Below are 144,179 nucleotides of genomic sequence, written 5' to 3' on the forward strand. Positions count from 1 at the left end.
GGCATGCTGGGATGTGTAGTTTCACAACATCTGGAGAGCCACAGGTTGGCCAGGCCTGACTTAAGGCATGGTTTTGCCTTGTACGCGATTGTCCCTTTAACAAAAGTCAGAGATCAGCATACCGCACCTCTGGCGATCTCTGACTCCATTACAACCCGCCGTGTAACCTCAATTTTTAACCCCCACATCCCCAATTATTGACACAGCAGAGTGGCAGTCATGTTTGATGACACTCACAAGTTAAGCTGCTTTTTAACTGCTACAAAGCGGTACATCTGTAGATACTAGTGATGTGCACCGGAAATTTTTCGGGTTTTGTGTTTTGGTTTTGGATTCGGTTCTGCGGCCATGTTTTGGATTCGGACGCGTTTTGGCAAAACCTCCCTGAAAGTTTTTTGTCGGATTCGGGTGTGTTTTGGATTCGGGTGTTTTTTTACAAAAAACCCTCAAAAACAGCTTAAATCATAGAATTTGGGGGTCATTTTGATCCCATAGTATTATTAACCTCAATAACCATAATTTCCACTCATTTTCAGTCTATTCTGAACACCTCACACCTCACAATATTATTTTTAGTCCTAAAATTTGCACCGAGGTCGCTGGATGACTAAGATAAGCGACCCAAGTGGCTGACACAAACACCTGGCCCATCTAGGAGTGGCACTGCAGTGTCAGACAGGATGGCACTTCAAAAAAATAGTCCCCAAACAGCACATGATGCAAAGAAAAAAAGAGGCGCAATGAGGTATCTGTGTGACTAAGTTAAGCGACCCAAGTGGCCGACACAAACACCTGGCCCATCTAGGAGTGGCACTGCAGTGTCAGACAGGATGGCAGATTTAAAAATAGTCCCCAAACAGCACATGATCCAAAGAAAAAAAGAGGTGCACCAAGGTCGTTGGATGGCTAAGCTAAGCGACCCAAGTGGCCGACACAAACACCTGGCCCATCTAGGAGTGGCACTGCAGTGTCAGACAGGATGGCAGATTTAAAAAATTGTCCCCAAACAGCACATGATGCAAAGAAAAAAAGAGGTGCACCAAGGTCGCTGGATGGCTAAGCTAAGCAACTCAAGTGGCCGACACAAACACCTGGCCCATCTAGGAGTGGCACTGCAGTGTCAGACAGGATGGCAGATTTAAAAAATAGTCCCCAAACAGCACATGATGCAAAGAAAAAAAGAGGTGCCCCAAGGTCGCTGGATGGCTAAGCTAAGCGACCCAAGTGGCCGACACAAACACCTGGCCCATCTAGGAGTGGCACTGCAGTGTCAGACAGGATGGCAGATTTAAAAAATAGTCCCCAAACAGCAAATGATGCAAAGAAAAAAAGAGGTGCACCAAGGTCGCTGGATGGCTAAGCTAAGCGACCCAAGTGGCCGACACAAACAACTGGCCCATCTAGGAGTGGCACTGCAGTGTCACACAGGATGGCAGATTTAAAAAATAGTCCCCAAACAGCACATGATGCAAAGAAAAAAAGAGGTGCACCAAGGTCGCTGGATGGCTAAGCTAAGCGACCCAAGTGGCCGACACAAACACCTGGCCCATCTAGGAGTGGCACTGCAGTGTCAGACAGGATGGCAGATTTAAAAAATAGTCCCCAAACAGCACATGATGCAAAGAAAAAAAGAGGTGCACCAAGGTCGCTGGATGGCTAAGCTAAGCGACCCAAGTGGCTGACACAAACACCTGGCCCATCTAGGAGTGGCACTGCAGTGTCAGACAGGATGGCAAATTTAAAAAATAGTCCCCAAACAGCAAATGATGCAAAGAAAAAAAGAGGTGCACCAAGGTCGCTGGATGGCTAAGCTAAGCGACCCAAGTGGCCGACACAAACACCTGGGCCATCTAGGAGTGGCACTGCAGTCTCAGACAGGATGGCAGATTTAAAAATTAGTCCCCAAACAGCACATGATGCAAAGAAAAAAAGAGGTGCACCAAGGTCGCTGGATGGCTAAGCTAAGCGACCCAAGTGGCCGACACAAACACCTGGCCCATCTAGGAGTGGCACTGCAGTGTCAGACAGGATGGCAGATTTAAAAAATAGTCCCCAAACAGCACATGATGCAAAGAAAAAAAGAGGTGCACCAAGGTCGCTGGATGGCTAAGCTAAGCGACCCAAGTGGCCGACACAAACACCTGGCCCATCTAGGAGTGGCACTGCAGTGTCAGACAGGATGGCAGATTTAAAAAAAAAAACCCAAACAGCACACGATGCAAAGAAAAGTGAAAGAAAAAAGAGGTGCAAGATGGAATTGTCCTTGGGCCCTCCCACCCACCGTTATGTTGTATAAACAGGACATGCACATTTTAACGAACCCATCATTTCAGCGACAGGGTCTGCCACACAACTGTGACTGAAATGACTGGTTGGTTTGGGCCCCCACCAAAAAAGAAGCAATCAATCTCTCCTTGCACAAACTGGCTCTACAGAGGCAAGATGTCCACCTCCTCCTCATCGTCCGATTCCTCGCCCCTTTCACTGTGTACATTCCCCTCCTCACAGATTATTAATTCGTCCCCACTGGAATCCACCATCTCAGGTCCCTGTGTACTTTCTGGAGGCAATTGCTGGTGAATGTCTCCACGGAGGAATTGATTATAATTCATTTTGATGAACATCATCTTCTCCACATTTTCTGGAAGTAACCTCGTACACCGATTGCTGACAAGTTGACCGGCTGCACTAAACACTCTTTCGGAGTACACACTGGAGGGGGGGGGGGGGCAACTTAGGTAAAATAAAGCCAGTTTGTGCAAGGGCCTCCAAATTGCCTCTTTTTCCTGCCAGTATACGTACAGACTGTCTGACGTGCCTACTTGGATACGGTCACTCATATAATCCTCCACCATTCTTTCAATGGTGACAGAATCATATGCAGTGAAAGTAGACGACATGTCAGTAATTGTTGGCAGGTCCTTCAGTCCGGACCAGATGTCAGCACTCGCTCCAGACTGCCCAGCATCACCGCCAGCGGCTGGGCCCGGAATTCTTAGCCTTTTCCTTGCACCCCCAGTTGCGGGAGAATGTGAAGGAGGAGCTGTTGACGGGTCACGTTCCGCTTGACTTGACAATTTTCTCACCAGCAGGTCTTTGAACCTCTGCAGACTTGTGTCTGCCGGAAAGAGAGATCCAACGTAGGTTTTAAATCTAGGATCGAGCACGGTGGCCAAAATGTAGTGCTCTGATTTCAAAAGATTGACCACCCGTGAATCCTGGTTAAGCGAATTAAGGGCTCCATCCACAAGTCCCACATGCCTAGCGGAATCGTTCTGTTTTAGCTCCTCCTTCAATGTCTCCAGCTTCTTCTGCAAAAGCCTGATGAGGGGAATGACCTGACTCAGGCTGGCAGTGTCTGAACTGACTCCACGTGTGGCAAGTTCAAAGGGTTGCGAACCTTGCACAATGTTGAAATCATTCTCCACTGCACTTGAGTCAGGTGCATTCCCCCTCCTTTGCCTATATCGTAGGCAGATGTATAGGCTTGAATGGCCTTTTGCTGCTCCTCCATCCTCTGAAGCATATAGAGAGTTGAATTCCACCTCGTTACCACCTCTTGCTTCAGATGATGGCAGGGCAGGTTCAGGAGCGTTTGCTGGTGCTCCAGTCTTTCGGCACGCGGTGGCTGAATGCTGAAAGTGGACCGCAATTCTTCGGGCCACCGACAGCATCTCTTGCACGCCCCTGTCGTTTTCTTAAATAATTCTGCACCACCAAATTCAATGTATGTGCAAAATATGGGACGTGCTGGAATTTGCCCAGATGTAATGCACGCACAATATTGGTGGCGTTGTCTGATGTCACAAATCCCCAGGAGAGTCCAATTGGGGTAAGCCATTCTGCGATGATGTTCCTCAGTTTCCGTAAGAGGTTGTCAGCTGTGTGCCTCTTATGGAAAGCGGTGATACAAAGCGTAGCCTGCCTAGGAACGAGTTGGCATTTGCGAGATGCTGCTACTGGTGCCGCCGCTGCTGTTCTTGCTGCAGGAGGCAATACATCTACCCAGTGGGCTGTCACAGTCATATAGTCCTGAGTCTGCCCTGCTCCATTTGTCCACATGTCCGTGGTTAAGTGGACATTGGGCACAACTGCATTTTTTAGTACACTGGTGACTCTTTTTCAGACGTCTGTGTACATTTTCGGTATCGCCTGCCTAGAGAAATGGAACCTAGATGGTATTTGGTACCGGGGACACATTACCTCAATCAAGTCTCTAGTTCCCTGTGAATTAACGGTGGATACCGGAAACACGGTTCTCACCACCCAGGCTGCCAAGGCCTGAGTTATCCGCTTTGCAGCAGGATGACTGCTGTGATATTTCATCTTCCTCGCAAAGGACTGTTGGACAATCAATTGCTTACTGGAAGTAGTACAAGTGGTCTTCCGACTTCCCCTCTGGGATGACGATCGACTCCCAGCAGCAACAACAGCAGCGCCAGCAGCAGTAGGCGTTACACTCAAGGATGCATCGGAGGAATCTCAGGCAGGAGAGGACTCGTCAGACTTGACAGTGATATGGCCTGCAGGACTATTGGCTTTCCTGTGTAAGGAGGAAATTGACACTGAGGGAGTTGGTGGTGTGATTTGCAGGAGCTTGGTTACAAGAGGAAGGGATTTAGTGATCAGTGGACTGCTTCCGCTGTCATCCAAAGTTTTTGAACTTGTCACTGACTTCTGATGAATGCGGTCCAGGTGACGTATAAGGGAGGATGTTCCTAGGTGGTTAACATCCTTACCCCTACTTATTACAGCTTGACAAAGGCAACACACGGCTTGACACCTGTTGTCCGCATTTCTGTTAAAATAATTACACACCGAAGAGGTGATTTTTTTTTGTAATTTGACCAGGTATGTCAATGGCCATATTCGTCCCATGGACAACAGGTGTCTCCCCGGGTGCCTGACTTAAACAAACCACCTCACCATCAGAATCCTCCTTGTCAATTTCCTCCCCAGCGCCAGCAACACCCATATCCTCATCCTGGTGTACTTCAACAGTGACATCTTCAATTTGACTATCAGGAACTGGACTGCGGGTGCTCCTTCCAGCACTTGCAGGGGGCGTGCAAATGGTGGAAGGCGCAACCTCTTCCAGTCCAGTGTTGGGAAGGTCAGGCATCGCAACCAACACAATTGGACTCTCCTTGGAGATTTGTGATTTAGAAGAACGCACAGTTCTTTGCTGTGCTTTTGCCATCTTAACTCTTTTAAGTTTTCTAGCAGGAGGATGAGTGCTTCCATCTTCAGGTGAAGCTGAACCACTAGCCTTGAACATAGGCCAGGGCCTCAGCCGTTCCTTGCCACTCCGTGTCGTAAATGGCACATTGGCAAGTTTACGCTTCTCCTCAGACGATTTTGATTTAGATTTTTGGGTCATTTTACTGAGCTTTATTTTTTTTTATTTTACATGCTCTCTACTATGACATTGGGCATCGGCCTTGGCAGACAACGTTGATGGCATTTCATCGTCTCGGCCATGACTAGTGGCAGCAGCTTCAGCACGAGGTGGAAGTGGATCTTGATCTTTCCCTATTTTACACTCCACATTTTTGTTCTCCATTTTTTAATGTGTGGAATAATATGCCAGTAATATATCAATAGCAATGGCCTACTACTATATATACTGCGCACAACTGAAATGCACCACAGGTATGGATGGATAGTATACTTGACGACACAGAGGTAGGTAGAGCAGTGGCCTACTGTACCGTACTGCTATATATTATATACTGGTGGTCAGCAAACTATGCAAAACTGAAATGCACCACAGGTATGGATGGATAGTATACTTGACGACACAGAGGTAGGTAGAGCAGTGGCCTACTGTACCGTACTGCTATATATTATATACTGGTGGTCAGTAAACTGTGCAAAACTGAAATGCACCACAGGTATGGATGGATAGTATACTTGACGATACAGAGGTAGCTAGAGCAGTGGCCTACTGTACCGTACTGCTATATATTATATACTGGTGGTCAGCAAACTGTGCAAAACTGAAATGCACCACAGGTATGGATGGATAGTATACTTGATGACACAGAGGTAGGTAGAGCAGTGGCCTACTGTACCGTACTGCTATATAGTATATACTGGTGGTCAGCAAACTGTGCAAAACTGAAATGCACCACAGGTATGGATGGATAGTATACTTGACGACACAGAGGTAGGTAGAGCAGTGGCCTACTGTACTGTACTGCTATATAGTCTATACTGGTGGTCAGCAAACTGTGAAAACTGAAATGCACCACAGGTATGGATGGATAGTATACTTGACAACACAGAGGTAGGTAGAGCAGTGGCCTACTGTACCGTACTGCTATATATTATATACTGGTGGTCAGCAAACTGTGCAAAACTGAAATGCACCACAGGTATGGATGGATAGTATACTTGACAACACAGAGGTAGGTAGAGCAGTGGCCTACTGTACCGTACTGCTATATATTATATACTGGTGGTCAGCAAACTGTGCAAAACTGAAATGCACCACAGGTATGGATGGATAGTATACTTGACGACACAGAGGTAGGTAGAGCAGTGGACTACTGTACCGTACTGCTATATATATAGTTATACTGGTGGTCAGCAAACTGTGCAAAACTGAAATGCACCACATGTATGGATGGATAGTATACTTGACGACACAGAGGTAGGTAGAGCAGTGGCCTTCTGTACCGTACTGCTATATAGTATATACTGGTGGTCAGCAAACTGTGCAAAACTGAAATGCACCACAGGTATGGATGGATAGTATACTTGACGACACAGAGGTAGGTAGAGCAGTGGACTACTGTAACGTACTGCTATATAGTTATACTGTTGGTCAGCAAAATTCTGCACTGTCCTCCTACTATATACTACAATTCAGCACAGATATGGAGCGTTTTTCAGGCAGAGAATGTATAATACTGGTGGTCACTGGTCACTGGTCAGCAAAACTCTGCACTGTCCTCCTACTATATAATACTGCTGGTCCCCAGTCCCCACAATAAAGCAATTAGCACACTGAGCACAGATATTTGCAGCACACTGAGCACAGTCAGATATGGAGTGTTTTTCAGGCAGAGAACGTAGATATTTGCACTTGCAGCACACTGAGCACAGATATTTGCAGCACACTGAGCACAGATATTTGCAGCCCACTGAACATAGAAACTGAGAGGACGCCAGCCACGTCCTCTCACGATCATCTCCAATGCACGAGTGAAAAATGGCGGCGACGCGCGGCTCCTTATATAGAATACGAATCTCACGAGAATCCGACCGCGGGATGATGACGTTCGGGCGCGCTCGGGTTAACCGAGCAAGGCGGGAGGATCCGAGTCTGCCTCGGACCCGTGTAAAATGGGTGAAGTTCAGGGGGGTTCGGATCCCGAGGATCCGAACCCGCTCATCACTAGTAGATACAGTATTTTAACTAGAGATGAGCGGCTTCGGTTTTACTCGGTTTTACTCGGATTTACTCTGTTCTCAAAACGGCATCTTATTGGCTCACGGGTGTCACGTGTTTTGGATAGCCAATAGAAAAAATCCGGATAAAACCGAACTGGCGTTAATTCTGGTGTTAAATCCGAACCCGCTCATCTCTAATTTTAACACCATTACTGGTTCAAAAAATGGTAAATTAAAAAATAATTGTGTTTTGCTGAGTTCGCTTTCATGGGTGTGTTTAGCCATTTTTTCACACGGAATACTACTAAAGCCAAACACTGGAGTATGTCTCAGTTTTTCCACACTTCCCTATTGAAGTCTATAGGTGCATAGACTTCAATGGGGAAGGACGCATTGGCTGAAAAAATCCACTCACAGTCAGTCAGCATCCAGTTACCATGGTAGCAGCCGCTGATTGGTTGGCTGCTAAACAAGTAATTCACATAGGTCGGAATTTACATGGGTTCAGTCAGTTGTGGAGTGGAGCTATATGTGTATACAAATAGCTCCTTTATGTCAGGCATGGTTCAGGATCACATTTTATTTATTTATTTTTGATGGCCCATGGATGTTACTGGAGAAGAGGACTGACCTGTGCAAGGGATAGGTGAGTATGTACTGTATATTATTTTTAAATCCATGTAGTGGGATTCTGTTGGAGAAAGGGACTGAGCAGCACCATGGAAAAGGTAAGTATGTGTGAGTGTATGTATTAAAGTTTTACTATCTACAGTGTGTGTGTGTGTGTGTGTGTGTGTGTGTGTGTGTGTGTGTGTGTGTGTGTGTGTGTGTGTGTGTGTGTGTGTGTGTGTCCTCTGGTTATTTTAATATTTATTTTACAGGAGTACTATAGGTACCAGTGGGCCTTTAATGCCCTGCAAGCTGGTACTTATGGTTCTTCATGTACCAGCATCTGGGGGAGGCTTGCTGGGACCTGTAGTCCCCCTGTAAAGGACAATATAACTTTTTTTTATAACTCCCCACTATCAACTTTGAAACTACCAGCAGGGGTATGGGGAATAGCCCTGGGCCTCACCCTAGCCCTGGGAGATCTTTGGGATCTTTATTGGGGGTCCCCACTTTATGAGTAATCCCAGGGCTGGAGTGACTAGTTGGTGGAAAAATGCTTTGACCAGGAGATCAATGAACTTTGTCACCTGGCTGTGGCATTACTACCCTACTAGTAAATATGGGGGACCCCTATGCAATTCCCCCCCCCCCCGTTTTTCCAGCACCTGGACCGTCTAAAGAGCCCAGCGCTGGTTCACTGAAATATGGGGGATCCCCACACCGTTAATTCCCCTTATTTCCTGAAACAGGACCTGCTCTAAAAGCCTGGTGCTGGTTAAATTTTGGGGGGACACCACATTATTTTTTTTACTATTTTGTACACTTTTATTAACACTGTACACACACAGAAGCCTGCACGGATCCCACTTATCTGTGCAGGCTTCATGTTCAGGAGAGTTGGCTGCAGGTAGACACATCAAACACAAATCCATACACCATTGAGAAACACAATTCTGGAAAACACGACTCACGATAAATTTCCATGTTTTTTTAAGAAAAATTCACCCATGAGCTATTGATCACCAGCGTGTTTAAACTGGGACAATCTCAGGCAAAACATGTCATTGATAGGTCATGTCTGCTTGCGGGTCCTTCTGTCAGTGTGCAGAGTGCAATGTAGAAACAGGCCACATGCCAGCTGTGTGCTCTCTTGGGGCATTGACACCCTAGATAATTGCCTGTATTACTTATGCCCAGGACCAACTCTGTGAGGCTCTAAACACAAACGAATTTCTTTTAGAATCAGTTCCTTAATGGATTGTTGCAGAAGTGAAAGACAATTAAAAAAAAATGCAATATTATTTATTATAAAGACAGGATAAATATTACACCTACGTACCTCGTCTTTAGCAGCAGTGGCTCCTTATCTGTGTGGTTAAGGGGTTCTACATCATGTCTGACTCCACCTCCTCCTCCCTGCCCTCCCAGTGATTGATGGCTGATGTCATTAGAGGTGGGGCTTAAATTTAGCAGAAAGTGGAGTCTAACTCTGGGGGCAGGGCTTAAGTCTTGCGCTGCCAGGTACTACATGCTGGCTTCTAAGGACTGCATTGGCTGGTTTGGTTTTAGTTTGGGATGTGTATTTGTTTTTAATTGATAAAACACCTGCAATTTTGTAATGTGGACCTGTTTTCACTCCTACAGTATTAACAACATCAATAACATTAATTTCCAGTAATTTCCAGTCAGTTTTGACCACCTCACAATATTGTTCACCAACATTGGCCAAATGTTGGCTGGCTAAACTAAGTAACAGAACAGCAGCAGGAAAACATGTCAGTTTAAAAGAATATAGCACATCTATGAAACATTGTAACACAGCAGTGGCAGACAGGATGGCAGTTTAATAGAATATATGACACAATAGAAAGAATGTACAGGAAAATGGAGGTGGAGTATATAGTGGAAGGCAGGTAAAGGATTGATTGATTGATTGATTGATTGATCGATCAATTGATTGATGATTGATTGATTGATTGATTAAGAAAATTAAATTGAAGATGTGGCCTTATAAGAGTTAGTAACCTTAAAAAAAAGAAATCATAAAAGAACACAATAATAATAGCCAAGGATTCCTGACAAGGCTTGAAACTGAAGTAAGAAAATGTGTCTTTGCACTGCATAACTGCAAACTCCAAATAAGCCTATCTTACACTAACAAATATTAGGAGTAGGGATGGCAGCTTTCATATTTGATTTGCAAAGGATAGTTTCACAGTAAATTGTTGTTTGAAACTACTATACTTCTTGGTCCCCTTCTGGATGAAAATTTACCCCCAGCCCTAGCATGCAAGGGTTCTTCTGGGGATAGGGGATTAGTCAGTTAGCTTTTCCAAATATGATGCAGGAGGACTACCTTCAATCATTGATGAGGAGATTGATGATTAAGTTGTTGGAGGTGGAGATTGCATGTGCTGGGATCTAGCTGAGAGCTGGGAGGTAGCTGATGCTGGCTGCTTGGTATTATTTTACAGGATTTTGCAGACTTTGAATTAACTCACATGAAATAATATAACGGAGGAGGGTCCCAGATGGTTAACATCCCTACCTCTACTTACTTTAATCTCACAAGTTGTATAGATGGCTTAATGTTTGTTGTTAGGGCCTTCCCCTTACTCACCTTGTTTACAGTAGCTTGGGAAACGGAACTGCAGGGGTTAGTTCGGGATATGAATTTGGAAGTAGTTTTTCGTAATACCCAGGCAAGCTCACTTTGTCTAGATACCTTAGAAACTCTATATAAACTAGGATTCCCGTGAGACTGCATAAGATGTCTCTCACTGTATCTAATGACTGCTGGAGATGTAATTCTGTCTTAGGTAGTTTCTTACACATATGGTGGGAATGTCCGACCCTTGCCACCTTTTGGTCCAACGTTTTCAAATGTTCAGAAGCTATTCTAAAAGGTGAAGTGACGAAGGACCCTGGTTTTTGGTTACTTAATATCACATCGGCAAATGCTAAAACATATAAAGACTCATTGTTGAGGCATCTTAACAACGCAGCGAAAGCTGTGATACCGGCTCTTTGGAGATCAACCAAAGCTCCCTCAATGCAAGTTTGGTTTAAAAAAATTGATTATTTTATGGAGATGGAGGACTTTGGGGTATATGCAATTGCGGTCGAATTCCCGAAAATGTCGAAAAACGGGACATTTTCGCCCAAAAAAAAATTCGACAATGCAATTCAGTACTTTTCGTCAGAAAAACGGACTTTCCAAATTAGATTTTTTGAAATTCGACATTTGACAAATTCGACATTTCTGCAATGGTACAAATGCGGCAATTCGACAAAAGTATGGCCCTCATTCCGAGTTGATCGGTCGGTATTTTTCATCGCATCGCAATGAAAATCCGCTTAGTACGCATGCGCAATATTCGCACTGCGACTGCGCCAAGTAATTTAACAATGAAGATAGTATTTTTACTCACGGCTTTTTCATCGCTCCGGCGATCGTAATGTGATTGACAGGAAATGGGTGTTACTGGGCGGAAACACGGCGTTTTAGGGGCGTGTGGATGAAAACGCTACCGTTTCCGGAAAAAACGCAGGAGTGGCTGGAGAAACGGAGGAGTGTCTGGGCGAACGCTGGGTGTGTTTGTGACGTCAAACCAGGAACGACAAGCACTGAACTGATCGCACAGGCAGAGTAAGTCTGAAGCTACTCTGAAACTGCTAAGTAGTTTGTAATCGCAATATTGCGAATACATCGGTCGCAATTTTAAGAAGCTAAGATACACTCCCAGTAGGCGTAGGCTTAGCGTGTGTAACTCTGCTAAATTCGCCTTGCGACCGATCAACTCGGAATGAGGGCCAATATTCAATTGAAGTTTGGAAATTCGACAACAGTGCTTTTAGACAGTAAATTCGTCATTTTCAATCCGCCACACTTTGCTGGCGGAATCTCATAAAAAATTTTAAAAACATGTTTTTTTTTGGTGTTTCTTTTTATTGGTAATAGCATATCTATTTATATTAGAAGGGATTAGGTACTTGGTTTGTCTATTTTGGAGGCACAAGTATCTCCTATATATTTGTCTAAATCTGTGACTCTGTGCCCGTAACGCTGGGTGGAGTCACAGTGGTGGGCGGAGTCAGCAAGTCTCTGCTCCTGCTGCCTGTCCATCTCTCTCTCTCCCCTCCCCCCACCCATCAGCAGCTCTGATTCCCCGGCCGCGGCGCCGGCCCAACAACAACGGCTGATGCCGCCCCCGGCATACACATTAGGAGGGACGGCTGGCGCAGGAGAAGGCTCTCATAGCCCTCCCTGCGCCGTGTACACAGACCCGCCGCCTCCTCCGCACAAATCCCGCTGTCAGCTCTCCTGCTGTGACAGGAGGCGAGTGCTGCAGTGACATCATCTCCTGCAGCACTCTCCTCCTGTCACACAGCCGGCACACACTCTCCAGTCTCCGGGGGCTGCCAGCATCTACAGGCAAGCTGGAAACACCCCCGGAGCGAGAGAGAACAGACCCGCGAGGCCACGCCCCTTTCACAGCAGGCCACGCCCCCTTTTCGGACGCGGGGGGGGGGGAGAGATGTGTGTAACAGTAATGCTGAAATGCTGACCCAGTGACGCCTCTGGACACTGTACTGTTTACTAGAGATGAGCGGGTTCGGTTTCTCTGAATCCGAACCCGCACGAACTTCATGTTTTTTTTCACGGGTCCGAGCGACTCGGATCTTCCCGCCTTGCTCGGTTAACCCGAGCGCGCCCGAACGTCATCATGACGCTGTCGGATTCTCGCGAGACTCGGATTCTATATAAGGAGCCGCGCGTCGCCGCCATTTTCACACGTGCATTGAGATTGATAGGGAGAGGACGTGGCTGGCGTCCTCTCCATTTAGATTAGAAGAGAGAGAGAGAGAGATTGACCTGATTTACTGGAGCTTAGGAGTACTGTAGAAGTGTAGAGAGTGCAGAGTTTACTAGTGACTGACCACAGTGACCACCAGACAGTGCAGTTTTATTTAATATATCCGTTCTCTGCCTGAAAAAAACGATACACACAGTGACTCAGTCACATACCATATCTGTGTGCACTGCTCAGCCCAGTGTGCTGCATCATCTATGTATATATATCTGACTGTGCTCAGCTCTAGAGATGAGCGGGTTCGGTTCCTCGGAATCCGAACCCGCCCGAACTTCAGCTTTTTTTACACGGATCCGAGCGACTCGGATCTTCCCGCCTTGCTCGGTTAACCCGAGCGCGCCCGAACGTCATCATGACGCTGTCGGATTCTCGCGAGGCTCGGATTCTATCGCGAGACTCGGATTCTATATAAGGAGCCGCGCGTCGCCGCCATTTTCACACGTGCATTGAGATTGATAGGGAGAGGACGTGGCTGGCGTCCTCTCCATTTAGATTATAAGAGAGAGAGATTTACTGGAGCTTAGGACTAGGAGGAGTACTGTAGAAGTGTAGAGAGTGCAGAGAGTTTACTAGTGAGTGACCACCAGACAGTGCAGTTTATTTAATATATCCGTTCTCTGCCTGAAAAAAGCGATACTCAGTCACATACCATATCTGTGTGCACTGCTCAGGCTCAGCCCAGTGTGCTGCATCATCTATATATATTATATATCTGTCTGACTGCTCAGCTCACACAGCTTATAATTGTGGGGGAGACTGGGGAGCACTGCAGTGCCAGTTATAGGTTATAGCAGGAGCCAGGAGTACATAATATTATATAGTGAGTGACCACCAGACAGTGCAGTTTATTTAATATATCCGTTCTCTGCCTGAAAAAAGCGATACACACAGTGACTCAGTCACATACCATATCTGTGTGCACTGCTCAGGCTCAGCCCAGTGTGCTGCATCATCTATATATATTATATATCTGTCTGACTGCTCAGCTCACACAGCTTATAATTGTGGGGGAGACTGGGGAGCACTGCAGTGCCAGTTATAGGTTATAGCAGGAGCCAGGAGTACATAATATTATACTAAAATTAAACAGTGCACACTTTTGCTGCAGGAGTGCCACTGCCAGTGTGACTGACCAGTGACCTGACCACACTGACCACCAGTATAGTTAGTAGTATACTTATATTGTGATTGCCTGAAAAAGTTAAACACTCGTCGTGTGACTTCACTTGTGTGTTGTTGTTTTTTTTATTCTATAAAAATAAAACTCATTCTGCTGACAGACAGTGTCCAGCAGGTCCGTCATTATATAATATATAATATATACCTGTCCGGCTGCAGTAGTGATATATATATATTTTTTATATCATTTATCATCCAGTCGCAGCAGACACAGTACGGTAGTTCACGGCTGTGGCTACCTCTGTGTCTGCACTCGGCAGGCAGTCCGTCCATAATTGTATACCACCTAACCGTGGTTTTTTTTTCTTCTTTATACATACATACTACTACGACATCTCTTTATCAACCAGTCTATATTAGCAGCAGACACAGTACAGTATGGTAGTTCACGGCTGTGGCTACCTCTGTGTCTGCACTCGGCAGGCAGTCCGTCCATAATTGTATACCACCTAACCGTGGTTTTTTTTTCTTTCTTCTTTATACATACATAGTTACATAGACATCTCTTTATCAACCAGTCTATATTAGCAGCAGACACAGTACAGTACGGTAGTTCACGGCTGTGGCTACCTCTGTGTCTGCACTCGGCAGGCAGTCCGTCCATAATTGTATACCACCTAACCGTGGTTTTTTTTTCTTTCTTCTTTATACATACATAGTTACATAGACATCTCTTTATCAACCAGTCTATATTAGCAGCAGACACAGTACAGTACGGTAGTTCACGGCTGTGGCTACCTCTGTGTCTGCACTCGGCAGGCAGTCCGTCCATAATTGTATACCACCTAACCGTGGTTTTTTTTTCTTTCTTCTTTATACATACATAGTTACATAGACATCTCTTTATCAACCAGTCTATATTAGCAGCAGACACAGTACAGTACGGTAGTTCACGGCTGTGGCTACCTCTGTGTCTGCACTCGGCAGGCAGTCCGTCCATAATTGTATACCACCTAACCGTGGTTTTTTTTTCTTTCTTCTTTATACATACATAGTTACATAGACATCTCTTTATCAACCAGTCTATATTAGCAGCAGACACAGTACAGTACGGTAGTTCACGGCTGTGGCTACCTCTGTGTCTGCACTCGGCAGGCAGTCCGTCCATAATTGTATACCACCTAACCGTGTTTTTTTTTTCTTTCTTCTTTATACATACATACTACTACGACATCTCTTTATCAACCAGTCTATATTATTAGCAGCAGACACAGTACAGTACGGTAGTTCACGGCTGTGGCTACCTCTGTGTCTGCACTCGGCAGGCAGTCCGTCCATAATTGTATACCACCTAACCGTGGTTTTTTTTTCTTTCTTCTTTATACATACATAGTTACATAGACATCTCTTTATCAACCAGTCTATATTAGCAGCAGACACAGTACAGTACGGTAGTTCACGGCTGTGGCTACCTCTGTGTCTGCACTCGGCAGGCAGTCCATAATTGTATACTAGTATCCATCTCCATTGTTTACCTGAGGTGCCTTTTAGTTGTGCCTATTAAAATATGGAGAACAAAAATGTTGAGGTTCCAAAATTAGGGAAAGATCAAGATCCACTTCCACCTCGTGCTGAAGCTGCTGCCACTAGTCATGGCCGAGACGATGAAATGCCAGCAACGTCGTCTGCCAAGGCCGATGCCCAATGTCATAGTACAGAGCATGTCAAATCCAAAACACCAAATATCAGAAAAAAAAGGACTCCAAAACCTAAAATAAAATTGTCGGAGGAGAAGCGTAAACTTGCCAATATGCCATTTACGACACGGAGTGGCAAGGAACGGCTGAGGCCCTGGCCTATGTTCATGGCTAGTGGTTCAGCTTCACATGAGGATGGAAGCACTCAGCCTCTCGCTAGAAAAATGAAAAGACTCAAGCTGGCAAAAGCAGCACAGCAAAGAACTGTGCATTCTTCGAAATCCCAAATCCACAAGGAGAGTCCAATTGTGTCGGTTGCGATGCCTGACCTTCCCAACACTGGACGTGAAGAGCATGCGCCTTCCACCATTTGCACGCCCCCTGCAAGTGCTGGAAGGAGCACCCGCAGTCCAGTTCCTGATAGTCAGATTGAAGATGTCAGTGTTGAAGTACACCAGGATGAGGAGGATATGGGTGTTGCTGGCGCTGGGGAGGAAATTGACCAGGAGGATTCTGATGGTGAGGTGGTTTGTTTAAGTCAGGCACCCGGGGAGACACCTGTTGTCCGTGGGAGGAATATGGCCGTTGACATGCCTGGTGAAAATACCAAAAAAATCAGCTCTTCGGTGTGGAACTATTTCAACAGAAATGCGGACAACAGGTGTCAAGCCGTGTGTTCCCTTTGTCAAGCTGTAATAAGTAGGGGTAAGGACGTTAACCACCTCGGAACATCCTCCCTTATACGTCACCTGCAGCGCATTCATAATAAGTCAGTGACAAGTTCAAAAACTTTGGGTGACAGCGGAAGCAGTCCACTGACCAGTAAATCCCTTCCTCTTGTAACCAAGCTCACGCAAACCACCCCACCAACTCCCTCAGTGTCAATTTCCTCCTGCTGTTTGGGGAGGGTTTTTTGGAAGGGACATCCTGCGTGACACTGCAGTGCCACTCCTAGATGGGCCCGGTGTTTGTGTCGGCCACTAGGGTCGCTAATCTTACTCACACAGCTACCTCATTGCGCCTCTTTTTTTCTTTGCGTCATGTGCTGTTTGGGGAGGGTTTTTTGGAAGGGACATCCTGCGTGACACTGCAGTGCCACTCCTAGATGGGCCCGGTGTTTGTGTCGGCCACTAGGGTCGCTAATCTTACTCACACAGCTACCTCATTGCGCCTCTTTTTTTCTTTGCGTCATGTGCTGTTTGGGGAGGGTTTTTTGGAAGGGCCATCCTGCGTGACACTGCAGTGCCACTCCTAGATGGGCCCGGTGTTTGTGTCGGCCACTAGGGTCGCTAATCTTACTCACACAGCTACCTCATTGCGCCTCTTTTTTTCTTTGCGTCATGTGCTGTTTGGGGAGGGTTTTTTGGAAGGGACATCCTGCGTGACACTGCAGTGCCACTCCTAGATGGGCCCGGTGTTTGTGTCGGCCACTAGGGTCGCTTATCTTACTCACACAGCGACCTCGGTGCAAATTTTAGGACTAAAAATAATATTGTGAGGTGTGAGGTATTCAGAATAGACTGAAAATGAGTGTAAATTATGGTTTTTGAGGTTAATAATACTTTGGGATCAAAATGACCCCCAAATTCTATGATTTAAGCTGTTTTTTAGTGTTTTTTGAAAAAAACACCCGAATCCAAAACACACCCGAATCCGACAAAAAAAATTCGGTGAGGTTTTGCCAAAACGCGTTCGAACCCAAAACACGGCCGCGGAACCGAACCCAAAACCAAAACACAAAACCCGAAAAATTTCAGGCGCTCATCTCTACTCAGCTCACACAGCTTATAATTGTGGGGGAGACTGGGGAGCACTGCAGTGCCAGTTAATAGTTATAGGTTATAGCAGGAGCCAGGAGTACATATTATATTAAAATTAAACAGTGCACACTTTTGCTGCAGGAGTGCCACTGCCAGTGTGACTGACCAGTGACCTGACCACACTGACCACCAGTATAGTTAGTAGTATACTATATTGTGTGATTGCCTGAAAAAGTTAAACACTCGTCGTGTGACTTCACTTGTGTGGTGTTTTTTTTTTTATTCTATAAAAAACTCATTCTGCTGACAGACAGTGTCCAGCAGGTCCGTCATTATATAATATATATACCTGTCCGGCTGCAGTAGTGATATATATATATTTTTTATATCATTATTTATCATCCAGTCGCAGCAGACACAGTACGGTAGTTCACGGCTGTAGCTACCTCTGTGTCGGCACTCGGCAGTCCGTCCATAATTGTATACCACCTACCCGAGGTTTTTTTTTCTTTCTTCTTTATACATACATACTACTACATCTCTTTATCAACCAGTCTATATTAGCAGCAGACACAGTACGGTAGTTCACGGCTGTAGCTACCTCTGTGTCGGCACTCGGCAGTCCGTCCATAATTGTATACCACCTACCCGTGGTTTTTTTTTCTTTCTTCTTTATACATACATACTACTACATCTCTTTATCAACCAGTCTATATTAGCAGCAGACACAGTACAGTACGGTAGTTCACGGCTGTAGCTACCTCTGTGTCGGCACTCGGCAGTCCGTCCATAATTGTATACCACCTACCCGTGGTTTTTTTTTCTTTCTTCTTTATACATACATACTACTACATCTCTTTATCAACCAGTCTATATTAGCAGCAGACACAGTACGGTAGTTCACGGCTGTAGCTACCTCTGTGTCGGCACTCGGCAGTCCGTCCATAATTGTATACCACCTACCCGTGGTTTTTTTTTCTTTCTTCTTTATACATACATACTACTACATCTCTTTATCAACCAGTCTATATTAGCAGCAGACACAGTACGGTAGTTCACGGCTGTAGCTACCTCTGTGTCGGCACTCGGCAGTCCGTCCATAATTGTATACCACCTACCCGTGGTTTTTTTTTCTTTCTTCTTTATACATACATACTACTACATCTCTTTATCAACCAGTCTATATTAGCAGCAGACACAGTACGGTAGTTCACGGCTGTAGCTACCTCTGTGTCGGCACTCGGCAGGCAGTCCATAATTGTATACCACCTACCCGTGGTTTTTTTTTCTTTCTTCTTTATACATACATACTACTACATCTCTTTATCAACCAGTCTATATTAGCAGCAGACACAGTACAGTACGGTAGTCCACGGCTGTAGCTACCTCTGTGTCGGCACTCGGCAGTCCGTCCATAATTGTATACCACCTACCCGAGGTTTTTTTTTCTTTCTTCTTTATACATACATACTACTACATCTCTTTATCAACCAGTCTATATTAGCAGCAGACACAGTACAGTACGGTAGTTCACGGCTGTAGCTACCCCTGTGTCGGCACTCGGCAGTCCGTCCATAATTGTATACCACCTACCCGTGGTTTTTTTTTCTTTCTTCTTTATACATACATACTACTACATCTCTTTATCAACCAGTCTATATTAGCAGCAGACACAGTACGGTAGTTCACGGCTGTAGCTACCTCTGTGTCGGCACTCGGCAGTCCGTCCATAATTGTATACCACCTACCCGTGGTTTTTTTTTCTTTCTTCTTTATACATACATACTACTACATCTCTTTATCAACCAGTCTATATTAGCAGCAGACACAGTACAGTACGGTAGTCCACGGCTGTAGCTACCTCTGTGTCGGCACTCGGCAGTCCGTCCATAATTGTATACCACCTACCCAAGGTTTTTTTTTCTTTCTTCTTTATACATACATACTACTACATCTCTTTATCAACCAGTCTATATTAGCAGCAGACACAGTACAGTACGGTAGTTCACGGCTGTAGCTACCTCTGTGTCGGCACTCGGCAGTCCGTCCATAATTGTATACTAGTATCCATCCATCTCCATTGTTTACCTGAGGTGCCTTTTAGTTGTGCCTATTAAAATATGGAGAACAAAAATGTTGAGGTTCCAAAATTAGGGAAAGATCAAGATCCACTTCCACCTCGTGCTGAAGCTGCTGCCACTAGTCATGGCCGAGACGATGAAATGCCAGCAACGTCGTCTGCCAAGGCCGATGCCCAATGTCATAGTACAGAGCATGTCAAATCCAAAACACCAAATATCAGTAAAAAAAGGACTCCAAAACCTAAAATAAAATTGTCGGAGGAGAAGCGTAAACTTGCCAATATGCCATTTACCACACGGAGTGGCAAGGAACGGCTGAGGCCCTGGCCTATGTTCATGGCTAGTGGTTCAGCTTCACATGAGGATGGAGGCACTCAGCCTCTCGCTAGAAAAATGAAAAGACTCAAGCTGGCAAAAGCAGTAGCACCGCAAAGAACTGTGCGTTCTTCGAAATCCCAAATCCACAAGGAGAGTCCAATTGTGTCGGTTGCGATGCCTGACCTTCCCAACACTGGACGTGAAGAGCATGCGCCTTCCACCATTTGCACGCCCCCTGCAAGTGCTGGAAGGAGCACCCGCAGTCCAGTTCCTGATAGTCAGATTGAAGATGTCAGTGTTGAAGTACACCAGGATGAGGAGGATATGGGTGTTGCTGGCGCTGGGGAGGAAATTGACCAGGAGGATTCTGATGGTGAGGTGGTTTGTTTAAGTCAGGCACCCGGGGAGACACCTGTTGTCCGTGGGAGGAATATGGCCGTTGACATGCCTGGTGAAAATACCAAAAAAATCAGCTCTTCGGTGTGGAACTATTTCAACAGAAATGCGGACAACAGGTGTCAAGCCGTGTGTTCCCTTTGTCAAGCTGTAATAAGTAGGGGTAAGGACGTTAACCACCTCGGAACATCCTCCCTTATACGTCACCTGCAGCGCATTCATAATAAGTCAGTGACAAGTTCAAAAACTTTGGGTGACAGCGGAAGCAGTCCACTGACCAGTAAATCCCTTCCTCTTGTAACCAAGCTCACGCAAACCACCCCACCAACTCCCTCAGTGTCAATTTCCTCCTTCCCCAGGAATGCCAATAGTCCTGCAGGCCATGTCACTGGCAATTCTGACGAGTCCTCTCCTGCCTGGGATTCCTCCGATGCATCCTTGCGTGTAACGCCTACTGCTGCTGGCGCTGCTGTTGTTGCTGCTGGGAGTCGATGGTCATCCCAGAGGGGAAGTCGTAAGACCACTTTTACTACTTCCACCAAGCAATTGACTGTCCAACAGTCCTTTGCGAGGAAGATGAAATATCACAGCAGTCATCCTACTGCAAAGCGGATAACTGAGGCCTTGGCATCCTGGGTGGTGAGAACCGTGGTTCCGGTATCCATCATTACTGCAGAGCCAACTAGAGACTTGTTGGAGGTACTGTGTCCCCGGTACCAAATACCATCTAGGTTCCATTTCTCTAGGCAGGCGATACCGAAAATTTACACAGACCTCAGAAAAAGAGTCACCAGTGTCCTAAAAAATGCAGCTGTACCCAATGTCCACTTAACCACGGACATGTGAACAAGTGGAGCAGGGCAGGGTCAGGACTATATGACTGTGACAGCCCACTGGGTAGATGTATGGACTCCCGCCGCAAGAACAGCAGCGGCGGCACCAGTAGCAGCATCTCGCAAACGCCAACTCTTTCCTAGGCAGGCTATGCTTTGTATCACCGGTTTCCAGAATACGCACACAGCCGAAAACCTCTTACGGCAACTGAGGAAGATTATCGCGGAATGGCTGACCCCAATTGGACTCTCCTGTGGATTTGTGGCATCGGACAACGCCAGCAATATTGTGTGTGCATTAAATATGGGCAAATTCCAGCACGTCCCATGTTTTGCACATACCTTGAATTTGGTGGTGCAGAATTATTTAAAAAACGACAGGGGCGTGCAAGAGATGCTGTCGGTGGCCAGAAGAATTGCGGGACACTTTCGGCGTACAGGCACCACGTACAGAAGACTGGAGCACCACCAAAAACTACTGAACCTGCCCTGCCATCATCTGAAGCAAGAAGTGGTAACGAGGTGGAATTCAACCCTCTATATGCTTCAGAGGTTGGAGGAGCAGCAAAAGGCCATTCAAGCCTATACAATTGAGCACGATATAGGAGGTGGAATGCACCTGTCTCAAGCGCAGTGGAGAATGATTTCAACGTTGTGCAAGGTTCTGCTGCCCTTTGAACTTGCCACACGTGAAGTCAGTTCAGACACTGCCAGCCTGAGTCAGGTCATTCCCCTCATCAGGCTTTTGCAGAAGAAGCTGGAGACATTGAAGGAGGAGCTAACACAGGGCGATTCCGCTAGGCATGTGGGACTTGTGGATGGAGCCCTTAATTCGCTTAACAAGGATTCACGGGTGGTCAATCTGTTGAAATCAGAGCACTACATTTTGGCCACCGTGCTCGATCCTAGATTTAAAGCCTACCTTGGATCTCTCTTTCCGGCAGACACAAGTCTGCTGGGGTTGAAAGACCTGCTGGTGAGAAAATTGTCAAGTCAAGCGGAACGCGACCTGTCAACATCTCCTCCTTCACATTCTCCCGCAACTGGGGGTGCGAGGAAAAGGCTCAGAATTCCGAGCCCACCCGCTGGCGGTGATGCAGGGCAGTCTGGAGCGACTGCTGATGCTGACATCTGGTCCGGACTGAAGGACCTGACAACGATTACGGACATGTCGTCTACTGTCACTGCATATGATTCTCTCACCATTGAAAGAATGGTGGAGGATTATATGAGTGACCGCATCCAAGTAGGCACGTCACACAGTCCATACTTATACTGGCAGGAAAAAGAGGCAATTTGGAGGCCATTGCACAAACTGGCTTTATTCTACCTAAGTTGCCCTCCCACAAGTGTGTACTCCGAAAGAGTGTTTAGTGCCGCCGCTCACCTTGTCAGCAATCGGCGTACGAGGTTACATCCAGAAAATGTGGAGAAGATGATGTTCATTAAAATGAATTATAATCAATTCCTCCGCGGAGACATTGACCAGCAGCAATTGCCTCCACAAAGTACACAGGGAGCTGAGATGGTGGATTCCAGTGGGGACGAATTGATAATCTGTGAGGAGGGGGATGTACACGGTGATATATCGGAGGATGATGATGAGGTGGACATCTTGCCTCTGTAGAGCCAGTTTGTGCAAGGAGAGATTAATTGCTTCTTTTTTGGGGGGGGTCCAAACCAACCCGTCATATCAGTCACAGTCGTGTGGCAGACCCTGTCACTGAAATGATGGGTTGGTTAAAGTGTGCATGTCCTGTTTTGTTTATACAACATAAGGGTGGGTGGGAGGGCCCAAGGACAATTCCATCTTGCACCTCTTTTTTCTTTTATTTTTCTTTGCGTCATGTGCTGTTTGGGGAGGGTTTTTTGGAAGGGACATCCTGCGTGACACTGCAGTGCCACTCCTAAATGGGCCCGGTGTTTGTGTCGGCCACTAGGGTCGCTAATCTTACTCACACAGTCAGCTACCTCATTGCGCCTCTTTTTTTCTTTGCGTCATGTGCTGTTTGGGGAGGGTTTTTTGGAAGGGCCATCCTGCGTGACACTGCAGTGCCACTCCTAGATGGGCCCGGTGTTTGTGTCGGCCACTAGGGTCGCTAATCTTACTCACACAGCTACCTCATTGCGCCTCTTATTTTCTTTGCGTCATGTGCTGTTTGGGGAGGGTTTTTTGGAAGGGACATCCTGCGTGACACTGCAGTGACACTCCTAAATGGGCCCGGTGTTTGTGTCGGCCACTAGGGTCGCTAATCTTACTCACACAGCTACCTCATTGCGCCTCTTTTTTTCTTTGCGTCATGTGCTGTTTGGGGAGGGTTTTTTGGAAGGGACATCCTGCGTGACGCTGCAGTGCCACTCCTAGATGGGCCCGGTGTTTGTGTCGGCCACTAGGGTCGCTAATCTTACTCACACAGCTACCTCATTGCGCCTCTTTTTTTCTTTGCGTCATGTGCTGTTTGGGGAGGGTTTTTTGGAAGGGACATCCTGCGTGACACTGCAGTGACACTCCTAAATGGGCCCGGTGTTTGTGTCGGCCACTAGGGTCGCTTATCTTACTCACACAGTCAGCTACCTCATTGCGCCTCTTTTTTTCTTTGCGTCATGTGCTGTTTGGGGAGGGTTTTTTGGAAGGGACATCCTGCGTGACACTGCAGTGCCACTCCTAGATGGGCCCGGTGTTTGTGTCGGCCACTAGGGTCGCTTATCTTACTCACACAGTCAGCTACCTCATTGCGCCTCTTATTTTCTTTGCGTCATGTGCTGTTTGGGGAGGGTTTTTTGGAAGGGACATCCTGCGTGACACTGCAGTGACACTCCTAAATGGGCCCGGTGTTTGTGTCGGCCACTAGGGTCGCTAATCTTACTCACACAGCTACCTCATTGCGCCTCTTATTTTCTTTGCGTCATGTGCTGTTTGGGGAGGGTTTTTTGGAAGGGACATCCTGCGTGACACTGCAGTGACACTCCTAAATGGGCCCGGTGTTTGTGTCGGCCACTAGGGTCGCTAATCTTACTCACACAGCTACCTCATTGCGCCTCTTTTTTTCTTTGCGTCATGTGCTGTTTGGGGAGGGTTTTTTGGAAGGGACATCCTGCGTGACACTGCAGTGCCACTCCTAGATGGGCCCGGTGTTTGTGTCGGCCACTAGGGTCGCTAATCTTACTCACACAGCTACCTCATTGCGCCTCTTATTTTCTTTGCGTCATGTGCTGTTTGGGGAGGGTTTTTTGGAAGGGACATCCTGCGTGACACTGCAGTGACACTCCTAAATGGGCCCGGTGTTTGTGTCGGCCACTAGGGTCGCTTATCTTACTCACACAGTCAGCTACCTCATCGCGCCTCTTTTTTTCTTTGCGTCATGTGCTGTTTGGGGAGGGTTTTTTGGAAGGGCCATCCTGCGTGACACTGCAGTGCCACTCCTAGATGGGCCCGGTGTTTGTGTCGGCCACTAGGGTCGCTTATCTTACTCACACAGTCAGCTACCTCATTGCGCCTCTTTTTTTCTTTGCGTCATGTGCTGTTTGGGGAGGGTTTTTTGGAAGGGACATCCTGCGTGACACTGCAGTGCCACTCCTAGATGGGCCAGGTGTTTGTTTCGGCCACTAGGGTCGCTTAGCTTAGTAGCGACCTCGGTGCAAATTTTAGGACTAAAAATAATATTGTGAGGTGTGAGGTATTCAGAATAGACTGAAAATGAGTGGAAATTATGGTTTTTGAGGTTAATAATAATATGGGATCAAAATGACCCCCAAATTCTATGATTTAAGCTGTTTTTTAGGGTTTTTTGAAAAAAACACCCGAATCCAAAACACACCCGAATCCGACAAAAAAAATTCGGTGAGGTTTTGCCAAAACGCGGTCGAACTCAAAACACGGCCGCGGAACCGAACCCAAAACCAAAACACAAAACCCGAAAAATTTCAGGCGCTCATCTCTACTGTTTACCAGCCTGCAGCAGCCGCCCACAGCCCCAACGGTGAGTCCCTCCGGCCATCCTACCCACTGTTTCTATGTCTGCTCGCCACTTTACACAAGTCTCCTCTTCTGGTGCCCTCCCCCTCCACTACTTTCCCCCCTCTATCCATCAGCTTCCTCACTGGGGACCCTCCCTGCCGACCCGCGTCTCTATATCCCCTCCCTACCACCCCGCGTCTCTCTATCCCCTCCCTACCGCCCCGCGTCTCTCTATCCCCTCCCTACCGCCCCGCGTCTCTATATCCCCTCCCTACCGCCCCGCGTCTCTCTATCCCCTCCCTACCGCCTCGCGTCTCTCTATCCCCTCCCTACCGCCCTGCGTCTCTATATCCCCTCCCAGCCGCCCCGCGTCTCTCTATCCCCTCCCTACCGCCCCACGTCTCTCTATCCCCTCCCTACCGCCCCGCGTCTCTATATCCCCTCCCAGCCACCCCGCGTCTCTCTATCCCCTCCCTACCGCCCCGCGTCTCTATATCCCCTCCCAGCCGCCCCGCGTCTCTCTATCCCCTCCCTACCGCCCCGCATCTCTATATCCCCTCCTTACCGCCCCGCCTCTCTCTATCCCCTCCTCCCTATGCCTCTGTATCCTCTCCCTACCGCCCGCGTCTCAGTATCCCCTCCCTACCGCTCTGCGTCTCTGTATCACCTCCCTACCGCCCCGTGTCTCTGTATCCCCTCCTACCGCCCCGCATCTCTGTATCCCCTCCCTACCGCCCCGCCTCTCTCTGTCCCCTCCCAGCCACCCCGCCTCTCTGTATCCTCTCCCTATCGCCCCGGGTCTCTCTATCCCCTCCCTACCGCCCCGCGTCTCTCTATCCCCTCCCTACCGCCCCGCGTCTCTCTATCCCCTCCCTACCGCCCCGCGTCTCTATATCCCCTCCCTACCGCCCCGCGTCTCTCTATCCCCTCCCTACCGCCTCGCGTCTCTCTATCTTCTCCCTACCGCCCTGCGTCTCTATATCCCCTCCCAGCCGCCCCACGTCTCTCTATCCCCTCCCTACCGCCCCACGTCTCTCTATCCCCTCCCTACCGCCCCGCGTCTCTATATCCCCTCCCAGCCACCCCGCGTCTATCTATCCCCTCCCTACCGCCCCGCGTCTCTATATCCCCTCCCTGCCGCCCCGCGTCTCTCTATCCCCTCCCTACCGCCCCGCATCTTTATATCCCCTCCCTACCGCCCCGCCTCTCTCTATCCCCTCCTCCCTATGCCTCTGTATCCTCTCCCTACCGCCCGCGTCTCAGTATCCCCTCCCTACCGCTCTGCGTCTCTGTATCACCTCCCTACCGCCCCGTGTCTCTGTATCCCCTCCTACCGCCCCGCGTCTCTGTATCCCCTCCCTACCGCCCCGCCTCTCTCTGTCCCCTCCCAGCTGCCCCGCCTCTCTGTATCCTCTCCCTATCGCCCCGGGTCTCTCTATCCCCTCCCTACCGCCCCGCGTCTCTCTATCCCCTCCCTGCCGACCCGCGTCTCTCTATCCCCTCCATACCGCCCCGCGTCTTTCTATCCCCTCCCTACCGCCCCGCGTCTCTATATATCCCCTCCCTACTGCCCTGCGTCTCTCTATCCCCTCCCTACGGCCCTGCGTCTCTCTATCCCCTCCCTGCCGCCCTGCGTCTCTCTATCCCCTCCCTACCGCCCCCCTTCTATCTATCCCCTCCCTACCGGCCCGCGTCTCTCTATCCCCTCTATCCACTCATACAAATATTGAACCGCAGCAAGGCGTGCAGGGGTTAAGGGGGCGTAGCCCCTTTTGACGGTGTGAAGAGCGCCCGTAGGGCGCGATGAAGCACCTAGTTATTGATATATTTTTTAAAATATTATTATTATTATTTTTTTAATGAAATGGTAAAAATCAGAAAAAAAATTGCGTGGGGTCCCCCCTCCTAAGCATAACCAGCCTCGTGCTCTTCGAGCCGGTCCTGGTTCTAAAAATCCGGGGGAAAAACTGACAGGGGATCCCCCGTATTTTTAAAACCTGCACCGGGCTCTGCGCCTGGTGCTGGTGCAAAAATTACGGGGGACAAAAAGAGTAGGGGTCCCCCGTATTTTTTACACAAGCATCGGGCTCCACTAGCTGGACAGATAATGCCACAGCCGGGGGTCACTTTTATACCACGCCCTGCGGCCGTGGCATTAAATATCCAACTAGTCATCCCTGGCCGGGGTACCCTGGGGGAGTGGGGACCCCTTCAATCAAGGGATCCCCCCCAGCCACCCAAGGGCCAGGGGTGAAGCCCGAGGCTGTCCCCCCATCCAAGGGCTGCGGATGGGGGGCTGATAGCCTTGAGAAAAATGAAAGACTATTGTTTTTTCCAGTAGTACTACAAGTTCCAGCAAGCCTCCCCCGCAAGCTGGTACTTGGAGAACCACAAGTACCAGCATGCGGGAGAAAAACGGGCCTGCTGGTACCTGTAGTTCTACTGGAAAAAAATACCCAAATAAAAACAGGAGACACACACCGTGAAAGTAAAACTTTATTTCACACCTGCCGACACACACATACTTACCTATGTTGACCCACCGACTGCCACGCCCCCCTCGTCACTGAAGAATCCGGGGTACCTGTGAATAAAATTAAACTCACCTGATCCAGTGTCCAGATTATAATCCACGTACTTGGAAGAAAAAAAAACGAACACCCGGACCAGGCGGACTGAAAGGGGTCCCATGTTTACACATGGGACCCCTTTCCCCGAATACAGAGACCCCCCGTGACTCCTGTCACAGAAAGGTCTCTTCAGCCAATCAGGAAGCGCCACTTCGTGGCACTCTCCTGATTGGCTGTATGCGCGTCTGAACTCAGACAGCGCATCGCACAGCTCCCTCCATTAGTTTCAATGGTGGGAACTTTGCTGACCGCAAAGTTCCCACCATTGAAAGTAATGGAGTAAGCTGTGCAATGCGTGTCTGAGCTTAGACGCGCAGAGCCAATCAGGTGAGTGCCACGAAGCGGCGCTTCCTGATTGGCTGAAGGGACCTTTCTGTGACAGGAGTCACGGGGGGTCTCTGTATTCGGGGAAAGGGGTCCCATGTGTAAACATGGGACCCTTTTCATTCCGCCTGGTCCGGGTGTTCGTTTTTTTTTTTTGCCAAATACGTGGATTATAATCTGGACACTGGATCAGGTGAGTATAATTTTATTCACAGGTACCCCGGATTCTTCAGTGACGAGGGGGGCGTGGCAGTCGGCGGGTCAACATAGGTAAGTATGTGTGTGTCGGCAGGTGTGAAAAAAAGTTTTACTTTCACGGTGTGTGTCTCCTGTTTTTATTTGGGTATTTTTTTTCCAGTAGAACTACAGGTACCAGCGGGCCCGTTTTTCTCCCGCATGCTGGTACTTGTGGTTCTCCAAGTACCAGCTTGCGGGGAGGCTTGCTGGGACTTGTAGTACTACCGGGGAAAACAATATTCTTTCATTTTTCTCAAGGCTATCAACCCCCCATCCGCAGCCCTTGGATGGGGGGGACAGCCTCGGGCTTCACCCCTGGCCCTTGGGTAGCTGGGGGGGACCCCTTGATTGAAGAGGTACCCACTCCCCCAGGGTACCGCTGCCAGGGGTGACTAGTTGGATATTTAATGCCACGGCCGCAGGGCGCTGTATAAAAGTGACCCCCGGCTGTGGCATTATCTGTCCAGCTAGTAGAGCCCGATGCTGGTGTAAAAAATACCGGGGACCCCTACTCTTTTTGTCCCCCGTATTTTTTGCACCAGCACCAGGCGCAAAGCCCGGTGCTGGTTTTAAAAATACGGGGGATCCCCTGTTAGTTTTCCCCCCGGATTTTTAGAACCAGGACCGGCTCGAAGAGCCCGAGGCTGGTTATGCTTTGGAGGGGGGACCCCACGCATTTTTTTTTGGGTTTTCTCCCATTTTTCCCCGTTTTTTTAAAATCGGATCAAAATCCGTCAAATCGTCCGTTTTTCGACAGCGGGACTGTCGAATCCGTTTTTTATTGAATATGTTGAATTTCGGCACCCACTTGCCGGAATTCGACGGTCGAATTGTGTCGAATTAAAAAACGGGCGAAAAATTGCCGCGATTCGCCGGCAATTGCATATACCCCTTTATTGGGTAAAACTTCCAATTTTATTGCTACTTGGCTCCCCTGGCTGGAGTTCAAGGAGTCTTCCTTGTACCTGTCTCTAGCTAGATGACCATAACTTTTTCTAGTGCCTGTTTTTTATTGTTATTTTTTATTTTTTATTTACCCCAGATGAATCTTCTTTTGATAACCTTTCAAACTAAGTCCAATCCCTTCCAGTCCATACCTTTTCTCGACGATGTTCAATCCTCTCTCTTTCTTACCCCGTCTTCATTTTCTTCTTTTTCTAACTTTTCTGTCTCTTTCCACTCATTCCTGATAACTTTTGTTTAAACAGATTTTTGTGTTTTTTACTTGGTATATGGAATATTGTATTTATTTTTTATCAACAATATTTTATCACTGCTGCTTAATTGAGCTATTTCTCGAGATAGTCGTTCCTGTCTTTTGTAAATCAGACACTCCCTATATGAATGGCTCTGTTTGTGATGGATCAATTAATGCTCTACTGTGTTTTATTTTTCTTGCTATTTTCTGTACCTTTACTGTACTTGAAAAATACTGTATGTATATGAAAAAAACAATAAAAACAGTTTGAACAAAAAAACATTTGTTGTTAGGATTTGGGTAAAAACTAATTCCACACAGGCATGACAATGGCCTTTTTATCACAGTGAATAACTGCTACCACTGGTGGCTGACTTACTTTGACACAAACAGCACCCTTATCATCAACAACCTCATTAGTGTAAGATACATAAATATCCCCCTCATCCTGTTGTACTTCCACAGTAGCTTTCTTCATTTCTTTCACCATCTTTACTTGTGCAATTCATCCCCACATTTGCAGTGGGTGCAGAAATGGTGAATGGAGGCTTCTCTATGAGTACAGTATCAGAAATGTCACTCACACATAAGCCTTTCCTTAACACTACGTGTGCTGTATGGTATGTTGGCAAGTTTACATTTTTTGGCAGTAAACATTCCCTTTATTATTTGAGGTGATGTTTAACAGTGTGAAATATTGTTTCAATTTCAGGTGCCCTTTTTTAAACATTCTTTCCCTTTGGCCGCTGCACTAGTAGTGGGTTGCTGCTCCTGCTCTTCTATCGACTGATCCATGATTAGTTTTATTTTTAACACTTGCCAAGAAATAAGTTTTCACACTTGAGAATTGTTTTGGGGTGTAGATGATGGGGGACACCACTGCACACACAGAAAAGTAATATACACTGCATCTCTCGTATGAACACACACTAAATAAACTCATGATATAATTTTTAAATACAATTAGAAAATACTGAATTTTTTTGTTCTAGACAACAACAAGAGAAACTTTATATATCTGGAACTTATCAAAACCATAGGCATGCGCACGGGAGGTGCCTGGTGCGCACAGGCACCCCCTAATGTCCAGTACACCCTGCACGTCACACCTGCGATCCGATGGTTGGCGCCGGCGGCGGCTTTCCACTTGCACTTCTGAGCAGAGCCACTTGCGGTTAGCGGTAGCACACGAGCGGGTGCAAAGCGTGTTGAGGTGCCGGCACTGCTGGTGGGGCAGACAGTGTATGCTGTCATCAGATGCCCCTAACAAATATGACGACCGCTTCGGGAGGAGGGCTTCTGCGCATGCCCGGCTGCAGCAGCTTCTCCTCCCATGGTCCTTTGCGGAGTCAGTCAGACTCCGGCCACTGCACCACCACTGACCGAGCCAGGACCCTCCTACCCTCCACTACAAAGCGTATCAAGCAGTTTATATTTTATAAAAGTAAGGCAATTTACTTGTATTTAAAAGTGCCTGTGCGTATGCGTATATATATATATATATATATATACATACACACATGTGTGTGTATATATATATATATATACATACATATATGTTTATATATATATATATATGTATATACATGTTTATATATATATATATATATATATACATACATATAATTATATATGTGTGTGTGTGTGTGTGTGTTTATTTATTTATTTTTCATTATTATTATATATTTTTATATGTACAGTATGATTTGCTTGCCGGTGATATCTAGGAGGGAACTGATTTCTTGACAGTTGGATATGGGAGTGTTGTCCCATGTGAGTTCTGGCAGGGCAGCTCACACAGCGAAGCGTGTGTGCAGCGCTGCTGCCGGTAATAATCATACCTCCTGCCTGAGTCCGGGGAAGAGAAGCTGCCTGACACTGCGGTCTGAGAGCACGGCCGCAGTCACCCAGCCAACGTTCCCACTCTCTCCTGCTGTCATATTTTCCCCATCCATCCCTACTGATGTGCCCTTCTTTCCCTCCCACCTTCCCAGAATGGCAGTGTTGGCTTGATGTCATCACGCATAGCATGCTGGGAGCGGTCTCTGGGGAAATAAGACGGTTGGTGCTAAATCCTAGTGGGCTAAAGATCCTCTGACGACCAAACATGTGACGCGCTGGCAGGTTTAGGAGCAAGGTCGGTGGAATAACACTTTAACTATCCACGTCACATCTATTGCCTTTAGTAACCAGGTGGCGAGCAAAGCAGAGTGAGCCACCGCGCCCAAAGCGTGGCTAGCGAAGCGGCCCGCCAGGGTAAAATTAGATTTCCATGTTCAGACATTGCTCCTCTCCCTGGTGTCACACGTCACCTGCTTGTGACGTCAGGGGACCCTTACCCATATAGGTTTTAGACCTAACCGAGAGAAGACGGGTGAGCATCATCTGCACAGTGTTGGGCGATGGCACGTAGTATTACACGAGGTCGCATGTCCTATCACCCGGTCTGCAGCCTGATTGCCCCGAAGATGAGACTGATCACCAAGGTATTCCTGGATCCTGGCCCCAGCAGCACAGCACAGGAGCTGCAGCAGCAGCACTGACAGGAGGATCTGTGTGCCGGCCCCCGCCGGGGTGAGTGCAGGTGTATACTTGCCCTGGCTCACGCTCACTCTCTCATTCTCTTTATCCCTCTATCCTGCCTTACCTCTCTCTCTCCTGTCCTCACCTCCCTCTCTTTCTCTACCTCTCTCCCATCCATACCTCCCTCTCTCTCTCTTCCATCTCACCTCCCTCTCTCTTTCTCCCTCTCTCCCGTCCTCACATCCCTCTCTCCCATCCTCACCTCTCTCTCTCCCGTCCCCACCTTCCATAGCGGCTCTACTGTGGTGTAACATGTATAGGGCCTTTACTATGGTGTAATGTGTATAAGCATCGGAACTGTGGTGTAACGTAAATAAGGGGCTCTACACTGGTGTGATATGAATAAGGGGCTCTACTGGGAGACATAACATGTATAAGGGGTGCCAATGTGCGGCACGCACTATCACGCTTTATAATATTTAGGGGGGGGGGGTTAGCAAAGGGAAACTGTTGCCTTGAGATTTGTAAGGTCTAGAACTGGTGTGTGTGTTTATATATACATATATATATATGTGTATGTATGATGTCAGGATGACGTCATTGGAAGACGCCGATGCCGTTCGGTGTGGCTTCTGTGATTCACATGGTGATGGTGGGGGTATATTAAGGTGAGCTATTGTTGTTTGTCTTTATCTTGAAAACAGTCTATAAGAACTGAAACATTGATGTAACAAGGCTTGCGCTGTTTATTCATCATCATTATGCTCTGAGTGCCGCATCCTGGGAGGATCTACTAGTACTACACTGTGCTGGCACCGGGCCAAGTTGCTACACTTATGTGAGTGCCTGAACTTTGGAAATTATATTGACGTATTAAGCGTGCCGAACCTTTGGAAATTATATTGTTGCATATATATATATATATATATATATATATATATGTATGTATAAGCCATAAACCAATGTGTTATTTTGGGTGTCCGTGTGTAAGCAAAAAGCTTGGTGGTGGGATTATCTTCTAGGGGAGACCAACAAAAATCTTGCCAAGGGCATGAAATTGCTTAGGGCCGGCTCTGGTGGCTGGCCGCACAGCCCACCCGTCGTCATGCTCCAACCGCCTCGCGATGTGACGTCCTGATGTCACACCGCACCCCCTCCCTCCCTCCCTGCCCGCCCTGTGCTGTCCTCCCGTGCTTAGTATCTCCACTCCATGTGTGTGCCCTGCCCTGCCATTGCCGACATACGCCAGAAGGACTCCTTGTCCTGCGCCACTGGAGCAGGACAGAAGACAGTGGTCGCAGGCAGCTGAGCTGAGTCTGCCTGTCTGATTCAGAGTGAGACAGTAGACTTGACCAACCACTCACTGTGTGCTGCAGCCAGGGAAAGAGAAGGGTTCAGGCCAGCTAGGTAAAGGGGGGATAAAATTCTGTATAAAAAGAAAAGAAAAGAAGGATAACAACCTTATTATTTGATATGATTATATATATATATATATATATATATATTTAGCTGAGCCAAGCATTCAGTAGTTTCTCTGTGTGTGTGTGTGTGTGTGTGTGTGTGTGTGTGTGTGTGTGTGTGTGTGTGTGTGTGTGTGTGTGTGTGTGTGTGTGTGTGTGTGTGTGTGTGTGTGTGCAGTGTAAACGTTAAAAAAACCGCGCTGAGCCTGGGATTTGAAATGCTTGAGCTGCTCCGTATATGATAGTACTTTTAAATGAATAAACCAAAGCGCTTGAAAATTATGTGAATGTAACAATGAGTGTGGTGGAATGGCTATATTGTAGCCAAATGAACAATGTAACTTAGTGCAATACCTGTGAATAAAACATTGGTAAAAATCAAACAAAAAAGATGCTGATGTTTACAGCCCTTTTGTGTAAATTGCTGGGATCTCCAAGTGATGTTAAATAATTGCGGGGGTTCCGTAATTAGCCGTGTAGGCCGGTACGTGTGTTGATTGTCCCGAGCACCTGACTCTCCCTATACTACCAACCTTGTTATAGGTGACGTCCGTCTTCCTCCGGCTGGTTCCCCTGCTCCGACTTGTCCTCTTCTCCGGCCGCCGCTCACTTGCGCTGTGCGGCGCTCAGCGAGTCACCACAGTCCCGGTCTGTCAGGCGGCTTGTTATAGGTGACGTCCGTCTTCCTCCGGCTGGTTCCCCCGCTCCGACTTGTCCTCTTCTCCGGCCGCCGCTCACTTGCGCTGTGCGGCGCGCAGCGAGTCACCACAGTCCCGGTCTGTCAGGCGGCTGTAACAACGGCTTCCAGACGGTCAGCTATATGCTGATGAGGAGAAGCAAATAAAGTAAAATGCTTGGTTCTTTGTTAGTTTCCCAGTCTTTCCTCCGACGCGTTTCAGGCGCACTGCCCTTAATCATTTTTGTGTGTGTGCAGTGCCAGGCACGCCACTCCAGTCGTGCACCCCCTAATAAAATGTGCTGCGCACGCCTATGATCAAAACAAAGAAGTCTTCTTCGGGTGCAGCGGCTTTTAACAAAGCAGAGTAATGAGCATGCTATTTTGGACAAATAATAAACAATATCAAATACTACAGTATACTGCAGTAAAAGATCTCCTAAGAAAAAATAGACAGGTTCACATTAATTGCACCCTAAAATGGAAAATTTTATATTATTTGAAAGCACAGTGCCTGAACACACAAACACAGTGCTCCTAGTAAAAATGGTACCCTAAAATTGTATATTTTTTTTACAGTACAGTGCCTAAACACACAAACACAGTGCTCCTAGTGATAACGGCACCCTAAAATGACATAAAAAAATTTAAGGAAAGTGGCTGAGTACACACGGTGCTTCTATAAATAATGGCAACTTAAAATGAAGTTGTATATTTTAAAGCACAGTGCCTGAACACACAAACACAGACTCATTTGTACAACTGAGTCTGAATCTGTGCAGATAGGGCTCTGATGTCAATAGCCACAGCTTTCCCACTACCATTGTGCTTATATAAAAAAAAACTGTTAATGTAATGCAAATATAAGCTGTCCATGAGATGTGGCTCATATGGCATTGTCCATGTACAGTATTGTATATACTGGTTGAGTCTCCCACATCCGTAATGCTTGGAACCAGGAGTATTCCAGATATAGGATTTTTCTGGTATTGAGAATTCTGGAATACCCAGGGATCTGGCAGCATGGCCAAGGGGGGGGGGGGGGGGGGGGGTCTAGTAGAGACAGTGGGGGGTCCAGTGTCCTCAGCAGGGGTATGGCAGTGTCTGCAGCAGGTGGGTGCAGGAGTCTGGCGGCGTCAGCATGGGGGGTTCAGTGGTGTCCACAGCAGGGGTGTGGGGGTCCAGCAGTGGAGTCTAGCTTGAGGTTGTGGATGTCCGGCACTGTGGAGCAGCAGTAGCCGGTGATGAAATGGCTGCAAAGTTGCTCCCACACCAGCTGTCATTGGCCAGTGACACAGTGACGTCACAACATCAGGTAACGTTGTGATGTCACAGCACATCTAAAATATTTTCCGGTTTAATGAATATTTCAGATAATAGAATTCCAGATAAGGGAGACCCGACCTGTAACTGTAACTTGCTTTTATCTATAAACTGGCAGCATTACTGGTCATTAGGATTAATTGCCGTGGCATCTGCATTTGTCAGGTGTTCAGAAGCAGTTTGTAAACTGTAAATATAACACCAACAAGTGTACCACACAAATGCCTTAAAAGAATAAGGTTTGAACACACTTAAGCCTAAATGATATATTTGTTACAATTATGAACTAGAATGATACTAATAAAAATATAAATTTTGCTTTTTTAGTTAAAAGATCCTGATGTACAGTACTACATTATTTCCATATTTTTGTCTATTTCTTTCAAAGCATGGGAGCCATTGGTCCTCTGTATTAGTTATGAATAAAGGAAATGATCATGGTTAGAGATAGAATTATCTCATAGTAATTACACATTTTAGAATAGTGATCCATCATTGGGGCATATATTATTTATGCAGACCAACATGATGCTAATTGGTTTCAACTGAAAACATTCAGAGAAAGCAATCTACGTATGAGCTTGTGTACATCTGCTATCGCTCAGATGTCTGATTATAGAGATGAGCCTCTTTGTAGAACGTAGTTTAGATGCAGGGCCAGGCAGTGGCAAGAGCAGCTTCAGTACTGCACAGTAAACCGTATCACTGTGGGGTAGTGTCTGTATGCAAATACACTACCTCAAATATGCAGTTCGGTTTTTTAGAAATTTGAACCCACCCGAATTTTGCGGTTCCAAACCAAGTCAAGTCCCGGTTTGGTTCCCCTGAGGAGATCCAATCAGAACTGAGTCCCGATATGGATCTTCTTGCGGTTCTAAATTCAGATTTTTAAAAAACAATTTCGTGTTTTGGATTGCAAAAATTACACAATTTCAGTTGTTTTTATCTATTTTCAAGAAATTGAAAACCCAAGATTTAGGTTTTAAATTAAAATTTCGAACTTAAACACTTGAGGGTGGTTTTGAAAAAGCAAAACTAAAATATGATGATGAAATTAGAACCAAAACCAATACCAAAAACACGAGACTCCGCACACACCCCTCTTTATTATTTCTGGTAAGGTGGATACTGGATAATTAAATCTATACCTGATGTGTAAATAAAAGATAACTATACTTTGTTCTGGTAATTGTAAGCCCACAGCTACGGTGCATTGACCCATAGATTCCAAGAGAAGTGCTGGAGCCATGGGATAACGTGCTTGTGGCAGCCGCTGTAAGGGCAGAAAGGCCTACTTACTGTACAACAGATGTTTGTTTGCACCTCTGGATGGTACAAACAGAAATCCACGGTGAGATGCAATTGAATAGCCAGGCACTTGGGTGCTAGAACTGCAGGTGTTTGAACCTAGCCCATAATTAAAGATGAGCAGTTCGGATTAAGAAGAATTAAACAGAACAGAATATTGGAGAAATAAGACAAATGGGGGCAAGAATCAGTTCCTCCCACCAAATCTGGATCTGAAACAAAGCAAAATGTCATTGTTCTGGAAATTCTGGATCTTGCGTGTTTTGCTTTTAAAATGCTTCCTACAAGTCTCAGCTGCCATTTTCCCCTAAAATGAGAGGTTCATAGGTAGTCTTGCCATAATATCCCTTTACTCAGGGACATTTATAAATTACACAGGTTCTGTGGCTGGCTGAATTCAAGTCTGCATTTAACCTGGTTTTAATCAGCTACAGAACCTGTGTAATTCATAGGTGTCCCAGATTAAAGGAATATTATGGCAAGCCTAATCATAGGTGTTAATTGTGTTCTACAAAAGTGGGTTACAGTGGGTGAAGGCAATCAATGTGTACTTAAGTAGCTGTCATTTTACTGTAAAAAGAACCAATACAATAATTTCAGTTTACGTACAGCTCACAGTCTGAAAAGTTTATTGATTAGGACATATAAGTGTTCAAAAACCAGTCTGCACTGTCCCTGTTTGTGCAACCCCCTCCCCCCCCCGGCTCTTTGACTCTATACAGTAACTCCCCAAGAATGTTGTTTCAATGCATTTCTTGGTTATTATAATACGGTATTGAGTGCTTACATTTAAATCATTTGTGTGCAGGGCAGTATCAGCTGTCTGATAGCAATAAGCAAAACTACAGTCAGAGGCGGAACTACCGGCAGTGCACTGCACTGGGGCCCGCCTCTGTCCAGGGGCCCAAGCATGTAATGAGTCAAACTGACTCATTACATGCCGCTGTGCACAGCCGCCCGGAGATAGGAGCTGAGCAGCGGTACAGACGGGGGAAGGAGGAGGGAGCCGGAGGACGGAGCCGCAGCAGCGCTTTGTTACTGGTGGAGGCGCTGCTGCTGCTGCTCCTCTGCTTCCCTATAGGCTGTCTTCCGAGAACAGCCTATAGGGAAGCAGAGGGGCAGCAGCAGCAGCGCCTCCACCAGTAACAAAGCGCTGCTGCGGCTCCGTCCTCCGGCTCCCTCCTCCTCATTCTCTACTGCCCGGGAATCGTCGTCTGACGCAGCTGCACCGAGGAGCCTGAGGGTAAGTATAATTCTTTCTTTCTTTCTTTCTTTCTTTCTTTCTTTCTTTCTTTCTTTCTTTCTTTCTTTCTTTCTTTCTTTCTTTCTTTCTTTTTCTTTCCTTCTTTCTTTCTTGTGCCTGCCTGCCGCAATGTGTAAAAAGGGGGGACTACCTGCCGCAATGTGTAAAAAGGGGGGACTGCCTGCCGCACTGTGTAAAAAGGGGGGACTGCCTGCCGCAATGTGTAAAAAGGGGGGACTACCTGCCGCAATGTGTAAAAAGGGGGGACTGCCTGCCGCAATGTGTAAAAAGGGGGGACTACCTGCCGCAATGTGTAAAAAGGGGGGACTGCCTGCCGCAATGTGTAAAAAGGGGGGACTGCCTGCCGCACTGTGTAAAAAGGGGGGACTGCCTGCCGCAATGTGTAAAAAGGGGGGACTACCTGCCGCAATGTGTAAAAAGGGGGGACTGCCTGCCACTATGTGTAAAAAGGGGAATCTGCCTGCCGTAATGTGTAAAAATGGGGACGCTGTCTGCCGTAATGTGCAACAAGGGCACGCTGTCTGCCGTAATGTGTAAAAAGGGCACGCTGTCTGCCGTAATGTGTAACAAGGGCACGCGGTCTGCCGTTATGTGTAAAAAGGGGTAATCTGCCCGACGCTATGTGTAAAAATGGGGAATCTGCCTGCCGTAATGTGTAAAAAAGGGGGGCTGCCTGACGCTATGTGTAAAAATGGGGAATCTGCCTGCTGCTATGTGTAAAAAGGAGGAATCTGCCTGCTGTAATGTGTAAAAATGGGGACGCTGTCTGCCGTAATGTGTAACAAGGGCACGCTGTCTGCCGTAATGTGTAACAAGGGCACGCTGTCTACCGTAATGTGTAAAAAGGACACGCTGTCTGCCGTAATGTGTAACAAGGGCACGCGGTCTGCCGTTATGTGTAAAAAGGGCACGCTGTCTGCCGTTATGTGTAAAAAGGGCACGCTGTCTGCTGTAATGTGTAAAAAGAGGAATCTGTTCGCTGTAAGGTGTAAAAGGGTCTCTACCTGGTGTAGTGGTGCTACTGAGCGGCGTAATTTGAATAATGGAGACTACTGTGTTGGTATTATTTTGTGGCCACACCCCTTCCCCACGAAGCCACGCCACTATGTATTTTTGCGCGCGCCTACGCCGCGCACTGCCCCCGGGGTGGACTTGGATGGATGGGGGGGGGGGGCCCAAAGCATTTTGTCGCACCTGGGCCCACCGCTTGCTTGTTCCGCCACTGTACAGGGTACTGTGTGCAGGGGCGTTTCAACAGAGGAGGAGGCCCGTGTGCACCTCGTGATGGGCCCCCTCCTCTGTACAGCGATGTAGACTCCAGCATTGTGCCAGAGTCTACTGCGTATGCGCAGGTCTCTGGAAACATGGCGCCCGCCATGATCCGGAGACCAATTTGGCTACCGCGCATGCGCGGTGGCCATTTTGATTTTGATTTCCAGCACAATCGCAGTGGCCGACGCTGGACTCTGGAAAGATAAGTATTTAAAATGGGTGCAGTGTGTGTGGTGTGGGCCACATTGCACCCATTATAGAAACGCCAATGGTACTGTGGATGTCTAACTTCACAGGGAACCCAGAAAAACTTTAAATTGAATTGAAAAAGTTTTGTGAGAGGCAGCACATAAAAAAGGCAATAACAATAAAAAAAAAAATCATAGCATTCTTGCTGTAACATTCAAGTAATTAGGGGGTCTATTCATGAAGCAGTGAAGAGAGTGGAGAAGCGAGCCAGTGAAGAAGTTGCCCATGACAGCCAATCAGTGTTTAGGTAACATTTAAAAAGTTAATTCTATATACGTATACGTGTAAATTATACGTAGCAGCTGATTGGTTGCCATGTTTCTCCACTGGCTCACTTCTCCACACTTTTCAATACTTCATAAATAGACCCCTAATTTTAAAAGGGTAATGTATGAGGGACAATGGGGGTAATTCTGAGTTGATCGCAGCAGCAAGTTTGTTAGCAATTAGGCAAAACCATGTGCACTGCAGGTGTGGCAGATATAACATGTGCAGAGAGAGTTAGATTTGGGTGGGTTATTTTGTTTCTGTGCAGTGTAAATACTGGCTGCTTTATTTTTACACTGCAATTTAGATTTAAGTTTGAATACACCCCACCCAAATCTAACTCTCTCTGCACATGTTATATCTGTTCCCCCCCTCCCTTCAGTGCACATGGGCCCTCAATCCGAGTTGTTCGCTCTGTAATTTTTTTCGCATCGCAGCGATTTTCCGCTAATTGCGCATGCGCAATGTTCGCACTGCAACTGCGGCAAGTAAAGTTGCTAAGAAGTTTGGTATTTTACTCATGGCATTACGAGGTTTTTTCTTCGTTCTGGTGATCGGAGTGTGATTGACAGGAAGTGGGTGTTTCTGGGCGGAAAATGGCCGTTTTATGGGAGTGTGTGAAAAAACGCTACCGTTTCTGGGAAAAACGCAGGAGTGGCTGGAGAAACGGGGGAGTGTCTGGGCGAACGCTGGGTGTGTTTGTGACGTCAAACTAGGAACGACAAGCACTAAACTGATCGCACTGGAAGAGTAAGTCTCGAGCTACTCAGAAACTGCACAGATAAATCTTTTTGCAATATTGCGAATCTTTCGTTCGCAATTTTGCTAAGCTAAGATTCACTCCCAGTAGGCGGCGGCTTAGCGTGTGCAATGCTGCTAAAAGCAGCTTGCGAGCGAACATCTTGGAATGAGGGCCATAGGTTTGCCCAATTGCTAACAAACTTGCTGCTGCGATCAACTCAGAATTAGGCCCAATATCAGATATTTGAGCGAGTAGTACCTCCCAGCGCTGTCACACAAGAAACAGTATGGAAAATGGTTTGAAAAAAGGTATACATTTTATTTTTCTTTTAGAGCATAAAACGCAATATATAATTATCTGATTATGATGTCAAATGGTAAAGAATGGGTTGCAGATAGTACTATGTATAACAACAAAAACTGGTATATATACGTAAAAAGTTACTTAGAAATAAATACACATCAACACCTGATGTGTGCGTGAAGGTGTATTATCATATGTAATTTGAACTAATTCCTAATACCGGTATACGTACAAATGGGACACTGGACAAACATATGTAAGAATAAAAAGGAAAAAATAATAATAAAAATAAAAATATTAAAAATAGAAAAAAGTATTTTTTCTTATTGTTTATTCTACTAAGCTGGTACGTGAGTGCTTAATAACAGAAGATCCTGTGTGGTATTTGTATCCAGGAACAGTCTTTTATGTGTCCAAACTTTGATACAAAGTGACAGTCTTTCCAGCAAGGTCTTTGTAAGCAGCGATAAGGCAGTAGTAGTTGATATGGATAATCCAAATATCACTCACCACTATTTCTGGATTTTGCTGGTGTTCTATGAGCCGTAGAGGGTCTTGTGGGTGTATCAGAAGGCGGATGTCTGCCGGCAGACACTCGGAGTCAGCAGCGGTGGTCAGCGTTTGAAGCGTGTTCCCAATCCGTTGCTCGGCGATCAGATATTTGAGAGCAAATCATAAGAATGCAGTATGATGTGGCTGATTTACTCTGTGAAGCAAATGTCACATCCAACAATCCCACCCCCCAAATCCCTTCAACCTAAAAAAAACCCAAAACCCATATGACTCCATAAAGCATCCACCCACCCTCCCCATCCCACCAAAAAATATACACATTTATAAAACAAACCAAGTGTATTACTGTATGTTCCTACTTTATGCACCACCTTTATGCACCACATAAGTGCCTTAAAACTGAGGCTGTAGAAGAAATCAGGCGTTCTGAGAATCCTGAAGAGCGTTTGGGCACGATTGCTGTATTGTCTGAGAATTCAGATGTTTACCATCACAATACACTGTCCCACCAGTAGTCACTCACTAGTGGGAGGTTGTGTAGCAGGAGGAGTTGATATCCGATGTTAAGAGCGATGAGTCACATTACAGCAGCAGCACAGCAGAGCAAGCAGCCAGGAGGAGGAGCCTCAGGACAACAACAACAAAATAAACATGTGACACATCACACACGTAACGCCCTACGCCGCCACGGACTGGTGTCTCACATTCTGTAAACAATGAGCAAAGGTAGTGTGAGGGGATCTACTGGGAGCTACTAACTAAGGTTTAAAAGAGTATATAAACATCATACATACAAAGGTAGGGTGCCTCATGTGATGCAATCTCATCTGATGAGGATCACTCTTGTGTTGGAGAAGCAGGGCAGCCGATTACTGAGACAACATCCAACGAACCCAAGAAGATACCTTGATTCAGACACATCAGCCAGGAAGGAGCGAGGTGCTGTGGCTGTGCAGCTCTCAGGAATTAAAGGGAACCATCAGAACACCATTAAATCATTATCATTTGATGGCGGCAAACAACGGACTGCCACCATTGAATGGTAAAAACACCACTATTGACGAACAAAACATTGATGGCCTGCAACCATCACATTCCTATATCCTATTGCCTGAGTCAGCAGCTTTGGGCTGCACCTGTGATTGTCTAATTGAATCCTACTCCACAGTGCTTTCTAGGCCAGATCATATTGTCAGATTCTTGGTGTTAGAGCTAGTGCTAGTTTCTTGTGTTTGATTCCTTGTGTCAGATGCTGTGCTAGCTGGAAATCTTGCTACTGCATTGCTCTACAGCATTCAGCTACAGTGATATCCAGAATACCTGCACAGCATTGCTTTACAGCAGTGAGCTACTGTACTTTTTTTGTGTCTCACCTTGAAGCTTCCAAGCAGCCTATTATATTGTAACTAGCTGTTCTACCTGCTCTTCGCACGAGAGTTTCTGATTTTCACGGTTGTGAATATAAATAATAATTTCTGCTGCGGGGTACACTGGGCTCCACAAGGAATGGACAATAGGGTGTAGAGTAGGATCTTGATCCGAGGCACCAACAGGCTCAAAGCTTTGACTGTTCCCAGAATGAATAGTGCCGCCTCCTATATCACCCCACCTCCTTGCACAGGATCTCAGTTTTGTAGTTGGTGCTGCAGTAGCAGGCACTTAACAGAGGGGCTGCTCAAGGCAGCCCTAAGAAGAGCTTTTTTTCTGAGGAAAAAAGTGAAGACTTCAAGGGCAGCAACAGTGTTACATGTCAGTGGACATTCACGGCTGCAGCTCCGGCTCTCCCCAGCGGCGCTGTACACTCCCGAGCCCTGGTTGCCGGGTAACTACAGCAGGAGGCTCTGGTTTTCTTCTTGTCAGGCACACACGACGGCGGCTCTCCGGGATCGCGTGGCAGCGCTTCGGGAGGTGGTAAGTGGGTCCCGCTTGCGGGACCCGGTCTTTATCGCTATCCGGCGCGGTCAGTGGGAGGCGGGCCGCGCGCACTGGCGGTGGACACTGTGGCAGTACAGGTGATCCCACTAGATCACCAGGGCATTGGACAGGTAGGGTTTTCTCTATAAACCGTTTTATTAGAGCCCGCAGTACCCGGTGGTTTTGCCAGCAGGGGGATACACCTTGGACCTGAAGCCCCTCCCCCAGCCCCAGGACGCCATTTTCTGCAAATGTTCCCGCCCTGGAGCTGCATATCTGTCTCCCTCACTCCCTGGCAGTGTCTGCGGCGCCATTATCCCTCAGCTCACTGTTCCTGGGAATGCTTGGGCAAATCCTCCTATGGAAAGCCGCCTGGTTGTCAGTGCTGTGACTTTACAAGACACTTAAGTATTTTACCTGCCTTTTTTAGTCAGTGTTAGTTAAGAAAGAGTGCACTTAGTCAGGGTTTCCTAGTACAATTACCCTGTGATATACATCCAGTTCTTACTGTGTACTGTTATATCTATTGTTATATAGCTGTGTAAGCTAATCCAGTGCAGTATTATTGTTAGTAATAACCTCTGCATTGTACAGACTGTGACTATTTGTGTGTGCATTTGATAGCTGAGTGGTGTCCATTTCGTGTCTTTCACTCAACCTGCTATCCCTATATTCTATAACCTGAGGGGGCTTGGTGCATCAGGTTTTATCTAATATAGGATTTTCACAAAGATATACTGTATTACGTATTTTTCTCTGTGATTTAGTCACCATATCTCTCCTTTATCTCTGCTGGTGCTGACTACACTGCACAGGGGTTTGGGCTAGAGGTATTGTGCTGCTGACTAATTGTACTGTGTTACCTGATATTGCAAGTTATATCATGTCTGCTTCTGAGGGTAACGGTTCTGGGGCTGAACACACTGCCGATGTTGCTGAAGCCGCACAAAGCCGGCCATAGGCATAGGCAAACTAGGCAATTGCCTAGGGCATTTGATATGCCTAGGGGCATCAGCAGCTTCTGCTGATTAAAATGATATGCGACATGCCTATATTCTGTGTGTAGCATTTCATATGCAGATACAGCCACAGTCTCACACAGTATATTGGCATGCTGCATATCATTTTAATCAGCAGAAGCTGCTTGTGCATCCTAGCCACATAGCAATGCAAATAAGATGCATTTTCATAAAAAAGGTGTGCCCGACGTTAGCATTGAGGCAATATTATTCAGGACACATCTGTATCCAAGCAGAGGCAGAAGTCACAGTGTTAGTGGCAGTGTGAGTGCTGTGTGCATGTGAGTGGGTTGGCTGTGCAGTAGTGTTCAGAATATGTGTAAGGAGCATTATGTGTGTCATGTAAAAATGCATTAATAATGTGCAACATATGTGTAAGGGGCACTATGTGTGTCATGCATAAGGGCATTAATAATGTGCGGCATATGTGTAACAGGGTACTACTGTATGTGTGTCATTATGTGTATAGGGGCACTAATAATGTGCAGCAAATGTGTAGGGGGCACTATGTGTGTCATTATGTGTATAAGGGCATTAATAATGTGCAGCATATGTGTAAGGGACATTATGCGTAAAAGGGCATTAATAAAGGTTGTCATAATGTGTAAGGTGCATTATGTTTATAAAGACATTAATAAGGTGTCTCATATGTGTAAGGGGCATTACTGTGTGGAATGTGTGTAAATGCATTACTAATGTGTGGCATTATGCGTATAAGGTGCTCTACTATGTGGCATTGCGTATAGAAAGGGAACTACTGTGTTGTCTAATGTGAATAAAGAGCAATAGGGTGTGGTGTAATGTGAATAAGAAGCAATTCAGTGTGATGTAATGTGAATAAGGGGCTCTACTGTGAGGAGTAACGTTTATAAGGTAAAGTGATACTACTGTGGGATGTAATATGAATTATGGACACTATTGCATGATCATATGTGAATAAAGTTGCAGTACAGTGTGGCATAATTGGAATTGGGGTTATTGCGTGGCCATGCCCCTTGCCAGCAAAAACACACCCCTTTTTGGGCTGTGCGCCAAATGTGCAAACTGTTCCTATTTAAAAAATAGGGGGTACAAGGTCAGAGGCGGAACCAGCGGTGGTGTAGGGGGCACCAGCCAAAATCTTGCCTGGGGCATCATATTGGTTAGGGCCGGCTCTGAAGCCGCAGATACCTATGAGGAGAATATAGCAGCTATGGGCTCTGGTTCTGGGGGCTCCTTGCCCCCCAGTGGGACGGTGGCAACAGGGGCAAATAATGACCCGCCATGGGCCGCTTTTTCCACGCCTTTACATACGCTAGTTCATAAACTAACATCCCCTATGGGACCCCCAATGCCGGTGCAACCGTTTGTGGTCCCTGCAGCTAACCCGCCGTGGGCGGACGGTTTATCTGCTCAAATAAAGAAGTTGAACCAGTCCCTGACTACTAAAAAGTCTGACCGTCGCTCGCCTACGTCCAAGGGGTCCTCTAAGCGAGTGCTTGTCTACTCACAATCCACTTCTGTCACTGACACCTCGTCGGATGAAGACGGCACTTACACTGACCCCACAGGTTCTGACTCAGATACGGCTGATGGGGAGGGTGTTTCACATGTGGATGTTCCTGATCTTTTGGAGGCTATTAAATTAATTTTACAGATTACGGATGATCCCGAGCCATCCGTTCCTCCTAAGAAACCAGATAGGTTCAAGCGTCAGAAGGTGATTAAACAAGTTTTTCCTCACTCTGACCACCTAATTGATATACGTCTGGAACCCTGGGAAAACCCGGGTACGAAGTTTGTGCCTCAAAAGAAGATGCTGGCTCGCTATCCCCTCGCTCCGGAGCTGTCTAAGAATTGGGAAACGCCTCCTCCAGTGGACTCACATGTGGCTAGGATGGTGGTTTCCTCAGCTCTACCGGTCACCACCGTCACGTCTCTAAAAGAGCCTATGGATAAACGTGTGGAGGGTTGTCTGAAAGCGATTTACACCCTCACGGGTGCTGCACAAAGGCCTACTATTGCAGCTACTTGGACTGCAGAGGCCATTGAAGCATGGGGCTTGGAGTTAGATGCTGAAATCTCAAAAAAATTGAAATACTGTCATACACCACAAGCGCTAAAATAAATAAAATATCACCATAACATCCCTTTTGAGTTGCATGGAAGGTTCTTTAGTCAGAGTTGTGTCTCCAGTTCAGCTGAAATCTCCTCTGACCATGCTAGACAATGCTTGTCTTATATTGTCACAGCTTCTCATTATATTAAAGAGGTGGCTTCTGATGCTGGTATCCTGGCAGCCAAGGCCTCTACTACGTCAGTCCTGGCTCGCCGGATATTGTGGCTGAGATTCTGGTCTGTGGATCTGGACTCTAGAAAAATCCTGGAGGTACTCCCTTTTAAGGGAGATATTCTGTTTGGGGAGGATTTAAATAAGATTGTGGCTGACTTGGCTACTGCCAAAACTGCCTGTCTGCTAAGTACTGCTCCTTCTGCGTCGAAGGCTAAAGGTACTTCCTTTCTCCCCTTTCGTCCTTCAGGTAAAGCAAAAGGTCAGGCGTACAACAAGCAGGCCCGCACTTCCAAACCTGGTAAGCCTAAGCCCAAAAGAGCCTGGGCGGCCCGTCAGCCAGCTCCCAAGACAGATAAGCCTGCCGCATGATGGGGCGGGCCTACCTCTGGGGGATCCCAGGGTGGGGGGCCGGCTTCTAGGGTATACCCAGGAATGGTTGAAGACCACTTCAGATGTCTGGGTACGGGAAGTCGTCACTCGAGGTTACGCCACAGCCGACCCCCTCATCGATCAAAAACCGACCCCCTCATCGATTTTGCCAGACAGATGTCTCGTTGGACAAGACAAAGGCAAACACTCTACATTTGGTGGTACAGACCCTCCTGGATACAGGAGTCGTAGTATAGGTGCCTCTTGCACAGAGGGGCCGGGTGTACTATTCTCCGCTGTTTCTAGTCCCGAAACCGAATGGGTCCTCCCGGCCCATTCTCAACCTCAAGGCATTGAACAGGTTTGTGAAGGTTTCCAATTTCCGGATGGAAACCCTTCGCTCTATAGTTCTGGCCTTGGAACCTGGGGACTTCACGGTCTCCCTGGATATACAGGATGCTTACCTGCATATTCCTATAGCAGTGTCTCATCAGCAATACCTGAGATTTGCGATTGGCAACTGCTATTACCAGTTTCGGGAGTTACCTTTTGGTTTAACAACGGCTCAGCGAGTCTTTACAAAAGTCATGGCGGTGATGACGGTGGTACTCCGCCGTCAAGGGGTCAGGATACTGCCGTATTTGGACAACTTGTTAATCCTGGCAAATTCCCCAGAACTTCTCCTGCATCATCTAGATGTGACGGTCCGGTTTCTGCGAGCCCACGGGTGGCTCATCAACTGGAAGAAGTCATCCCTGATCCCTGCTTAGAGCATGGTGCATCTGGGAGCACTATTGGACACTCACAATCTGCGGTTGTTCCTGTCTCAGGAGAAAGTCCTGAAACTTTAGGACAGGATTCGTTGCTTCCTATCTCGTCTGCAAGTGTCGATACATTCGGCGATGCAGGTGCTGGGCCTCATGGTGTCAGCATTCGACATGGTGGAGTACGCTCAATTTCACTCTCGCCCTCTCCAGAGGCTGATTCTAGCCAAATGGGACGGCCTGCCTCACCGGATCAGGTATCAAATGATTTCATTGACTCCGGAGGTCCGTCTGTCGCTGCTCTGGTGGCTTCGGGACCAACAACTGTGCAGAGGCCGTCCGTTCTGGATATCCGACTGGGTCCTGTTGACGACAGATGCCAGTCTAAGAGGTTGGGGCATGGTGCTGGAGCAACACTCCCTTCAGGGGTGGTGGACCAAGGAGGAGTCCCTCCTCTCGATCAATATTCTGGAGTTTCGGGCAGTCTTCAATGCCTTGAACCTAGCCCAGCATTTAATTCAGAACCGTCCTTCCTGTTCAAGTACAGTCGGACAACGCCACCACAGTGGCTTACATAAATCATCAAGGCGGCACTCGAAGCCGCCTAGCAATGAAGGAAGTCTCACGGATTCTACAGTGGGCAGAACGCCATCTTCCGGCCATATCGGCAATATTAATTCTGGGAGTCCTGAATTGGGAAGCGGACTTTCTCAGTTGTCAAGACATGCATGCTGGCGAGTGGGGCCTCCATCCAGAAGTGTTTCAACTCCCAGTGGAAAGGTGGGGCCTTCCAGTCGTGGATCTGATGGCGTCTCGACACAATCACAAGGTTCTGGTATTCGGAGCAAGGACAAGGGATCCTCAAGCAGCATTCGTGGATGCGCTGGCGGTACCGTGGAGGTTTCGGCTGCCTTACGTGTTCCCCCCGGTGTCACTCCTGCCCAGGGTAATTCGGAAGTTCAAGCAAGAAAAAGGAATTCTGCTTCTCATAGCTCCAGCGTGGCCCAGACGGCACTGGTTCTCAGACCTGCAAGGCCTATCGTCAGAGCGTCCAATTCTACTTCCACAACGCCCAGACCTCCTCGTTTAGGGCCACTGTGTCTACCAGGACCTATCCCGGCTGTCTTTGACGGCGTGGCTCTTGAAGCTTCCGTCTTAAGGGCTGAAGGGTTTCTGAAGCGGTCATTCAAACTATGCTGCAGGCCCGGAAACCGGCTTCTGCTCGGATTTACTATAGGGTCTGGCATTCTTACTTTGTTTGGTGCGCATCTAACGATTATGACGCTTCCAAGTTTAGTATAGCCAAGTTGTTGGCTTTTCTTCAGCAGGGCCTGGACTTAGGCCTGCGTCTGGCCTTCCTCAAGATTCAAATATCTGCCTTGTCGGTGTGGTTTCAGAGAAAAATTGCGACCTTACCTGATGTGCATACCTTTACCCAGGGCGTGTTGCGTATCCAACCTCCCTATGTCCCGCCTGTGGCTCCTTGGGACTTGTCGGTGATTTTGGAGGCGTTACAAGAGTCTCCGTTTGAACCTCTTGGTTCAGCTGACCTTAAGTGGCTTTCCCTTAAGGTGGTGTTTCTGCTGGCTATTGCTTCAGCTAGAAGAGTGTCGGATTTGGGTGCCTTGTCCTGTAGTTCCCCATATTTGATATTTCACCGTGACCGGGCGGTTCTTAGGACTCGTCCCGGCTATCTACCTAAGGTGGTTTCTTCGTTCCACCTTAAGCAGGAGATTGTAGTTCCGGCACTTGTTTCTCCTGATCTGTCTCTGGATGTGGTACGGGCTCTCCGTATCTATGTGAAGAGAACTGCTCCTATTAGGAAATCTGATTCTCTTTTTGTTGTGTTTGGGTTTCACAAACGGGGCTGGCCTGCTCACATGCAAACTCTGGCCAGATGGATTAGAATGGTGATTGCACATGCTTATGTGAAGGCTGGTCTCTCTGCTCCTGATCACATTAAGGCCCATTCTACTCGGTCTGTTGGACCTTCTTGGGCGGCCCAACGTGGTGCGACCCTTGAACAATTGTGCAAGGCGGCTACGTGGTCCTCTGTGAACACGTTCATAAGGTTCTATGCCTTCGATACTGCCGCTTCCCAGGATGCTTCCTTTGGACGCCGGGTTCTTGTGCCCGATACAGTGCGTCCCCTCCCATAAGGAACTGCTTTAGGACATCCCCATTGTCCATTCCTTGTGGAGCCCAGTGTACCCCGCAGCAGAAAACGAGTTTTATGGTAAACTTACATTTGTTAAAACTCTTTCTGCGAGGTACACTGGGCTCCACAAGGTGCCCACCCTGACGCACTTAGCTTCTTTGGGTTGGTGTGGCATTAGCCGCTGACACGTCTCCTGTCGTGAGAATGCGGTGTTGTGGCTACTAACCAATGTCGTCTCTTTTCCTGCTACTGCATTGGACTGGTTAACTAAAAACTGAGATCCTGTGCAGGGAGGCGGGGTGATATAGGAAGCGGCGCTATGCATTCTGGGAACAGTCAAAGCTTTGAGCCTGTTGGTGCCTCGGATCAAGATCCTACTCTACACCCCACTGTCCATTCCTTGTGGAGCCCAGTGTACCTCGCAGAAAGAGTTTTAACAAAGGTAAGTTCTTACCATAAAACTCATAATAATAATAATAATAATAATAATAATAATAAAAAATAGAAATAATAATAATATTATAATAATTAAAAATGTGGTAAATCTATAGAGATGTAAATTTGAGACATCTTAATGTAAGTAAATATTAATCCATGTCTCTTGGCATTACCCGATGATCACCCATAGCAGATAAGGTAAAAAGTGACAGGACCATTTTTGTAGTTTATTCAATTCTACACACTGGAGGTGCAATCCAAATTTTGATCTGACTGTCCATTTGGGAGTAATCGTTCACACAACACAAGTCACGCATCGGTAATGATGTCATTATGTCAACATCCTTTTCATCCCCTTAGGGGAGCTTTATTAAAATTCTTAGTACGTAGTTTTCCTATTTCACACCTGAAGAATACCTATGTTAAATTTCAGCTCCTAACATATTGGGAAGTAAGAGAATTAGTGATGAGTGAGTGAGTGAGTGAGTGAGTGAGTGAGTGAGTGAGTGAGGGCTTTTCGCATTTTTGTAGTTTATTAAATTCTACACACTGGAGGTGCAATCCAAATTTTTATCCGATTGTCCGCTTGGGCATTATCGTTCCCGCAACGCAAGCGACTTATCGGTAATGACGTCATTATGTCAACACCCTTTTCATCCCCTTAGGGGAGTTTTTTTTTTAAATCTAATTATGTAGTTTTCCTATTTCCCACCTGCAGTATACCTATGTTGAATTTTATCTTCCTAACATATCTGGAAGTAAGAGAATTCGTGATGAGTCAGTCAGTCAGTCAGTGAGAGCTTTCGCATTTTCGTAGTTTATTAAATTCTACATACAGTACTGGATGTGCAATCTAAATTTTGATTCGATTGTCCGTTTGAGTTTTATCATTCCGCAACGCAAGCTACTCATCGGTAATGACGCCATTATGTCAACCCCGTTTTCATCCCCTTGGGGGAGGTTTATTAAAATTCTAATTACGCAGTTTTCCTATTTCCCACCTGAAGAATACCTATGTTAAATTTCATCTTCCTAACATATTGGGAAGTAAGAGAGTTAGTGATGAGTCAGTCAGTAAGTCAGTGAGTGCGGACTTTCGGATTTATTTATACATATATATATATATATATATATATATGATGGAAATAGTTGGCACTCAAGAAAACATGGGTACAGACCGGGGTGCCCTCCTCAAATAAATGCACGTTGTAGGTGTTCGTGGTGACTGAAGCCACAGTCCACTGACCCCCTCACCACAGGAACAGGCGGCACTCCACGGATTTAGTGTGAGACAAAAATTTATGAGACAAACTGCATGACGAGTCCAGAACCTGAGCTTAGACAGTTCTTGGTCGACCTCAACACAGGAGATGAAAACATCAAATTTACATCTGAGTTTAGTTCTCAGAATATAGACTACTTGGATGTTTCAGTCTCCTTAGTTGATTGTCAACTCGTGACTAATGTATACCAGAAGGCGGTTGACCGCAACACTTATTTACAGGCAGATAGCCAGCATCTCCCGTCTCTGAAACGTGGTTTGCCCTTCTCTCAGTTTTTACGCATCATTCGCATTTGTTCGAATCATCAGGATGCCGTAATTCAAATCAATTTAATGTTAAATAAATTTTTATTGAGGGGCTATCCACCAAAACTGTTACGTGAAGTGAGAGTAAAGGCATTGGCATACCCGAGAGAGCAGGCTTTAAAGCATAGCCGGGTATCCACATTACAGAATAAAATGATTTGGCCACAACAATACTCAACAAATTCAGAATCGTTTGTGGCAGCAGCAAAAAAGTATTGGCCCGTTGTCAATAGTGATCTAACTCTACCAGGTCTATTGAATAAAACACTAATGCCAGGGTTTCGTAGAGGCCGTAACATTAAAGATGTCGTTGTCCACAATGACATCACGGGCTTTGTAGCCCACCCACAGACCCACTTTTTGTCCAGAAAACCGGGCAATTTTGAGTGCATTAATTGCACAACCTGCCAATATCTAGAGACAGGGGCCTATTTTTCACATCCGCGCTCAGGCAAAAGGTTTAAAATTAATTACCCCTTAACTTGCTCAAGTACCCATGTAGTTTACTACATCAAATGCCCATGTGGCTTACAATACGTGGGCAAAACAATTTGCAGTTTTAAGGAAAGGATGGCTGCCCATCGATCAGGTATTAGAAAGGCCATTGAGAGCACTGATACTGCCCCTAAAAATAAAATGAATGATCAACCGGTTGCTAGACACTTCCGTGATTCTCGCCACAGTTTAGCTGCATTAAGGTACAAAATGATCGATTGGGTACCCCCCTGTAGAAGAGGTGGCAATAGGGACAACTTACTATTGCAGTTGGAGACAAAATGGATCTATAAGTTACAAACACTGCAGCCATTTGGGTTGAATGAGCATTTATCCTACACCTGCTTTCTAGATACATAGTATTCTTTACATTAATGGTTGATTGTAACGATTTCCTCTAGTAGCTCTGTCTATAACAATTATATTATAATGTCACCACTGTAATGCTTAGTGATTCAATATTGATGCATTTGTGTTGTTTAATTTTCTCTATCGTCCTAAGTGGATGCTGGGGTTCCTGAAAGGACCATGGGGAATAGCGGCTCCGCAGGAGACAGGGCACAAAAGTAAAGCTTTTACAGGTCAGGTGGTGTGTACTGGCTCCTCCCCCCATGACCCTCCTCCAGACTCCAGTTAGATTTTTGTGCCCGGCCGAGAAGGGTGCAATTCTAGGTGGCTCTCATAAAGAGCTGCTTAGAGAGTTTAGCTTAGGTTTTTTATTTTACAGTGATTCCTGCTGGCAACAGGATCACTGCAACGAGGGACAGAGGGGAGAAGAAGTGAACTCACCTGCGTGCAGGATGGATTGGCTTCTTGGCTACTGGACATGAAGCTCCAGAGGGACGATCACAGGTACAGCCTGGATGGTCACCGGAGCCACGCCGCCGGCCCCCTCACAGATGCTGAAGCAAGAAGAGGTCCAGAATCGGCGGCTGAAGACTCCTGCAGTCTTCTTAAGGTAGCGCACAGCACTGCAGCTGTGCGCCATTTTCCTCTCAGCACACTTCACACGGCAGTCACTGAGGGTGCAGGGCGCTGGGGGGGGGGCGCCCTGGGAGGCAAATGAAAACCTTTAAAAAGGCTAAAAATACCTCACATATAGCCCCAGAGGCTATATGGAGATATTTACCCCTGCCTAAATGTACTAAATAGCGGGAGACGAGCCCGCCGGAAAAGGGGCGGGGCCTATCTCCTCAGCACACGGCGCCATTTTCTGTCACAGCTCCGCTGGTCAGGAAGGCTCCCAGGTCTCTCCCCTGCACTGCACTACAGAAACAGGGTATAACAGAGAGGGGGGGCAAAATAAATGGCAATATATTAATATAAAAGCAGCTATAAGGGAGCACTTAATCATAAGGCTATCCCTGTCATATATAGCGCTTTTTGGTGTGTGCTGGCAGACTCTCCCTCTGTCTCCCCAAAGGGCTAGTGGGTCCTGTCTTCGTATAGAGCATTCCCTGTGTGTCTGCGGTGTGTCGGTACGTGTGTGTCGACATGTATGAGGACGTTATTGGTGTGGAGGCGGAGCAATTGCCAAATATGAGGATGTCACCTTCTAGGGGGTCGACACCAGAATGGATGCCTTTATTTGTGGAATTACGGGATAGCGTCAACTCGCTTAAGCAGTCGTTTGCCGACATGAGGCGGCCGGACACTCAATTAGTGCCTGTCCAGGCGCCTCAAACACCGTCAGGGGCTGTAAAACGCCCCTTGCCTCAGTCGGTCGACACAGACCCAGACACAGGCACTGATTCCGGTGGTGAAGGTGACGAATCAACCGTATTTTCCAATAGGGCCACACGTTATATGATTTTGGCAATAAAGGAGATGTTACATTTAGCTGATACTACAGGTACCACTAAACAGGGTATTATGTGGGGTGTGAAAAAACTACCAGTAGTTTTTACCGAATCAGAAGAATTAAATGACGTGTGTGATGAAGCGTGGGGTGCCCCGATAAAAAACTGCTAATTTCAAAGAAGTTATTGGCGTTATACCCTTTCCCGCCAGAGGTTAGGGAGCGCTGGGAAACACCTCCTAGGGTGGACAAAGCGCTAACACGCTCATCAAAACAAGTGGCGTTACCCTCTCCTGAGACGGCCGCACTTAAAGATCCATCAGATAGGAGGATGGAAAATATCCAAAAAGGTATATACACACATGCAGGTGTTATACTACGACCAGCTATTGCGACTGCCTGGATGTGCAGTGCTGGGGTAGTTTGGTCAGAGTCCCTGATCGAAAATATTGATACCCTGGACAGGGACAATATTTTACTGTCGTTAGAACAAATAAAGGATGCATTTCTTTATATGCGTGATGCACAGAGAGATATCTGCACACTGGCATCACGGGTAAGTGCTATGTCCATTTCGGCCAGAAGAGCTTTATGGACACGACAGTGGACAGGCGATGCGTAGAGGAGTTATTTGGGGTCGGTCTATCGGATTTGGTGGCCACGGCTACGGCCGGGAAATCCACTTTTCTACCTCAAGTCACTCCCCAACTGAAAAAGGCACCGACCTTTCAACGCAGCCCTTTCGTTCCTTTAAAAATAAGAGAGCAAAGGGCTATTCATATCTGCCACGAGGCAGAGGACGAGGGAAGAGACAGCAACAGGCAGCTCCTTCCCAGGAACAGAAGCCCTCCCCGGCTTCTACAAAAGCCTCAGCATGACGCTGGGGCTTCGCAAGCGGACTCGGGGGCGGTAGGCGGTCGTCTCAAGAATTACAGCGCGCAGTGGGCTCACTCGCAGGTAAATCCCTGGATCCTGCAGATAATATCTCAGGGGTGCAGGTTGAAATTAGAGACAGAGCCACCTCGCCGTTTCCTGAAGTCTGCTTTACCAACGTCCCCCTCAGAAAGGGAGACGGTTTTGGAAGCCATTCACAAGCTGTATTCTCAGCAGGTGATAGTCAAGGTACCTCTTCTACAACAAGGGAAGGGGTATTATTCCACTCTTTTTGTGGTACCGAAGCCGGATGGCTCGGTAAGGCCTATTCTAAATCTGAAGTCCTTGAACCTGTACATAAAGAAGTCCAAGTTCAAGATGGAGTCACTCAGAGCAGTGATAGCGAACCTGGAAGAAGGGGACTTTATGGTATCCTTGGACATCAAGGATGCGTATCTCCACGTTCCAATTACCCCTCACACCAGGGGTACCTCAGGTTCGTTGTACAAAACTGTCACTATCAGTTTCAGACGCTGCCGTTTGGTTTGTCCACGGCACCTCGGGTCTTTACAAAGGTAATGGCCGAGATAATATTTCTTCTTCGAAGAAAAGGCGTATTAATTATCCCATACTTGGACGATCTCCTAATAAGGGCAAGGTCCAGAGAACAGCTAGAGATGGGTTTAGCACTATCTCAAGAGGTGCTAAAGCAGCACGGATGGATTCTGAATATTCCAAAATCCCAATTAATGCCGACAACTCGTCTGCTGTTCCTGGGGATGATTCTGGACACAGTTCAGAAAAAGGTTTTTCTTCCCGAAGAAAAAGCCAAGGAGTTATCTGACCTGGTCAGGAACCTCCTAAAACCAGGAAAGGTGTCTGTACATCAATGCACAAGAGTCCTGGGAAAAAATGGTAGCTTCTTACGAAGCAATCCCTTTCGGCAGATTCCATGCAAAGGGATCTGTTGGACAAATGGTCAGGGTCGCATCTTCAGATGCACCTGCGGATAACCCTGTCGCCGAGGACAAGGGTATCCCTTCTGTGGTGGTTGCAGGAGGCTCATCTATTGGAGGGCCGCAGATTCGGCATGCAGGATTGGATCCTGGTGACCACGGAGGCCAGCCTGAGAGGCTGGGGAGCAGTCACACAGGGAAGAAATTTCCAGGGAGTGTGGTCGAGCCTGAAAAAGTCTCTTCACATAAGCATTCTGGAACTAAGAGCAATCTACAATGCTCTAAGCCAGGCGGAACCTCTGCTTCAAGGAAGACCGGTGTTGATCCAGTCGGACAACATCACGGCAGTCGCCCATGTAAACAGACAGGGCGGCACAAGAAGCAGGAGGGCAATGGCAGAAGCTGCCAGGATCCTTCGCTGGGCGGAGAATCACGTGATAGCACTGTCAGCAGTATTCATCCCGGGCGTGGACAACTGGGAAGCAGACTTCCTCAGCAGACACGACCTTCACCCGGGAGAGTGGGGACTTCATCCAGAAGTTTTCCACATGCTATTAAACCGTTGGGTAAAACCAATGGTGGACATGATGGCGTCTCGCCTCAACAAAACACTGGACAGGTATTGCGCCAGGTCAAGAGATCCGCAGGCAATAGCTGTGGACGCGCTGGTAACACCTTGGGTGTACCAGTCGGTATATGTGTTTCCTCCTCTGCCTCTCATACCAAAGGTATTGAGGATTATACGGCAAAGAGGAGTAAGACTAGTGGCTCCGGATTGGCCAAGAAGGACTTGGTACCCGGAACTTCAAGAGATGGTCACGGACGATCCGTGGCCTCTACTTCTGAGAAGGGACCTGCTTCAGCAGGGTACTTGTCTTTTTCAAGAATTACCGCGGCTGCGTTTGACGGCATGGCGTTTGAATGCCAGATCCTAAAAGGAAAAGGCATTCCAGAAGAAGTCATTCCTACCTTGATAAAGGCAAGGAAGGAAGTCACCGCGAAGCATTATCGCCGTATTTGGCGAAAATATGTTGCGTGGTGCGAGCAGCGGAGTGCTCCGATGGAGGAATTTCAACTGGGTCGTTTTCCTACATTTCCTGCAATCAGGATTGTCTATGGGTCTCAAATTGGGATCTATTAAGGTTCAAATTTCGGCCCTATCAATATTCTTCCAAAAAGAATTGGCCTCAATCCCTGAGGTCCAGATTTTTATCAAAGGAGTACTGCATATACAGCCTCCTGTGGTGCCTAAGGTGGCACCGTGGGATCTAAATGTAGTTTTAGATTTCCTCAAATCCAATTGGTTTGAACCACTAAAGAATGTGGATTTGAAATATCTCACATGGAAAGTGACTATGTTACTGGCCCTGGCTTCGGCCGGGAGAGTATCTGAACTGGCGGCTTTGTTTTATAAAAGCCCTTATTTAATTTTCCATTCGACATAGGGCAGAGCTGCGGACGCGTCCGCATTTTCTCCCTAAGGTGGTATCAGCGTTTCACCTGAACCAGCCTATTGTAGTGCCTGCGGCTACAGACGACTTGAAGGACTCCAAGTTGTTGGACGTTGTCAGAGCCTTAAAAATATACATTTAAAGGACGGCTGGAGTCAGAAAATCTGACTCGCTGTTTATACTGTATGCACCCAACAAGTTGGGTGCACCTGCTTCTAAGCAGTCGATTGCTCGTTGGATTTGTAACAAAATTCAACTTGTACATTCTGTGGCAGGCCTGCCACAGCCTAAATCTGTTAAGGCCCATTCCGCAAGGAAGGTGGGCTCATCTTGGGCGGCTGCCCGAGGGGTCTCGGCATTACAACTCTGCCGAGCAGCTACGTGGTCAGGGGAGAACACGTTTGTAAATTTTTACAAATTTGATACCCTGGCAAAGGAGGACCTGGAGTTCTCTCATTCGGTGCTGCAGAGTCATCCGCACTCTCCCGCCCGTTTGGGAGCTTTGGTATAATCCCCATGGTCCTTTCAGGAACCCCAGCATCCACTTAGGACGATAGAGAAAATAAGAATTTACTTACCGATAATTCTATTTCTCGGAGTCCGTAGTGGATGCTGGGCGCCCATCCCAAGTGCGGATTATCTGCAATACTTGTACATAGTTATTGTAAACTAATTCGGGTTATTGTTTAGGAAGCCATCTTTCAGAGGCTCCTCTGTTATCATACTGTTAACTGGGTTTAGATCACAAGTTGTACGGTGTGATTGGTGTGGCTGGTATGAGTCTTACCCGGGATTCAAAATCCTCCCTTATTGTGTACGCTCGTCCGGGCACAGTACCTAACTGGAGTCTGGAGGAGGGTCATGGGGGGAGGAGCCAGTACACACCACCTGACCTGTAAAAGCTTTACTTTTGTGCCCTGTCTCCTGCGGAGCCGCTATTCCCCATGGTCCTTTCAGGAACCCCAGCATCCACTACGGACTCCGAGAAATAGAATTATCGGTAAGTAAATTCTTATTATAAGCAGAGCTCCACATTTCATTCTCCTCCGTTTTCTATTGTGCAGTATTGTTACCATGGTGATGGGTATCACTATAGCAAAGCCCCGGCCCCCCGCCCAGCTTGACCAGCCGTGTGACGCGGACGTGAGTTCACTTCCGGTGACGCCAGCGGGACGGCGATGGGAAGCGGCCGACGGGCTCAGCGTGCACCTGGGTGAGTTGAATAAAGGTATGTTTTTTACTGTTGTTCTGTATTGTCCTGACGAAGGAGATTAAAGGTCTCCGAAACGTAGACCAATTATCTTTGCTACTTTGAAGTTTCCTGAGTGCCGTTTTTTCTCCATTACTATATCTCCTATATAATAGCCCAGATCTGTGACTTTGTGATTCATTTGCTAACGCTGGGCGGAGTCACAACACTGGGCGGAGTTAGTCAAATGAGTCACAGATCTGGCCAAATCTATAGGAGACTAGGAGCAGAAGCAGATAGTATGGGCATGGCACAGGCAGGAGTGCACACCTCCCAGCTTTCTGCAGGAGCTTTCTTCAGGCAGAAGGAGGGACACACACTCGGCAAAAAGGGGGCGTGGCTTCACGGGAGGGCCCCCGTTTTCGTCAATGAGGGGGCATGCCCAGTGCTCTGTGAGCTGCTGGCATGCCCCCAGGGGCTGATTATGAGTCCGGGGGGCCCAGGGCACTTGTGACAGGGGAGCCCTATCTCATTGCTGTGCCTGCTGTGGGTTGGGGGCGTGGCCTAATCGCGGGACGCGAGGCCACGCCCCCTTACGCAAATTCCGTGGTTTTTTTTACATGGAATTTTGGCCCCTCAGCTAGGGGTAAATCCAGAGGGGGTGGTTGCTCCCCTCTACACACCCGCACAGGCAGAAGAAAGCAGGGAGACTGCTGCCTCCCTGCAACACCACAGACCTGCCAATACGCAGCAGCGTGTGCTGACAGTAGCACAATGCTGCCGTTGTTGCTGGCAGGACAGGGGGGGTGGGGAGCTTCTGAGCTGGGACAGAGCTACTCGAGCCAGGGGGCCCCCTAAAACTGTGGGGCCAACGGTACGTACCCCCTGCCCCCCCCCCCCCCCCCCTTAGTCCGGCTCTGCTGCTGGAACCCCCCCTTAATCCATACCCCCTGATGCCCCCTCTCCCTCTGTCTCCACTATTCACCGCTGCTCTGCTAAGCAGAACAGCGAGTCCAGGAGCTTTCCAACTGACCCCCCCGTTACCGCGGGACACTGCGACCCGCGGGTGGGACAGCGGGACAGACCCAAAAAAATGGGACTGTCCCGCGAAAATCGGGACATTTGGGAGGTATGGGGTTGTGTGAGGGGGTATGCCGTACAGACAGACGGGCACCGGCTCACTGTGTGCTTGACCCCCCCCCCCCTCTCTGGTGCGGAGGAGCGTCACTTTCTGGCACACTCCACGCTTCTTAGCTGCAGTTTTGTGGGGCACCTGCTGCTGTGCAGGTTCCGTACTGCCTCTGTTATCTCCAGCCCCGGCAACCCCACCGCTAGCTGCAGCGCTGCCACCCACAGTGAGGTGCGCCCAGCTCCTCCACACACTTTAGCCGGCGGGTAACGCTGCAGAAGTTCGAGCTGCTTGCAGGCTCCGACCCCCTCCTCCCTCCAGCCGCAGCATCTCCTGGGGGCTAACCAGTCACTCCCAGTCTCCCCTTACCACAGTGCCCGGCAGCTGCGCGAGGTCTGCGGTGTGTGACTGAGGAGGGGGGGAGGGATGCGGACGGGCAGAGGAAGCAGGACTCCAGCCTAAGAGAGTCAGCCATGCCAAGTCTCCACCAGCAGCAGATCCCAACAGGTTGGAGTGGAACAGCAGCAGCCAGCAGCAGTGACTCCGGTAAGACACATCTGTCTGTCACCACTGTTTTGTCCCTAATACCAATCTCTCCCGTGCCGTGTGTTCTGTCATGTCCCTGGCCTTGCCCTGCCACCCTTATCCTGGCCCTTTCACCCTTATCCTGGCCCTGTCACCCTTATCCTGGCCCTTTCACCCTTATGCTGGCCCTGTCACCCTTATGCTGGCCCTGTCACCCTTATGCTAGCCCTGTTACCCCTATCCTGGCCCTGTTACCCCTGTGCTTGCCCTGTCAACCCTATACTGGCCCTGTCACCCCTGTCCTGTTCCTGCCACCCCTACCCTGGCCTGTCACCCCTATCCTGTCCCTGTCATTTCTGTCCTGGCCCCGTCGCCCCTGTCCTGGCCCCGTCACCCCTTTTCTGACCCTGTCACCCCTGTCCTGGCCCCGTCAACCCTGTTCTGACCCTGTCACCCCTGTCCTGGCCCTGTTACTGCATACCCTCCAACTACCTTTTTGGCAGGTACAGTACCCGCAGCGCCTCCAGACCTCTCCCCAATGCACCACACCTCCGCACCTTCCCCTCCACCACATGCGGCACTCCACCCCTCCCCCACACGCTGTGCCTCCAGACCCCCTACACCACCCGCGGCTCCCACTCCTCCGCCCCTTCACCACCCACAGCACCTCCAGGCCCCCTCCACCATCCACCCCCTTTATATGTCTCCCCCCACACCTGCCCCCCTCCACCCGCAGCATCTGTAGACACCCTCCTCCATCCGCGGTCCCCCCCCCTCCCCCACCCCTCCCCCACCAATGGCACCACCGCACCTGCCCCTCCACCACCAGCAGCACCTCCAAACCTCCTTCCCTATGCGCCGCACCACCCGTACCTGCCCCTCCCCTACCCATGGCGCCTGCGGACCCCTACCCCACCCCGGCACTCCCGCCCCTTCCCATCCCACAGCACCTCCGGAACCCTTCACCCATCCACAACATCCCCACACCTGCCCCTCTCCCACCCATGGCACCCCTGCCCCTCCCCCACCTGCAGTGCCTCCGGATCCCTCCCCAATCTGCATCCCCCACTCCTCTGCCCCTCCCCCACCCGCAGCACCTCCCGACTCTTCCCCATCCGGGCCCCACCCCCACTTTTCCCCCCCCTCCACCTGCAGCATCTACAGACACCATCCGCAGTCCCCCCCGCACCCGCTACATTCTGTACATCGTGCCCTGCAAGCGCTGTTCACGCCGTCGCAAGGGGCTGCGCCTCCTTTACCATCGCACGCCCTTTCATTGTGCAATATTTAACCACTAACAAAGGAATGCAGGTAATACTTTATATAATACAAATATTGAACCCCAGAAAGGCATGCAAGGGTTAAGGGGGCTTAGCCCCTTGCGACGGTGTGAAGAGCGCCCGTAGGGCGCGATGAAGCACCTAGTATATATATATATATATATCAAAGCTTATAGCACGGCACTCCCTGAGTCCTCAGCTGGGGTTGAAGCAAGATGAAATGGCCGGTGCCTTCCAGTGGTTACAGCAGACGCTGTGTCCAATAATAAATCCGGAATAACGGCGGCACTCACGGCATAAAATAAAGAGGCAGACGCAAGTCTGATATCAACGTTTCAATGTTTAGTAAAACATTTTCGTCAGGATAAACAAATATAACAGTGTCACTCACCTAAATACCCCCGTCTGGTGATCTTATGCCGTGAGTGCCGCCGTTATTCCGGATTTATATATATATATATATATATATATATACACTGCTCAAAAAAATACAATGTAACTCCAAGTCAATCACACTTCTGTGAAATCAAACTGACCACTTAGGAAGCAACACTGATTGACAATCAATTTCACATGCTGTTGTGCAAATGGAATAGACAACAGGTGGAAAATATAGGCAATTAGCAAGACACCCCCAATAAAGGAGTTGTTCTACAGGTGGTGACCACAGACAACTTCTCAGCTCCTATGCTTTCTGGCTGATGTTTTGGGCACTTTTGAAAGCTGGCGGTGCTTTCACTCTAGTGGAAGCATGAGACGGAGTCTACAACCCACACAAGTGGCTCAGGTAGTGCAGCTCATCCAGGATGGCTCATCAATGCGAGCTGTGGCAAGAAGGTTTGCTGTGTCTGTCAGCATAGTGTCCAGAGCATGGAGGCACTACCAGGAGACAGGCCAGTACATCAGGAGAAGTGAAGGAGGCCGTAGGAGGGCAACAACCCAGCAGCAGGACCGCTACCTCCGCCTTTGTGCAAGGAGGAACAGGAGGAGCACTGCCAGAGCCCTGCAAAATGACCTCCAGCAAGCCACAAATGTGCATGTGTCTACTCAAAAGATCAGAAACAGACTCCATGAGGGTGGTATGAGGGCCCGACGTCCACAGGTGGGGGTTGTGCTTACAGCCCAACACCGTGCAGGACGTTTGGCATTTGCCAGAGAACACCAAGATTGGAAAATTCGCCACTGGCGCCCTGTGCTCTTCACAGATGAAAGCAGGTTCTCACTGAGCACATGTGACAGACGTGACAGAGTCTGGAGATGCCAAGGAGAACGTTCTGCTGCCTGCAACATCCTCCAGCATGACCGGTTTGGCAGTGGGTCAGTAATGGTGTGGGGTGGCATTTCTTTGGGAAGCCGCACAGCCCTCCATGTGCTCGCCAGAGGTAGCCTGACTGCCATTAGGTACCGAGATGAGATCCTCAGACCCCTTGTGAGACCATATGCTGGTGCGGTTGGCCCTGGGTTCCTCCTAATGCAAGACAATGCTAGAACTCATGTGGCTGGAGTTTGTCAGCAGTTCCTGCAAGATGAAGGCATTGATGCTATGGACTGGCCAGCCCGTTCCCCAGACCTGAATCCAATTGAGCACATCTGGGACATCATGTCTCGCTCCATCCACCAACGTAGCATTGCACCACAGACTGTCCAGGAGTTGGCGGATGCTTTAGTCCAGGTCTGGGAGGAGATCCCTCAGGAGACCATCCGCCACCTCATCAGGAGCATGCCCAGACGTTGTAGGGAGGTCATACAGGCACATGGAGGACACACACACTACTGAGCCTCATTTCGACTTGTTTTAAGGAAATTATATCAAAGTTGGATCAGCCTGTAGTGTGGTTTTCCACTTTATTTTTGAGTGTGACTCCAAATCCAGACCTCCACGGGTTAATAAATTTTATTTCCATTGATAATTTTTGTGTGATTTTGTTGTCAGCACATTCAACTATGTAAAGAACAATGTATTTAATAAGAATATTTCATTCATTCAGATCTAGGATGTGTTATTTTAGTGTTCCCTTTATTTTTTTGAGAAGTGTATATATATATATCCTGAAGAAGGGGAACTGGTCCCCGAAACGTTGACTGCACTTTCTTTGAATACACGTTTGTTGTACAGTCTCCGAGTGCCGCCTCGTTCTTTGTTGCTGTATATATATATATATATATATATATATAATCACCAACTGTTCTGGGACTAATATCCTACAGCAATAGGTTATATTGTCAGTGCCTGGTACCATTTGTGTTTATGTCCCAAATCCCAAATGCAGTCCTGGACCTTCTCACATATTTCCAGTGCAGTTATTATTAATTCTTGTTTAGATTTCATCTTATTCCTGCAATATACTTATTGTATGAAATAAGTCATTATCTTTCCTCTATACAGCTGTGTTGCTAGTTTTTGGCAAAAGTGCACACACAGGGGAATTCCTTCATAGTGACGTGACACACTGTCATTATACTGTAGAGCACACTCTTTCCTGAAATTCTCAGCGTTTAGAAATGTGATGATGGTTAGGAATCATGATGATTTAGACACAGATATTAGGGATGCTGCTTTGGAAGTTTGTAATGTACAACAGGATAAGGAGGATAATGGTGAATCTGGCAATACTGAGGACTAGCTGTTCTGCCCATTCTTTGCAAGGGAGTTTCTGCTTTTCACGGTTGTAAATATAAAGGAGTGTTAAAAATGTGGTAACTCTATAGAGCTGTAAATTTGAGAGGTCTTAATGTAAGTAAATATTAATTCATGGTTCTTGACATTACCCGAGGAGTACCCGTTACAGATACAGTAAAAAGTGACAGGACCATTTTAGTAGTTTATTAAATTCTATACATTGGGGGGCATGGCTTGGCAGAAAAACAGGACGGATGCAACTCCCAGGTGCTCCTGCCTAAGCTCCTATATAGTGGGCTTTCTCATGCTCCCTGAGATCCCTGAACGCTTATACAGAGCCCACCTGTGTGCCCTGAGGTGTTGAGTCAGCGCTGTGGAGCTGTGGATCGGGATCTCCCATGCCTGCAGGTTGTGGCCCACTCCCTTATATTGAGCCGGGACCTGGAGTGAGCTTTCCGGCTGGAGCTGTGACGCGGCGGAGGTCCGGACAGAACCCTCTCTCCTCTGCCCGCAGCGGTTTCCACCTGGAGTCCTGGTGTGTGTATGCGGCTCCCGCTGCAGTGGGGGTCGGGCGGCACTGCCTAAAAGTCCGTACAGAGCACAGAGCTGCTGGCTGTCTCTCTGTCCTCCCGTGGTGGCCATCTTGGAGGGCTGCAGAGGTGAGACTCTGGCTCTCTGATAAGCTGCCTGAGTTTAAAGTTGCTCTTCTCTACCACCAATGCAATTTCATGTAACTCCCTTCTCCCTGCACTCCTCTCCCTGCTATAACTACCCCAACTGCCGTACCATAAGGCTCAGCAGCTAACCCCCCCCTTTTTTTGTTATATATACTCCCTACACCTGCTCATTTTGACGGAGCAAGACGTGGGAGCCTGTGGCGTGGATTGCCTTTCTGCCCCCCCTCCTCCGGAGCTGACCACTGGTGGCCATCCTGGACGTGTTGGTAGGGTAACAGCTGCTGGCCTCTCTGCCTGTTAACCTCTGCACCCACACCCCTGCCACGGCTGGAAGTGTTCCAGTGCACCCTGCCTCCACAGCAGCCTCTACTGCCCCTCCTTCTCCCACTGTGGGCCTAGATAAGAGGACCCCAGCCCTAGATAGCAGTGGCCATCTTGGATGCAGGCGACAAGCAGCTACAACACCAGCAACCTTTGATTTGATTCTCCCCTACTGCGTCTTTACTAGGTGGCACCTTTAGCCATGTTATTATAGTGCAGTTTCACGTTGGCTCCATTACAATACTACCTCAGTCACCAGAGCTCCCCCCTGTGTTTGCCTGGAAGCACCTCATGTGTTTTTTTCTATATATTTGCCTTGGGCTCCACTAAGTAGTTCTCTCCACTGCTCTCATCTTCTATGAACCCTTCAGAGTGTCCACAGCCGCTTGGAGCGACATTGTGAGGACCTCTAGTCATGCTGCCCATAGCTGCTTGATGGCCTGTTGAGGGCAACCCACTGGGAGTCAGAGGGCCTAATTCAGATCTGTTCGCTCGCTAGCTATTTTTTGCAGCGCTGCAAACAGATAGACGCCGCCTATAGGGGAGTGTATTTTAGCTTTGAAAGTGTGCGAACGCGTGTGCAACCGCCCTGTACAAAAACAGCTTGTGCAGTTTCTGAGTAGCTCTGACCTTACTCAGCCACTGCGATCACTTCAGCCTGGTAGAGCCTGGAATTGACGTCAGACACCCGCCCTGCAAACGCTTTGGCATGCCTACGTTTTTCCAACAACTCCTAGAAAACGGTCAGTTGCCACCCACAAATGCCTTCTTCCTGTCAGTCTCCTTGCGAACGGCTGTGCGAATGGTTTCTTCGCTAGAACCAGTGCACAACAACGATCCGCTTTGTAACCGTACGGCGCGAATGCGCATTGCAATGCATATGCATGCGCAGTAGTTACCTGATCGCTGCGCAGCGCAAAACGCTAGTGAGTTAACAGATCTGAATTAGGCCCAATGTCCGAGGGCTTTTATTGATGTAACTAACACTTACCTTACTGCTATCCTCCCTGACCTTTATTTTTTTTTCTGATTCTTTCTGACTTCACTATGCCCAGGAACAAGAAGTCCTCCCAGAAAAGTAATATGCCTCTTCCAAAGGAGACCATGTCCAAGATGCATTTAAGGCCCTTTTTACAACCCACCCCGTCTAGACCTCTAGATGATGTCTCCGCTTCGAGCTGCCCCTCCTCCCCTGATACGCTATCACCTTCTCCGGTCACCGACATACCCCGAGTTTCCTCTAGGGGCGACAAGGATCTGCAAGATATTCTGTAATTTATGAATACTCTCCCCACTAAATAAGACCTTCAGAATACTATTTGCAGGGAACTCACTACTGTACGACAAGATATATCTCAGCTTAATGATCGTGCCTCCACGTTGGAGGAATTCCAAGACTCCTCTGACACGTTCATGAGATCGATACAGGATGTCATTTCGGCTCAGTCAGCGGAGATATGCTCATTACACCTGCATTTGTTGGACCTTGATAACAAGGAGAGGCAGAATAATATTCGTATCAGAGGTCTCCCTGAAGAGGTCCCACCCTTGGGCTTAGTGGATGTCCTTACAAAGATTTTCAATGAAATCCTAGGCAAGGATCCCGGCTCTGCCATTACATTCAACAGAGCTCATCGAGCACTTCGGCCGAGAGGACTTTCCACTGATCGCCCATGTGATGTCATATGCCGCTTACACTACTTCACCCAAAATGTGACATTGTGCGCAAAGTGAGACAACTAGACGGCATGGACTACAATGGCACAATGATGCACATTTACCAAGATTTATTGTGGCATACTTTCCAGCAAAGGAAGGCTCTTAAACCAGTTACTGATGAGCTTCAAAAACGACAATTGAAGTATAGGTGGGGCATCCCTTTCAGTCTCCAAGTTCTCCTATCTGGGAAGATGCATACTTTGAATTCTCCGTCTGATATAGCCTCGTTCTGTTCTGGACTTGGTCTCCCGATGATCGACGTACCCAACTGGGAATACAATATGCCTCACTTATGGCTTCCGAGACGTACCAGGAAGTCCTTCTCATGGCAGATGATTCGCAATTCGAAGAACACTCTGGGTGTGTCCATAGCTCACCAGGACTTGGACGTTACCTGAATGACTGTACTTATTCCTTGGAAGCTTTCTCCTGCTTTTCTGTCCCTGGGTGTTTCCGTTTCCAATGATTTCGACGGTTGGTGAGATCAATGACGAAATTGACTGTGTTGCTCTCGTATTGTTTGCTGTTCTTGCCTCCCACTTGAACTTTTTTGTTATAGACGGTTGGATTTTTTTTCTATTTTTGACCATAGTTAATAGACAAGTGTCATAACACTTGATATGTTCCTAATGCATTATGAATATTTATATGCATGCTTTACTTCATGTGTTGTTTATTTGATTTCTACTATGCCCTCATTATTGACTCCCATGCCCCATACCGTCCTCTGGCAGTCATGCCTTCTGGGGTCCTGGTCCACAAGTTAACCAGTTCCCCCACAGTGAGTTTTGTATTATTGTTATTGTTTGTTTTCCTATTCTTCAATCTCCCTTCCTTTCCTTTTCCATTCCTACCTGTTGCTCTATTTTTCTTCCTCTTTGACTCTTTAGGAGCCACGATAAATGTTCTTCTTTTATTGCCCCCATGACAGTACAAGGTACACTTAAAATCTCCTCGATTAATGCTAGAGGTCTCAGTGTGCCTGAAAAGAGATCCACCCTGCTTTGGTCCCTTTGGGTGGTTAGGGTTGATATAGCTCTCTTACTGGAGACACACTTTAAAATATCTGCACGTACTCCATCGCTTACTAACCGAAAATTCCCCTTGGCGTACTACTGCGATAACCCAGACAATAAATCTAAAGGGGTAGCGATATTGTTCTCTAGAAACCTGCCAGTTTCTGATGTTGCTATACATAAATTGGTCCCGGGTAAGCTACTCCTGGTGAATTGTAATATCTTTACACAACCCTTAACTCTTGTTGTGATCTATGCACCCAGTTGTAATCAGCCCTTGTTTTTTCAGTCTTACCTCACACGAATGGACTCGCTTCCTACAGGCACAGTAGTTGTAGTGGGCGATCTGAATTGGATCATTGACCCCTGTTCAGACCCCTCCTCCCATGCACCCACATTTTCTAAACCTCAACACCGCCGGATTAAGTGACTTTTTCAAGAATTCCAACTGGCGGATTCCTGGAGAATTCTTAACCCGACTGGTCGTGATTACTCGTTTTACTCTGCTCCTCACCAGATGTATTTACGCATTGATTATTTGTTCTTAAGCCATAGACACCTACCCCTACTATTAGATGCTTCAATTGGCTCTATTACATGGTCCGATCATGCACCGATATCTTTGACTTTGTCGGTTCCGCGTGACTCCTCTGGGCAATGGATTTGGCGCTTGAATAAATCCTTACTACAAGATGACTACTGTAAGGGGGAAATTGATAAAGCCCTATCTGATTATTTTGATTTTAATGATACTGCAGATGTTTCCAAAATTACTGTTTGGGAGGCTTCTAAATGCTCCCTGAGAGGTAAGCTTATCCAATTGGGCTCCTATATGAAGAATCAGAAATCAGCTCGCATCGCTAACTTGCTACAAAAAATTAATTCCTTAGAACTATCACACAAAAGTGTCTGAGGTGGTTTATGCGGAATTGGTCGAAGCAAGGGCACAATTGCGGAAAACCCTCAGTGACAGTGTTCAGCTTTCCATTAGAAAGTGTAATACCAAATATTATCAGTTGGGGTAATAAGCCAGGTCATCTCCTGGCCGAGGCATTACACACCCAGCGGGCGTTCTCTTTATTAGTCGTATGAAAGATGAAAAAAACGTTCCTTGCACCACAAAACACCTGATATTGCATCCTGTTTCAGAAACTATTACTCTACTTTGTATAATATCCCTAATTGCTCTCCTGGTACTTCTCCGCTTCCTGATAACTCCCCATCTAAAACCTATTTGAGGAATGTTGACTTTCCCACCCTCCCACTCACTGATAGAGAGGCCTTGGAAAAACCTTTCTCCTTAATGGAAGTACAACAGGCCTTAGCATCCACCCCTTCAGGGAAAAGTGCCGGGACCAGACGGCTTTACTGCTGTATATTATAAGACATTTAAAACTGTACTGATCCCCAGACTTCTTCAAGCTTTCAACTCAGTCTCTGCAGACACCCACTTCTCCGGAAAATCCCTGGAGGCCCACATATGGTGATTCCCAAACACGGGAAAGACCCCTTGATGTGTTCCAGCTACAGACCTGCCTCACTACTGAATATGAATGTCAAATAATTTGGGAAACTAGTGGCTAACAGATTAAAATTATTTCTCCCGTTTTTGATTCATAATGACCAAGTAAGCTTTGTCCCTGGGCGAGAGGCTAAGGACAATACAACCAAGGTATTGAATCTGATTAATTTGGCCTCCCAGGGCCAAACGCCAGCTATGTTAATTTCCACAGATGCTGAAAAGGCTTTCGATAGGGATAATTGGAGTTTTATGAGGTCTGTGATGGAACACATCGGACTGGGTCCGCAAGCACTTAATTGGATCTTAGCACTCTATAACAGGCCCTCTGCGCGGGTTTGTGTCAACAGTCTACTCTCTGATCCTTTCCTTATTCACAATGGGACCAGACAGGGGTGCCCCTTGTCCCCTTGATTTTTGTCCTTTGTGTTGAAGCTCTTACTAGGGCTATTAGAGCGAACAATCAAATTCTTGGTTTAATGGTGGGCAACGTGGAATACAAACTCTCTATGTTTGCTGAAGATCTTTTAGCTATAATCTCTCAGTCCACATCCTCCCTATACCAATTAGGGCCTGAATTAGATGTCTTTGGTCGCCTCTCAAATTTTAAAGTAAATATGTCCAAGTCTTGTGCCCTGAATATTTTAGCCTCGCCCACCACGGTGGCCACCTTGATAAATATCTTCCCTTTTATGTGGAAGACCTCACATATAACTTACCTGGGGGTTCAACTACCTCGTGATTTATCCCAACTATTTTCCCTGCACTTCCTACCCCTTGTTAAAACCCTGAGGATTGACCTGAGTAGCTGGCACCTGAAACGACTTCCCTGGTTTGGGAGTGTGAATATAATTAAAATGAATACTTTACCTAAACTTCTGTATATTCTCTAGACATTGCCTGTTCTTGTTCCAGATTCCTGGCTTCGGTTCCTACAACTCCTGACCGCGGCTTAAAAGAACCATACTGATTTGGCCTGTACGATGTAGAGGTCTTCAACTACTTGACATAAAACTTTATTATCATGCAATTTTTCTGAATGGGATCTTGGACTGGACCAGATGTCGGGAGAAGAAGTAGTGGGTGGCTTTGGAGGGTATATGCATGCAGCAATAACCCAAAATTTTTCCCTGGCTCCCTACTTTGCCTAAACCACCCCTTTCCCATCCGACCATTTCTCCCACTCTTTCCATTTAGAAGGTCATACGTCGACAGCCTCATATCTCCTCTGACTTTGGTCCCCTAACTTCCTTCTTGGCAAATGTAGAATTTCTACCAGGTTTTATATTATCACATTTTTCAGGGCGGGCATTGGAGGGTCTCTTTAGGGTTGGACAGATGACGACTTCCTCCAGTGTGAAACTTTTCACTGAGATTCAGGCAAAATGGGTAATACCTCAGAAAGATTTTTGGAAATATTTATAAATTAGGCATTATTTAACTTCAAGTGGCAGAATCCCCCTGGCGTCCCGAGAACTCTCAGCATTTAAAAGACTGGGTGTTGGCTCTTGTGACCCCAGACATACTGTGTCTACCCTGTATAAACTTTTACAAAACACTGATTCCCTATCTCTCCCTCCCTCAACTTTTGCCTGGGAGAGGGACTTGGGGCTATTGCTATCCAACAAAGAATGAGAACTTATTTTCCTTAAAGCTTACAGGAGCTCGGTATGTGTCCAGGTGAGAGAGACACAATACAACAATACAAGGTCTTAATGCGGTGGTATAGACACCCCTCCCTTCTGCATGCTATATACCCTTCAGTGTCCGCTAACTGCTGGAGGTGTCGGACCATGACGGGGACCTTACTACTATATGGTGGGATTGCCTGCTAATTTGCACTTTTTGGGAGGATTTTATAGTGCTCTCTTCAGAGATTATCGATATAGCGATTCATACTACTCCTGCTTTCTGGCTACTAAATTATTCCTCTACTACTCTGTCTAACTACAAACACTCGCTACTCCGCCATCTGTGCAACGCTGCCCGTGCATTGATACCTATTTTATGGAGAGCCTCTCTCCCACCCACTCGGAACACCTGGTTTATCAGGTTAGACTACTTCCAGACTATGCAAGAAATTCTTCTGACTCCTGTGGATAAACTGTCTGAGTTCCTGTCGATCTTGTCCCCCTGGATAGAATATAAGGCTTCAAGAGCATATAAATTATAGATTATATATAGATTATATTGCTAAACTGAACGGCTAATATTTACCTTTATGTATTAGGAGGTTTATGGGATTTACCCCGAAGGCAGCTCCCAAAGTACTCTACTTTACTCTTTCTCTTTTCATCTCCTAACTTTTCATCTTTACTTTTCATCTTTTAATGACCCTCGTCCCTTCCCCCTCCTTGTTCTTAATATTCAATTTGTTTGGAATATTTTCTATTTCCTGTGAAACTGCGACTTTATATGATTAACTATACTTTAGCTTGTCCATAATGTGAACGTTTTGATATACTTATTGTTTTTTGGCTGTGTTCTCTCTCGCTATGTTGAGGGTCTGTATTTTTTTGTGCTATTAAGCTGTTATTCCATATTGCTTTGTATATGCAAATATTTCAATATAAACTGATTATACAAAAAAAAAATCTATACACTGGAGGTGCAATCCAAATTTTGATCCGATTGTGCGTTTGGGAGTTATCATTCACACAACGCAAGCCACGCATCGGTAATGATGTCGTTATGTCAGCACCCTTTTCATCCCCTTAGGGGAGGTTTATTAAAATTCTATTTACGTAGATTTCCTATTTCCCACCTGCCGAATACCTATGTTAAATTTCATCTTCCTAACATATCGGGAAGTAAGAGAATTAAGGTGCATACACACAGTGAGATATTGACTATCTCTGATTTTGATTATGCGATTTCCCCTGAACTCCCTGGAACCCTGAACCACCAATATTGACTATCTTTACTTGAGATTTTGACTATGTGAGATCTTGACTATACTATGTACTAGATTATACACAATATAGTCAAGATTGACTTGCCTGCAAAGTCTAACTTTTCTTGCGATACCGACACTACAGAAGCGCGCATCGGTATCACAAGCTGTGTACAGACGGTGCGATTTGTAACTTTCCTTACGATTTTGACTATATAAAAAAGTAGAAAGAAGAGATGCCTCGTGGCGCAAGATAAGGTACATGTAGTGAAAAAACCCTCAAAATAAAATACAAAATATTTCCTGTAGACTGGAATCCTCAATGATTCCTTAATGTGCAAGTACTTTCCTACAAAAGTTCCACTCCAGTGGGTGTACCTCAAACAGAAGAGAAAAAAGGCTTAGTGCAACACCATTTAGGGGTATATTCAATTGAAATCGAAAGCTGCCGTCTGTCGGAAAGAAGGCAGTTTCGACTTTTTTAGGTCGGAAGGGGTTCTGACCTATTTAATATACAACAAAATTACCTGACAAGTTGGGGAATTTGACTTGTCGGAAAGCACGTGGATCGGTGGAATAGCTGCCGATCGGAATGCTTCTGTCGGAAACGGGGCCAAATCCGACCATCTCAATCCGACTTTAAAAAAAGTTGGATTGAGATGAGGGACATTGAGGAAACTGAGAGGAGGAGAGGATGAGATGGGGTGGGGGGGGGAGAGCCGCGGGGAGATGGGGGAGAGCAGCGGCTACAGCACAGCATATGCAGGAGCATGTGTCACAGCCGCCACTCACGGCAGTGTCCACCCGGCTCCAGCAAGCGAGGTCCCGCTTGCTGAGGCAGGGTGGATGCTGCGGTGAGGTCTGGCGGCGGTGCCCCATCCTCCGGGTAAACTGCTGTAGCCGCTTTTCTCCCCCGTCTCCCTGCTGCTCACCGCCATCTCCCTGCTGCTCTCCCTCAGCACCCTCATCTCAATCCAACTTTTTTTTAAGTCGGATTGAGATGTCAGGAACGGGCAAATCCTGTCGGATTTGGCCACATTGAATAGGTTCTGTCGGATCCATTCCAACAAATTCATGTCAGATTGGATCCGGTTTGAATTGAATATACCCCTTAAGATCTGGATTTGGAATTCTCTGGTAAAATATCCCACTCACATTTGGTAAGTATAAAACTTGCTCATCATCCTCCAATATGAATGGTGAATCTTAAAATATCTTCCTCCACTCAGGCATATGAAAAGGAGAGAGACTATAGTGCAACATCGTTTAAAAACAAATTCAGTTTTAATAACAAATGTTACACTCACATTTGATATAAATCACAATCACATATAAAAACCTCCATAGGGGTAACAGCTCTCACAGAGATGAAGGCCGGAATCGGTAAGTCCATAAAGCGCAATGGTCCATATCTTTGTACTTAGATGTCCAGTTCTAAATCTATATAGTCAAAATCGTTACATTGCACCGTGTGTATGTACCTGTAGAGATGAGTCTGTCAGTAAGTGAGGGCTTTCACATTTTTGTAGTTTATTAAATTCTACACACTGGAGGTGCAACCCAAATTTGATTGTCCATTTGGGCGTTCACGCAACGCAAGCCATGCATCGGTAATGATGTAATTATGTCAACCCTCTGTTCATCTCCTTAGGGGAGGTTTATTAAAATTTTAATTACATAGTTTTCCTATTTCCTCTGTGCAATGCTTTTGCACCCTTGCGGGGGAATAGGGCTTGACATGCGGGGTGGACTAGCCCTGTGCTGGGCGTCCCCCCGCATGTCAGAGAAACTGATCGTAGATGTGCTAAATTTAGCACATCTACAATCAGATCTGAATTAGGCCCTCTGGGGGTCATTCTGAGTTGATCGCTCGCTAGTAGTTTTTAGCAGCCGTGCAAACGCTATGCCGCCACCCACTGGGAGTGTATTTTAGCTTAGCAGAAGTGCAAACGTTTTTATCGCAGAGTGCCTGCAAAATATTTTTGTGTAGTTTCAGAGTAGCTCAAAACCTACTCAGCGCTTGCGATCACTTCAGAATATTCAGTTCCGGATTTGACGTCACACACCTGCCCAGCGTTCGCTCAGCCACACCTGCATTTTCCCTGGCACGCCTGCATTTTTCCAAACACTCCCTGAAAACGGTAAGTTGCCACCCAGAAATGCCCACTTCATGTCAATCACTCTGCGGCAACCAGTGCGACTGAAATGCATCGCTAGACCCTGTGCAAAACTGCATCATCTGTTGTGCCTCTACATCGTGCGTGCGCACTGCGCTTCATATGCATGCGCAGATCTGCCATTTTTTAGCCTGATCGCTGCATTGTGAACAAATGCAGCTAGCGATCAACTCGGAATGACACCCTCAGTTCCTTCATATATACAAAGGGGGTTATTCAGAGATGAATGCAGATGTCTACATATGCTGCCAGATCTGCATTTATCTCTGCACATGCTGGGTGCTGCCCAGCACAGGGCAAGGCCGCCCAGAATGTGTGAGGCCCTCTCCCGATGCGTCCACAATCTAATTGCAGATACATCGGGACTAAAGTTGACTCCTGGTGGTGCAGCCTTGCTGCACTGTTGGGAGGTCAGCGGCCATTTTTTAATCAGAGCGGCTGTGTGTGACGTCACGCAGCCACCTCGAAAACAGTCCCAGCATTCCCCCGTTCACCCTGCTCTAACCCCCCAATGCTGCATTGCCATCCCGAAAATGCCTGCTGCTGTCAATCACATTGCGGTCGCATCTATCGGGGCTGCGGCTGCAATGTGTGTGTCAGCGCAGCCACTTTACGGTCGATGTCTGAATGACCCTCAGTGTCATCATTTCTATTTTATTCCAAACACCTTTATTACTTGATTAGTACAGGGAGTGCCTCCATCTGAGTTGATGATGTAATGTGGACTGCAGGGTGGTGCAATGGATATCTTGCAGCACTGTATCTTGAGTTCAATGCCCATCAAGGCCTTATCTGTGTTGAGTTTGTATGTTATCCCACCGGGTACTCCAGTGTTGTCCCTGAGCACTCCGAGCAGCCATACCTATGCCCCTCGTTCATTCCCCCTAAACAAATACACAATCATTTCACTAGCCCTTTATAACATTTAAAAACAATCCAGGCAAGCACATGTTGGAGAATGCATTGAAGTTCATAGTAAACATCACAGTTTGTGTCGGTCGGTGCAACAAGAAATGGAAAACTGAAAATAGACGTATGGAGGAGGAGGAGGAGGAGGAGGTACTGAAGATTGAAAAAAAGAGAGAAAGGAGAATAGAACAAGGAACAGAGGGGCAGGAGAGAAAAAGAGATGCTACAAAGGAGCAGGAGAGAAACAGAGATGCCAACAGAGGGGCAGGAGAGAAATATTGATGCCAACAGAGGGGCAGGAGAGAAACAGAGACGCCAACAAAGGGGCAGGAGAAAAACAGAAATACCAACAGAGTAGAAGGAGAGAAACAGAGACACCAACAGAGGGGCAGGAGAGAAACAGATGTCAACAGAGGGGCAGGAGAGAAACAGAAATGCCAACAAAGGGGCAGGAGAAAAACAGATGTCAACAGAGGGGCAGGAGAGCAATATTGATGCCAGCAGAGGGGCAGGAGAGAAACAGAAATGCCAACAGAGGGGCAGGAGAGAAACAGAAATGCAAACAGAGGGGCAGGAGAGAAACAGAGACACCAACAGAGGGGCAGGAGAGAAACAGATGTCAACAGAGGGGCAGGAGAGAAACAGAAATGCCAACAAAGGGGCAGGAGAAAAACAGATGTCAACAGAGGGGCAGGAGAGCAATATTGATGCCAACAGAGGGGCAGGAGAGAAACAGAAATGCCAACAGAGGGGCAGGAGAGAAACAGAAATGCAAACAGAGGGGCAGGAGAGAAACACAGATGCCAAAAGAGGGGCAAGAGAGAAACAGAGACACCAACAGAGGGGCAGGAGAGAAACAGACGCATACATAGAGTCAGGAGAGAAAGAGACACAAACAGAGGGACATTAGAGAAACAGAGAAGCCAACAGATGGGCATGAGAGAAACAGAAATACAAACAGACTGTCAGGAAAGAAAGAGATGCAAATAGAGGGGCAGGAGAGAAACAGGGACAGGAGAGAAACAAAGACACAAACTGTGGGATAGAAGAGAAAAAGAGACACAGATAGAGGGGCAGGAGAGAAACAGAGATGCAAACAGAGGGGCAGGAGAGAAACAGACACAAACTGAGGGGCAGGAGAGAAACACACACAAACAGAGAGGTAGGAGAGAAACAGAGATGCAAACAGAGGGCAGGAAAGAAACACAGATGTAACGGGCAGGAAAGAAAAAGAGGGTCAAACTGAGGGGCAGTAGAGAAACAGATGCAAATAAAGATGAGAAAAGAGGGGCAGGAGAGAAACTGAGACACCAACTGAGGGTCAAGAGAGAAAAAGACGCAAACGGGCAGGAGAGAAAGAGATGAGAAAAGAGGGGCAGGAGAGAAACAGAGACACCAACAGAGGGGCAGGAGAGAAAGAGATGCAAACTGAGGGACATGAGGGAAACAGATGCAAACCGAGGGGCAGGAGAGAAAAAGACACAAAGAGATGGGCAGGAGAGAAACAGAGATGCAAATAGAGGCAGGAGAGTAACAGAGACATAACACGGGCAGGAGAGAAACAGGGAAACAAACTGAGGGGCAGGAAAGAAACAGAAATGCAAATAGAGGGGCAGGGGAGAAAGATGTAAACAGAGGGACAGGAGAGAAACAGAGACAGAAACTGAGGGTCATGAGGGAAACAGATGCAAACAGAGGGGCAGGAGAGAAACAGAGACATAAACTGAGGATCAGGAAAAAAACAGATGCAAGCAGAGGGGCAGGAGAGAAACAGGGATGCAAACAGGGGAAGGAGAGTAACAGAGAAATAACAAGGTCAGGAGAAAAACAGATGAAACCAGAGGGGCAGGAAAGAAACAGACACAAACAGAGGGACAGGAGAGAAACAGAGAAACAAACTGAGGGGCAGGAGAGAAACAGGGATGCAAACAGGGGAAGCAGAGTAACAGAGAAATAACAAGGTCAGGAGAAAAACAGATGAAACCAGAGGGGCAGGAAAGAAACAGACACAAACAGAGGGACAGGAGAGAAACAGAGATGCAAACAGGGGCAGTAGAGTTACAGAGACATAACAGGGCAGGAGAGAAACAGAGAAACAAACTGAGGGGCAGGAGAGAAACAGAAATGCAAATAGAGGGGCAGGGGAGAAAGATGTAAACAGAGGGGTAAGACAGAAACAGAGAGAAGTGACAGGGGCAGGAGCGAAACAGGGACAGGAGAGAAACAAAGACACAAACTGAGAGTCAGAAGAGAAAAAGAGATGCAAACAGAGGGGAAGGAGAGTAACAGAGATGCAAACAGAGGGGCGTAAGAGAAAGATGCAAACAGACAACCAGAAGAGAAATAGAGATCAAAGAGTGAGGCAGGAGAGATTCAGAGATGTAAATAGAGTGGCAGGAGAGCAAGAGATGGAAAATGAGCAAGACAGAGGAGATGTGAAGAAAGAAAGGAGGCATTGTCACCATAATGCTTTTTACAAAAACCCAAAAACTAAATTCAGATAAATGCAACTTGTTATTTTTTCTGGTACACAGATTTCTACCTTACAAATGAAATTTTTTTTACTGTATTACAATGCTTTTATTGTATATATAAAATTACACTATTATCTGCCTCTCTTTCATTTCAAAGCTACACCATGGGAGAAAAAACAATACAACGCCATTAAGACTATGACAAGATTCTAAACCAACAGGTACAAATCTATTGTGTTTTTATTACATACATTTTCTGTACCTTTTATATTTTTCGTAAATCTATCAAAATAATATCTGTTAAATCATTGTGATAGGTCTTAGCAGGGATGGATTGACTGCTCTTGATACCGGTATACAGTGCATCTGGAAAGTATTCACAGCGCTTCACTTTTTCCACATTTTGTTATGTTACAGCCTTATTTCAAAATGAAATAAATTATTTTTTCCCCCTCAAAATGCTCCACACAATGGCCCTCATTCCGAGTTGATCACTAGCTGCTGTTGTTCGCTGCATTGCGATCATTTAAAAACACAGCAAATCTGCGCATGCGTATGCACCACAATGCACGCGCCTGGTGTACGGGTACAAAGAGCATTGTGGAATTGCACAGGTTCTAGCAACGATTTCAGTTGCACTGGCGGACGCAAGGAGATTGACAAGAAGTGGGAGTTTCTGGGTGTCAACTGACCGTTTTCTGGGAGTGTTTGGAAAAACGCAGGCGTGGCCAGGCGTTTGCTGGGCGGGTATCTGACGTCATTACCGTGTCATTCGTCGCAGCAATCATTACACAGAATAAGTAACTACAGGGTTGGTCTTGTTTTGCACAAAATGTGTTTGCAGCCGCTCTGCTGCACAGGCGTTCACACTCCTGCAAAGCGAAAATACACTCCCCCGTGGGCGGCGACTATGCGTTTGCACTAAGGAGTGGCTTCCATCTGGCCACTCCACCATACAGGCCTGATTGGTGGATTGCTGCAGAGATGGTTGTCCTTCTGAAAGGTTCTCCTCTTTCCACAGAGGAATGCTGTAGCTCTGACAGAATGACCATCGCTTTCTTGGTCACCTCCCTGACTAGGTCCCTTCTCCCCCGATTGCTCAGTTTAGACAGCCGGCCAGCTCTAGGGATAGTCCTGGTGATATCAAACTTCTTCGTTTTACGGATGATGGAGGTCACTGTGCTCATTGGGACCTTCAAAGCAGCAGATATTTTTCTGTACCGTTCCTCAAATTTGTGCCTTGAGACAATCCTGTCTCGGAGGTCTACAGACAATTCCTTTAACTTCATACTTGGGTTGTGATCAGACATGCACTGTCAACTGTGGGACCTTATATAGACAGATGTGTGCCTTTCTAAATCATGTCCAATGAACTGAATTTACCACAGGTGTACTCCAATTAAGCTGTAGGAACATCTCAAGGATGATCAGTGGAAACAGGATGCACCTGAGTTAAATTTTGAGCATCATAGCAAAGGCTGTGAATACTTATGTACATGTGATTTCTTAGTTTTTTATTTTTAATAATTTTGCAAAAATCACACAAAAACTTTTTAACGTTGTCATTATGGGGCAGTGTGTGTAGTATTTTGAGGGGAAAAATGAATACTGTGAATACTTTTCGGATGCATTGTAACTCTCTCTGCACATGTTATATCTGCCCCATTTGCAGTGCACATGGGAGGTCATTCCAAGTTGTTCGCTCGTTGCCGATTTTCGCAATGGAGTGATTAAGGCAAAAATGCGCATGCGCATGGTACGCAGTGCGCATGCGGTAAGTATTTTAGCACAAAACTTAGTAGATTTACTCACGTCTGAACGAAGAATTTTCATCGTTGAAGTGATCGGAGTTTGATTGACAGGAAGTGGGTGTTTCTGGGCGGAAACTGCCCGTTTTCTGGGAGTGTGCGGAAAAACGCAGGCGTGTGAGGGGAAAACGCGGGAGTGTCTGGAGAAACGAGGGAGTGGCTGGCCGAAAGCAGGGCGTGTTTGTGACGTCAAACCAGGAACGAAACGACCTGAGCTGATCGCAATCTGTAAGTAGGTCTGGAGCTACTCAGAAACTGCTAAGAATTTTCTATTCGCAATTCTGCTAACCTTTCGTTTGCTATTCTGCTAAGCTAAGATATACTCCCAGAGGGCGGCGGCCTAGCGTGTGCAATGCTGCTAAAATCTGCTAGCGAGCGAACAACTCGGAATGACCCCCATGGTTTTGCCCATTAGAGAAAGATTTTGCTTTTGCGATCAACTCTGAATTAGGCCCATAATCTCATCAGACCCAACAGTACTCTGTATCACTTCATTTAGACTAAGGGGCATATTTGTTAATATTTATTTACTAAAATAATGTGAAAAAGGGTGTTTTCCCACCCTTTTCACATTATTTTAGTCTCACCTGAAGCTCCTAAAGGGCTTTTGGAGCAGTTCCCTTTAATTCCAATTCATACCCCCCAATCTCTGCCTGAATCTAGGCCCGACATAACTATTTTTACTTTTCAAACTCTTACTCGTTGGTGTAAATTGAAGATCATTTGTAAAAACTGATGGGGAGATGACCACAAATGATTTTACACATACTTGCTTTCCTGGAGAGCCCGCCACAGTATAATTCCACAATTTGATCCTTGGGTGTAGCAAGGGCTCAGTGCCCTGATAACATGATTCTCTACAAATTGTGTTGTCATGCTCTGCCCATTTCACCGAAGAAGCGGACAGTGGGGGTCATTCCGAGTTGATCGCAGCTGTGCTAAATTTAGCACAGCTACGATCAGGCACTCGGACATGCGGAGGGACGCCCAGCATGTCAGTGCCGCGCCCCCCCCCCACCCACAGAAGTGCAAGAGCATCGCACTGCGGCGATGCTTTTTATTTCAGGAGATCCTCCCGGCCAGCGCAGCTCCTGCGGCTAGCCGGGAGAGCCTCTTCATTGCCCGGGTCACAGCAGCTGCGTGTGACGTCACGCAGCCCCCGCGGCATGCCCCCCCCAACGGCCCGGCTACGCCTGCGTTGGCCGGACCGCGCCCCCTAAACGGTGGCTTAATGCCGCCATTCAGCCACCTCCCGCCCAGCGGCCGCCTCTGCCTGTCAATCAGGCAGAGGTGATGGCTAGGCAACGATGGTCTTCGGCTGTCTGGCATGCGCCGGTGCACTGCGGTGCCGGTGCATGTGCAGTTCTGACACGATCGCACTGCTGCGAACAAATGCAGCGTGCGATCAGGTCGGAAGACCCAAAGTATCTTGAAGGCTAGTCTACTATTCCAGGATTCAAGAAATTCAGGAGTCTCCCTGAAACTGCGATATACAGTATGATCTAATTTGTTTATTTGTTTAATCAAAATACATTTATTAAAATTAAGATTCAAATAAAGATCAAATTTTAGAACCAATCAAAACAGGAATACAGAATATCCTGAAATATTTACTATCTCTAAACCTCACTGCTGCACATTTTATGAATATAAAAAGTGAACTACAGTTTGGGAATCAAACTGTGAAAGAATAAGCACAGATTTATTTTCTGCCTGAACCGTTAAATTTAATCCACTTGTTCCTTGGTGACAGTTTATGCTAAACCTGTTTTAGTTGTTTCTTTAGCCATTTTACTGCTATTTATATTTATGTAAGGTATATTAATAAGGAATTGCCCTCCAGGATATAAACGGTTTAAATTGGCCAAGTCTTTGCTGGAACTGCAGTCTTCTAAAGATACAGTACATCAATATATAATGTGTTCCATGAAAAGAACAATAGGTTGTTTCTTTGGGAATTACAGTGGTTTGCGGTTTAGGTCACAGATGCATGATTCTTTTTCATTCTTTATGCAGAGTGATAATTAGAAGGAAATATCAAAATGGGCCTGTTTGTGTCTGAGGGTTTGCTTCACGTAGTGATTCACAATATTGTACTAACAGTTATATTTTCTTTGCATCAGTTCCCACATTTTACTGGTTCCATCTAGAAAGCGTATAAAGTATCTTAAGAGTATGTTAATAAAGTTAATTTATTATGTTAATTTTTACCACTTTTTTTTATAGAATTTGTTGTTTAAAAACAAATTTATAAAGTCAATTTTGTTTAAAATAAATGATGTTCCAAATACAGTACATTATTAAAAACACACACACGCACGCACAGACGAATCACAGTAATGTTTGGGCTAAACTCCCCTTTGCCTGATGAGTGCCCCCTCCTATCAGTCCAAGATAAACCATATAACCTTAATCATAAATAAATACACAGACTTTCATAAGGGAAAAGGAAGATCAGTTTTATTTATTGGGGACTGATAAAAACTATTTAAATGTAGCCAACTAATTGCCCCCCCCCCCCATTCCAATGCCTCTGTATATATATGTATATATATATATATATCCTCGGAATCCGACCCGCCCGAACTTCACCTTTTTTTTACACGGGTCCGAGCGACTCGGATCCTCCCGCCTTGCTCGGTTAACCCGAGCGCGCCCGAACGTCATCATCCCGCTGTCGGATTCTCGCGAGACTCGGATTCTATATAAGGAGCCGCGCGTCGCCGCCATTTTCACACGTGCATTGAGATTGATAGGGAGAGGACGTGGCTGGCGTCCTCTCCGTTATAGTAGAACACAGAGTGACTTAGTTAGTTATAATTGTGGGGAGGATTGGGGACGGGGAGCAGCTGTTATGGAGTACAGTGCAGGGTTTTGATTATACCACCAGTGAGTTTAATCCTTTGTTTCTCTGCCTGAAAAAAACGCTCCGACCACCATATCTGTGCTCACTCAGTGTGCTGCACTGCTGCATGATATATCTGTGCTGAGTGCACTGCTCTGCTCACACTGCCTAATTGTGGGGACTGGGGAGCAGTTATAGCAGGAGTACAGTGCACAGTTTTGCTGACAGTGACCACCAGTCCAGTATACGTCTGCCTGAAAAACACTCCTGTGTTTTTTTTTCTTTTCTTCATACTAGTTTAGCAGTCTGCTGACAGTGTCCACCAGGTCCGTTATACAGTATATTATATATATAAGCAGCAGTACGGTAGGCCACGGCTGTACCTACCTCTGTGTCGTCAGTGCACTCGTCGTCCATAAGTAATATAATACTATACTATCCATCCATCTACATTGTATACCTGTGGTGTTTTTTTTTTCATCATACCAGTTTAGCAGTCTGCTGACAGTGTCCACCAGGTCCGTTATACAGTATATTATATATATAAGCAGCAGTACGGTAGGCCACGGCTGTACCTACCTCTGTGTCGTCAGTGCACTCGTCGTCCATAAGTAATATAATACTATACTATCCATCCATCTACATTGTATACCTGTGTTGTTTTTTTTTTCTTCATACTAGTTTAGCAGTCTGCTGACAGTGTCCACCAGGTCCGTTATACAGTATATTATATATATAAGCAGCAGTACGGTAGGCCACGGCTGTACCTACCTCTGTGTCGTCAGTGCACTCGTCGTCCATAAGTAATATAATACTATACTATCCATCCATCTACATTGTATACCTGTGTAGTTTTTTTTTTCTTCATACTAGTTTAGCAGTCTGCTGACAGTGTCCACCAGGTCCGTTATACAGTATATTATATATATAAGCAGCAGTACGGTAGGCCACAGCTGTACCTACCTCTGTGTCGTCAGTGGACTCGTCGTCCATAAGTAATATAATACTATACTATCCATCCATCTACATTGTATACCTGTGTTGTTTTTTTTTTCTTCATACTAGTTTAGCAGTCTGCTGACAGTGTCCACCAGGTCCGTTATACAGTATATTATATATATAAGCAGCAGTACGGTAGGCGACGGCTGTACCTACCTCTGTGTCGTCAGTGCACTCGTCGTCCATAAGTAATATAATACTATACTATCCATCCATCTACATTGTATACCTGTGTTGTTGTTTTTTTCTTCATACTAGTTTAGCAGTCTGCTGACAGTGTCCACCAGGTCCGTTATACAGTATATTATATTTCTCTATCGTCCTAAGTGGATGCTGGGGTTCCTGAAAGGACCATGGGGAATAGCGGCTCCGCAGGAGACAGGGCACAAAAAAGTAAAGCTTTTACCAGATCAGGTGGTGTGCACTGGCTCCTCCCCCTATGACCCTCCTCCAGACTCCAGTTAGATTTTGTGCCCGAACGAGAAGGGTGCAATCTAGGTGGCTCTCCTAAAGAGCTGCTTAGAGAAAGTTTAGCTTAGGTTTTTTACTTTACAGTGAGTCCTGCTGGCAACAGGATCACTGCAACGAGGGACTTAGGGGAGAAGTAGTGAACTCACCTGCGTGCAGAGTGGATTTGCTGCTTGGCTACTGGACACTAGCTCCAGAGGGACAATCACAGGTACAGCCTGGATGGTCACCGGAGCCGCGCCGCCGGCCCCCTTGCAGACGCTGAAGAGAGAAGAGGTCCAAAATCGGCGGCTGAAGACTCCTGAGTCTTCATAAAGGTAGCGCACAGCACTGCAGCTGTGCGCCATTTTCCTCTCAGCACACTTCACACAACAGTCACTGAGGGTGCAGAGCGCTGGGGGGGGCGCTCTGAGAGGCAAATAAAAACCTTATTAGAGGCAAAAAATACCTCACATATAGCCCACAGAGGCTATATGGAGATATTTAACCCCTGCCTAACTTCAAAAATAGCGGGAGACGAGCCCGCCGTAAAAGGGGCGGGGCCTATCTCCTCAGCACACAGCGCCATTTTCTCTCACAGAAAAGCTGGAGAGAAGGCTCCCAGGCTCTCCCCTGCACTGCACTACAGAAACAGGGTTAAAACAGAGAGGGGGGGCACTGATTTTGGCGATATTGTATATATATAAAAGATGCTATAAGGGAGAAACACTTATATAAGGTTGTCCCTATATAATTATAGCGTTTTTGGTGTGTGCTGGCAGACTCTCCCTCTGTCTCCCCAAAGGGCTAGTGGGTCCTGTCCTCTGTCAGAGCATTCCCGGTGTGTGTGCTGTGTGTCGGCACGTGTGTGTCGACATGTATGAGGACGATGTTGGTGAGGAGGCGGAGAAATTGCCTGTAATGGTGATGTCACTCTCTAGGGAGTCGACACCGGAATGGATGGCTTATTTAGAGAATTACGTGAGAATGTCAACACGCTGCAAGGTCGGTTGACGACATGAGACGGCCGACAATCTATTAGGACCGGTCCAGGCGTCTCAGAAACACCGTCAGGGGTTTTAAAAACGCCCATTTACCTCAGTCGGTCGACACAGACACAGACACGGACACTGAATACAGTGTCGACGGTGAATAAACAAACGTATTTCTCATTAGGGCCACACGTTAAGGGCAATGAAGGAGGTGTTACGTGTTTCTGATACTACAAGTACCACAAGAAAGGGTATTATGTGGGAGTGGAAAAAACTACCTGTAGTTTTTCCTGAATCAGATAAAATAAAATGAAGTGTGTGATGATGCGTAGGGTTACCCCGATAGCAAATATTGGCGTTATACCCTTTCCCGCCAGAAATTAGGGTACGTTGGGAAACACCCCTTAGGGTGATAAGGCGCTCACACGCTTATCAAGTGGCGTTACCGTCTCCAGATACGGCCGCCCTCAAGGAGCCAGCTGATAGGAAGCTGGAAAAATATCCTAAAAAGTATATACACACATACGGTGGTTATACTGCGACCAGCGATCGCCATCAGCCTGGAGATGCAGTGCTGGGTTGGCTTGGTCGGATTCCCTGACTGAAAATATTTTATTCATGTAGAGCATTTAATAGGATGCATTCTATATATATGTATGTGAGATGCACAGAGGGATATTTGCTCTCTGGCATCAAGATAAGTGCGTTGTCCATATCTCCCAGAAGATGTCAGGGACACGACAGTGGTCAGGTGATACAGATCCCATACGGCAGATGGAAGTATTGCTGTATAAAGGGAAGGAGTTATTTGGGGGTCGGTCCATCGGACCTGGGGACCACAGCAACAGCTGGGAAATCCAACCTTTTTTACCCCAAGTTACATCTCAGCTAAAAAAGACACCGTCTTTTCAGCCTCAATCTTTCCTTTCCCATGAGGGCATGCAGGCAAAAGGCCAGTCATATCTGCCCAGACATAGAGGTAAGGGAAGTAGACTGCAGCAGGCAGCCCTTTCCCAGGAAAAGAAGCCCTCCACCGCGTCTGCCAAGTCCTCAGCATGACGCTGGGGCCGTGCAAGCGGACTCAAGGTGGGGGGGTAGTCTCAAGAGTCTCAGGGCGCAGTGGGATCACTCGCAAGTTGACCCCTAGATCGTACGAGTATTATCCCAGGGGTAAAGATTGGAGAGTCGAGACATCTTCTCCTCGCAGGTTCCTGAAGTCTGCTTTACCAACGGCTCCCTCCGACAGGGAGGCAGCATTGGAAACAATTCACAAGCTGTATATCCAGCAGGTGATAATCAAAGTACCCCTCCTACGACAAGGAAAAGGGTATTATTTTTCCACACTATATTGTGGTACTGAAGCCAGACGGCTTGGTGACACATAGTCTAAATCTAAAATGTTTTGAACACTTACATAAAAGGTTCAAATCGAGATAAAGTCACTCAGAGCAGTGATAGCGAACCGGAAAAAAGGGGACTATATGGTGTCCCTGGACATCAAGGATTACCTCCATGTCCAAATTTTGTCCTTCTCATCAAGGGTACCTCTGGTTCGTGGTACAGAACTGTCAATATCAGTTTCAGACGATGCCGTTTGAATTATCCACGGCACCCCGGGCCTTTTTACCAAGGTAATGGCCGAAAAGATGTTTCTTCAAAGAAAAAAGGCATCTAAATTATCCCTTACTTGCACGACCTAAAAAGGGCAAGTTCCAGAGAACAGTTGGAGGTCGGAAGAGCACTATCTAAAGTAGTTCTTCGACGGCACGACTGGATTCTAAATATTCCAAGAATCGCAGCTGTTTTCCGACGATACGTCTGCTGTTCCTAGGGATGATTCTGGACACGGTTCAGAAAAAGGTTTTTCTTCCCGAGGAAAAAGCCAAGGAGTTATCCGACCTGTCAGGAACCTCCTAAAACCAGGAAAGGTGTCTGTACATCAATGCACAAGAGTCCTGGGAAAAATGGTGGCTTTTTACGAAGCAATTCCATTCGGCAGATTCCATGCAAGAATTTTCCAAAGGGATCTGTTGGACAAATGGTCAGGGTCGCATCCTCAGATGCACCTGCGAATAACCCTGTCGCCAAGGACAAGGGTATATCTTCTGTGGTGGTTGCAAAAGGCTCATCTATTGGAGGGCCGCAGATTCGGCATACAGGATTTGATCCTGGTGACCTCGGACGCCAGCCTGAGAGGTTGGGGAGCAGTCACACAAGGAAGAAACTTCCAGGGGGTATGGACGAACCTGGAAAAGTCTCTTCACATAAACATTCTGGTACTAAGAGCAATCTAAAATGCTCTAAGCCAGGCGGAACCACTCCTGCAAGGAAAACCGGTGTTGATTCAGTCGGACAACATCACGGCGGTCGCCCATGTAAACAGACAGGGCGGCACAAGAAGCAGGAGTGCAATGGCAGAAGCTGCCAAGATTCTTCGCTGGGCGGAGAATCACGTAATAGCACTGTCAGCAGTGTTCTTCCCGGGCGTGGACAACTGGGAAGCAGACTTCCTCAGCAGACACGATATTCACCCGGGAGAGGGGGGTCTTCATCCAGAAGTCTTCCACATGCTAATAAACTGTTGGGAAAGACCAATGGTAGACATGATGGCGTCTCGCCTCAACAAGAAACTGGACAAGTATTGCGCCAGGTCAAGAGATCCACAGGCAATAGCTGTGGACGCACTGGTAACACCTTGGGTGTACAAATCAGTATATGTGTTTCCTCCTCTGCCTCTCATACCAAAGGTATTGAAGATTATACGGTGAGGAGGAGTAAGAACAATACTAGTGGCTCCGGATTGGCCAAGAAGGACTTGGTACCCGGAACTTCAAGAGTTGGTCACGGACGACCCGTGCCCTCTACTTCTGAGAAGGGACCTGCTACAACAGGGTCCCTGTCTCTTTCAAGACTTACCGCGGCTGCGTTTGACGGCATGGCGGTTGAACGCCAGATCCTAAAAGGGAAAGGCATTCCAGAAGAAGTCATTCCTACCTTGATTAAGGCAAGGAAGGAAGTCACCGCGAAACATTATCACCGCATTTGGCGAAAATATGTCGCGTGGTGCGAGGATCGGAGTGTTCCGACGGAGGAATTTCAACTGGGTCGTTTCCTACATTTCCTACAATCAGGATTGTCTATGGGTCTCAAATTGAGATCTATTAAGGTTCAAATTTCGGCCCTGTCAATATTCTTCCAAAAAGAATTGGCCTCAGTTCCTGAGGTACAGACTTTTGTTAAAGGAGTACTGCATATACAGCCTCCTGTGGTGCCTCCGGTGGCACCGTGGGATCTAAATGTAGTTTTAGATTTCCTCAAATCCCATTGGTTTGAACCATTGAAAAAGGTGGATTTTAAATATCTCACATGGAAAGTGACTATGTTACTGGCCCTGGCTTCCGCCAGGAGAGTATCTAAATTGGCGGCTTTATCTTATAAAAGCCCTTATCTAATCTTCCATTCGGATAGGGCAGAACTGAGGACTCGTCCGCATTTTCTCCCTAAGGTGGTATCAGCGTTTCACCTGAACCAACCTATTGTGGTGCCTGCGGCCACTGGCGACTTGGAGGACTCCAAGTTGTTGGACGTTGTCAGAGCCTTAAAAATATACATTTCAAGGACGGCTGAAGTCAGAAAATCTGACTCGCTGTTGATACTATATGCACCCAACAAGTTGGGTGCCCCTGCTTCTAAGCAGACGATTGCTCGTTGGATTTGTAACACAATTCAACTTGCTCATTCTGTGGCAGGCCTGCCACAGCCTAAATCTGTTAAGGCCCATTCCACAAGGAAGGTGGGCTCATCTTGGGCGGCTGCCCGAGGGGTCTCGGCATTACAATTCTGTCGAGCAGCTACGTGGTCGGGGGAAAACACGTTTGTAAAATTCTACAAATTTGATACCCTGGCAAAAGAGGACTTGGAATTCTCTCATTCGGTGCTGCAGAGTCATCCGCACTCTCCCGCCCGTTTGGGAGCTTTGGTATAATCCCCATGGTCCTTTCAGGAACCCCAGCATCCACTTAGGACGATAGAGAAAATAAGAATTTACTTACCGATAATTCTATTTCTCGGAGTCCGTAGTGGATGCTGGGCGCCCATCCCAAGTGCGGATTATCTGCAATACTGTACATAGTTATTGTTAACAAATTCGGGTTATATTGTTAAGGAGCCATCTTTAAGAGGCTCTTTCTGTTATCATACTGTTAACTGGGTTTAGATCACAAGTTGTACGGTGTGATTGGTGTGGCTGGTATGAGTCTTACCCGGGATTCAAATTGCCTCCCTTATTGTGTACGCTCGTCCGGGCACAGTACCTAACTGGAGTCTGGAGGAGGGTCATAGGGGGAGGAGCCAGTGCACACCACCTGATCTGGTAAAAGCTTTACTTTTTTGTGCCCTGTCTCCTGCGGAGCCGCTATTCCCCATGGTCCTTTCAGGAACCCCAGCATCCACTACGGACTCCGAGAAATAGAATTATCGGTAAGTAAATTCTTATTATATAAGCAGCAGTACGGTAGGCCACGGCTGTACCTACCTCTGTGTCGTCACTCGTCGTCCATAAGTAATATAATACTATACTATCCACCCATCTACATTGTATACCTGTGGTGGCTTTTAGTTGTGCGCAAAATATGGAGAACAAAAATGTGGAGGTTAAAAAAATAGGGAAAGCAAAGAACTGTGCGTTCTTCGAAATCACAAATCTCAAAGGAGAGTCCAATTGTGTCGATTGCGATGCCTGACCTTCCCAACACTGGACGGGAAGAGCTTGCGCCTCTTTTTTTCTTTGCGTCATGTGCTGTTTGGGGAGTATTTCTTGGATGGGCCATCCTGCCTGACACTGCAGTGCCACTCCTAGATGGGCCAGGTGTTTGTGTCGGCCACTTGTGTCGCTTAGCTTAGCCATCCAGCGACCTCGGTGCAAATTTTAGGACTAAAAATAATATTGTCAGGTGTGAGGTGTTCAGAATAGACTGGAAATGAGTGTAAATTGTGGTTATTGAGGTTAATAATACTATGGGATCAAAATGACCCCCAAATTCAATGATTTAAGCTGTTTTTTAGGGTTTTTTGAAAAAAACACCCGAATCCAAAACACACCCGAATCCGACAAAAAAAATTCGATGAGGTTTTGCCAAAATGCGTTCGAACCCAAAACACGGCCGCGGAACCGAACCCAAAACCAAAACACAAAACCCGAAAAATTTCCGATGCACATCACTATATATATATATATATATATATATATATATATATATTCTACAAACAAGGATGAGGAAAGAGGGCGCTCATAGTGCAAATCAGTTTTTAATGGATAAAACAATATTACAGGATCAGTCCGACACAAATAGTAAAAAGACTGGTACCCTGATCACCCACGCTGTGGGCTGATTACCACATGGTATGAATGTATTCCACGAGGCTAAAGCTGCAATCGCCTTCCGCTGTCTGGGACCAAGCACCGCGCTGCCGGCCGTTGAGAACAGCCGAGACCCGTCAGGACACCGTGCAGGGGGATAAGTCGGAGCAGACAGTGCACTCGCGAGGGGGGATCATCTGACAGGCCACGCCCCAACGCGTTTCGTGTATCACTTCGTCAGGAGGCTCCAAGCACCGGCCGGCGGCGCGGTACTTGGCCCCAGACAGTGGAAGGCGATTGCAGCTTTAGCCTCGTGGAATACATTCATACCATATGGTAATCAGCTCACAGCGTGGGTGATCAGGGTACGAGTCTTTTTACTATTTGTGTCGGACTGATCCTGTAATATTGTTTTATCCATTAAAAACTGATTTGCACTATGGTGGTCATTCCGAGTTGTTCGCTCGTTAGCTGCTTTTAGCAGCATTGCACACGCTAAGCCACCGCCTACTGGGAGTGAATCTTAGCATAGCAGATTTGCGAACGAAAGATTAGCACAATTGAGAATATAAATTTCTTAGCAGTTTCTGAGTAGCTCCAGACTTACTCAGACATTGCAATCAGTTCAGTCAGTTTTGTTCCTGGTTTGACGTCACAAACACACCCAGCGTTCGCCCAGCCACTCCCCCGTTTCTTCAGACACTCCCACGTTTTTCCCAGAAACCCCAGCGTTTTTTCGCACACGCCCAGAAAACGGCTAGTTTCCGCCCAGAAACACCCACTTCCTGTCAATCACAGTACGATCACCAGAACGATGAAAAATCCTCGTTATGCCGTGAGTAAAATACCTTACTTTTGTGTAAAATAACTAAGCGCATGCGCTCTGCGAACCTTGCACATGCGCAGTAAGTGACTAATCGCAATATAGAGAAAATCGGCAACGAGCGAACAACTCGGAATGACCACCTATGAGCGCACTCTTTCCTCATCCTTGTTTGTAGAAAGTTTTACTCCTGGAGTCTGGAGTTTTCGTAGGAGAGATGTGCTGCGGTATTTAATTTTACCTGTGCCTCAAGCCCGGATTGCTAGTCTGCGGATTGCTTCCCATTCAAGAGTCACAAGCGCACCTGTACATGTTTATCAGTTACATATATATATATATAAATATATATATAGGAAAAACAAACTGCGGCACTCGGGGACTGGTGAAAAAATGATGTATTCAACAATACATATTTTACATCAACGTTTCGGGGATTTTAACCCCTTTTTCAAGATGTACCTGTGTACCTGTAAATATATATATATATATGGTAAAGTACTACACTACAGATGTGTCCTTATAGATTTTTGCTGCGGGAGGCTGCATCGTGTGGCATTATCGCGATGCATACCCATCACAGGCACACGTAGCTGCATTTTCCCTTTGTCCTGCTATCGTTCGTGGGAGAGTGTTTACACATATTTGCGCCGCCCAGTAAAACTACCCGGAACTATGGGTAGCATGAGCATAGCCCCTCATTACCATGCCCACTAAGTCCCACCAGCTCTACCTCCCTGTTTAGAGCTGTGGGAGCATTGCTTCTCCGCTGTTTGCGGCCGCACACAATCTTTATCTCAAGAAAGGGAAGATCCCGTGTCAAGCCTCTGGTCACCCACTCGTCGGGCCAAGAGTTGGTGCTCCATCGACTCTCCACATACGCCCCAAAGCCTGAGGAGCTAGCTAAATTTGTAAACAGCTGGAGAACGCAGTTGGACTCCACTGGCGAAACCCAAATGCGTGTTCCATTAAATGCAGATACAATTTCCATCCAAACTCTGAGATTCCTTATAAGCTCCACATACAATCAGATAAAATTGTGTGGTCTCTGCTCCTGCGACGTAGCCCGCTCCAACTTGTGGCTAAAAATGCGCCCCATGGGGATAACATGACATGCAAAGCTAAGAGTCTCAAAAAGTGACTGAGTGTAATGCAAAGTAACCTAACCCGATGCCAAGTCCCTAGCTAGCGCATTGTGTAGCAACTCACTTTCTCTTAGGGAGATGGCACGCCCCTTCCAGGGTATAATTCTCGGTCACCAAACAGAACATATCCGATGAGATCCACTCCATCCTATTTTGCAAGCACCACACAATGTTCCTGGGGGGTCTCACCAACAGTAAATCATCCAAATAGTGGGCCACCCCCCCCCCCCCATTCACCAGACCAGCTATTAATGCACTAGTGCAGGAATGTGTTGAACTTCGCAAAGTATGCGCAGGAAATAGTGCACCCCATAGAAAGGCACCTATTAAAGTATAACCCATCCTCCAACCAAAAACCCAGTAACTGGAAAAATCTCCATGCAGCAGCAGCAATCGGAAGCCTGGTTCCACATCTATCTTGGCCATGAAGGCACTGACCCCAAAGGACCTGACTATATACATCTCCGCGTCAAAGAACTGATAAGTCACCTGACACAGATCATCTGGGATTGAATCATTAACTGAGGACCCCCATGGCCAAAACAAATGCTGGATTAGCCTAAATTTGCCAGGAACCTTCTTTGGGACCTCCCCAACTGGAGACAGCACCACATCCAACCCCTTGGCCTGACAAGTTGGTGACTAGGGGCTTGACATAATACCTGTTGTTTGATGTCAAAATCTGTCTGTGGTTCATGTAGTCAAGTGGCTTCCCTACTTGCCATTTAATGTCCCAATTTGTGTTGCGTTTTCTGCAGTTTAATATTTTGTTTCGGGCACAGCACATCCCTGTTGTTAACAATATCACATTTGAATTGGTCATGTTTTCAAACTCTTTCCCCTTTGGCTTGTCAGGTTGGTGAGTTGGTGCCCGCCTTATGTCTGTCAGGTTATCTAGTTGGCATTGAATGGCATCAGTTTGCAGCCCGCAGCAAGAACCTAGGTAAGGCCAGTCAGAAGCTTATTCTCGCGTTTGTGTGGAGCTTGTACAGATTGGGTAGGTCCAGAGCTGTGGCACTTAAGACATTGGCAGGGCTGTCACATGTGGTGTGCTCCTCAAATTTTGAGGCCCGGCTGTTTAGTACCGCTCTCTCCAAGGTTTGATATTGTCCCCCTTAGTCACTAAACTTCATACAAATCCTGCTCCTATACACTGCTGTCATGGTAACTGCATATTTACATCTGTCACCAAAATTGTGTAGAAAATCAGCAATATAATATACAGAGCCCACAAAGATGATAGGAATAATTATGGCATTGTTATAAGCTGCCACTGCCAAGATCTCATGTTGGCAGCTGATATCAATCTTGGTTTTGCCATCATAACTAATCAGAGGTTTCTAAGAAGGAGATGTCTCAAACCCATGTCCATAGATAGCGTGGCTGGGCCCAAGTAATGGGTGGTGTGGCCTAATGTAAGGGGGCGTGACCATGCCTCATTACAAAAAATATAATTCAAAATAGTTTTTAAGGTGCCACGATGTGGCTACGCGTGCTTCATTGGGGGTGCGGCTGTGCACTCCAGCCAGGAGCAGATCAGGAGGGTGCCTAATAATTGGACAGTTACTCAAAACATGTGTAACGGGGGGATCAGTATGGATGACCGCCGGACAGGATGCTGGCGGTCAAAATACCAACGCCGGAATCCTGAAAGGAGAAATCCCGATGGGGGTGAGTATACTATGCTAACCCCCCTATCCTACCTCCTAACCCTATCCCCTTCCTAACCCCTTCCCGCAGCCTAATTCTAACCTCCCCCCTTAGTGCATAACCCTAACCTCCCCTAGGTGGTGCCTAAACCTAACCCCCCGTGCCCCGCAGGCTAAACCTAACCCTCCCCCCTTAGTGCCTAAACCTAACCTCCCCCGGTGGTGCCTTACCCTAATCCCCCCCATCCGCAGCCTAACCCTAACCTTCCAGCCACTGCAGCCTAACCCTAACCCCCCTGTAGTTGACAAAACCTAACACTCCCACCCCCGGCACTATCCTGCACTGCGCTACTTACAACAGTCAGTATCCCGGATGTTGGAGTTCCGGCGTCGGTCTACTGACCTAGTCCTGATTCTGATGTTGGCGTTTTGACGGGTGTCGGGATCCTTACATCGGTATTTTGACTGCCGGGATTCCGACAGCCGGGATATTAACCGCATACCGTAACCTGCCCTTATGTGATAATGAGTGATAATGAGTAGGTCCCTTAGTTCTAAAATTCCCTTCCAAAGCCCGACCCTATCATCCTGCAGCTGTACCTGCAAGAAATTATCCTCCATTTTACAATCCTAAGTAATAATATGTGTGCGTTCAATTTCTCAATTTTTTCCTGTTATGCAAGCTCAGTTACTGGCTTGACTGTCTGCCTAATTACAAGAATTACCTTTGAGACTTTGTTCCAATGGGTGTCATGGTGCCTACAAAACATATCTTCCCATATTACTGTCCTTTCCTGATGCAGACAGTAGACTACCTGCCTGCATGTAAGACTGAAAAAGAAATGTTTTTGTTTTTTTCTACCACCATTGCACAGTCACAAACTCTTCTTTAAATCTCAATTTGCGGAATAGTGTGACTTGTCTTTTCTGAACATACAGTTGCTTTATTAATTATTCAATGAATCATAACAACTTATATAAATCAAAATTTGTACTCCCGCTACAATAACTGGCTATTTATTTATCCAACTCATCGAAATGGGTCCCATGGACACCACAATACGCACGCACACACAAACAAAATTTGGTAGTGAGTTTTGACTATAAAAATGATTAGAATAATACAAAGAAAATATCAATAATACAAATGATATGGATGATCAAAATATAAATATCTTCTTTGTATTATTCTAATCATTTTTATAGTCAAAACTCTGGAGCATACTGGAGTATGGGCCCGATTCAGACCTGATTTCTGTTGTGCAAAATCGCAGTGGCTGATCATCGAATGGCTGCGCATACATATGCACTGCAATGCGCAGGCGCATCACCAAACAGCGACAGGATGGTGCGAAAATTTCAATTACATGGCCGTTTGCAAGGTGATTGACAGGAAGAGGATGTTTGTGGGTGGTAATAACTGGCCATTTTCTGAGAGTGTCAGGAAAACGCAGGTGTTCCCAAGCGTGTTCAGGGCGGGTGTGTGACGTCAGCTCCGGCCCCCGATCAGACTGTTTGTATCGCACTGTAGGAGTAAGTCCTGGGCTACGCACAGGCTGCACACGCTGGAAAAATCATTAGATGGTGAGTGAGTTGTGAACGGATTTGCAGCTGTCCGCTGTCTGGCTGAATTTTCGTACGCCGTACACATGCATTCGCACACTTGCAAGGGGGGGGGGGGTTTCACTCTCTATGGACGGCGGCTATCTGATCGCAGACTGCTGAAAAACGCACAGCAGCGATCAGGTCTGAATCAGGCCCTATGACAGGTGAGGCTCTGCCTTTCCTGCCTACCCTTACTGCACGTCACTGCACAAATGAGCCTTTACAATACTGTGGCAAAAGCATGATTAAACTGTGAGACATTATGGAAGTGTCTTTGCAGGTGGGATGGGGTGAGGGATTTATCAGATAACAGGGCATATGTAATATGGTCCGAATTTGCCGGAGGTGCGAGATGCTGGACTATCTCTGACTTTTTTTTAAAGCGGCAATCATTTACAAGGCAAAACCAGGCCAGTTTTGCCTTATAAATTATTGCCATTTTAAAAAAAGTCAGAGATTGTCCAGCATCCTGCGCCGCTGGCAAACTCGGAGCCTATCATATATGTCCCAACGTTTGTTTTCTGGAGGTTTGAAATTGGCAGCAATTTTGACCTCCAAAATTTCAGATTTATTATACAGTAGTTTACAGGTTTACAACTCAAATTGATGAGCTGCAGTTTTAAACCCCCAAACTCCCCAGTGGTTTGAGCCAATATGCTAGAAAAACTGCCAGTCAAATGTTGTAAGTGGTAAAATTGCTGACATTACATGCAGTTTTAGCTATCTAGCCATGCACATCATAATAAGGAGGCACTTAGGAGCAGCAAATATATCAAATGACGAAAACTCCTTTCTTCAGCTTTTCGCAGGATTATTCCCGCTTCTCGGTATGCAACAAGAGACATAGGGGTATATTTACTAAGATTCGTAATTTCCGAAAATAGGTCAAAGTTCAATCACGAATGACATCGACAGTGTAAAACTGCAACTTTTTGAATTGATTACGATGGATTTACTAAGCTGTCGTATTCGTATTTTTCTTTGCTTCCGATGTCGATGTAATTCGTTTTTTTTAACCTATTTTTACGGCAGTGATTAGCAAAACACTGCCGTTTTTTTTTACAATCAATCTCGGCCGGATCTGTGTGATCCGTGCTGGGGTTCTTATTTTTTTTTTTTTTAATTAAACAATGTAAAATCACAAAAAAAAATGCGTGGGGTCCCCCCTCCTAAGCATAACCAGCCTCGGGCTCTTTGAGCCGATCCTGGTTGCAGAAATATGGGGGAAAAAATGACAGGGGTTCCCCCATATTTAAGCAACCAGCATCGGGCTCTGCGCCTGGTCCTGGTCCCAAAAATACGGGGGACAAAAAGAGTAGGGGTCCCCCGTATTTTTAAAACCAGCACCGGGCTCCACTAGCTGGACAGATAATGCCACAGCCGGGGGTCACTTTTATACAGCGCCCTGCGGCCGTGGCATCAAAAATCCAACTAGTCACCCCTGGCCGGGGTACCCTGGGGGAGTGGGAACCCCTTCAATCAAGGGGTCCCCCCCCCCAGCCACCCAAGGGCCAGGGGTGAAGCCCGAGGCTGTCCCCCCCCATCCAATGGGCTGCGGATGGGGAGGCTGATAGCCATTTGTGATAATGAAAAGATATTGTTTTTAGTAGCAGTACTACAAGTCCCAGCAAGCCTCCCCCGCATGCTGGTACTTGGAGAACCACAAGTACCAGCATGCGGCGGAAAAACGGGCCCGCTGGTACCTGTAGTACTACCACTAAAAAAATACCCAAAAAAACACAAGACACACACACCGTGAAAGTATAATTTTATTACATACATACACACATACATACATACTTACCTTATGTTCTCACGCAGGTCGGTCCTCTTCTCCAGTAGAATCCAAGGGCTACCTGTTGAAGAAATTCTACTCACCAGATCCATGGGTCCAGGCTCCTCGGCAAATCCAGGGTTAATCCACGTACTTGAATAAATAAAAAAAAACGGTGTCCCGACCACGAACTGAAAGGGGACCCATGTTTGCACATGGGTCACCTTCCCACGAATGCCAGAAACCCACTTTGACTTCTGTCTAAGTGGGTTTCTTCAGCCAATCAGGGAGTGCCACGTTGTAGCACTCTCCTGATCAGCTGTGTGCTGCTGTCCTCACTGACAGGCAGCACACGGCAGTGTTACAATGTAGCGCCTATGCGCTACATTGTAACCAATGATGGGAACTTTCTGCCCTGCGGTTGACCTAAAGTGACGTCACCGCTGAGCAGAAAGTTCCCAGCATTGGTTACAATGTAGCGCATAGGCGCTACATTGTAACACTGCCGTGTGCTGCCTGTCAGTGAGGACAGCAGCACACAGCTGATCAGGAGAGTGCTACAACGTGGCACTCCCTGATTGGCTGAAGAAACCCACTTAGACAGAAGTCAAAGTGGGTTTCTGGCATTCGTGGGAAGGTGACCCATGTGCAAACATGGGTCCCCTTTCAGTTCGTGGTCGGGACACCGTTTTTTTTTATTTATTCAAGTACGTGTATTAACCCTGGATTTGCCGAGGAGCCTGGACCCATGGATCTGGTGAGTAGAATTTCTTCAACAGGTAGCCCTTGGATTCTACTGGAGAAGAGGACCGACCTGCGTGAGAACATAAGGTAAGTATGTATGTATGTGTGTATGTATGTAATAAAATTATACTTTCACGGTGTGTGTGTCTTGTGTTTTTCTGGGTATTTTTTTAGTGGTAGTACTACAGGTACCAGCGGGCCCGTTTTTCCGCCGCATGCTGGTACTTGTGGTTCTCCAAGTACCAGCATGCGGGGGAGGCTTGCTGGGACTTGTAGTACTGCTACTAAAAACAATATCTTTTATTTTACAACAAAGGCTATCAGCCCTCCCATCCGCAGCCCATTGGATGGGGGGGGACAGCCTCGGGCTTCACCCCTGGCCCTTGGGTGGCTGGGGGGGACGACCCCTTGATTGAAGGGGTTCCCACTCCCCCAGGGTACCCCGGCCAGGGGTGACTAGTTGGATTTTTGATGCCACGGCCGCAGGGCGCTGTATAAAAGTGACCCCCGGCTGTGGCATTATCTGTCCAGCTAGTGGAGCCCGGTGCTGGTTTTAAAAATACGGGGGACCCCTACTCTTTTTGTCCCCCGTATTTTTGGGACCAGGACCAGGCGCAGAGCCCGATGCTGGTTGCTTAAATATGGGGGAACCCCTGTCATTTTTTCCCCCATATTTCTGCAACCAGGATCGGCTCAAAGAGCCCGAGGCTGGTTATGCTTAGGAGGGGGGACCCCACGCAATTTTTTTGGCAAAAATAAGCACTTTCCCACCCCTTCCCACTGATATACATGCACGGATCTCATGGATCCCTGCATGCATCTCAAATCACGGAAAAAAAAAGCAGGTCTGTTTTTTTTTAGGACTTTTTTACGAGTTGTAATTTTTCACGGCAGTGTTTTGTGTTTTTTTGCTTTGCACTTCTTAGTAAATGACCGAGATTCATATCTAAACAGGCGTAATTTGACCGATGGTGTATTCATTCGTAATTTTTTACCTGAACTAGCAAAAAATTACGAATGCCCTCATCACTGCCGTGATTAGTGTTTAGTAAATGACCGAGATTAACCGAGATGACACTTTGAAGAAAAAACGGCATCTCGGTCAAAATCGGGAGCTTAGTAAATATACCCCATACTGTGGAGAAATCAGTTTTTCAGCGGCACCTCTTTGCTTGTATAATAATGGCGCTATCATAGCTGGTTATGGCAGCGAAGTACCGGGTGACAAGAAGCTGCCTCCTCCAGACACCCTTGCACATGCATGTCCTTCCTAAATGACACATTATATGTATCAAAAATGCAATATTTTTCTTATTTTTTATCATCAGTTATTGGGTCTTTTTCGTGTCTTTTAACGTGTTTTTTTCGACATACAGTATGTATCCTTTTTTTTTCTTCAGAAAATGAGATTGCGATAACAGGCCTAAGTTACGATAAATATCCTAATCATGTTTTCGCTAGCGATAAAGCATTTCTAGCTGCGTAGGTAGTTTTATCGCATTTCGAAAACCTAACATCAACTACTCATGCTCGGTTTTACATCCGGACATGTGCTGTGAGGTCCGCGGTGGTGTTCAGTCAAGGCGTGCAGTGGTGTGGACGGATGCGGATCTCCTCAGGCGTTTCCTCAACTATTCCAGTGGTGTTTCTCCTGTGGTCCTCTCAACTTGAAAAATGGCAGCCAAGGATTGTATGGCGGGGTTTAATTTAGTTTTGTTTGTGATGTTTTTACAGGGTGTTTGTAGGTGTTTGTAATTGGGCTGCAGACTTATGGGGGGTGTTTTTATTTGTTCACTGTTTAGTATGTATTATTGGTGCTGAATGTCAGGCCCTGCAACTTTCTTTCTAGGGGTGCAAAGTGTGATGTCTGAGCCTGCACTGTGCTTTTATTGGGCTGTTACTGCTGCAATGTGTGATATGTTTATTGCCTCATGTCTGAGCCTGCCCTGTGTTTTTATTGGGGGTGTTACTATTGTAATTAGAGATGAGCGGTGTTAGGTGCCGCGGTCCGCGGCGCCGCTCGGTCTGCTTCCGAGCGATGCTCACGGCCGCCGCACCTCCCTTCCTGCCCGCCCGGCGCCTAGCAAAGCCAGGACGCCGTGCGCGCTGAGCCGCCGGGTCCCTGGCAACGCCAGGACGCCGTGCGCGCTGAGCCGCCGGGTCCCTGGCAACGCTGGGATGCCGTGCGCGCGTAGCCGCCGGACCCTTAGCAACGGGGACACCACAGACGAACCGCGTTCCCCGTTGCGTCCTATCAATCAATACACCTGTTAGCTCTGGTCGTGCAGCAGGGCAGCTGCACGACATTACTAATTAAGTGGAGGGCTCCCTGTTATATTCTCCCTCACTACCTGGCACAGACGCCGGTGATAGCTTCCTGTATGCTGTTCCTGCCTTGTAACGTCTGTTCCTGGTCAGCTGTATCTGGTCGATCCTGCTCCCTGTGCTCCTGAGTCCTGGAGTTCTGAAGCCGGTCCAGGGAATCCTTCCTGTTCAAGTGAACCTGTTGCAGTCATCTGGGGGTTCTCGTTTGTTGGGGTTCTCTCCCGGTTTCGTGAGTAGCGGCTTCTGCCGCGTGTTGCGGCCTAGGCCGCTTAGTCCTGTTGGTACTTTTTGTATTGGTGGTTTTTGCGGAGGTTTCCGCTTTTCACTGTCCTCCCCGGAACTCGGCGGTGCCGTGTGAGGGAGTGGACAGTGATATCTTTTGTTGTTCTTTTCCTTTGGCGGCGTGCCGCACATAAATTTAGTTTTAGGGTAGTTAGTAGCCCCTAGCTTCTGTTTGCTTTAGTTAGAGGTCCCCTTGTTATTATCCTGTCTCGGTTCACGCTTTGTCTCACGCTAAGACCTGGGGGCATCGGAGTTGGGCAGACCTAATCCGCCCTTCAAACGCGGCTGCCGTGGGCCCAAGAAACCATAGTCACTCAGGCGTGAACTGACCACACGGGTAAAACAACGGAGGTAGGGTGCTAGGGTTATTCCCGTTCCCTTCCTATTTCAGCGTCACGTCCTGGTCCTCTGGACTCACTTCGCAACATCTTTCTAGTTCTGAGCATCAGGAACGTAACATTATCACCGGCCCAAAAACACAAAAAAAAAAGTTATTTGTATTTGGTGGGCTTTGAAATTCGGCCTCATGAATCCGGCAGTATTAGGACCGAATCCCAGCCAGCTTTTGGAACTAACTCAGATGGTTCAGGATCTTACTCTTCGGGTGAGATCACAGGAAGATCTTTTGCGAGCCTCCCCTAGTATGATTCCAGAACCAAAGATGCATCTACCTGACCGTTTTTCGGGTAACCGAAAGGATTTTTTTAATTTCAAGGAAGCTTGTAAGCTTTATTTTCGTTTAAGGCCCCGATCCTCTGGTACTGAGTCTCAACGGGTCGGGATTGTGATGTCATTACTACACGGCGATCCACAAACCTGGGCTTTTGGGCTAAAAGCCGATGATGTTGCCTTGCTATCTGTAGATGCCTTTTTTAAGTCCTTAGGCCTTTTGTATGATGACCCTGATAGAGAAGCGTCGGCTGAGAGCCACCTGCGTGCACTTAAGCAAGGGAAAAATCCAGCAGAGGCGTATTGTACCGAGTTTCGCCGTTGGTCGAACGACTGTGGCTGGAATAATCCGGCCCTGCGCAGTCAGTTTCAGCTCGGTTTGTCTGAAGTTATTAAAGACAGTCTCCTTCAGTACCCCGCTCCAGAGACTCTAGACAAACTCATGGAGCTTGCTATTAAAATTGATCGTCGTCTCCGGGAGTGGAGGACTGAAAGAGAAGCTAGTTTCAGGACTAGTCCATGTGTGTATACTTTCCCTGAGGACGTCGAGGAGCCCATGCAAATGGGTCTCTCCCGGCTGTCCCCAGAGGAAAGACCCAGAAGGCTAAATTCTGGTCTTTGCTTGTATTGTGGTGGCAAGGGACATATTGCACGTAATTGCCCGAATAAGCAGGGAAACGCTCTGACCAAGTGAATAGTGAGGGGGTTCACTTGGGTCTGCAGTTAATCTCCTCTAATGATTCCTTATTAGTTCCTGTAAAAATTTCCTTTGGTAGCCTCAGTTCGTTGGTGTCGGCCTTCGTCGACAGTGGAGCTGCGGGAAATTTCATGGATCTTGGTTGGGCTCAGGGTTTGGGCGTTCCACAGATACCTATGGATAAACGTATCACCATGCACGGCTTGGATGGTGGTCCGCTTTCTAACGGGGTAATCACTCACCGCACACCTCCAGTACAACTGACAGTGGGGGCCCTACATTCAGAGAAAATCGAATTTTACCTTACCCATTGTCCGGCTGTCCCCATAGTTCTGGGTCACGTCTGGCTTGCCTTTAATAATCCCACCATAGATTGGCAGTCTGGGGAGATTTCACGATGGGGTCCCTTTTGTGTTAAGGAATGTATTTCCCGTCCAGTCCGGGTTGCGGCAGTCACCCCAGAACTTATTCCTTTGGACTATCAGGACTTTGCCGACATTTTCTCCAAGGGTAATGCGGATATTCTGCCTCCTCATCGGTCCTATGACTGCGCTATTGACTTAGTTCCCGGTGCCTCTTTACCTAAGGGGAGACTATATGCCCTGTCTGGGCCGGAAACTACGGCAATGAATGATTATGTACAGGAGAGCCTAAAAAAAAGGCTACATTAGGCCCTCGAAATCTCCATTGAGTGCAGGGTTCTTTTTTGTTGAGAAAAAAGATGGGTCGCTCAGACCATGTATTGATTTTCGGGCTTTGAATAAAATCTCTGTTAAAAACAACTACCCCTTGCCACTGATTTCAGTACTATTGGATCAGCTCCGGACTGCCGTTATCTTTTCCAAGATCGATCTTAGAGGGGCTTACAATCTCATCTGAATTAAATCTGGGGATGAGTGGAAGACGGCTTTCAGCACTCAGTCGGGACATTATGAATACCTGGTGATGCCGTTTGGGCTGTCAAATGCTCCTGCTGTATTTCAAGATCTCATTAACGACGTCCTTCGCGACTTTCTAGGAAAGTTTTTGGTCGTTTATTTAGACGACATTTTGATTTACTCCGAGTCTTTAGAACAACATATTACCCATGTGCGACTGGACCTTCAGAAGTTACGGGAAAATCATTTATACGCCAAACTGGAGAAATGTGATTTCCACATCACAGAAGTGTCCTTCCTGGGGTATATTATTTCTCCTAAGGGGTTTTTCATGGAACCAAAAAAACTCCAGGCCATCCTAAATTGGGCACAACCCACGAACTTAAAAGCAATTCAACCCTTTTTAGGGTTTGCAAATTACTATAGGCGTTTTAATTATACCTTCTCTGATTTGGTTGCTCCTATAGTAGCATTGACTAAAAAAGGAGCGGACCCTTCCAATTGGTCGCCTGAAGCCATGTCTGCCTTTCTGGCCTTAAAGCAGGCCTTTGTCTCAGCTCCAGTGCTCAGACACCCTAACCCGGAGCTCCCCTTTATTGTAGAGGTAGATGCCTCAGAGGTTGGAGTGGGGGCTATCCTTTCTCAGGAAGACCCGGAGTCTCAGGAATTACACCCATGTGCCTTCATGTCCAGGAAATTCTCCTCCGCAGAATCCAACTATGATGTTGGTAATCGAGAATTGTTGGCAGTTAAATGGGCTTTCGAGGAGTGGAGGAATTGGCTGGAAGGAGCTAGGCATACCATTACGGTGTTTACTGACCACAAGAACCTGCAGTATATTGAGTCAGCTAAATGGCTTAATGCTCGACAGGCACGTTGGGCGTTGTTTTTTACTCGTTTCAGGTTTATTATCACCTTCAGGCCCGGTTCTAAGAATACAAAAGCCGATGCCCTGTCACGTTGTTTTCTTCCGGTTCACAACAACCACCTGGCTACTACCCCCATAGTTCCATCGTCTGTCATCCGGGCTGGCCTCACACAGGATTTATTTACACAGCTAGTCCAGCTTCAGCAGCAGGCTCCCAAAGTCACTCCTGCAGATCGTCTCTTCATCCCTGAATTTCTGAGAGGCACTGTTCTAGCTGAGTTTCATGATAATAAGGTTTCTGGTCATCCGGGTATCACTAAGACCTTGGAGTTAATCTCTCGCTCAGTGTGGTGGCCTAATCTTTCTAAAGATGTAAGGGAATTTGTCCGTTCCTGTCAGGTTTGTGCTCAGTACAAGGTATCTCGATCGTTGCCGGTCGGGCAACTCATACCTTTAGCCATTCCTCTCAGGCCATGGTCACATATATCCATGGATTTCGTGGTGGACCTTCCTCTTTCAGCTGGATTTCGAGTCATTTGGGTGGTAGTAGACTGTTTTAGTAAGATGGCCCACTTCATTGCTCTCCCCCGATTACCCTCTGCTCAAGGGTTGACAGTTTTATTTCTCCGCCATGTGTTCAGGCTCCATGGTTTACCCAGGGATATTGTCTCTGATCGGGGACCGCAATTCATCGCCCGTTTCTGGAAACGTTTTTGTGCCTCATTAAATATGAAACTCTCTTTAACATCTGGGTACCATCCACAGTCTAACGGACAAACTGAACGTGTTAATCAGTCGTTAAAACAGTATTTACGGCTATATTCGGCCAAACTTCAGAATGATTGGTCTGAATTTCTTCCTTTGGCCGAGTTTGCCTATAATAACTCTTGTCATTCTTCCACCAAGGAGTCCCCATTCTTTTCGGTCTTGGGCCTTCATCCTAGAGCCAATTCTTTTTACCCTCATTTTCCAGTCTCCTCGTTGACCTTAACTTCCCGTCTCAAAATGATTTGGAAAAAGGTGCACCTTGCCCTTAAGAAGGCTGCCTTCCGAGAAAAAAATTTTTCTGATAGGTTCCGACGCCCATGCACTTTTAAGGTGGGAGATAAGGTGTGGTTGTCAACCCGCAACATCAAGCTCCGACAACCCTCGGCTAGATTGGGACCCAAATTTATTGGACCGTCCCTTATCATTAAGAAGGTCAACCCAGTTGCTTTTCGGCTACGCTTGCCTAAATCACTCAAAATTGGCAATACTTTTCACTGTTCCCTTCTGAAGCAGTATTTTTCTTCCAGGAGATTCCCTCGGAAGACTTCCCAGGGTAGACATCCGGTGGATGTTCAGGGGCAACAAGAGTTCTTGGTGGAGAAGGTTTTAGATTCCAAAGTTTCTCGGGGCCGGCTTTATTTTTTGTTTCACTGGAAAGGCTATGGCCCGGAAGAAAGGTCTTGGGTCCTGGATAAGGATCTACATGCCCCTAAATTTAAGAGATTATTCTTTCAGGAATTTCCTCAGAAACCCGGCTTTATGGGTTCTTTAACCCCTGCTCAAAGGGGGGGTACTGTTAGGTGCCGCGGTCCGCGGCGCCGCTCGGTCTGCTTCCGAGCGACGCTCACTGCCGCCGCACCTCCCTTCCTGCCCGCCCGGCGCCTAGCAATGCCAGGACGCCGTGCGCGCTGAGCCGCCGGGTCCCTGGCAACGCTGGGACGCCGTGCGCACGTAGCCGGCAGACCCTTAACAACGGGGACGCCACAGACGAACCGCGTTCCCCGTTGCTTCCTATCAATCAATACACCTGTTAGCTCTGGTCGTGCAGTAGGGCAGCTGCACGACATTACTAATTAAGCTTCGCTGCAGCTATTGGAGGGCTCCCTGTTATATTCTCCCTCACTACCTGGCACAGACGCCGGTGATAGCTTCCTGTATGCTGTTCCTGCCTTGTAACGTCTGTTCCTGGTCAGCTGTATCTGGTCGATCCTGCTCCCTGTGCTCCTGAGTCCTGGAGTTCTGAAGCCGGTCCTGGGAATCCTTCCTGTTCAAGTGAACCTGTTGCAGTCATCTGGGGGTTCTCGTTTGTTGGGGTTCTCTCCCGGTTTCGTGAGTAGCGGCTTCTGCCGCATGTTGCGGCCTAGGCCGCTTAGTCCTGTTGGTACTTTTTGTATTGGTGGTTTTTGCGGAGGTTTCCGATTTTCACTGTCCTCCCCGGAACTCGGCGGTGCCGTTTGGGGGAGTGGACAGTGATATCTTTAGTTGTTCCCTTCCTTTGGCGGCGTGCCGCACATAAATTTAGTTTTAGGGTAGTTAGTAGCCCCTAACTTCTGTTTGCTTTAGTTAGAGGTCCCCTTGTTATTATCCTGTCTCGGTTCACGCTTTGTCTCACGCTAAGACCTGGGGGCATCGGAGTTGGGCAGACCTAATCCGCCCTTCAAACGCGGCTGCCGTGGGCCCAAGAAACCATAGTCACTATAGTAAGAAACCATAGTTCTGAGCATCAGGAACGTAACAAGCGGGTTCGGTTCTCCGAGATCCGATTCCCCCCGAACTTCACCTATTTTACAAGTGCAGCCTCGGATCTTCCCGCCTTGCTTGGTTAACCCGAACTTCATCATCCCGCTGTCGGATTCTTGCGAGATTCGTATTCTATATAAAGAGCCGTGCGTCGCCGCCATTTTCACTCGTGCATTGGAGATTGAACGGAGAGGACGTGGCTGCGTTCTCTCCCTGAAAAGCTCCGTAATCTGTGCTCAGTGTGCTGCAAATATCTGTGCTCAGTGTGCTGAAAATATCTACGTTCTCTGCCTGAAAAGCTCCATATCTGTGCTCAGTGTGCTGCAAATATCTGTGCTCGGTGAGCTTTATTGTGGGGACTGGGGACCACCAATATATAATTATAGTAGTACAGTACAGTAGGCCATTGCTGTATCTTGCAGCTCTGTGTCACTGCAAGTATCCATTCCATATCTGTGCTGCATTTTGTGAGCAGTATATATAGTATTACAGTGCAGCATTTTGGTGACCAACAGTATATAGTTGTACAGTAGGCCATTGCTGTATCTTTCAGCTCTGTGTCACTGCAAGTATCCATTCCATATCTGTGCTGCATTTTTGTGAGCAGTATATATAGTATTACAGTGCAGCATTTTGGTGACCAACAGTATATAGTTGTACAGTAGGCCATTGCTGTATCTTGCAGCTCTGTGTCACTGCAAGTATCCATTCCATATCTGTGCTGCATTTTTGTGAGCAGTATATATAGTATTACAGTGCAGCATTTTGGTGACCAACAGTATATAGTTGTACAGTAGGCCATTGCTGTATCTTGCAGCTCTGTGTCACTGCAAGTATCCAATCCATATCTGTGCTGCATTTTTGTGAGCAGTATATATAGTATTACAGTGCAGCATTTTGATGACCAACAGTATATAGTTGTACAGTAGGCCATTGCTGTATCTTTCAGCTCTGTGTCACTGCAAGTATCCATTCCATATCTGTGCTGCATTTTTGTGAGCAGTATATATAGTATTACAGTGCAGCATTTTGGTGACCAACAGTATATAGTTGTACAGTAGGCCATTGCTGTATCTTGCAGCTCTGTGTCACTGCAAGTATCCAATCCATATCTGTGCTGCATTTTTGTGAGCAGTATATATAGTATTACAGTGCAGCATTTTGGTGACCAACAGTATATAGTTGTACAGTAGGCCATTGCTGTATCTTGCAGCTCTGTGTCACTGCAAATATCCATTCCATATCTGTGCTGCATTTTTGTGAGCAGAATATATATTATTACAGTGCAGCATGTTGGTGACCAACAGTATATAGTTGTAGAGTAGGCCATTGCTGTATCTTGCAGCTCTGTGTCACTGCAAGTATCCAATCCATATCTGTTCTGCATTTTTGTGAGGAGTATATATAGTATTACAGTGCAGCATTTTGGTGACCAACAGTATATAGTTGTACAGTAGGCCATTGCGGTATCTTGCAGCTCTGTGTCACTGCAAGTATCCATTCCATATCTATGCTGCATTTTGTGAGCAGTATATATAGTATTACAGTGCAGCATTTTGGTGACCGACAGTAAATAGTTGTACAGTAGGCCATTGCTGTATCTTGCAGCTCCGTGTCACTGCAAGTATCCATTCCATATCTGTGCTGCATTTTTGTGAGCAGTATATATAGTATTACAGTGCTGCATTTTGGTGACCAACAGTATATAGTTGTAGAGTAGGCCATTGCTGTATCTTGCAGCTCTGTGTCACTGCAAGTATCCATTCCATATCTGTGCTGCATTTTTGTGAGCAGTATATATAGTATTACAGTGCAGCATGTTGGTGACCAACAGTATATAGAAGTACAGTAGGCCATTGCTGTATCTTGCAGCTCTGTGTCACTGCAAGTATCCAATCCATATCTGTGCTGCATTTTTGTGAGCAGTATATATAGTATTACAGTGCAGCATTTTGGTGACCAACAGTATATAGTTGTAGAGTAGGCCATTGCTGTATCTTGCAGCTCTGTGTCACTGTAAGTATCCAATCCATATCTTTGCTGCATTTTTGTGAGCAGTATATATAGTATTACAGTGCAGCATGTTGATGACCAACAGTAAATAGTTGTACAGTAGGCCATTGCTGTATCTTGCAGCTCTGTGTCACTGCAAGTATCCAATCCATATATGTGCTGCATTTTTGTGAGCAGTATATATAGTATTACAGTGCAGCATTTTGGTGACCAACAGTAAATAGTTGTACAGTAGGCCATTGCTGTATCTTGCAGCTCTGTGTCACTGCAAGTATCCATTCCATATCTGTGCTGCGTTTTTGTGAGCAGTATATTTAGTATTACAGTGCAGCATTTTGGTGACCAACAGTATATAGTTGTAGAGTAGGCCATTGCTGTATCTTGCAGCTCTGTGTCACTGCAAGTATCCATTCCATGTCTGTGCTGCATTTTTGTGAGCAGTATATATAGTATTACAGTACAGCATGTTGGTTACCAACAGTATATAGTTGTACAGTAGGCCATTGCTGTATCTTGCAGCACTGTGTATCCAATCCATATCTGTGCTGCATTTATCTTGCAGCTCTATGTATCCAATCCATATCTGTGCTGCAAGTATCCAATCCATATCTGTGCTGCATTTTTGTGAGCAGTATATATAGTATTACAGTGCAGCATTTTGGTGACCAACAGTATATAGTTGTACAGTAGACCATTGCTGTATCTTGCAGCTCTGTGTCACTGCAAGTATCCATTCCATATCTGTGTTGCATTTTTGTGAGCAGTATATATAGTATTACAGTGCAGCATTGTGGTGACCAACAGTATATATTTGTACAGTAGGCCATTGCTGTATCTTGCAGCTCTGTGTCACTTCAAGTATCCATTCCATATCTGTGCTGCATTTTGTGAGCAGTATATATAGTATTACACTGCCACTAGTCATGGCCGAGACGATGAAATGCCATCAACGTCGTCTGCCAAGGCCGATGCCCAATGTCATAGTAGAGAGCATGTAAAATCCAAAAAACAAAAATTCAGTAAAATGACCCAAAAATCAAAATTATAATCGTCTGAGGAGAAGCGTAAACTTGCCAATATGCCATTTACGACACGGAGTGGCAAGGAACGGCTGAGGCCCTGGCCTATGTTCATGGCTAGTGGTTCAGCTTCACATGAGGATGGAAGCACTCATCCTCTCGCTAGAAAAATGAAAAGACTTAAGCTGGCAAAAGCACAGCAAAGAACTGTGCGTTCTTCTAAATCACAAATCCCCAAAGAGAGTCCAATTGTGTCGGTTGTGATACCTGACCTTCCCAACACTGGACGGGAAGAGGTGGCGCCTTCCACCATTTGCACGCCCCCTGCAAGTGCTGGAAGGAGCACCAACAGTCCATTTCCTGATAGTCAAATTGAATATGTCACTGTTGAAGTACACCAGGATGAGGATATGGGTGTTGCTGGCGCTGAGAAGGAAATTGACAAGGAGGATTCTGATGGTGAGGTGGTTTGTTTAAGTCAGGCACCCGGGGAGACACCTGTTGTCCATGGAATGAATATGGCCATTGACATGCCTGATCAAATTACAAAAAAAATCACCTCTTCGGTGTGGAATTATTTTAACAGAAATGCGGATAACAGGTGTCAAGCCGTGTGTTGTCTTTGTCAAGCTGTAATAAGTAGGGGTAAGGACGTTAACCACCTGGGAACATCCTCCCTTATACGTCACCTGGAGTGCATTCATCAGAAGTCATTGACAAGTTCAAAAACTTTGGGTGACAGTGGAAGCAGTCCACTGACAACTAAATCACTTCCTCTTGTACCCAAGCTCCTGCAAACCACACCACCAACTGCCTCAGTGTCAATTTCCTCCTTAGACAGGAACGCCAATAGTCCTGCAGGCCATGTCACTGGCAAGTCTGACGAGTCCTCTCCTAACTGTGTCCCCAGTACCAAATACCATCTAGGTTCCATTTCTCTAGGCAGGCGATACCGAGAATGTACACAGACGTCAGAAAAAGACTCACCAGTGTCCTAAAAAATGCAGTTGTACCCAATGTCCACTTAACCACGGACATGTGGACAAGTGGAGCAGGGCAGACTCAGGACTATATGACTGTGACAGCTCACTGGGTAGATGTATTGCCTCCCACAGCAAGAACAGCAGCGGCGGCACCAGTAGCAGCACCTCGCAAATGCCAAGTCTTTCCTAGGCAGGCTACGCTTTGTATCACCGCTTTCCATAAGAGGCACACAGCTGACAACCTCTTACGGAAACTGAGGAACATCATCGCAGAATGGCTTACCCCAATTGGACTCTCCTGGGGATTTGTGACATCGGACAACGCCACCAATATTGTGCGTGCATTACATGTGGGCAAATTCCAGCTCGCCTAGCAACAACCGAAGTACTGGTATGTGCATTTATTTAAAAAAAAATGCTGTACATTAGAACGTGTTGCTAGGAGACAGGATGTGCGGGATGACATCGCGCATGCTGATAACGAGGCTGTTAACACTTATACTCAGTATTGGACTGAGTCAGTTGCTAGGAGACAGGACGTATGTAATGATGTCAGGCACATTGGGAACGAGGCCTGAATGCACATACCCGTACTTCGGTTGTTTCTAGGCGACGGCCGATGTACTGGTATGTTGTTGCTAGGAGACAGGACGTGCGTGAGGACGTCACGCACATTGGGAACGAGGCCTGGAATACATATACCAGTACTTCGGTTGTTGCTTGGCGACGGGACGTGCGCAGTGACATCACGCCCGCTACAAGGAGGCTTGGAGCGCACATAGGAGGCGCTCTATGTCCCTTTATTATCAATTAAAACTTTTATTTTAGTTTCTTTAAAATATTAATTGTCAGTGTCTGTTTGTCAACATTAGGTTTGGTTTGGCCATATGAATTAGGAGGCCATTATAAACAAAGTGACTTTATAAAAAGATTAAAATGAAGAAATAAATATAATTAGTAATTCTATCAATTAAACAATTAATCAAATGGAATAGGAAGTGATGTAATTAGCTAAGGCACTTAAATAGGGAGACCCTGAGCCCAGCATTCATTCCACTTTTGGATCTCTATGTATGCGGACACATAGGAGAGCTGCTGGTAAGCTATAAGGGCTATTTTTGAACCCTATTTTATTATGGTCTAATTTAAGATCTTTAGCAATGTTTTGTCTTTACTAGGGAAATAAAAGATGCTTAAGATTACTCAGTCCACATTTGGATCCTTATGTTTTTTGATATACGAAAAAGCTGCGGGTAAGCTACGATATGATAAAATAATTGCTTTATGATCTAAATACAGATCGATATTAATATATTATTGTTTTTTAATAGGGAGATTAAAAATAAAAAGTTTGATAAAGCACTTACAAGTTACCACTTTGAAGATTAATATAAATTATCAGTGAGTATTTTATTTTTTGGTTATTTGAAAAAACAAATTAATTCCTTTAAATACATATATATTTATACATACATATATCTTATTGTATGGCGGTCTCAAGTAGGAATTTCTATCAAACATTGCTAAATCGTGGAAGTCTAGGATTATTATTTTCCATAATAATTTACAGTAAGTATTAGTAGTTAGACTATTAATAGGTAAAATAATAATACAATTATTACAATTTGAACCTTTATTTTTTCAAATAGGTAAATTATGGACCATATTTTTGTGAAAATACAGCTGTTTAAAATTAAATAACTTGCTATTCATAAGTAAGTAATACTATATTAATCTGAATTTATTGTGGAGTCACTCATTAGACAATCATTACCAAATTATATGTTATTATCCTTTATTGATGTTGGAATTCAGCTCGAGAAATGTTTCTTTCTATTGAATAAACAGAAAATAAATCTGAACGATGTCAGCTAAATCTAGACACCGATATAATTATGTTTTGTGCATATACCTTCTCTTTCTTATTGTTCTTTTTATTTATTTTTATCTATAATTTTTTTATTTTTGGATCACACCCTAAGAGAACACCCCTGAAGAAGTCGCCATAAAGACAAAACGCGGTGGATGAAAACTTATCAATTTTTTGTTCTGAAAAGTTGAAAATTATTATTGTATCTTTATTGAACAACAATACATTGTGAAAATGTTTACTAATTATTTTTAATAGAAATGAGGATTTAAATTGTTTTTACTAATAAATAACAAGTGTTTAAAGAAAAGGGTGTTTTTGTATGGTCATCCTCTATTTATCAGTAACCAGATATAAATACTATAAATTACATCTAATCAGTAATCAGATACGAATACACCAAATCATGTTTTATTAAGTGCGCTCCACAGAGACATTTTTGTTATACAGGTTGAGTATCCCATATCCAAATATTCCAAAATACGGAATATTCCGAAATACGGACTTTTTTGAGTGAGACTGAGATAGTGAAACCTTTGTTTTTGATGGCTTAATGTACACAAACTTTGTTTAATACACAAAGTTATTAATAATATTGCATTAAATGACCTTCAGGCTGTGTATATAAGGTGTATATGAAACATAAATGAATTGTGTGAATGTAGACACACTTTGTTTAAATGCACAAAGTTATAAAAAATATTGTATTAGATGACCTTCCGGCTGTGTGTATAAGGTGTATATGTAACATAAATGCATTCTGTGCTTAGATTTAGGTCCCATCACCATGATATCTCACTATGGTATCTAATTATTCCAAAATACGGAAAAATCCGATATCCAAAATACCTCTGGTCCCAAGCATTTTGGATAAGGGATACTCAACCTGTATATATATATATATATATATATATATATATATATATATATATATATATATATATGTATATATATATATACATATATATATATATATATATATATATATAGTTTTTTAAATATGACTATGTGCATGCACATGTTCCGCCACTGTGTTACTTAATAGTAATGTTGCATTTGTAATTATTGTCTTTGCCGAGATGTGGATCCCCACACTGTTGATCCTACTGTTGATCCTACTGTACTCCCTGATGCTGATTATCATCAAAGATTTCAATGGCTTAGTTCAGTGGTTTCCAAACTGTGTGCCTAGGCACCCTGGGGTGCCTTGAGGTACTTGCAGGGGAGCCTTGGGTTGGTGGTCCAGGGCCAAATCAATTAATTTATGGTCAATAAAATAGGCAAAACCAGTGCTAGTGGCAAACAATCATGATATATGTAGACAAATAGAAGAAAATCCTGTCCCTTACCACATAACTGACCCTAAGGATGACATATAAACGCAATATATTTAATTTAATATTTGTTTTTGAATTCCTCAATAACAAACATTTGGCCTAGGGGTGCCTTGATAAGTTTTTGATGGTCTAGGGTGCCGTGATTCAAAAAAGTTAGGTAATCACTGGCTTAGTTGCATCATTGAACTACACTGGGTGGATTACAATGGCAGCAATGATCTGAGCTCACCACTCATGGGTTTTATTTTATATTTTCAACATGTATGTTTTTTTCCATGTTTGTTTAACATGTTTTTTTATAGTTTATTTTATTTATTGACTTTAAAAATATTTTTTTTACTTTTACTTCTCCAAAGACGATGAGCAGTGTGAGCAAGAAAAAGATTGAACTGACATACCAGGTAAGTTGTTTTTTTTTCCAACTTAATATGATTGATCCATATAAACAGGGTGCAGTTAAGGGAGACTTTGTTTGCCTGTAATTTCTTGACATCACTTTTTGGAATTCTTGCCATGCTAAATTTTGCTACTTAATTCGTAATGTATATTTCTAAAAAAGGTAAATGTGTTTGTGGGTTTTTATTTAGCTTCTCAGAAGACTTTTAGCAGTGATAAGAAGAAAAAGAAAGACGTTTTTACTGTTTCACCAGGTAAGTTTTCGACTATTTTTGGGTATTAAATGCTTATTGTGTCATATGTTGACCTGATTTAAGGTGGCTACACTCTAGAATTATGTTTGGCCAAATGTACCTTCAGAATCAATGGGACATACAGGTTTGGAATGTTGATGTTGTTGATGAAGCTGGATTTTGTATCTCCACATTCCTGACAATTTTTGCACAGTATTAGCTAATACTGTAGAATATACGAATTAGGTAACGAATTTGGCTGAAAGGGAGTATTTTGCCTTATGATATGTTTGAAGTAAGTAAGTTGTTAAAGTATTTTTTTCTTTTCATCCTAGTGAAAGATCTTACGGTAAAGAGGAATCTCGAATGCTGCTTAAGAAAAAGAAAAAAAGAAAAGCATTTGAATCTGGTATTTTTGTCCTCAACATGTGTACATAGCTATGTGTGTTTAAACTTGGGCAATTTTACTAGAGCATAATATTTTCTGAATGGCATGCTAAAGTACACTGCATCTAGTATGCTTTGAAAAAGGGGCCCACAGATGGATGAGTCTGTCTGTGGCATTTGCACCCATTAAACCTTAGAATCAAGGGCGTAGCTACCGTAGGTGTAGGCAGTGCAGCTGCTATGGGGCCCAGAGCTGAGAGGGGCCAACCTTCCCTGTCACAGTTACATGTGTTATATACATTTTTCACCATTGGGGGTACGTAGGGGTCCTTTCAAACTTTTTCCTTGGGGTCTGCAATATATCTAGGCATGCCTCTGGACCTGCTCATTGTAGTGTGGTATAACATGAACTGGAGGACATTTTAATGTTATATATTATGAACCGGGGCACTGTAATGTGGCACAATATGAACGGGGAGCACTATGTGTGGTATAATGTGTATTGGCAGCTCTGAAATGTGACATAGGGTGAACTTAAGCACTATTACCATTCATAAAAGAAACTAGGGCACTACTATGGGGCATAATATTTAATGAGGCTCTACTATGGTTCAGTAAATGAACTAGGGCACTATTATAGGACATAAAATGAACAACTGTTGCAGAGAGGAGTTTCTCTAGAAGCATTGGGACAGGGGCCCTTCAAAATGTTGCTATGGGGCCCACAAAGTTCTGGCTACGCCCCTTCCTAAAATTTAAATTTGCATTTCAAACTACAGTTCAACCTACTACCAGAAACAATTTTTAGGTCCCGGACCCCCAGCCACCTGCTTGGCACATTGCAGGATATGCTGAATTTTGGGCATATGTCTCTGCATGTGCTGGGTGAAACATTCAGCTGAAGAATTTGCATTTGACAATGCGTTTCTGGAATGGTAAATTTCCACTGATATCACAATCATTTTTTTTATTCATTTGAATAGGCACTCAAAATTTTATGAACAGTGCTTGCCGAAAAACAGATCGCTTGATTTGAAATTTTTTGGAGATTCCAAATTTTTGCTTTTTTATATTTAATAAACTGTAATTAGATTTTTGAATTGTTTTTGTTTTGTTTTTTTGTATACATTTTGCTAAATCAAGTACTAATCCAAAGAATGATTCAGATTACAATGGAATGTCAGCATCACTTGTAGAAGGTAAGTTTCAATCAATTTGAATTCATATTATTCATTATTTCATCAGAAAATGTATTTAGGACATTTTTTATATTTATTAGTTTTTGAAGAAGATCATTCAGTAAACCTTGGTGAGGAAAGCATCCTAATTTCATCTCAAAGCACTGTGGGAGAAAACAATTCAAGCCCAAAGGTGGATGAAAATCACCAAAAAATCTTTGAGTCAAAAAATGGTAATTTTTTAAACCACAATGAAGATAACTTGAGTATTGCTGCGAACATAAGAGAAGTTAATGTAATTAAAACACAACAATGTAACACTTACCCCTGAAAAACTATAATGTTCTCCTGTATTTCTCAAATCTGAGAAAAATGAGAATTCCATCAATATGGCTCAATCACAAGTTGAGGTAGATGATTCTTTTGTAACCAAGGAATGTTTGCAGTCAGGACAGTTAAGCTTTCCATATGTTCACACTAAAAAAGAAAAAGAAAAGTTGTTACGGATGTCTGAAGATATAGCTAGCATGATAGAAGAGATGCAAAAACCAAACCTTATTTTGAAAAGGGTTTATGAGCAGCAATTTGACATATTATTATATATTACCAGTTATTTATATAGCTCACACATATTCGCAGCGCTTTACAGAGAAAATATCTAGCAATATCAATAAACATATCCCCAAACAAAAAAGTCAGGCCTTGCTGGGGATGCGTAGTGATTTTAAATGATTTTACAAAGACATCATTAGAAGTTTTTCCAATAAGGAGCTAACTTTTTATGACATCTGAAGGTACATCCTCAAATGGTGTAATCACCAATGAGGAATCTTAAATCCATAGTTCACTGTAAATTTTTTTAAAGCATTCATGCTGTTCGAGTTTAAGCTGGTTTACACTCTTTTTCTTCTCTTCTATATGACAAGTTTTTGATAAAAGGGCCTTCTTCTAATTACATGTGTCGAAACTGTCCTCTGCAGGTAGATCGACCAGGTTTTACTATGTGAGCACTTTTGTCTTGTGCATAACACAAATTTGCTGTACAAGTTTAAGCCAGTTTACAGTCTTTTTCTTCTTTTCTTTATGGAAAGTTTTTGATGAAAGGGCCTACTTCTAATTACATGTGTCGAAACTATCCTCTGCAGGCAGATCAACCAGGTTATGGTAGACCAAGTCTGGACCTTTGACTTGCTCATAATGCTTATTTGATTATTACAATGTTGGAAACCATCGATAATGCTTTGTAATAGGAGTAGTTGATATATCTGATAAACATGATTGAACAACAGGATCTATATCATATATATTGTCTTTGTACAATCATTGGATTCCATTTGCAATCTTTACTAATTCAATATAGTACTTAGAAATAGGTGGTAGTTTTTTATGGGAGGGGTGGACCGTTATCAATAATTATTAGGTTTTGGTCTTGATTAAATTACTTTTGAGAGGAGTATCTTCAAGGAATAATTTGTATTGGACTAATGTTTGTATAAGAATACTCAGCTGTTAAGTATGATACATGCTGTGATCCGTTTGTGCCTGGTGAGCAGCAGCATCCCCCACAGGATTCGATTGCTCTTTAAACAACTGAATAAACAAATAGCTGAAAAGTAGTCCCTTAGTAATGATGGCCCACACAGCAAGCTACACACTTTCATTCGAAAGTAAGTGATTGTACTCTATGTACTACACTCCCCAGCAACTTACTATCACAATCCTCATGATAACTCTGGAACAACTAATGGAAATGACATCCTTGAAAAATGGGCTCATCATTCTTTAGGAAGTGTGTTTGATGTAGACAAAAACTCATTAGTCTTTATATGAATTAAGGTATATTTGTATTTGGGTGTGTTAGATTTAAGTGAGCAACTGTAAAGTATTTCTAGAAATTAGGAAGCCCTGTGTCAGTATACTGACACTCAAATACATAATTTTGTTGGTATATACCAGTGATGGGGAAGTTTGGCACTCCAGCTGTGGTACAACTACATATTTCAGCTTGTCCTGCTACAGTCTTAGCTAAGCCAAATAGCAAAACTGTAGCTGGGCCTGCTGGGAATGTGTAATTCAAAGACTGCTGGAGAGTCAACTTCCCCATCACTGGTATGTACAGACATATCCTATTACATCCTTGCTCCAGTCAAGCTATACTGCCCCTGAAGTTGCAACGCACGGACCCTTATAATGGACCCCTATGTCCTGCCACTTTAGTTTGGAGCTAGGGGTCACCTTAACAATTGACACTGGCACATAGAATGTCAGCATACTGCATATTAGTTTAATCACTAGTTGCTGCTTGTGTGCACTATCACTTTACTTCATGTGGAAGACACTTTTTCGCAGGGAAAGGACCTTACAAAAATGCAGTGTGCTACCAAGTCACACAGCACTCACACGTTAAATGTAACGTGTGAGTGATGCACAGGGCAAAGATGTAAGAGGTTACATTTGGATGTCACAAATCTTTTCAGATATATTATTTACAATTTGTATATGACTAATAAATCAAATCATGGAGACCATAAACTTGTAGATGTTTTATAGAAAAAAACATGTCAAACAACTCAACCAAAAATGTTTACACGAATTCAGTTAGATGAAAGAAACACTTTTGAAAAATTCTCAGTAAATCCCCCAAAACTTAAGGATTGGAACTTGGATCAGTAGACTCAATCAATCTGTAGAAAAAGATACAATTGATTATTTAATAGATGTAACATTATTAACTAAAAAAACATTCCATAAATTCTTATCACAATTATTGCGTAAATCCTTGTTAAACTGATTACTGTTTTGGGGCCCACATGTAACAAACCATACTTGTATTTTTAGCCAACTCATTTACGGTGAGGTACTTAAGCTTAAAGGTCCAAGGTAGTGTCAGGGATGTATGGTTGCCAAATCTCACATTAGACATATTGAATATGATTTGGGGGGAGTGTTACCGGGCAGGATTGTAGTGCAATATGCGATACCTTTGGAAAGATGTGTCACCCTGCAAATGCAGGAACACCCTCTCCAAACGAAGTCTCTCTCTGCAATGTTCCAAGTACACTGTACAAGCCTATGTGAATGCGCTATCACCTGATTTGGATGCACAGGGGTCATAGTGAGCAGTAGGTTTCTAAGGAAGACTACCAGATTTATAAACTGGTACCTTACTGGTACCCCTGGTACCTTACTCCTAATGCCCTTCCCCAAAACCCAAAGTCTATGCCATCTTTCAAATCACCATTACTCATCCAGCTGTCGGCAAACCAGCTTTGGACTCTAGGCACTGTTTGAGAGCTTCACAAATCTGACAGCTGTGACCGATCATATGGTTGTTGGATTAGTAGAATCCAGATAGCTGGGAACTGTAATGTATCCACTATATATCCCTCTACTATAATGTGAAATCTCCATAAAGACAGATGGCCAGTGCAGCTTCATTCAGGTAAGTTTTGAGTTTAAAAAATAACTTATACAAAGGCAGCTACTGTACTTTAGGCTTCTATTTGCTAAACCTTAAACCAATGGATAAAGTGGACGGACATAAAGGGGTCTATTCATTAATAAAAGAAAAGTGAATTGTTACTTATTACTATACAATGAATTGGTTAGAAGCGCTGTATGGCTGTAATAAGTAGCCATTCATGTATACTCACCATTGTCACGATGCGCTGCGGTGTCAAGGGGTCCAGTGGTGAGGTCTTTTCTGGTGGGGCCTCCTTCAGATGCGTGGAGTCCTACGGTGGGTCCCTCTCCGTATGTGCAACCAACTGACCTCCCACCATGCCGCAGTGGTGCTGGGAGGTCAGGGGTGGAGCCAGCGCCAGGTGCTATGCAGAGAGCAGAGAAACATTAAGCTTCCCTGCCGTCACCGCACTGCAGTTCAGGTTACGCCATCCTGAGATGGGGAACCAGAACTCCTTTGAGGAGTGGAAAGCTGGGCTCTCTGCTCCTTCATGAATTGCACTCACTATACTAAAGTTTGGTGATGTGATTCAGACACTGAGCGGGTGTTCAGCTGGAGAAGTTAGGGACTTCTCCATGGTAAACTGCTCCATTAATTGCGGAAAGCAAAGCAAAGCCCAGTTTAATGCAAAACAGGGCATTACGCTGCTTTATGAATAGACCCAAAAGTACCAACTGACCAGCTCCTAGCTATGGGGGTCATTCCGATCCGATCGCTCGCTGCAGTTTATTGCAGCACAGCGATTGGGTTGGAACTGCGCACGTGCTGGCGCCGCAGTGCGCCGGCGCATGTCCGACGGTCGAAGGCCATCGTTTCCTAGCGATCGCCTCTGCCTGATTGACAGGCAGAGGTGGTCGCTGGGCGGGAGGGGGTGGCAAGGCGGCGTTTGGCCGCCGTTATGGGGGTGCCGTCCGGCCAACGCAGGCGTGGCCGGACCATGCAGGGGGTGGGCCGCAGCAGCTGCGTGAAGTCACACGCAGCCGCCGCGACCAGGGGCAGCAACGATCAACTCCCGGCCAGCTGCAGGAGCTGCACTGGCCGGGAGTTACTTCACAAGTACAAAAGCATCGCCGCTGTGCGATGCTTTTGTACTTGTGCGGTGGGGGGGCCAGACTGACATGCGGGGCGGACTAGTCCTGTGCTGGGCGTCTCCCCGCATGTCAGGGAAGATCATCGTAGCTGCTCCCAGTAATGCCTCTTTGCATTTAAACTGAGGTCTGCTATATTTTAAATTGTTTGCTAGATTGGTCCTGAAGTCTCATGACTACCCAATAGTTGACATTACCAAAGACAGTGGATGCGACTCATCCCAGAACAGTGTGTATATATATATACTGTATATATATATATATATATATATATATATATACTGTGTATATATATATATATACTGTGTATATATATATACATATATATATATATATAAAATACATTAAAAATAAATAAATATATATATATATATATATTGACAAAAAAGGAAAAAAACAGCGCCACTTGTGGGAAACTCACTATATATCTATAAAATCTTTCCAATAATTGACACACCCTCTGTACAAAGGGTGTCTGGAGGCCCTTAAATAAATCAGCATGGGTAAGCTGCTGAATAGTTAATGTATGTTAAGGGGGGAATATGGGCATCCGCGACCAACGGTGTCAGGTGTAAAGGAACTAGAATAGTATTCAAATCTCGTGATTTTCACATAAAAATATATAATAAATATATATATATAAAAATATAGATTTTATTCTACATAAAGACATAAAGACACAGATTTCTAAAAACATGAACAAAATACACTGCTCAAAAAAATAAAGGGAACACTAAAATAACACATCCTAGATCTGAATGAATGAAATATTCTTATTAAATACTTTGTTCTTTACATAGTTGAATGTGCTGACAACAAAATCACACAAAAATTATCAATGGAAATCAAATTTATTAACCCATGGAGGTCTGGATTTGGAGTCACACTCAAAATTAAAGTGGAAAAACACACTACAGGCTGATCCAACTTTGATGTAATGTCCTTATAACAAGTCAAAATGAGGCTCAGTAGTGTGTGTGGCCTCCACGTGCCTGTATGACCTCCCTACAATGCCTGGGCATGCTCCTGATGAGGTGGCGGATGGTCTCCTGAGGGATCTCCTCCCAGACCTGGACCAAAGCATCCGCCAACTCCTGGACAGTCTCTGGTGGATGAAGCGAGACATGATGTCCCAGATGTGCTCAATTGGATTCAGGTCTGGGGAACAGGCGGGCCAGTCCATAGCATCAATGCCTTCGTCTTGCAGGTACTGCTGACACACTCCAGCCACATGAGGTCTGGCATTGTCTTGCATTAGGAGGAACCCAGGGCCAACCGCACCAGCATATGGTCTCACAAGGGGTCTGAGGATCTTATCTCGGTACCTAATGGCAGTCAGGCTACCTCTGGCGAGCACATGGAGGGCGGCCCCCCAAAGAAATGCCACCCCACACCATTACTGACCCACTGCCAAACCGGTCATGCTGGAGGATGTTGCAGGTGTCCTTGGAGTCTCCATATGCCTGTCACGTCTGTCACATGTGCTCAGTGAGAAGCTGCTTTCAACTGTGAAGAGCACAGGGCGCAAGTGGCGAATTTGCCAATCTTTGTGTTCTCTGGCAAATGCCAAACGTCCTGCATGGTGTTGGGCTGTAAGCACAACCCCCACCTGTGGACGTCGGGCCCTCATAGCACCCTCATGGAGTCTGTTTCTGATCGTTTGAGTAGACACATGCACATTTGTGGCTTGCTGGAGGTCATTTTGCAGGGCTCTGGCAGTGCTCCTCCTGTTCCTCCTTGCACAAAGGCGGAGGTAGCAGTCCTGCTGCTGGGTTGTTGCCCTCCTACAGCCTCCTCCACGTCTCCTGATGTACTGGCCTGTCTCCTGGTAGCGCCTCCATGATCTGGACACTATGCTGACAGACACAGCAAACCTTCTTGCCACAGCTCGCATTGATGTGCCATCCTGGGTGAGCTGCACTACCTGAGCCACTTGTGTGGATGGTAGACTCCGTCTCATGCTACCACTAGAGTGAAAGCACTACCAGCTTTCAAAAGTGACCAAAACATCATCCAGAAAGCATAGGAGCTGAGAAGTGGTCTGTGGTCACCACCTGCAGAACAACTCCTTTATTGGGGGTGTCTTGCTAATTGCCTATAATTCCCACCTGTTGTCTATTCCATTTGCACAACAGCATGTGAAATTGATTGTCAATCAGTGTTACTTCCTAAGTGGACAGTTTGATTTCACAGAAGTGTGATTGACTTGGAGTTACATTGTGTTGTTTAAGTGTTCCCTTTATTTTTTTGAGCAGTGTATATATATATATATATATATATATATATATATATAGAACACCTGAATGATATACCATTCAGATGAAAAGATACAGAGTAATTAAAAAGGCAAAAAAAGGAAAAATATTAAAAAAATATAAAATGCATGGAAAGGTGCTTATCTTTTGTATGGAGGTCAGTCTAGGGAGCAATCATGAAGCATGGTATGCTGTAAGTAAAAGGACCCGTCATTCCAAAAAAAATTGCATGTCAAAATTAGTCTCAACAGCTGTAACAAAATGTTAGTGTCCAATTTGACCGTTTGGAGGCTATTTAAGAATGCTTGTACTGCCCGTAGACCTTCCGTATGAGGTATGGAGGTGTACAAGGAGCTGACGTCCATTGTGCACATCATGATTCCGTCTTTTAGGTCCCCAAACTGTGCTAATTTGTTGAAAAATGTGGTCGTATCTTTAAAATATGTCAGTTGCACACATACGTGTGGTTGTAATATTGAATCCAGGTACTCTGATATTGGCTGAAATAGCGATCCCCTGGCAGATATAATGGGTCTGCCAGGTGGGTTGTGCAACTCCTAAATGTATTTTCGGCACAGTATAAAGTAATGGCATTTTTGGATGTGTTTGTAATAGTGCTTTGTATTCCCTGGTACTGATGTGTCCCTGGTCAACTGCCGTTTTTAGAACTAGTTGCAGTGCCTTACTAAATCCTGTTTCAATTTTTCATAGGTATTTGCATGTGATAATTGTTTCTCGATTTCCGCCTTATCATGAATCAAATCCTGTATCACTATACTACCGCCTTTATCAGCGGGACAAATGATAATAAAATTGTCCTCACTTAGATTTTTGAGGACTGTATGTTTCTCTTTGGACAAGTTGGAAATTTTTTTTGTAAGGGCTCTGAACGAATCTGTTAAGTGAATCGTCCATAAGACGGGTGAAGGTTTTAATTGTGGAATTACTAGACTGTGGATCAAAGTTAGATTTGAGGTGCTTTTTTACACTAGGATTCTCTTTAGTGGTATCCCCTTGTGCAGTGTGATGCTGGAAATATTCCCGAAGCCTCAATTTGTTTTATAAAGGATACCTGGATACATATTCTGCGATGTACTCTACTGTAAATTGTACTGTTTGGTGCACTTTTCCTTCATACGCTTTGTTCATGTGCATTAAGCCCTGTGATCCACACAGTTTGAACCGAGCTAAAAGTTAAAAAGCCAAAAAATATAAAAAAAGGATCTATTATTTGTACCGTTTGCTGTGCTTTACACTAGTGCACTTTGTTCAAAGCCCTGTGACTCCACGCTGGGTTCTACGAATTGAAAAATTAACAAATATTCATTTAGAGAAGAGCAACTAAATACTAGCGCAGCAGCTGCTGCCACCAGTCATGATGACGCTAGTCCAGCAACATCATCTACTAAAGCCGATGCTATAGCAGGTCTAAGTCAGGACATCTAAAATGAAAAACCCAATATACAGTGGTAAAGAAAAAAACACCTTATAAAGTGAAGGTTTGGTGCAGAAAAACATAAAATTGCCAACATGCCATTCACCGCATGCATTGGCAAGGAAAGGCTCAGGCCTTGACCTTTATAAGTGGTGGTTCTGCAACTGTCCGTAAGGCATACTCTTCTGCCTCTCATGATAATGCAAGATCTTTTCACTCAGAGTCTAGAAGAGGTGTTTAATAAATTAAAACCACCAAGGCAGTAGAACAAACTGTGTGTTCAGAACTGTCACAGATCCCAGAGGAGAGTCTAGGAGTATCCATGTTAACTACAGTATGTGTGACTCTGACATTAATCACTGTCCTCATAGAGAGGCCTCTTTCGCCTCCTTCCACCATTTCTACACCATCTGTACATGTGGGGAACAGTATAAGTAAAGATAATGATGAGGACATAATAGAAATTGAGGATGCTTGTGTGGAAGTTGATTAGGATGAGGGGGATATGTGTTTACTACTACTATCTGACACTGAGGATGAGGATGTTGATGATGTTGTTTGTGTAAGTCAGCCACCAGTGGCTGCAGACTTTCTTGCACATGATAAAAAGAAAGCCATTGTAATGCCTGTGCATAAGAACAAAAAAGCCACCTCTTGGGTGTGTAATTATCTTTATCCAAATCCTGACAATGTTTGTGAAGGAATCTGCTCCATTTATGAGTCCAAAATTAGTATTGGTAGGGATACATCTCATGAGGTCTGCTATATCATAGCTGCTGAGCGCCTGTTCTGGAACACACCCTAACCATACAGTATTGGTAGGGATGTTAGCCCTCTTGGCACCTCCTCCATGTTACGTCATTTGTGGCGAGCTCAAAAAAATCTATTTTACAAGATTATAATGTAATAAACACCCTCATCATCAACCTCCTCATTCTTGCTCAGAGGTACAGTAGTCCTTCCAAGAAAATTGTTTTGGCGGGCCCAAGCAAACCAAGCATTTCAGCCATAAGAGTGGCAGTCCCTGTTGCTGAAATGCTTGATTTGTTAAACTGTGCATGCCCTTTTCAATATCCATCATACGGATGGGAGTGTGGGCCCAAAGACAATTCAATCTTGCACAACTTTTGTGGTTATGTGGTAATGTTTCATAGATGTGCTATAAACTGCCATGTGTTTGTGCCGCTGTTCTGTCGCTTAGTAATCAGCCAGCTCTCTGCAACCTTTGGCCAATATTGGTGAATAAAAATTGACTGGAAATTAATATTATTGAGGTTAATAATTAGAGATGAGTGGGTTCGGTTTGTCGAGATCCGAACCCCCCTGAACTTCACCTATTTTACACAGGTCCGAGGCAGCCTCAGATCTTCCCGCCTTGCTCGGTTAACCAGAACGCGCCCAAACGTCATCATCCCGCTGTCGGATTCTCGCGAGATTCGTATTCTTTATAAAGGGCCGCGCATCGCTGCCATTTTCACTCATGCATTGGAGATTGAATGGAGAGGACGTGGCTACGTTCTCTGCCTGTAAAGCTCCATATCTGTGCTCAGTGTGCTGCAAATATCTACGTTCTCTGCCTGAAAAGCTCCATATCTGTGCTCAGTGTGCTGCAAATATCTACGTACTCTGCCTGAAAAGCTCCATATCTGTGCTCAGTGTGCTGCAAATATCTACGTACTCTGCCTTAAAAGCTCTATATCTGTGCTCAGTGTGCTGCAAATATCTACGTTCTATGCCTGAAAAGCTCCATATCTGTGCTCAGTGTGCTGCAAATATCTACGTACTCTGCCTGAAAAGCTCCATATCTGTGCTCAGTGTGCTGCAAATATCTACGTACTCTGCCTGAAAAGCTCCATATCTGTGCTCAGTGTGCTGCAAATATCTGTGCTCAGTGTGCTGCATTGTGGGGACCACCAGTATATAATTATAGTAGTACAGTACAGTAGGCCATTGCTGTATCTTGCAGCTCCGTGTCAGACTCAGTTCTAGACAGTATCCTGATCATCAGTGCTCAATATCTGCTGCATTGTTGTGTGACCAGTATATACTATATATATTATATATAGTACTACAGTGCAGCATTTTGGTGACCAACAGTATATAGTTGTACATTACAGTAGGCAATTGCTGTATCTTGCTGCTCTGTGTCACTGAAAGTATCCATTCCATATCTGTGCTGCATTTTTGTGAGCAGTATATATAGTAGTACAGTGCAGCATTTTGGTGACCAACAGTATATAGTTGTACAGTACAGTAGGCCATTGCTGTATCTTGCAGCTCCGTGTCACTGCAAGTATCCATTCCATTTCTGTGCTGCATTGTTGTGAGCAGTATATATAGTAGTACAGTGCAGCATTTTGGTGACCAACAGTATATAGATGTAGAGTACAGTAGGCCATTGCTATTGATATAATAATATTACTGGCATATAATTCCACACATTAAAAAATGGAGAACAAAAATGTGGAGGGTGAAATAGTGAAAGATCAAGATCCACTTCCACCTAGTGCTGAAGCTGCTGCCACTAGTCATGGCAGAGACGATTCAATGCCATCAACGTCGTCTGCCAAGGCCGATGCCAAATGTCATAGTAGAGAGCATGTAAAATCCAAAAAACTAAAGTTCTGTAAAATGACCCAAAAATCTAAATTAAAAGCATCTGAGGAGAAGCGTAACTTGCTAATATGCCATTTACGACACAGAGTGGCAAGGAACGGCTGAGGCCCTGGCCTATGTTCATGGCTAGTGGTTCAGCTTCACATGAGGATGGAAGCACTCATCCTCCCGCTAAAAAATTGAAAAGAGTTAAGATGGCAAAAGCACAGCAAAGAACTGTGTGTTCTTCTAAATCACAAATCCCCAAGGAGAGTCTAATTGTTTCTTGAGGTAGTGTGTCCCCGGTACCAAATCCCATCTAGGTTCCACTTCTCTAGGCAGGTGATACCGAGAATGTACACAGACGTCAGAAAAAGACTCACCAGTTTCCTAAAAAATGCAGTTGTACACAATGTCCCCTTAACCACGGACATGTGTTCAAGTGAAGCAGGGAAGACTCAGGACTATATGACTGTGACAGCCCACTGGGTAGATGTATTGCCTCCCTCAGCAACAACAGCAGCAGCGGCACCAGTAGCAGCATCTCGCAAACGCCAACTCGTTCCTAGGCAGGCTACGCTTTGTATCACCGCTTTCCATAAGAGGCACACAGCTGACAACCTCATACGGAAACCGAGGAACATCATCGCAGATTGGCTTCGCCCAATTGGACTCTCCTGGGGATTTGTGACATCGGACAACGCCACCAATATTGTGCGTGCGTTACATGTGGGCAAATTCCAGCACGTCCCATGATTTGCACATACAATTAATTTGGTGGTGCAGAATTTTTGTAAAAATGACAGGGGCGTGCAAGAGATGCTGTCGGTGGCCCGAAGAATTGCGGGCCACTTTCAGCATTCAGCCACAGCGTGCCGAAGACTGGAGCACCAGCAAACACTCCTGAACCTGCCCCTCCATCAGCTGAAGCAAGAGGTGGTAACGAGGTGGAATTCAACCCTCTATATGCTTCAGAGGATGGAGGAGCATCAAAAAGCCATTCAAGCCTATACATCTGCCTACGATATAGGCAAAGGAAGGGGAATGCACCTGACTCAAGCGCAGTGGAGAATGATTTCAACGTTGTGCAAGGTTCTGCAACCCTTTGTACTTGCCACACATGAAGTCAGTTCAGACACTGCCAGCCTGAGTCAGGTCATTCCCCTCATCAGGCTTTTGCAGAAGCAGCTGGAGAGATTGAAGGAGAAGCTAAAACGGAGCGATTCCGCTAGGCATGTGGGACTTGTGGATAGAGCCCTTAATTCGCTTAACCAGGATTCACGGGTGGTCAATCTGTTGAAATCAGAGCACTACATTTTGGCCACCGTGCTCGATCCTAGGTTTAAAGCCTACGTTGTATCTCTATTTCCAGCAGACACAAGTCTGCAGAGGTTCAAAGACCTGCTGGTGAGAAAATTTTCAAGTAAAGCGGAATGTGACCCGTCAACAGCTCCTCCTTCACATTCTCCCACAACTGGGGCTGCGAGGAAAAGGATAAGAATTCCGAGCCCACCCGCTGGCAGTGATGCAGGACAGTCAGGAACGAGTGCTGACATCTGGTCCGGCATGAGGGACCTGCCAACGATTACTGACATGTCGTCTACTGTCACTGCATATGATTCTGTCACCATTGAAAGAATAGTGGAGGATTATATGAGTGACCGCATCCAAGTAGGCATGTCAGACAGTCCGTACGTATACTGGCAGGAAAAAGAGGCAATTTGGAGGCCCTTGTACAAACTGGCTTTATTTTACCTAAGTTGCCCCCCCCTCCAGTGTGTACTCCGAAAGAGTGTTTAGTGCAGCCGGTCACCTTGTCAACGATCGGCGTACAAGGTTACTTCCACAAAATGTGGAGAAGATGATGTTCATCAAAATGAATTATAATCAATTCCTCCGTGGAGACATTCACCATCAATTGCCTCTAGAAAGTACACAGGGACCTGAGATGGTGGATTCCATTGGGGACGTATTAATACTCTGTGAGGAGGGGGATGTACACAATGAAAGGGGTGAGGAATCAGAGGATAATGATAAGGTGGACATCTTGCCTCTGTAGAGCCAGTTTGAGCAAGGAGAGATTGATTGCTTCTTTTTTTGGTGGGGGCCCAAACTAACCAGTCATTTCAGCCACAGTCGTGTGGCAGACCCTGTGGCTGAAATGATGGGTTTGTTAAAGTGTGCATGTACTGTTTATACAACATAAGGGTGGGTAGGAGGGCCCAAGGACAATTCCATCTTGCACCTCTTTTTTTTTTTTTATCTTTGCATCATGTGATGTTTGGGGCCAATTTTTTTAAGTGCCATCCTGTCTGACACTGCAGTGCTACTCCTAGATGGGCCAGGTGTTTGTGCCACCCACTTGGGTCACTTAGCTTAGTCATCCAAAAATAATATTGTGAGGTGTGAGGTGTTCAGAATAGACTGGAAATGAGTGGAAATTATGGTTATTGAGGTTAATAATACTATAGGATCAAAATTGCCCCCAAATTCTATGATTTAAGCTGTTTTTGAGGGGTTTTTGAAAAAAAACACCCGAATCCGACAACAAATTTTCAGGGAGGTTTTGCCAAAACGCGTCCGAATCCAAAACACGGCCGCGGAACCGAATTCAAAACCAAAACACAAAAAAATTCCGGTGCACATCTCTATTAATAATACTCTAGGAACAAAAAATGCCCAAATTATGTGATTTAAGCTTTCTTTTGGTACATTAATGAAAAAAAATCCAAAACCGAATGACGAATCAGAGCCAAATCCAGCAAAAATGGGCTGACGCACATCTCCAGTATACACAGGAAAACCCGTTGGAAGATCTTATGTCCTGCTTCCTTGCAATATAAATCAAATCTCCCGCAAAACTTCCTTAGGTTACTGAACCAGCATGCTATTCTCCCTTGTCTTCATGCCTTGCACGTCACCCCTTGATGATGTCACACTACCTGCGATTCTCAGGCGGTCACAGCGGGAGACGGAATGATATAGGATCACCATGGGTACTTGTGCCCCTATCTGAGGTAAGCACTTTTTTACACTGTAATTTCTTATGCCCTGATGAAAAGGCCAATATGCTATGAAATATTGGCATAATAAACCTGCTTTTTTCTGAACTCTAATAAAGACCGATGGGCTGTTTCATTTGTAACGGAAGCCTGGATCTGTATGTAACATTTTAAAAAGGCACCCCGGTATAACTACTTTTCCATATACTGGCCCTCATTCCGAGTTGTTCGCTCGTTGTCGAGTTTCGCTATATTGCGATTAGTCGCTTACTGTGCATGCGCAAGGTTCGCAGAGCGCATGCGCTTAGTTATTTTACACAAAAGTTAGGTATTTTACTCACGGCATAACGAGGATTTTTCATCGTTCTGGTGATCGGAGTGTGATTGACAGGAAGTGGGTGTTTCTGGGCGGAAACTGGCCGTTTTATGGGTGTGTGCGAAAAAAGCTGCCGTTTCTGAGAAAAACGCGGGAGTGGCTGGAGAAACGGGGGAGTGTCTGGGTGAACGCTGGGTGTGTTTGTGACGTCAAACCAGGAACGAAACTGACTGAACTGATCGCAGTGGCAGAGTAAGTCTCGAGCTACTCAGAAACTGCAAAGAAATTTCTATTCGCAATTATGCGAATCTTTCGTTCGCAATTCTGCAAAGCTAAGATACACTCCCAGTAGGCGGCGGCTTAGCGTGTGCAATGCTGCTAAAAGCAGCTAGCGAGCGAACAACCTCGGAATGAGGGCCACTGTATATGTACATACACATACACACACACACATACACATACACACACGACCACATTATTATGACCACCTTCTACATTTGAAGATGGCAGCACGTAGCCGGCAGTGCATACATCACATGCTGTGCGCTGGCTTGGTTGCGTATATATAAAGTGTGCGATGGTCGTCTGCACACAAATCCCTCATTGCTGTCATGGGTAAAAAGGGTGATTTATCCGAGTTGCAAAAAGGGATGATTATCGGCTTTTGGGCAAAGAGCGGCAGTATTTTTGAAACAGTGCAGCTTGTGAACTGTTCGCGTGTTGCTGTGGTGAAGGTGTATTGTGACTGGATAAAAGGCACCATTGCGAATAACTGACGTGGAAACTCCTGGTGGTCATAATAATGTGACTCGACCGTATATGTATGTATGTATGTATGTACATACATACATACATACTTACATACATATACACAGTGGTGGATTTACTTTTTATCTATGGGCTGCAGGGCTGCATTCCCCCTTACCCCCCCCCCCCCCCCCCCCCACCACCACCACCACCACCACCACGGACCAATGGCAACACAACCCTCTTGATGACAGAGTAGATTGCAGCTGACATACTGCACACATACACTGCAGCTGAGATGCAAATAAAACAACACTGCTCTGGCAGCACAGAGGTACTGCAAACCAGACATAGAACAGCAGCACCTCTGGCAGCACAGAGGTACTGCAGGCCAGACACAAAGGGCAGAGATGTAACAGCTAACCACAGTCAGACAGTCCAGACTGTGATGGCAGAGGGAGTACCTCCCATGGGAAGCCACTCCCCTGCTATACCATCAGCCCTATTTGGCTTCTTTGGACTGCAGCTGATGCAATCTATAGAAGCCAGCCTGCTCAGCAGCACCGCAGTTAAGCACTCCCCCCCCCCCCTCCCAATATAAAGGAGAGAGAGACAAGAGGAGACAGAGAAAAACCTCCCCCCCCCCCCAGTAAATCCTGCGTTTGCCCCTGGGTACCTCATTATTGTTGTGTCTAAAACTGCTCACAGTATCTGGTTGCCTTCAATAATTCTCCAGCAGTCTTAAAAGCTGCTTAATACAAGCCCCCCCCATCCACAAGTAATTGTTTTATAGGGTTCTTTGTTGTGGATAATGTAGCTATCATTTATATTCTATGGACAAAAGTTTAAATGATCAAATACTGAATTGAAAAACAAAACAATAATCTTCCCACTTTATATCACAAGCTATTCCTAGCACAAGCGTGGGCCCAGCCATTAGCCGGCTGCATCAGGTTCCCCTGCTATCATTTCATTCTTGCTGATTATTCTGGGAAACTTTTAGTGGCTTCTCACTGCTTTTTCGATGACCTGAAACAAACCTTAGCTGCAGCAAATCATCTCTCCCAGAAGCAGGGTTTAATGCACAATTACTCAATCTACGGCTGCATTATAAAATATAATTTTACTGACCACCTGGAGTAGAGCAATGCAGCGGTTTTGCTTTAAAAGGGGCCCAAGTTTATACATTAAAGATGAACAAGCCTTAATCGATCAGGCCACAGAATGAGTTTATCCAGCACAGTGCGCAGACTGACAGAATCAGTCAGCGATCGGTCTCTGAGCAGATTTGTTGTTTTAGAAATAAGCATATTGCAGATTCTCTCTCATCGCGACGAGAACTGTTTCATCTTGGAAGGTTCTGCACATCACTCAGTGCCAATGAGAACAATGACAACTAATCCAATATCCTACATCTGTATTTCAGGGTTGCGTGACGTCCTGTTGCAACCTGTCCAAATAATGTCAGGAATAAAAAAAGCATTCAGGAAATGACAAAGATTGCATAAAATGTAAGTTTTAAAGGGCATTTCAATTAAATTTCCTGGCACTAATAATAGATGTAGAGGAGAACTGCAAATAAAAATATCATCTTTATTTATCTATTTCCAGGCCTAAAATATGGAAACCATCAAACAAGGCAGAAAATATGGGTTCATAAGTGTGAAGTATTAAAAAAAGAGGAAGGTAAGAATATGCTTCATGTCTACCGAATCAGTAAACTGATAATTCATCAACCATTACATAATTAAAACGGAGCAAGTTCCCTTTCTTCTTTACAAAACCGCACTTGTGGCTACAGTATACTGGCCCTATTCAACCACTGAAAATCAGGATACAATTCTCTGTTGACCATTTGTCATTGGTTACTTTATACCCAGCTACTATTATATAGGTAAGGACACATTCTGTTGTGGAAAGGAAGAATCCTAGTAGCATGCAAGTACTGTATACATTCTTCATGGCGTTGCCAGCAGAAAATATATACCAGATTGAATGGGTGGACAACAAGCAGGACCGCTGCTGAATTCTACAGCTCTCCACTGCTGCAGGGAGTGTCTTTGGCGCAGGGGCGTTTTAAGAGAGGAGGAGGCCCGTGTGCAGCCTTCTTTATCAGGGGCCCCCCTCCACTCTGCACAAGGATTTAATACTTACCTCCTCGGAGTTCCCCTGTGGTGCCGTACTTCTCCGCAGCAGCAATAGAACCTGAGCATAGACTCTATTACGCATGCACAAAACTCTGGAAAAAAAAGCGCGGTGGCCATTTTCCTGAAGATTTTCCTAATGCGCATGCGCAAAACCCCGGAAAAATGGCCTCTGCACTACGTTTCCGGGGTTTTCATCAAGCGCAATAGAGTTTGTACCCCCTAGTGTTCAGACTCTATTGCGCTGTTGAGAAGGGATGGCTCCGATGGGGGACTCTAGAGAGGTAACAATTAAACAAATGGGTGCAGGGTGGGCCCCCTTGGACCTCGGGGCCCGTGTGTCCTGCACACACTGCACCCATTATAGATACGCCAATGCTTTGGCGCCTCACTACATGTGAACCACAGAGAGCCTGCTGTGCATGTGTGTGTGTGTCCCTCCCTATATCCCAGCAGGGTGTGGATTATTAGAGCTACACTCAAAAAAGTTCTACAGTCAATAGGTCGACCACTAATGGTCGACATGCTTTAGGTCAACATGGTCAAAAAGTCGATGTGGTCAAAAGGTCGACATGGAATAGATAGACAGTAGAAAAGGTTGACAGGGTCAAAAGGTCATGAAACGGTCGACACAAAAAAAGTAAACACAATTTTCTATTTTTTGGGGGGTGTTTTGTCACTTTTCTGCAACAAACAAGCCCCATTAGTTTACCGCATCCCCTCTCATGGCTCGATTCGCTTGCTATGCTTCAGACAAGGTGTATCGCTGTGCTCAGCACAGGTTACTATTCCCAATTGTAGTCCACGTGAATGGTAAAGTATGAAAAAGTTGAAAAAAACAAAACAAAAACTTATGTCGACCATGTGTGTGTCGACCATTGTAATGTTGACTTTTTGACCCAGTCGACCTTTTGAAGCTGCTAACCTTTTTAACTATCTACCTTGTACGTGTTAAACTTTTGACTCTGTCAACCTAATGTATGTCGACTATTAGTGGTCGACCTATTGACTGTAGACCTTTTTAGCTTAGATCTAGAAACTGGATGCCATCCCAGCACTTGGTCCGATGTCCCCCACTCCGGTCCCTTTTTTTTAGCACAATGTAGTAGGTGGTGCATAGGCCACACTTTTCCTTGTGCTAATTACCGCAGGGGGAAAGTGCTCGAAGCTATTCAATTACAAGCCCTTTTTGTTGTGCTGTAAACGTGCAGCTAATGTGAAATGACTCATAGATCACAGCATAAGTGCCCGGTGCTATGGGTTAATGCTAGAGATGTGCACAGGAAATTTTTTGGGTTTTGTGTTTTGGTTTTGGATTCGGTACCGCGGCTGTGTTTTGGAATCGGACGCGTTTTGGCAAAACCTCCCTGAAATTTTTTTGTCGGATTCGGGTGTGTTTTGGATTCGGGTGTTTTTTTTCAAAAACCCCTCAAAAACAGCTTAAATCATAGAATTTGGGGGTAATTTTGATCCTATAGTATTATTAACCTCAATAACCACAATTTCCACTCATTTCCAGTCTATTCTGAACACCTCACACCTCACAATACTATTTTTAGTCCTAAAATTTGCACCGAGGTCGCTGGATGACTAAGCAAAGCGACCCAAGAGGGCGGCACAAACACCTGGCCCATCTAGGAGTGGCACTGCAGTGTCAGACAGGATGGCACTTAAAAAAATTGGCCCCAAAGAGCACATGATGCAAAGAAAAGAGAAAAAGAGGTGCACTGTGGTCGCTGGACGGCTAAGCTAAGCGACACAAACACCTCAATATCACAGGAATTATTTGTTCTAATCAATGGTATTATTGGTCCAAATCACTGGAAGAAAATGACAAAATCACTGGAATTATTCGTTTTAATCAATGGTATTATTGGTCCAAATCACTGGAAGAAAATGACAAAATCACTGGAATTATTCGTTCTAATCAATGGTATTATTGGTCCAAATCACTGGAAGAAAATGGAATGGATGGATACTTGCAGTGACACAGAGCTGCAAGATACAGCAATGGCCTACTGTACAACTATATACTGTTAGTCACCAAAATGCTGCACTGTAATACTATATATACTGCTCACAAAAATGCCGCACAGATATGGAATGGATACTTGCAGTGACACAGAGCTGCAAGATACAGCAATGGCCTACTGTGCAACTATATACTGTTAGTCACCAAAATGCTGCACTGTAATACTATATATACTGCTCACAAAAATTCCGCACAGATATGGAATGGATACTTTCAGTGACACAGAGCTGCAAGATACAGCAATGGCCTACTGTAGTGTACTACTATAATTATTATATAGATGACAGATATAAAGATACATTGTGGGGGAATCCAGTATACGTTCTGTCACCAGGTACCAGTGAATGGCCACATCATGTATATAGGTGACAGATATAAAGTTACATTGTGGGGGAATCCAGAATACGTTCTGTCACCAGTTTACCAGTGAATGACCACATCATGTATATAGGTGACAGATATAAAGTTACATTGTGAGGGAATCCAATATACGTTCTGTCACCAGGTACCAGTGAATGACCACATCATGTATATAGGTGACAGATATAAAGTTACATTGTGGGGGAATCCAGTATACGTTCTGTCACCAGGTACCAGTGAATGACCACATCATGTATATAGGTGACAGATATAAAGTTACATTGTGGGGGAATCCAGTATACGTTCTGTCACCAGGTACCAGTGTATGACCACATCATGTATATAGGTGACAGATATATAGTTACATTGTGGAGGACTCCAGTATACGTTCTGTCACCAGGTACCAGTGAATGACCACATCATGTATATAGGTGACAGATATAAAGTTACATTGTGGGGGAATCCAGTATACGTTCTGTCACTAGGTACCAGTGAATGACCACATCATATATATAGGTGACAGATAAAAAGTTACATTGTGGGGGAATCCAGTATACGTTCTGTCACCAGGTATCAGTGAATGGCCACATCATGTATATAGGTGACAGATATCAAGTTACAATGTGAGGGAATCCAGAATACGTTCTGTCACCAGGTACCAGTGAATGACCACATCATGTATATAGGTGACAGATATAAAGTTACATTGTGAGGGAATCCAGAATACGTTCTGTCACCAGGTACCAGTGAATGACCACATCATGTATATAGGTGACAGATATAAAGTTACATTGTGAGGGAATCCAGAATACGTTCTGTCACCAGGTACCAGTGTATGACCACATCATGTATATACTTATACTGGTGATCCCCAGTCCCCACAATGCAGCACACTGATCAGATATTTGCAGCACACTGAGTACAGATATGGAGCGTTTTCAGGCAGAGAAAGTAGATATTTTCAGCACACTGAGCACAGATTATTTGCAGCACACTGAGCACAGATTACGGAGCTTTTCAGGGAGAGAACGCTGCCACGTCCTCTCCGTTCAATCTCCAATGCATGAGTGAAAATGGCGGCGACGCGCGGCTCCTTATATAGAATACGAATCTTGCAAGAATCCGACAGCGGGATGATGACGTTTGGGCGCGTTCTGGTTAACCGAGCAAGGCGGGAAGATCCGAGGCTGCCTCGGAACCGTGTAAAATGGGTGAAGTTCGGGGGGGTTCGGATCCGGAGGAACTGAACCCGCTCATCTCTAGTTAATGCATTCTCGGTTAGTTACCTACAGTACTTACCTTACTTATCGCTGATTTATGCTCAAGCATTCTGGAGTGCAGCCTGCGGACTGTCATGGACTGCAATTGAATAGCCCTGGCAAATACTATAAGCCCACAGTGTGGCTAACTGAATAAGGACCATCATTTCTATTATGTGAGCTAGACTATACACTATACTGTAGGTTACTATAGTTCTGAGCAGGTGGAATGGAAATATGAATACAGTATGTTGGCAATGATCAAAATAGCAATTAAAGAGCTATATAGATAAACAACTACTCTGTTTTATATTCTATAGAACAAATTATATACTGTATCACAAAAAAAGGTTAATAAGTGATAATTTTTGCAAACTGTAAAACAATTATTTGCCACTAACTAGAGCTGTGCGGCGGAAACTTTTTGTGTTTTGTTTTTGGATCTGGATCCTCGCTCGTGTTTTGGATCTGGATTGGTTTTGCCCAAACCACCCTTTTTGGTTTTGGTTTTGGATCTGGATGATTTTTGAAAAAAACATAAAAACAGCTAAAATCACAGAATTTGGGGGTAATTTTGATCCTATGGTATTATTAACCTCAATAACATTCATTTCCACTCATTTCCAGTCTATTCTGAACACCTCACAATATTGTTTTTAGGCCAAAAGGTTGCAGCAAGGTCGTTGATTACTAAGCTAAGCGACACAAGTGGGCGGCACAAACACCTAGCCCATCTAGAAGTGGCACTGCAGTGTCAGGCAGGGTGGCACTTTTCAAAAACTAGGCACAAACAGCACATAATGCAATGAAGAAAAAGAAGTGCAATGAGGTAGCTGAATGATTAAGCCAGTGATCTTCAACCTTTTTTTACTCACGGCACACCGAACAATATTTTAAAATTGCCAAGGCACACCAACAGTTCCCCGCAGAAAAAAGCAAAACACACACATTGGCCCTCACAGTAAAGAAAACAAACAAACAAACAAACAAACACATTGGCCTCTACAGAAAAAACAATCACATTGCTCCCCACATAAATCATGTTGCTCAATACATAAATCCTATTGCTCCCCACATAAATCAATTACATTGCTCCCCACATAAATCATTTTGCTCACACATAAATCAATCACATTTCTCCCCACATAAATCCTTTTGCTCCCCACATGAATTATTCACATTGTTCCCCCATAAATCCTTATTCTCCCAACATAAATCCTATTGTTAACCACAGGAGAAATAAAATAACAAATATTAGCCCCTACTGGTCAGCTGTCCTCCTTCCTGTCCCTCAGTGGCGGTGGTTGTTCTTAGTGGAGTGCTGCGAATACTGAGCAGCAGGCAGTCAGGCAGGTGTGGATGTGGGTGGGCAAGGAAAGCTGTGTATGCAGACAGAAACTGGAAAATGTGTATGCAGGTAGGTGGGCCGGCTGGGTGGTGAGATGCGGCGGCCGTGACCTATGATATCACAACGCCGCGTGTTCAAGGCATAGGTCACGGCCGGAGCACGACTAATCCTCTAAGAAGAGCCTGGGCCAACAGTTCACACTGTAGGTGCAGGAAGCTGTTCTGGCTACCTTGTAACTGGGCGCGGCACACTAGTGTGCCACGGCACTTTGGTTGAAAAAGCCTGGACTAAGCTGAGCGATCCAAGTGGGCGGCACAAACACCTGGCCCATCTAGGAGTGGCACTGCAGTGTCAGACAGGATGGCACTTTAAAAAACTAGGCCCCAAAGAGCACATAATGCAAAGAAGAAAAAAAGGTGCAAAGAGGTCGCTGGATGACTAAGCTAAGTGACAAAAGTGTGCGGCACAAACACCTGGCCCATCTAGGAGGGGCACTGCAGTGTCAGACAGGATGGCAGTTTTAAAAACTAGGCCCCAAACAGCATATAATGCAAAGAAAAAAAAGAGGTGCAAGATAGAATTGTCCTTGGGCTCTCCCACACACCCTTATGTTGAATAAACAGGACATGCACACTTTAACAAACCAATCATTTCAGTGACAGGGTCTGCCACATGACTGTGGCTGAAATGAGTGGTTGGTTTGGGCCCCCACCAAAAGAAAAGCAATCAATCTCTCCTTGCACAAACTGGCTACACAGAGGCAAGATGTTGACCTCATCCTCCGATTCCTCACCCCTTTCACTGTGTACATCCTCCTCCTCACAGAGTATTAATTCGTCCCCACTGGAAACCACCACCACAGGTCCCTGTGTACTTTCTGGAGGCAATTGCTGGTAAAGGTCTTCCTGGAGGAATTTATTATTCATTTTGATGAACATCATCTTCTCCACATTTTGTGGAAGTAACCTCTTACGCCGATTGCTGACAAGGTTACCAACTGCACTATACACTCTTTCAGAGTACACGCTGGAGGGGGGGCAACTTAGGTAAAATAAAACCAGTTTGTGCAAGGGCATCCAAATTGCCTCTTTTTACTGCCAGTATACATGCGGACTGTCTGACATGCCTACTTGGATGCTGTCACCCAAATAATCCCCCACCATTCTTTCAATGGTGAGTGCATCATATGCAGTGACAGTAGACATGTCAGTAATCGTTGGCAGGTCCTTCAGTCCAGACTAGAGGTCAGCTTTCGCTCCTGACTGCCCTGCATCACCGCCAGCGGGTGGGCTAGGAAATCGTATCCTTTTCCTTGCAGCCCCAGTGGCGGGAGAAATTGAAGGAGGAGCTGTTGATGGGTCACGTTCCGCTTGAGTTGACAATTTACTAACCAGCAGGTCTTTGCACCTCTGCACACTTGTGTCTGCTGGGAAGAGAGATACAACGTAGGCTTTAAACCTAGGATCAAGCACGGTGGACAAAATGTAGTGCTCTTATTTCAACAGATTGACCACCCTTGAATCCTGGCAAAGCGAATGAAGGGCTCCATCCACAAGTCCCACATACTTTGCGGAATCGCTCCGTCTTAGCTCCTCCTTCAATTTCTCCAGCTGCTTCTGCAAAAGCCTGAAGAGGGGAATGACCTGACTCAAGTTGGCAGTGTCTGAACTGACTTCACGTGTGGCAAGTTCGAAGGGTTAGAGAACCTTGCACAACATTGAAATCATTCTCCACTGCACTTGAGTCAGGTGCATTTTGCCTCCTACAGGTGGATGTATAGGCTTGAATGACCTTTTGCTGCTCCTCCGTCCTCTGAAGCATATAGAGTGTTGAATTCCACTTCGTTACCACCTCTTGCTTCAGGTGATGGCAGGGAAGGTTCATGAGTGTTTGCTGGCGCTCCAGTCTTCGGCACACAGTGGCTGAAAGCCGAAAGTGGCCGCAATTCTTCGGGCCACCAACAACATCTCCTGCATGCCCCTGTCATTTTACAAAAAAATCTGCACCACCAAATTAATTGTATGTGCAAAACATGGGACATGCTGGAATTTGCCCAGATGTAATGCACGCACAATATTGGTGGCGTTGTCCGATATCACAAATCCTCTGGAGAGTCTAAGTGGGGTAAGTCATTGTGCGATGATGTCCCTTAGTTTCCGTAAGAGGTTGTCACCAGTCTGCCTCTTACAGAAACCGATGATACACAGCGTAGCCTGCCTAGGAATGAGCTGGCATTTGTGAGATGCTGCTACCGCTGCTGTTGTTGCTGCAGAAGGCAATACAGCTATCCAGTGGGCTGTCACAGTCATGTAGTCCTTAGTTTGTCCTGCTCCACTTGTCCACATGTCCGTGGTTAAGTGGACAGTGGGTACAACCGCATTTTTCAGGACACAGAGGACACTTTTCTTAATGTCCCTGAACAGTCTGGGAATCTCTTTCCTAGTGAAATGGAATCTACATGGGATTTGGTACTGGGGACACACTACCTCCATCAATTGTCTAAATACCACTGCATTAATGGTGGATACCGGATGCACGTCTAACACCAACATAGTTGTCAAGGCCTCAGCTAGCTGCTTTGCAACAGGATGACTGCTGTCATATTTCATCTTCCTCGCAAAGGACTGTTGGACAGTCAATTGCTTAGTTGAAGTAGTACAAATGGTCTTCCAACTTCTCCTCTGGGATGACGATCGACTCCCAGCAGCAACAACAGCATTGGCAACAGCAGTAGGCGTACCACTCAAGGATCCTCCGGAGGAATCCCGGTTAGGAAAGGACCTGCCAGTCATGCCAGTGACATGGGCTGCAGGACTACTGACGTTCCTGACTGAGGAGGAAATTGACGTTGAGGGAGTTGGTGGTGTTGCTTGCAGGAGCTTGGGTACAAGAGGAAGAAGGGATTTAGGTGTCAGTGGACTGCTTACGCTCTTACCCAAAGTTTCTGAATTTGACAATGACTTCTGATAAATGCGCTGCGGGTGATGTATAAGGGAGGATGTTCCTAGGTGGTTAACATCCTTACCCCTACTTATTACGGATTGACAAAGGCAACACACAGCTTGACACCTGTTGTCCGGATTTGTGGAGAAAAAATTCCACACCGAAGAGGTGGCTTTTTTGGTATTTTGCCCAGGCATTACAATGGGCTTATTCATCCCACGAACAACAATTGTATTCCCTGGTGCCTGATTTAAACAAACCACATCACCATCAGAATCCTCCTCGTCAACGCGCCAGCAACCCCCATATCCTCATCCTGGTGTACTTCAACAGTGACATCTTCAATTTGAATATCAGAAACTGGACTGTGGGTGCTCCTTTCATCAAATGATGGAAGGAGCCACCTCTTCCCTCCAGTTTTGGAAAGGTCAGGCATCGCAACCGCCGACACACTTGGACTCTCCTTGGGGATTTGTGATACCATCTTAGAACGCACAGTTCTTTGCTGTGCTTTTGCCAGCTTAAATCTTATCATTTTTCTAGCGGGAGGATGAGGGCTTCCATCGTTATGTGAAGCTGAACCACTAGCCATGAACATAGGCCAGGGCCTTAGCCGTTCCTTGCCACACCGTGTCGTGAATGGCATATTGGCAAAATTATGTTTCTCCTCAGACCATTTAAATTTTTTTTTTTGGGTCATATTACTGAACTTTGGCTTTTTGGATTTTAAATGCCCTCTACTATGACATTGGGCATCGGCCTTGGCAGACGACGTTGATGCCATTTCATTGTCTATGTACTGACTAGTGGCAGCAGCTTCAGCACTAGGTGGAAGTTGTTCTTAATCTTTCCCTGTTTTATCCTCCAAATTTTTGTTCTCCATTATTTTTCTGGAGTTATATATATTCTCCTACACCACACAGGGCAAACCCTGTAAAAATTATTTGGATTAAATATTAATAACCCATTTATTTGGAGTAAATAATATACAGCCCAGGACAGCACCGTTGGACCTATACGGCAGTATCAGTGGACTTATACGGGAGTAAAACTGGACTTATACGGCAGTACCCCTGTACTTATATGGCAGTACCACTGGACTGGACTTATACAGCAGTACCAATGGACTTATATGGCAGTACCGCTGGACTGGACTTATACAGCACTACCAATGGACTTATACAGCAGTTCTATTGGACTTATACGGCAGTACCACTGGACTTATACGGTAGTACCCCTGGACATTATACCGCAGTATCTCTGGACTTATATGGCAGTATTCCTGGACTTATATGGCAGTACCACTGGACTGGACTTATACGGCAGTAACACTGGACATATACGGCAGTACCACTGGACTTATACGGCAGTAGCTCTTTATTTATACGGCAGTACCACTGGACTTATACAGCAGTACAACTGGACTTATCCGGCAGTACCCCTGGACTTATACGCCAGAACCCCTGGACTTATATGGCAATATCACTGGACTTATACAGCAGTACCACTGGACTGGACTTATAAGGCAGTACCTATGGACTTATAAGGCAGTATCACTGGACTTATACGGCAGTACCCCTGGACTTATACGGCGGTACCCCTGTACTTATACGGCAGTACCTATGGACTTATATGGCAGTACCACTGGACTTATGTGGCAGTACTTCTGTACTTATGCGGCAGCACCTCGGGACTTATACAGCAGTACCACTGGACTTATATGGCTGTACCACTGGACTTATATGGCAGTACCACTAGAATGGACTTATACGTCTGTACCACTGGACTTATATGGCAGTACCACTGTACTTATACGGCAGTACCTCTGGACTTATATGGCAGTACCACTGGACTTATATGGCAGTACCACTGGACTTATATGGCATTACCACTGTACTTATATGGCAGTACCTCTGGACTTATATGGCAGTAACCCTGGACTTATACGGCAGTACTGTAATGCCCTGGTATCTATAGGGGGCTTATTAGAGTGTAAGATAAGCTGGTGCGAGTGCATACCCACTCATTCTACGCTGGCATGTTATATAGGGAAATAGTATTATAATTCATTAGACCCTCACAGAGGGCAAAAGGCTTTATTTAAATTAGTCAACTCTATAGAGAGAGAGAACTCTAGTTGCGGACCCTCATGGAGGCGAAATAGTACAGGCTGGACTGGAAATGACACAGAGTTGAGTTTGGCTCGTGTCCCCGGGACCTTTCCATTTCCCCGAACTTAGGGGGAGATCCAAGCATACGTGGAGGAGCATAGGGTAGCGCGCGATACCAACGGACGGTGGGACAGATCCGGGAACCCCAGCGGAGTGGATAAAATGGGGGTGAAGTAGGACCGTTTGGCAGTCTGAGGTACGCAACAGGGGACGGCAGAGTGACGCGACGGTGGCTACGCAGACGAGTGAGGAAAGAGGCTCCGTTACGAACCCCGGGTGACAGCAATTACTCACCCCTACCTGATCTTCATCCCCGGTATACCTGGCGACGTCAGAGACTCCCGTTCTGCCTAATTGCCAGAGAAGGACGGCTCAACGCAGCGGTGACGCAGATTACAGGCCGCCTGTAGCAGGAGAGATCTGCGGGAAAGGACGGCCTCCAGGAGGTGGCAGCGGCTCTCCCACCAACCCGGTGGGATAAAGGCGGACTTCAAAGCGTGAGTGACCAGAGTGTGGGTGGGCCCCCGGTCACGCCAAATTAGGTCAGGGGTGGTCCTATGCAGATTATGCTAGAGACTCATACCCACACTTCATCACCTCAGGCTGTGTTGAAGAAGGGGAAATAGCCCCACGCACAACAAAGGCTAGACATCCCGACCTCACTAAGAAGGGGACTTAGTAAGAGGTGTCCGCGCTCTTCAGACAGTTTATTTCCCACTACAATTGCGAAGCAATTCATAATAAAAGCAATTAATAATAATAAAAGATCAGACCACCCAGCCTAAGAGAGAGAAAAACCGCAGTCAGAGGCAGATGTAACATATATGCAGCACAGAACCGGAGGAATTGATAGTCAAAAGTCAGACAGTTCAGCCTAAAGGAAAAAGAGAAGTGTCAGTCAGATACAGACTTACCTTAATTATTGCACCGATAAGGGAAATAGTTCGTTATCCATCTTGCTTCTCCGAATCCTAGCATCCCTATGTAATTCATCACCAGGATGATTGATAAAGTATAAAATCGAAATTACCTGTGGATTACAAACAACACATAACGTTAGACTAATAATCCCCAACGAAGGCCACGGAGATTAGTTCATATAACTAACAACATTTCAGCTAGCTAAACAGTCCAGGTATACACGTGTAAGAAAAAAGAACTTCATGTGCACCAACGATATGGCCATTAGAAATTGCGCAATATAGAGAGTAGTAATTGGTGGACAATATTATTTAAGGTTTAAATCTCTCAGTAATAGAAGGAATATAGTTATTATTTAATGACTGCATAAAAATGTAAGGGTGGAAATTTCCATT

General features: G+C 45.8%; 1 long non-coding RNA gene across 2 annotated transcripts; it reads left to right on the forward strand.

The window, feature by feature from the left end:
* The first annotated feature begins 58,496 nt into the window (after window positions 1–58,496).
* Window positions 58,497–115,617, forward strand: LOC134965518 (uncharacterized). 2 transcript variants are annotated; one of them, XR_010188417.1, is made up of 5 exons: window positions 58,497–58,655; window positions 78,033–78,096; window positions 113,868–113,912; window positions 114,099–114,161; window positions 114,476–115,617. It is a non-coding gene; the product is annotated as an uncharacterized LOC134965518 (long non-coding RNA). The 2 variants fall into 2 exon arrangements; XR_010188418.1 differs by having other exon boundaries at window positions 58,497–58,640.
* Window positions 115,618–144,179: the final 28,562 nt, after the last annotated feature.

Source organism: Pseudophryne corroboree, chromosome 10, assembly GCF_028390025.1.
Source record: "Pseudophryne corroboree isolate aPseCor3 chromosome 10, aPseCor3.hap2, whole genome shotgun sequence".
Classification (NCBI taxonomy): domain Eukaryota; kingdom Metazoa; phylum Chordata; class Amphibia; order Anura; family Myobatrachidae; genus Pseudophryne; species Pseudophryne corroboree.